The 108,263-nt window shown below is 51.6% G+C and overlaps 6 protein-coding genes across 9 annotated transcripts in view; all 6 read left to right on the top strand.

The window, feature by feature from the left end:
- Positions 1-3,601, top strand: part of LOC116600065 (solute carrier family 22 member 20-like) — a 12,498-nt gene extending 8,897 nt beyond the window's left edge. The window contains exons 8-10 of the mRNA XM_032360051.1: positions 1,331-1,439; positions 2,051-2,254; positions 3,007-3,601. Coding sequence (XP_032215942.1) covers positions 1,331-1,439; positions 2,051-2,254; positions 3,007-3,112 — 419 coding nt within the window. The 3' untranslated portion in view covers positions 3,113-3,601. The remainder of the gene's footprint in view (positions 1-1,330; positions 1,440-2,050; positions 2,255-3,006) is intronic.
- A 26,666-nt stretch (positions 3,602-30,267) lies between these two features.
- Positions 30,268-57,165, top strand: POLA2 (DNA polymerase alpha 2, accessory subunit). Of its 2 annotated transcripts, XM_032358037.1 has the most exons (18): positions 30,268-30,725; positions 33,913-34,037; positions 34,533-34,612; positions 34,782-34,839; positions 39,013-39,119; positions 41,463-41,656; positions 42,263-42,351; positions 43,901-44,056; positions 44,678-44,740; positions 45,453-45,495; positions 49,773-49,897; positions 50,592-50,630; positions 51,293-51,366; positions 54,294-54,402; positions 54,623-54,729; positions 55,532-55,591; positions 55,824-55,950; positions 56,678-57,165. In XM_032358037.1, the coding sequence occupies exons 1-18, from the start codon at positions 30,647-30,649 to the stop codon at positions 56,828-56,830; spliced, it is 1,788 nt and encodes a 595-aa protein (XP_032213928.1). In that variant the 5' UTR covers positions 30,268-30,646; the 3' UTR covers positions 56,831-57,165. The 2 variants fall into 2 exon arrangements, with proteins under 2 accessions (XP_032213928.1, XP_032213929.1); XM_032358038.1 differs by lacking the exon at positions 43,901-44,056.
- Positions 57,166-67,693: 10,528 nt separating this feature from the next.
- On the top strand, positions 67,694-73,032 carry LOC116598745. The gene is made up of 2 exons (XM_032358039.1): positions 67,694-68,175; positions 72,716-73,032. Exons 1-2 carry the CDS (start codon positions 67,709-67,711, stop codon positions 73,014-73,016), a joined length of 768 nt encoding a protein of 255 aa, XP_032213930.1. The 5' UTR covers positions 67,694-67,708; the 3' UTR covers positions 73,017-73,032.
- CDC42EP2 (CDC42 effector protein 2) lies at positions 73,005-74,218 on the top strand. The gene has a single exon (XM_032358040.1). The coding sequence runs from the start codon at positions 73,024-73,026 to the stop codon at positions 73,666-73,668; it is 645 nt and encodes a 214-aa protein (XP_032213931.1). The 5' UTR covers positions 73,005-73,023; the 3' UTR covers positions 73,669-74,218.
- A 9,315-nt stretch (positions 74,219-83,533) lies between these two features.
- Positions 83,534-97,468, top strand: DPF2 (double PHD fingers 2). 2 transcript variants are annotated; one of them, XM_032357282.1, is made up of 12 exons: positions 83,534-83,650; positions 88,044-88,204; positions 88,631-88,738; positions 89,065-89,228; positions 90,442-90,534; positions 90,907-90,985; positions 91,505-91,546; positions 92,605-92,742; positions 92,867-92,995; positions 93,096-93,208; positions 94,029-94,110; positions 96,143-97,468. In XM_032357282.1, the coding sequence occupies exons 1-12, from the start codon at positions 83,619-83,621 to the stop codon at positions 96,217-96,219; spliced, it is 1,218 nt and encodes a 405-aa protein (XP_032213173.1). In that variant the 5' UTR covers positions 83,534-83,618; the 3' UTR covers positions 96,220-97,468. The 2 variants fall into 2 exon arrangements, with proteins under 2 accessions (XP_032213173.1, XP_032213174.1); XM_032357283.1 differs by lacking the exon at positions 91,505-91,546 and having other exon boundaries at positions 83,535-83,650; positions 96,143-96,219.
- A 31-nt stretch (positions 97,469-97,499) lies between these two features.
- Positions 97,500-107,732, top strand: TIGD3 (tigger transposable element derived 3). Of its 2 annotated transcripts, XR_004289070.1 has the most exons (3): positions 99,817-100,528; positions 101,469-103,025; positions 103,592-107,732. XR_004289070.1 is itself a non-coding variant. In XM_032357277.1 (2 exons), exon 2 carries the CDS (start codon positions 101,485-101,487, stop codon positions 102,907-102,909), a length of 1,425 nt encoding a protein of 474 aa, XP_032213168.1. In that variant the 5' UTR covers positions 97,500-97,543; positions 101,469-101,484; the 3' UTR covers positions 102,910-103,265. The 2 variants fall into 2 exon arrangements, 1 of the variants encoding a protein (XP_032213168.1); XM_032357277.1 differs by lacking the exons at positions 99,817-100,528; positions 103,592-107,732 and adding an exon at positions 97,500-97,543 and having other exon boundaries at positions 101,469-103,265.
- The last annotated feature ends 531 nt before the right edge of the window (positions 107,733-108,263 follow it).

Consider the following 108,263-nt stretch of genomic DNA (forward strand, 5'->3'; position numbering starts at 1 on the left):
GACTAGAGAACCAGATGAACCTTTTTTCAACTGGTTTCCTGTGATCATGGACAAGTCGACCCACTTACCCTCCATTGACCCTCACAGTTGTTTAGGAAGAATAATTAAGAAGCCCTTATTTGGGGTTGACTGCCTGCCAAGCACTGTGCTAGTCCTTCACATGTATCAACTCATCTGATTATCATAAGCTGCTTTTATAACTGAAGCATAAATAAATAAAGCACAGAGAGGTGAAGTGACTTGTCCAAGGTCACACAGCTAATAGGTGCTAACATCGGGGAAAACAACATGATGGTGACATGGGCATTTTGTCATAGCAATCTCTTTAGTTTTCCATATTTGCAATAATTTTTAAAAAATCATTAAAGATCCTGTGTAAAAAGTTCATATCCCAGTGCCCGGCTCATGGGAAACATTGAATAAATTTTAGCTATCATCATTAGGTAAGTTTATAAAGATAAAAATTCAGCCCTCTGAGATCTAGTAGCAAGGGATACTAATCTGAAATGGTTGTAGGAATCACAAAAATCTAGAATCCTGCAAATGGGAGATGTGTTGAAGACTGTCACATCTATCATTTCATTGATGAAAACCCTGTATCTGTGGGACAGTCACCTCCCAACTCCCCGGGACAGGGCTAAATCTCAGCATTCCTCACTCCCCAACTTTCCCTGTCTCATCTGAAAATAGCAACTTGGGTTGGTTGTTAGTTATTCATGGCTCTTTCTCCAGCACCTGCCGACCCCGGGGCTCAGACCAGACCCAGGTTCAGGGAACACAGAAGCCTTTAGGAAGACAGACTATAATTAATTGCAGTTGAGATCAGTGCCTCAGAGGAGATGTCCAAGGAGTAAGGGAATATACGGTGGGCTCCGCTCAGTGAAACAGATCAGGGAAGTCCTCCTCGCCAAAGTAGCATTTGAGTTGAGAAGGATGAGAAGAAGATGAGAAATAAGAAGGTGAGGGGCACCTGGGTGGCTCAGTGGGTTAAAGCCTCTGCCTTCGGCTCAGGTCATGATCCCAGGGTCCTGGGATCGAGCCCCGCATCGGGCTCTCTGCTCAGCACGGAGCCTGCTTCCTCCTCTCTCTCTGCCTTCCTCTCTGCCTACTTATAATCTCTGTCTGTCAAATAAATAAATAAAATCTTAAAAAAAAAAAAGAAATAAGAAGGTGAATAGTGGGGAGAAGAGCTCACTGAGGAGGGTGTACGGCCAGTGCAAAGGCCATGGGGCCGGGAGGTGCTTGACACAATGAGATGTCAGAACAGGTGATTAGATTGACATTTCATTAACTTTCTTTTGTCTACACCCCACCCACTGCCTTCTCTCAGACTTGAATACCTTTAAGATGATCCTCTGTTTGTTTGGGAAAGGGAGCCTGGCCGGCTGTTTCAGTTGTCTCTACCTATACACCATGGAGCTCTTCCCAACCGAAGTCAGGTAAGAAGATGGGTCAGAGTCTCTGGGACCGAGACGGCAGCCTCTGTCGCTCAGAGCTGGGCCACTAAGGAAACCAGCCTCCATTTGGAAATGGTTTTGTGGTTTCATGTCTCAAAAGAGCAGGTTCAAGTCCCTATTTTAACGTGATTTTGGGTATCGTAGGACATTGCTCTTGGAATAGTGACCGGAACTTGGCAGGCACTCCATAAACGGTATCATGTCTATAGCTTCGGAAAAATGTCAGTATCCCAGATAGTGGTAGGAAATGAGGAGCTGAGGAGTTGAGTGTTGGAGCAGCGCCCAGCTCAGAGCACGTGCTCAGTAAGTATCAGCTGTCAGGCTTTCCGTCATTATCATGGCTCCCAGTAAGCATCCCCCTGGCCGCATCTGAGATCAAGGTTCCCTTCCCCATGATGTGCCCCCACATGACCCATCCCACATGATCAGGCCCTTTGCCACGCAGCCTTCTTATCTCTCGTGCACCAGCCCTGACACTCAGGGCCTGGTTCATTCATTCATTCACCAAATCCTCTCAGGCTTGGTGCAGGTGCTTGAATTCCGGCAGTGCACCTGCACGGTCCCAACCCCTTCCATGTTCTCTGTCTCCTCAGGCAGACCGGGATGAGTGCTGGGATCTTCAGCACACGCCTGGGCTCCCTCTTGTCCCCCCTGGTCTACATCCTGGGCAACCATAGCCCAGTGCTACAGCCGGTGATGTTTGGCCTGGTCCCTATCCTGGCAGCCACAGCGGGCTCCTTCCTGATAGAGACCAACAACCAGCCGTTGCTGAACACCATCCAGGAGACAGAGAAGAGGTAGGAGACTTCCTGCTCCCATCTCTCCAGTGTCTCAGAAAGTCCTTGTAGCCTGTGGGGACACAGCAGTGGGAAAGGGTCCTCTGGGGTTCTTGCTGCCTTGGCAGGAGTGGGGCACCCCCCTGGGCCCATGTCAGGACCTCTGGGGCCACTCGTACTGCCCCTCCCCCTCCTTCTGTAAATGTCATAATGGCTTCAGGTCTCTTAAAATTGGTGGTGATCGTCCAGGAGCCTGAGGAAGCATTTGGAGGTGAATCCCACAGGAGGCCATATACAGTGCTGCCTAATTCTCCTTCTATTAAATACATCATCACTTTGTATGTGGAGGGGAGCTGTCGCATGGCTAAATCCCTCTTGTCACCCAACCTGTGGCTGCAAAACCACGTGGTAGGGACCAAGTGAGTCAGTCTGTCCCTTCAGATGAAGTTCAGCCATGCTTTCTAGGTTAGAAGGAAGACGGTCATCTAATCTACCCACAAAGCACTTCTTTGCAAGTGGGTTCCTTATCTGTGGCTTGGAGGATCGGGGCTGGGCTTGGGTGTGTCTGCAGGTCAGATGGGCTGGGCTGGGCTGGGCTGGCCTGGCCTAGGGGCACCTCTCAGGGGGCAGCTCTGCATCTCCATTTAACCCTTCTTCTGGGACAGCAAGCACCCTCCTTCTCAGGGCGGTGGCAGAGACCCAAGAGCCCGTCCATTTCTGAAGCTCTCGCTTTTCCGCTCAGAGCGTGTTGTTCTGTGTCTCTCCTTACCCAGAGTGAAGATGGCTCGTGACAAGCAAAGAAACGTCAGTGAAAATACCACAAAGAAAGGATTGGCCTCACTTCTCCCAGAAAAGACAAAAGTCGAATGTACAGTGTGATTTCTCCGGACCCACACCTATATTCTGAATGGCCCTTCCTCTCTCTTCACTTTCTCATGTTTTGGAAATGTGACACGTCTTGCCAAGGAAATGCGGTGGCACCCCACTTGACCACCACGGAAAGCAACGATAGGGCTGTGCTCTGGAAATATTATAAGGCAGATGAGTCATTCGACTTAGAGACCAACGAGAAATGACACATACTGGACAATCTGTGACACTTGAATATGAAGAAAGAGCTTTAAGTAGATATGAAGGAATCCGTCAATCTTGTGAAGTGGCGTCAGGTAACAGAAGCCAACGTCCCTTTTTAAAAAAGGAAAAAGATGTGAAGCTGAAGTATTTAGGAATGAAATGAAACATCGGGAATTTGCTTTAAAATTCTAGAAAACAGGGTTGAAGCAGGGAGTTCCTTGATCTTCCTACATTGGGAAGTGTTTGGAAAATTTTTTAAGATTTTATTTATTTATTTGGCAGACAGATCACAAGTAGGCAGAGAGACACGTGCATGGGGGTCAGGGAGCAGGCTCCCTGCTGAGAGAGAGCCTGATGTGGGGCTTGATCCCAGGACGCTGAGGTCGTGACCTGAGCAGAAGGCAGGGGCTTAACCCACTGAGCCACCCAGGCGCCCTGTTTGGAAATTTTTATGATTGAAATATTTTTCAAGTCCAACAGCTTTTTTCTATGATTTATCTAAAACAGTGACATGATGGCTGAAAACGTCCCCCCAGTCTGCCTCCCCAAGGGCTTTGTCTCCTTGGTGGTGGCTCTTATCAGACCCTGAAGCCCTTAGTAGCCGCACCTCAAGGTCATATCCTACACTGCCTGTGGATGACCCAACCAGCTCTATGGCGAGCAGCCCAGGGAGGCAGCCCAGATCACGGGATGGATGCCTGAGACTCCAAAAGGCCAAAAACCTAGCAGAGCTTCCAAAGAGAGGTGGTGAGGGGCGTGTCCAAGATGTTGATCAGAGCGCTATTGACATAGTGCCGCTCGCTAGTTACTGATATCGCTAAGTTTGGTAATGGTCTTTGATATACAAGGACATATGCTTGAGACCCACGGGGCTTCGGTATGGAGAAGAGCCTCCTGAGTTTCTGAAAATCAGGGTGTCCGCTCGTTATCACTGAGCTGCTCTATCCAGCATGGGCATGTAAATGTATGTATTTTTTTTCCCTACACCTACGTTTTCTCTAACATAGAAGACATATGGGATTATTGCAGTGTTCATGTTTTTGTTACTAGCCTCTGATCTAATGATGTTAAATAGAATACAAAAAATTCTGCTAAGTTTCTCAATTGCTAATTCATATTTTGTTATTTCTGTTTGTTGTTTACTTATTTATCTGCTTTAAGTATGAACAATTAACCAATATTAAATTCTCAATTGAATTATGATTATGAATTATATCATGGTTTGTTTTTAGAAATAAAAATCCCTTTTTTGAAAACAGATAATGATTGAACATAACTGAATTAAAGTAGTACATCAAAGCAGACTATAAAACTTGACTGCTTCAGAAAACCTAAGTTTAGGGGCTCCTGGGTGACTCCGTGGGTTAAGCCTCTGCCTTTGGCTCAGATCATGATCTCAGGCTCCTGGGATTGAGCCCCACATCCAGTTCCCTGCTCAGCAGAGAGCCTGCTTCTCCCCCTCTCTCTGCCTGCCTCTTTGCCTACTTGTGTTCTCTCTTTATCTCTCTAATAAATAAATAAAATCTTAAAAAAAAAACAAAAACAAAAACAAAGAAAACCTAAGTTTACAAAGATTTAGATCGGGGCACCCGGCTGGCTCAGTCAGTGAAGCAAGTGCTCCTTCTTCTTCTTTTTTTTTCTTTTTAAGATTTTATTTATTTGTTTGACAGACAGAGATCACAAGTTGGAGGAGAGGCAGGCAGAGAGAGAGAGGAGGAAGCAGGCTCCCTGCTGAGCAGAGAGCCTGATGCGGGGCTCCTTCCCAGGACCCTGGGATGGCGACCTGAGCCGAAGGCAGAGGCCCTAACCCACTGAGCCACCCAGGCACCCTCTTTTTTTTTTTTTTTAAGATTTATTTACTTGAGAGAGAGCGCGTGACTCCACACACACCGACACACACTCACAGCGGGGAGGGCCAGAGGGGGAGCGAGAGAGAATCTCAAGCAGACTCCCTGTTGAGCATGAGCCCAATACTGGGCTTGATCTCACAACCCTGAGATCATTACCTGAGTCAGACACCCAACCAGCTGAGCCATCAGGGCGCCCCATGAGGGACTCTTGATCCCAGGGCTGTAAGTTTGAGTCCCACATTGGTTGTAGAGATGACTTAAAAATAAAAACCTTAGGGGTACCTGCGTGGCTCAGTGGGTTAAGCCTCTGACTTCGGCTCAGGTCATGATCTAAGGGTCCTGGGATGGAGCCCCGAATGGGCTCTAGGCTCAGCAAGGAGCCTGCTTCCCCCCCACCACCTGCCTCCCTGTCTACCTGTGATCTCTCCCTCTGTCAAATAAATAAATAAAATCTTTAAAAAATAATAATAAATTTAAAAGTAAAATCTTTAAAAATAAATAAATAAATAAAATATTTTGATCATACCTGAGTTCAAGAATGATAAATCATATACGAATATGATTTCACATATCATATGAATTTTTCAGAATTTTAATGACTAACTTTAGTATTTCCTATTTTGCTTGACCAATGCCTTAAAAATCTGTATGATATTTGTTTTATTTTTATTTGTTTATTTATTTTTGGTGGGCAGCAAAACAAAGTTTATTGAGCGATAGTGAAGGGATAGTACAAAGCTCTCGAGGAGGGAGGGGACCCCAAGGGGTTGCCACCGGGAGTTTCTAAGTCTAGGGTTTTTTATGGGCTTGTTGGCCAGCTGTTTTCATCTGATTAACCCTCCCTGCACCTGTCATCCAATCAAGTTTCTGTCACCTATCTATCCTGTGGGAAAGGATGGAGGGCTCCTTCCAGGGCAGCATAAAATCCTTTAAAGGGTGGTTTCCTCTTAAGGTGTGGGGGGGTCCCTTGTTTCTGCCTGCCTGACTTCCAATTATCCTTCATCATTCCCTCCTCTAAAGAGGTAACCCCAACTACTGTCAGGGAGAAAGGGTGACGACCGATCGTAGCTACTTCCTGCTGGTCAGGGGCATGGATGGGGCGGCAGTCAGGGCTCCTCTCATCAAGATCTGTCACGCGGTCCCCTGCAGGTGTCTGGTTTGACCTCCATGTGAGGCTCCTTCTGAACCACCATCATTTGGAGTTTGATGATCTTTATTCTGGAAGATCTAAAGTGGGTCAGAGCACTTAGGAGGCAAGGCCCAATGCATAATGCAAGACCGAGTACGGCCGGGGGTCTGGCGAGAAATAGAGCATGTATTTGTGAGGCGATGGCAGGCAAAAGGAAAAAGACTTATCTGTTTCTTGTGCCTCCAAGACAAGTTGGAGGTCCTCTCTAGGTTCCCAGAAGGATTTCGGGGACCCAGGCTTGAACTTCAGGCACATTGCTGTTGGGAGTTGTCCCTGGGTGCGGGTCTTCCCAGACTGGCTCTAACAAGACTTGGCCCCCAGGGTGAAGTAGGAGAGGTTGGTTATTTGGGGGCTGGGAGTTGGGAAGCTTCTTGCAAGAGGGATGAGATGATTTATTAAATCAAAGACTTCCTTGTCTGTCAGCAGGTCATTGACAAGGAAGGGTCTCCCATATAAGGCGATAGGGAGTAGAGACACCCAATTTTTACTTGTCTCTTGTGCCATTTCATTCTTCCAAGGATTGACATCTTCAGACATGGTGTGATAGAGCCCCGAACCTTGGCTACTCCCTCTGCAGGGTCTGGGGGAGTCCAAGCCAAGGGATCTTCTGTGTATTTTTTGGTTCTAGAGGGAAAGAGCTTAACCCAGTAGGCGAGGGTGTCTACCCAAACCAGAGGATACCTGTCCCTTTGCCCGTCTTCCCCAGGGTAACTTCCTACTCACTGTTTGCCTCTGGGGACTTGTGAATGGGGGAACTGGTCATTCTTCACGTTTTTCCTGTCCCCGAATCAGTTTCATAGATTTGGGAATCAAGGGAGCCGGCAGCTATAGCTGCCCCTAAGGCATGCTGGCCAGCCCCCAGCCCCCAGATGCAGCTCTTTGCTGAAGTGGCCCACTCGCTGTTGAACTGGGACCCGGCACCTGGATTAGGACACCCGAGGTCATTCCCTTTCTGTCACATCCTTCACAGTGGAAAGACTTAGAGCTAGGCACTGAGCAAGGCCCTCTTGAGATTCTTAAAAGCTTTCTCTGACTCTGGATCCCACATTAATAGGTGGGTACTGGCTTGTCTGGGTGTCTTTAATCAACCAACAGAGGGGACCTGCCCTTTCTCCGTGACCATCTATCATGTCCCGATAACCTTTCCAACAAGGGAAAGCGGTGGGGTCCTTAAGGTATATGAGGACAGGCACTGCTTATGTTAAGTCCCAACCCACCTTGGCCTGAGATGCCCAGACCTGGGAATTAATATCAGCCTCCATTACAGGGAGGCCATTGCCAGCCTGCTTAGGGGCCATCACTACGAGAGTTTCTCTTTACCTAAGAGAAGTGTGGAGCTTCCAGGCCTTAAGAAAGAGTGAGAGAGGCAGCTCTTCCTGCCCACAGGTCCTGTCCCTGTGCTTCAAAAAAACCCTTTTTGCACCAAAACTTCTCAAGAATTCTTTCTTGGCTGTTGGCTTCGAACCCGAACATCTTCCCTACATGCCTGTGATGGAACAGCATTCGGGGATTTCACCAGCTGGACCCCAGGGCCTGACGCTCACTGCCCACCTGCTTGTACTCCCTGATCTTTGTCTTACATTTTTCCTTCAGTTCTTCTTTCCAGCTGACCTCAACTGCAGCAAATGAAACCCGAAAACACCCCTCAGGTGATGGGTGATGTGGGAAACAAAGGCAGAAGAAAAATTATTAAATTTCCTTACTACCCCACTGACAGTCCTGGAAACAGGCAGGGGACCTTCTTCCTCTAAGGACTCAATTGCCTCGATGATGCTACTTTCCTAATGGGCTAAGATTGGCTTTTGCCACCCCCCAAGGTCCTGTAAGTCCACTTTAACATATAAAAATTCTTTAGAAGATTCCTTTATCTCTAAACCCCACCAAGATCCATGTTAGTGATCACCTCCCCGCCCCAAGCTTATGGCCCACCGATATACATCTGAAGGGTCTCATGACTAAGGTTTTATTAGACGGTAATAAATCACATTTTGGCAACAATAGCTAGCCTCCTCAAGGTCCTGGAAACCTTGCTTCCAAAATTCTTTAGAGACTTACACTCTCCCTAACCCCCACCCGACTTGAATGTATGTAATGGGCCACTTCTTCTGACCCCACTACAGTTCTTTCTGTCTATGGTCCTGTCCCCGTGCTTTAATAAAATCACTTTTTTGCACCAGAAAAAAAAAAGAGAGAGAGAGAGAAGAAAAGAAATGAGTGAAAGAAAGGAAGGGAAGAAGGAAGGAAGGAAGAAAGAAAATCAGATCCCCAGGTGCATCCCAGAAGATGAGAAAAAAGTCTGGCTAATGGGTCGCCCAGTGATACCCTTAACGACAACATCACAGTTGAATAGTTGGCCCAGGGCAGAGAAAACAGAAAGGGTGTCTCCTGTGTCAAGAAGGAAATGGACTGGTTTTCCTGGTGTTTCCAAAACGGCCTGGGGCTCTGGGTTCCCTAGGGTGAGCTGTTGGGGAGGAGCCCCCATGGAGAGCCCCAGGACCCAGCAGTCCCAGTCAGGGCTCTGGCCACCTGAGCCCTTGAGGATTAAGGTCCCTGAGGGCCTTCAGATTTCCAGTGTCCTCCTTAGTTTTTGTCACTGGGGGCATTCTCACTTCCAGTGTCCCAGGCAGCCATACATAGGGCATTTGGTGCCAGAGCCTTCAGAACCTGGAAGCTGATTGGGTCTTTAAGAATGACCTCAGCATGGGGAGCACCAGGAGAGCCGGCTGTGTATTCAATGAGAACCTCTCTCAATCTAAGAAAATTGTTGGGTTTTCTTCCTGAGTTTGGGTTGACACTTAACTTACCTACAGACCCAGATACCCTTACCAGAGTCTTTGAAAGCCACCTCCTTAAAAATTTCCCTAGAAAACTTCGAGACAAGATTAACCACCAATTTTTTACCAACAGACCCAGATATCCTTTAAAAGCACAAACCCAAGTCCGGTAATCAATGCTTTAGCACTTTATCCTATTTGGAAAAGACCTAGATGTAATCTCATTTAACATCCAAGCAGAACTTCCTTAAAAATTACCCAGGAAGACTCTGAGACAAGATTAGCAGCCATTTTAACGTGAGCTTATTTGACCTTCAGCAAACCTAGATGGAATCACTCCTGGTTCTAAACCTTACCAGCTTGGACAAATGAGTAGATGCCGTGTTTTTTTCCACCAAAGTGGAAATATGCCGTCCATGTCAGGCCAGAGAAGACAGTGAATTTCCCAAAACAAACAGAGTTTCTACAGAGACTTGGGAATAGTCCTTAGAAGTCTCCATCCTGAGGCAGACGAATGACAGTTGGCTCCAATTATAGCCATTAACCCGGGAAATGAATGAGGGAGAGAAACCTCTAGGTTTCAATCCCTCTATGATGCAGGCTTGGAAGGGCCGGTGATACCAATTTCCAAAGGGATCATTAGGATCCTCACTGAGGTCTTGAGAGGGTCAACCCCCAACCCCCAGTTGGGGTCTTGAGGAGGAATAACAAGCGCTCCAGTTGGAAAGCAAGGCCATCCATCGGCTCATCCATCTCTTGATCCCCGTATTCTTAAGCAGTGGCCAGGATGCCCCATTTTTCTGCTTCAGAGAGGGTCTGATTTAACAGAAGCCTTACATCCAAGTTTGGAAAGCTTTGAGGTCCCCCCTCATCTCAGGTCTTGTCGCAGCCCCTCCCTTTGGTCTCCCTTGGAGCACTACCTGTTCTCGAAGAGGGTCAAGCCCTCGAGTACCAGCAGGAGTTCCAAGATAGGGAGGGACAGTTTAGGGGACCTGATCTTACCCCAGGAAGGGTGAAGCCAGGCAGGATTCCCCTGCAGACTCCGTGTGCCAATCAACTTTTGATGTGGATGTGATGTTCCTTGGTTCCTTCCTACCCCACTGGGGGTTGGGGGTCCAAATGAAAGCAGCAGGAGGCTGGATCAATCCTACATGGTGAAGATCAGAACAAAAGAAAATGAGCCACTTTTTTCCCAGTTAGCACCCAGAAGGCAAAGTCACTCAGGTGGCCAGGTCTCATCCTCCAACTTGTATTGTGGCCGTGCCCCAGACAAAAGCAAATGAGTTGCCTTCGTCAGTTAAAACCAGGAAGGCATTCGAGTGAATGATATTGAGTGATTTACGGGTCTGATACCCTTCCTGTAACCCATAATGCCAGGGAGAGATTCTGAAGGAAGAAGGGTGTTGTTTGGGGAATTAATTACTCATCCACAAGGAGAGAGGAAAAGGCATCCCTTACTTCAATTTCTTAAAGTTGATTAGGGAGACTTGGGAAGAGGGACAAGGTATTCCCCACCTCAGTTCTCCTCATCTTTTCCTGATGTGTGGCCCTACTGTCGCCTCTGACAGCCAGAGCCCTGCCAATCCCCCCATCCCCACCCCCCACCCCATCCTCTCTGAAAGGTGCTGGGACAAGTCGCACTTACCCAAGCTTGGCCCTATCTCCAGAGAGCAACCCTGGCTTCCCCACCCTTCAGACTCCTTTAGAACTCAGTGGATACTCCAGACTTCTTTAAGTAGAGTTGTTCTTTCTGGCATAGCCACCGGGAGGGGCAAGATGGGGCACCCAGGGAGGGGAAATCCACCTGGGATAAGCCCTGATGGAACCGAAAAGTTGGGAGATCCCTTAGATCTTAGTTTTTTTGCCCTGCTTGGCCATTCTTTCACGTAAGTGGTGTAACCAGTTCAAAGGGCATCCCAGTAATGCTCAGGAGAGGAGGAGTCAGAAACAGGAGACTGTTCCTTACCAGAACAGGGAACTGCGAGTGAGGTCCCTTGAAGGCCACCCAAGCTACTCACAAGAGAATGTCCAGAGGCCCATCCTGGACTTTCCCCTCATTCTCCTATGGGAGGAATCAGCTAAGAAAAAAGTAGTAGAGGGGTTCTTTCTGGATGCACGGATGGGCAAGTAAGGAACCAGGTCCCCTGAAGAGCTTTCAGGGGTCCAAAAGGTAGCCTTGGTCAGGCCCCTCAGTGGCTGCTTGCTTTTCTCTAGCTCCCTCTCATCCAGTGATCTGTCCCGAAAGGAGTTCTGAGTCCTCGCCAAACTGACACTCCCAACTTCTTTTGTGGGGATCAGTCGGAAAGGAGCCCAGAGAGCCTGTCACCCAAGACAAGAATGGCGTCCAGGCTAATCGCTCTTACAAGGCTGATGGGTGCCTATTTTATGTTATGTCTATTTCACCACAATGTTTAGAATAAATAAAAACAAAACAAACCTAAAGGACAAAGTAGGTCTTTCGTACTCAGTAGCTTCGTGTGGTTGTTTTAATAACAGTTTTATTGAGCTATAATGCACATACCATAACATTTAACCTTCTAAAGTTCATAATTCTGTGGTTCATAGTATATTCACGAATTTGTGCAACTGTCACCACTGGGTAATTTTAGAGCATATTCGACACCCTGTACAGAACCTCCATATCTATCAGCAGTCACTGTTCATACCTCTTTTCCCCCAGTATCTGGCGTGCGCAGATCTACTTCCTGACTCTACAGACTTGCCTATTTTGGATATTTCATATGAATGAGAACGTATAATATGTGGTCGTTTGTGTCTGCTTTCCTTCACGCAGCGCAATGCTATCAAGGGTCAACCACACCATAGCACGTGTCAGTGATTCATTCCTTTTTATGCCCAATAACATTCCATGTCAGGGATCTACCGACCTGTTCATCCATTCGTCAACTCTTGGTCATACGAGTTGTTTCCACTTTGGGGCGACTGTGATTTGTGTTGCTATGAACGTTGGTGTACAAGTAGTTGTTTGAACACCTGTTTTTAGTTCTTTGGGTCGTATATCTACACAAGGAATCATTAGGCCATATGGTAACTTTTGGAGGGATGGCCAGACTGTTTTGCACTGAGATGGCACCGCTTTACGTTCCCCCCTGCAAGGCAATATCTGAGGGCTCCAATTTCTCCACATCCTTGCCAAAACCTGTTATTTTCCTTTTTTTTTTTTTTCATTAGAGTCAGTGGGTGTAGTGTCATCTCATTGTGGTTTTGATGGGCATTTTGCTTATGACTAATCTGTGGAGCATCTGTTACAAGCCTCTTGATTAATTTTGATTCGTTTTCAGAGTTCTGAATAAAGTTGATTTTTATATCTTTTTTAAGTGTTCACATTGTTTTGGGGGGCAGAGATATTTGAAGGTCCTTACTCCACCATTTCAGAAGTGCCACAGTCCCAGGGACGCATGGGTGGCTCGTTGGGTGTCGGCTGGGTGTCGGCCTTCGGCTGGGGTCATGATCTTGGGGCTGGATGGGGTCCTGGGATCGAGCCCCACGTGGGGCTCCCTGCTCAGCAGGAAGCCTGCTTCTCCCTCTCCCACTCTCCCACTCGCACTCCCCCTGCTTGTATTCCCTCTCTTGCTGTCTCGCAGACTGTGTCAAGTAAATAAATACAATCTTTAAAAAAAAAAAAGTGCCATGGTCCTGGGTAACTTCCCAGTGGAAAACTCTCATCACATCACCATCAGCATCCCATCCTAGGGGCATTTCTACAACAGACAGAGTCTAACGACATCATCAGAAAAGGACAAAGTAAGCTTGAGTTCTCATCAGCTTGTAGATTCTCTAATTCTTAGTTATTGTTCCCCATCTTGTCTCCTACAAGAGTCCAGCAGCAGGAAGGGTGGGAGGCTCGGCGGCCCTCCCTATGGTTCCCCGCACTGTGCTTTGCCTGCCCTAGAAGATTAAAAGTTGTTTGAAGATACGGTGTCTCCATCTGGGCTGGGGCTTTAGTCTGTGCTGTCCAGTGAGGTTGCTATCGGCCACAGGTGGTTACCGAGATTGAAACCAAAACTGATTAAAATTAAATGAAATTTAAAATTTATTTCCTCGGTTTCACTAGCCACAATTCAAGCGCTCAGCAACCATATGCGGCTGCTGTAGAGGACGGCACAGATCCAGAACATTTCCACTGTCGCACTGCTCCTGATACTTCCTCTCCAGCTGTCTTTGAGCACGTGACCAGTGCTGGAGTCCAATGGCTGAAGAGGACCTGAGCCTGAAGTCTCCTTCATATGCAAACAGGCACCATCCCTGATGGGTGCTGATTTCTTTTTTTTAAGATTTATTTATTTGTTGGGGAGGAGGGGCAGAAAGAGAATCTTCAAGCAGACTCCCTCCTGAGCACAGAGCCCAACGTGGGGCTCGATCTCATGACCCATAAGATCTAGACCTGAGCTGAAATTAAGAGTCAGGTGCTCAACCAACTGAGCCACCCAGGCACCCTGGCTGCAGATTACTTTGAATAGACAAGGTAATGTATGAAAAATGTGACTTTTCTGGGTCATTTCTTATTATTTGCTTTGCTCCAGCACAGTTCTGTGCCAGAGAGGATGTCTATAAAGAAAATACCCTCAGTGCTACTATTGTGATTGGCTCCCAGGCCCCAGGGCCATTTCTCTCTTTAGCAAGCACTCACTCGAGGGCAACCTAAAATCATTTGTCTTATAATCCTCTCCAGATCTCCTGGTTCCTCAGCCAAGGCTGTGACTAGCATTCCCTCTATTTCTCCTAGACCAGCAGCTGGTCTCAGGAAGATTTAGTAAGGATTATAATATAGACCCATTGCGCAGAAAGAGAGCATATGAGAAGCCCAAGTCGAGAGAAGGGCAGCCAACCACTCAGTCGTGGCCCAGTGCTGGCTGCAAGCAAAGGGACCCTCTGGCATTAGCTGAGAATTACTGAACACCAACTTCAAGCCAACGTCAAGCCAACATCAACACCAACTGTCCCCACACTCAGGAGTGTCCCACATTTGGTTTAATGCTCTGCGGCCACCATCTTGAAATTCTTAATCATTTCTGAGCATTTTCATTTCTGCCTAAGCCCTTTAAATTATGTCGCTGGTCCCATCTGCATAAATCCAGGCCTTTTCCATGGAAGGTGTTCATCTGTGAGCAAGAGACAGAACAGGCGAGAGAAGGGACATGGGGAGAAGCTGAGTGGGGCACTGAGTGAAGGAAGCCATGCATGACAGGCGGGAGCCACAGAGTCTCCTGGGGAAGGCAGGGCGGGGGGTGGGGGGACACTGGAACTCAGGCATTAAAGGGGTAAATGCTTGCTTGTTGCAAGAATGTGGCTCTTCAGGGAAACTCTGGGGACATATGACAAGGGTCTCTGTGTTATAACTTTGTTTTACCATAATATGGACAGTTTATTCTCTTCCCCAACTTTTGCCTAACTTCATGTAAGCAGGTAAAAACGAAGGATTGACAAGTCTCCTTAATGTCCATTTGAAGCAAAATTTTCAATGTTTGAAAGTAAATTCAATCAGCAAACTTGAAATGATCACTTTTCATTCAATATACCTAACAAGATACTGTCACTTATCAGCAAGCCATCCAATATATTTCTGATGTGGCTCACTTAAGCAACTGCCTTTGGCTCAGATCATGATTGCAGGGTCCTGGGATGGCCTGCTTGGCTCCCTGCTCAGCGGGGAGTCTGCTTCTCCCTCTGCCTCTCCCCCTGCTCTTGGCGTGCTCTCCTTCTCTCTCAAATAAATAAAATCTTTAAAATATATACAGAGAGATGGATAGATGCTTAAAAGAGCGACCAAGTGACATTAGAACATAAAGGGACACTTAAGTCTTACACACAGAAGTGGAAATAGCTAAACATCACCATTTATTTAAAAAGGGCTCAAAGCGGGGCGCCTGGGTGGCTCAGTGGGTTAAAGCCTCTGCCTTCGGCTCAGGTCATGATCTCAGGGTCCTGGGATCGAGCCCCGCATCAGGCTCTTTGCTCAGCAGGGAGCCTGCTTCCCTCTCTCTCTCTGCCTGCCTCTCTCTCTGATATCTCTCTCTCTCTCTGTCAAATAAATAAATAAATAAAATCTTTTTTTAAAAGGGGGGGGCTCAAAATTCTAGACTTTTTTGGGTTTGGTTAGGAAAGGAGGTATAACTGTTGAAATACTTTCATGAGAAGAAAACAAGATAAAGAATTGTGGGAGAACAGAGTGCCAGAGTCAGCCTGATAATTATGAACAATAAGAGGTCGTAGTAAGCTCATTTTAACTGCGGGAACAAATTGAATATTTGGTGTTTAGCAAGATAAGGTGATGCACAAAACTTGTTGCTTTAATTCCATGTAAATGGAGCTGAAAATGCACTTGGCTTTCTGGCCACTTGCTAGCTATCTGCATACGTTCAAGGTATTTGCTTTTTTCAGTACTAAAAAAAAATCAGCTAATTTTACAAAACAAAATAAAACCAAAAAATGGGCATCCTTGATAGCCCCTTCTTTAGGGCCCACCTGACACACCACCTCGTCTCCCAGGACAAGCCAGAAGAATATTTAGAATATTTGAATTTATTAAACTGGCCAGTCCGTTCAGCCTGAGAAAGCTAGAGTGTCTGAGCCAACAGCACTCCTCTGACGGGGTTTTAAGGGGGAGCACCTCAGATGGGGAAAGGCACTCACCAGGCTTGAGGGAGATGAGCCCCGGAGAAGTCTTTCTTCTTTGAAGGTGGGGAGGGGAGAACATGGTGAAAACACTCACCTTGGATGTCTGGGTGGTGCAGTCAGTTAAGCATCTGCCTTTGGCTCCGGTCATGATCCTAGAGTCCTGAGATCGAGTCCCATATGGGGCTCCCTGCTCAGCACGGAGCTTGCTTTCTCCCTCTGCCTGTTGCTCCCCCTGCTTGTGCTCTCTCTCTGACAAAAAAAAAAAAAAAAAACCTTGGAGCACCTGGTTGGCTCAGTGGGTTAAAGCCTCTGCCTTCAGCTTGGGTCATGATCTCGGGGTTCTAGGATCGAGCCCCGCGTCAGGCTCTTGGCTGGGTGAGGAGCCTGCTTCCCTCCCCGCCCCTCTGTCTGCCTCTCTGCCTACTTGTGATCTCTCTGTCAAATAAATAAATAAATAAAATCTTGAAAAATAAAATAAAATAAAACCTTAAAAAAACAAAACAAGGGGCGCCTGGGTGGCTCAGTGGGTTAAGCCTCTGCCTTCGGCTCAGGTCATGATCTCAGGGTCCTGGGATCGAGCCCCACATCAGGCTCTGTGCTCAGCAGGGAGCCTGCTTCCCCCCTCTCTCTCTGCCTGCCTCTCTGCCTACTTGTGATCTCTCCCTCTCTGTCAAATAAATAAATAAAATATTTAAAACAAAACAAAACAAAACCAGTGTCTTCGAGCTGCCCTTCAAGGGAGCGTTTGCTACAGAGAAGCGGAGTTCATCTTGCCCGGTCACATGATCCTTGGAGAGCCAGGCCAGCTCCCACAACGTCACCTGCAAGGACAAGAGAGAAAAACTGGGGCCCAGTTCAGTCTAGCCCTGGTTCTAGGACAGTTAACATTGTGCCCTATGGAAGAATGTCCAGCAGATGAGCCACCAGACCTGAAAGTGGGGCTGGGACAGAGACTGGCTAATGTCATTCCCACCTTTTCCTGTTCATACACGATAGTCCCCAAATACACAAGGCCCCTTTTCTTCCAAAATTGCTACAGCAGAGAAAGCTCGATTCAATGAAAATGTGCAAGTGGGCTGACCATAAACCCCAGGCCACCTAGCCCATATACTACCCTTGAGTGAACTTGAGAAAGGCACTCCCCTCCGGGCAGAGGCGGCTTCCTGAGCCCCTAGCTTGGGGAGTGAGGGGTGCCTTTGCACATGCTGGAAAGACTCCCAACCCCCACCACACCCTGGGGAGATACGGCTTCACAGCGCAGCTTGGCCAGCAAAATGTGGGCTCAATTTCACCATCACTTTCCCACCCATTTGGTTGGGCACCCTTGCTCAGTGAACAGCCTGCACAGCTGCACTCAGCGGTTCTGCTTAATCACCAAACATTAAGCTGTTCTACAGCAGGAGGAAAGCAATTCACCTGGCCTGATTCTTATCATGCGTCATTTACTACAATTCTTAAAACATCATGGCAATAACAACTGTTTTTTAAGAGGAGGGCTATTGACTCAAGAGCTTCTCAGGAAATTTTCAGGTTATATAAAAGGAAGTGAAAAAAACTTAGATAAAACTCAGAAAGACATCTGGGCCTTGGCCCAGCAGCAGAGAAACAGATGATGTGGTCTGTACACTCAGCTGGAGGTGAGTTCAGCTTCTGCCTGCATGGCCTTGGGCAGGTCATTTAACCTCAGTCTCCCCATCTGGAAAATGGAGATAAACATGTGTACCTCAGGGTACACCCAGGGTACCGGGGTGGCTTAGTCAGTTAAGCATCCGACTCTTGATTTCGACTCAGGTCATGATCTCAGGGTCAGGAGATCGAGCCCTACATGAGGTTCCACACACAGCATGGTGTGTGTGTGTGGGGGGGGTCTGCTCAAGAGTCTCTGTCCCTCTCCCCCTCCTCTCTAAATAAGTAAATAAATAGATAAATAATTTTTATTAAAAATAGTGACCTCACAGGGCTATTCTGAAGATAACAGAAAGTAACATTCATTCAGCTAATACTTACTGAACATTTCTCACATCCAGGCACTGAAACAAAACCGTGAGTTTATAGCCAGGTTCCCTACCATTTGGTATGGGGTCAAAAATAATATAATATTTCCATTAGGATAAGAGTTATGAGAGGGTATGATGGAGGGTGTGGACTGACCTGGTCAGGTGGGTTGGGGATAGTTCCTACTTAGTCTGTGATGTGAAAAAAGAATGGCGGCTACGAAGCAATGAGACGGGTAAAGACAGACCCAATCAGAGGAGAAGGGCATGCGCAAGAGTCCTGTGGCAGGAAGAAGTTTGGCTCCATCATGGAAGCAAGGCCCCCGGGACTGGAACGCAGTAATATCAGAAGAGGCTGGAGGGAGGTAGCTGGGGCCAAACTGGGCAGAGTCTTGAGGCCACGGTAAGGATATGGCTCATCATCCTATGAGCAACAGGAAGTGAAGGTTGAGTCTTAATGCAAGATGGGGCAAGAGGCGAGAGGAGGCAAGTGTGATAGGATTACATTGCTTTTTGAAAAAAACCACGCTGGTTGTGGAGTAGAAAACAGATGAGAAGGGAGCCAGAGTGGTGTGAAGACCAATTGGTAGGTCACTGCAGATGTGCAGGGGAGATGGGGTGTCGCCTGGACTTGAATGGTGGTGATGGGGTGAGCAAAAGGGGTTTCACTGGGGAAGAAGAGGGAAGCAATGTGGTGGGAGGGGCCGAGAACTTCATCCAGGAGACTCCCAGACTTGAGACACATGGTTCTAGATGGACGTTGGTGTCATTTGCTAGGACAGGCAATGCCAGAAGCAGACCATGTTGAAGGGGAAGGTCTTAATTTAGTTTAGGGAATCCTGAACTTAAGATGTTTTCCCTCCAAAAGAAAGCAGTTGTGCCTGCACCTCTGACCTCAAAGGAAAAATCCACTACGATCCACTACAGATAAAAATCCATGAGCCATGTGGGTAGGGGGGGCCCTGAAGCCACAGCTGTGGAGGGAGCCACCTCAACGCCGCTTGGATCATTTGCAAACTTAATTAAATTGCTTATTCTTGTATTGTGTATTCTCGTTCTGCATTCAAGTCAACAAATAAATATTTTATTTTATTTTATTTCAAGTCATCTCTACACCCAATGTGGGTCTTGAACTCATGACCCCGAGATCAAGAGCCACACACTCTTCTGACTGAGCCAGCCAGGCGCCCCCTCAACAGATAAATATTTTAAAGTTTTTATGCTGTTCTGAAGATTTTATATCTCTGAAAATATGGCAAGAAGTCATCTGGGCACCGAGGGCAAGTGTCCAAGAGAAGCTTCCACCCAGAGAAATCTCTGGAAACCTGAATGTATTAGTTATACATGGCTGTGTAACAAATTAGTCAGAAAGTTAGCAGCTCAGAATAACAAATGTCTTACCCCACAGTCTCTGCAGGTGAGGAATTCGGGAGCCACTGAGTCGGGGGCTTCTGGGTTTGCGTTCCTCGTGAGGTGACAGTCAGGAGGCTGGCTGGGGCTATGTCGCCTGAAGGAGCTGTTGCCAAAAGATGCTCATTGACAGGTGGTGGCGGGAGGCCTCGTTCTCTGCCACGTCGACCCGTCCACAGAGCTGCTGGAGTGTCCCCACAGCATGGCACCTGGCTTCCTCGGAGCGAGGGATCCGAGAGAGAGAGACTGGAGCCACAATGACTTTTCTGTCCCAATTTCAGATGTCACACACGGGCTTTTCCCACCACATTCTAGTCACAAAAAAAATGAGGCCCTGAGTCCAAGCCGTGCATGACAGGAGGGGAATTAGGCTTCACCTCTGGGAGGGAAGTTCAAAGACCTTGTGGAGATTTTCTTTAAACCTCTTGCTGAAATTACCTAGTTAAGGTCTTTGACCCCAAACAGCTCCCTCCCTCTGGGCTTCTCCACGGCCTTTCACATTCAGAGGGAGTGGGCACTGGACCCACGTCAGCTGATTTCCCCGGCTTTTACACCCACCTGTTGTTAAGCCCAGAGCTCTCACTGCATCCTTCTGAGAAGACAAAGGGTGAGGTTCAAGTTGAGAAGTGAGGCCGATGAGGAGCTGGTTGTCTACACTGGGTCTCCATGGCTTCCTTCACCTTCCTCCTCCTCAGAGAGGCCCAGGTGATGTCGTCCCCACTGAACTCATTTTTGAAAATCTAGCTTATAAACACCTAGACTAGTTTTTAAACCAGGAACCCGATGCGCTTGTGGCCCCCCCAAGAATCCCCAGGCCTGAGGAATGCAGGTCCATTCAGAGCTCTACACTCTGGGCAGCTCCAAGGGGTGAGTTGCACACAAATACCCAAAGGAGTAGAGGTGAAGACCTTTGGAGAAGCAGGGATGTCCACTCCTGGCTTCCTCCAGCTACACTGAGGGCCTCAACACACAAGGTCAGTCCTACCTGGTCCTGGACCAATCTGGACCAAGGCAAGTAGAATATTTATACCCTTCAGGGTCTGGAACTCAGCTACTCATGGGAATCCTGGTATCCCAGGTGCTAGCTTGGACAGTCTCTCCACACCAAAGCTGTACGCATTAGAGTGCACAGACAAAAGAATAGTGGTTTTTATACTGGTTCTATGCCCAGCGTGGAGCCCAGTGTGGGGCTTGAACTCACAACCTTGAGATCAAGACCTGAGCTGAGATCAAGAGTCAGACGCTTAACCGCCTGAGTCATCCAGGTGCCCCAACGGTGGTTTTTAAAAAATCAATTTCACTCTCCTGTTATAGGTCAGACATAAGGCATCCAGGCTGGAAGGAATGTGTCTCCACAGCATCAGAGACCTAAGAACATTCTTTCATTAGCTCTGTCATCCTTTGGGCTTTCCTTTTGTCCTCACAATCCAAGATCGCTGCTGTCATGTCCCATTCCAGTCATTGGGAGATGGGGGCCTGTTGCTTCTTTCCCTTAAGGACACAGCCCAGAGGGTACCCACTTCTCTGTGACTCACATCCTATTCGCCAGAACCTGGTAGATGGCCACACGAGGCTGCAAGGGAGGCTAGGAGATGTAGGTTTGATTCTGGGTAGCCACTGGGCCAGCTAAGAAGCTGGTGTGTCTTGGTAGAAGAAATAAAACACGGGTATAGGACGGCCAGCAGTTTCTACCATCGGAATGTAGTCTACTCCTTGCCACGATCACAATTAGGATAATTAAAGTTTATCAAGAACATTCCAGACACCAGGCACTGTGCAAGGGGCTGACCAGCATTATACCCCAGTATAAAAAGACACCACACACCTGTGACTTTTCCTGCCTACACAGGAGGAAACTGAGATTCAGAGATATCAGCTACTCTTTCCAGTTCACCCAACAGGGCAGGTCAAAGCCTGCTTTTAGAGCACCCAGCTAATTCCACATTGAAACCGCGACCTAGAGCAGCGGTTGTCTGCTAGAAACAGAACCCAAGTCACATACGTAATTTTAAATTTCCTAGTGGCCACATTTTTTAGAAGTTTCAAAAAACTAATTTATAGTATACATTATAATAAAAGATATTTTATTTAACCCCAAGGTATTTCGGATATTATCATTTCAACATGTAATCAATATAGAACATTATTAATGAGGAACGCCTGGGTGGCTCAGTCGGTTGAGTGTCTGCCTTTGGCTTGGGTCCTGGGATTGAACCCTGCATCAAGCTCCCTGCTCAGTGGGGAGCCTGCTTCTCTCTCTCTGCCCCTCCCCCCAGCTCATGCTCTCTCTCAAATCAGTAAATAAGACTTTAAATAGCAATAATAATAAAATAATAAATAAATAAATAAAATAATAATAAAAGCATTATTAATGAGATCATTTATGTTCTCCTGTGGGTTTCTGCCCCACATCCTAGTACCTAAACGCTTTGGATGTATCAACTCATTTCACTGTCACAGCTGACCTGGGGTCCAACAGTCCTTCCACATGGTTTTCTTCTTTCTTTTTTTTTTTAAGAGTATTTATTTGAGAGAGAGAGTGCAAGCAAGCTGAGGCAGAAGCGGAGGGAGAGACTCTCAAGCAGACCCCCCCCCCCCATGCTGAGCTCAATGCAACCCGGGGCTCAGGACCCTGAGATCACAACCTGAGCTGAAATCAAGGGTCAGACACTCAACAGACTGAGCCAAGCCATCCAGGCACCCCGGTAGGGTTTTATGCTCATTTGACAAATTAGGAAACTGAAGTGCAGAAATAGGTAACCTCCCCAAGGTCACAAAGGGCTCAAAGCCAACCTGAGAGGACAGAGTGCAAATCTGCAGCCCCTCTAGGTTGGGATCTCTACTGGCTGTGGGACCCTAAGCAAATACCTTGTTTCCTTTGTTCCTTCAGTACGCAACGGGCTGAGAGCCTACCATGTGTCAGGCACCAGGGTCTAAAAATACACATGCCGCCTGCCCAGTGGAGCTTAGGGTAAAATGGGCTGGAGAGATATTGACTAACCCAAGATATTAACTAACACAAGAAATAAACATGAAATTAAAGTTGTAATTAGGGGGCGCCTGGGTGGCTCAGTGGGTTGAAGCCTCTGCTTTCAGCTCAGGTCATGATCCCAGGGTCCTGAGATTGAGCCCCGCATGGGGCTCTCTCCTCAGCAGGGAGCCTGCTTCGCCCTCTCTCTCTCTCTCTCTGCCTGCCTCTCTGCCTACTTGTGATCTCTGTCTGTCAAATAAATAAGTAAAATCTTTTTTAAAAAAGTTAAAAAAATGAAGTTGTAATTAGGATCCCAAAAGAGAGGTCCTGGAGGTCAGAGAAGACAGCCCCAAGATGAAAACAGGAAAGAATTGGAGTTAGCTCTGGGAAGAGGGGACTGGTCCGGGTGGGGGCCCCAGTGGCGATGAAAAGCCTGGTGACAAAGGACCAGTGTGGCCGCAGAAAGGAGGCGGGGAGCAATAATGCCACACAAGGTTGCTTTAAGGAGTGAGGATAAGACAGAAGAAGCCCCAGCATGGTGCCCAACCCCTTTGGTGTGGATCCACCTGCTCTCATTATGCTCTTATTATTAGACGCTCCCAAGGTTTACTGTCCTTGTAACCCAGATCCCTTTCCGCCACAGAGAGAAGCCAGTGCCTCAGACGTGATGGTTACTCAGTATACAGTAGTTAATTGGCTCAAGGTCCATGGCTTTGTTTTAATTCTGTCCCCTACCCCCCCCCCCCCCCATCCAAAGAGCCCTGGTTTCGCTAGCAACCCACCGGGGATCCGGAAAGGCCCGCTGGAGTAACAGTTCTGGACTGCGACACTCTGCCGCCACCTGGTGGCAACATGCCTACAGGGTAGAGCAATGGCTCCCAGCAGCAAGAGTGCCAAAGATAAATGAGGACGTAACGCTAGCAGTACAATGAAAGATGGCTAAGGTGGTAAATTTTATGTTGTGTCTTTACCATGATAAGCAAATAATTAAGGTGTAAAATTAATTTAAAGAGTAAAATTAGGGGCACCTGGGTGGCTCAGTGAGTTAAGCCTCTGCCTTTGGCTCAGGTCATGATCTCAGGGTCCTGGGATGGAGTCCCACACCAGGATCTCTGCTCAGTGGGGAGCCTGCTTCTCCCTCTGTCTCTGCCTGCCTCTCTGCCTACTTGTGATCTCTCTCTGTGTGTCAAATAAATAAATAAAATCTTTTTTTTTAAAGAGTAGAATTAGTCCTTTCTCACTTAGGATATCGCATTGCTTGTCTTGGGATTCTGTTGTAACGCTCTCAAATTTTCTTTCTCACTTCATACAAATGACATTATCACATGACAGTTCAAAGTATTTCCATCCTATCTCTGCACTTCCCTCGAGTCCTTTAAAATTTCTCTTTGATGTCCTTGGGCCGGGGATGGATGTGACAGTTTACTCTTATGGTATATGTTATTAATTACGCTATGGATTATAAATATTATATATTATATTTATATACTGCTGCTGCAGTTTGACTCAATTCTCTCAAAGCCACACTTTAGTCAGTTTGCAGTTTCCAAACACAACTCTCTCAACCCCACGTTCTATCTGATTTGAGTCCACCCCTGCGAGGGAACGAACAGAGACATGTGACCTACCCGCCCGCTGTGTTGCTGGCAGCAGTGTACGACAGGCCCTGACCTTCACCCTTTCCAACATTTCTAATAAATGTGAGATCCTCGAGGTCCCCCGTTTGCAATCCAAGTCCTGGAAAGCAATGATGGGAGCTGGTTTGAAGTCTCCCCTCACTGTTTCCTGAGGGCTCCCACAGTGGTTTCTCTACACCCCCTCAAGGCTACAGCAAAAAAGACCCAGTCCTCAGTCTGCTCCGCTCTTAGCAGCTATGTGACCTCCAGCCACTTACCTAACCTCGCTGCATTTATGGGATCCCTATCAGGAAGCTGGGATTAACAAGGTCTTCCTCACAAGAATATGCTAAAAACCAAAAGACAAAGGATAGAAAAAGCATTGTCGCTTGTACGACACTTTGCAAATGTTGCATGGCCACATCCAGACGATGGTTGTGTGACTGTTTCAGCGGCAATTAAAGCATGGACATGGGGTGGAGACCTGGGCTAGGCTGGGATCCATCATTGCCTTTAAGCTGAGAACCTTCTCTGGACACCTCACCTCCCTTTCAGAGCTTCTGTATTCACATTTGGGAAGTAGAAGTAACTATTTCATGAACTCGGGGATCATACTATCATCACACGACATAGCAAAGGTCAAAGAAACGGCTGTTCCAGAGCAAGGGTGCAGTGAGTGGGACCCAAGAGGTCGCTCAGAACACAGGCTGTTCTGGAACCTCCCTGGGAGCAGCCCTTTCCTGACTGACCCTGGCCACATGCACCAGGATGTGCCCTTCCACACCACAAGCAGCCCGGGTTTTCACCCACAGATTTTAGGATGTTGCTGCTTGGAACTCTGCATTTTATTCCCTGACTATACAGTTCCTTAGAGATGACAAGTCACTCAAAAAATTAGTGACAGGCACTCCCACCCCCACCCCCCCCAAGCCCTTCAGGATAATAAGGTTTATTTCACAGCTTAACAGGAATTATATTAATTATATAGTATCTCAAAGTAAAGAAAATTTTAGACATTTACAGTAGACTATATTGCTTCGAACACACATAACCTTGTTTAAAATAAAAGTTTTATTGGGATAGCTCACCCTATAAAATGGTACAATTCAGCGGTTTTTATTATAGTCACAATGTCATATATTTACACATTGGGCAACCATCACCACTATCGAATTTTAGAACATTCTCATTACTCCAAAAAGAAACCCTATATCCATTAGCAGTCACTCCCCATTTCTTCCCTTCCCCAGCTCCTGGCAACCACTAATCCATTCTCCATCTCTATGGATTTGTCTCTTTCAGACATATTATATAAATGGAATTATATAGTATGTGGCCTTCTATTCCTATGTTCGTTCGTTCTTTCTTTCATTCAATATTTTATTTATTTGTCAGAAAGAGGGAGAGAGCACAAGCAGGGCAAACAGCAGGCTCCCTGCTAAGCAAGGAGCCTGATGCAGGACTCGATCCCAGAACCCTGGGAAACTTAACTGACTGAGCCACCCAGGCAGCCCTCTTTCTTTCCTTTTTTGAGAGAGAAGGAGAGCACATGCAGGAACGTGTGAGTGGTGGGGGCTGGGAGGGAAGGGGCCGAGAGAGAATCCCAAGCAGAGAATCCCAAGAGCTCTATGCAGGGCTTGGGCTCAATCTCGCAACTCTGAGATCATGACCGGAGCCAAAACCAAGAGTCAAGACAGTCAACCGCCTGAGCCACCCAGGCGCCCCACTGATCTCTTTTATTATAGCCTTCTTAGTGGGTGCGAATTGACAAGATTTGCTTTATTACATTTGTGAGTTAAAAGAGAAAATCGTTGTCTTGTGGTTGTGTACAATTCAGCAGCCATTCCTAATAAACTCTGAGTAAAAGAGAATTGGAAGAAAACAACCAAACCCTGATTATGTATTCTTAACAAAACCAGTAGCAATCACCAAACCACACGAGGCCATGCCAAAGCCACTACTCTTAGAAACAGCCAAAGGGCAAGATGCCCGTTCTGATTCAACTGTGAGCTTTTTTTCTAAGATTTATTTTATTATCTGAGAGAGAGTGAAAGCAAGAGAGATCACAGAAGAAGAGGGAGACACAGACTCAACGCTGAGCAGGGAACCTGATGCAGGACTTGGTCCCAGGACCCTGAGATTACAACCTGAGCCGAAGGCAGACGCTTCACCAACTGAGCCACCCAGGCGCCCTCGACTGTGATTTCAAGGTTTGGATCAATGAGCTGATGCAGGGAAATAGAAGGACTAGCATCAATATTGGAAAAGAAGGGGAAACAGATACCTTTATTTATAGCAATATAATCTAGAAAATCTGAGGCTCTTCTAAAACATTAAAATGAAGGGATTTGGCAAAAATGACTGGCTTCAAGAAATATGTAGCAAAAACCAATAGCTGGGGCGCCTGGGTGTTGCAGTCAGTTGAGAGTCTGGCTCTTGGTTTCAACTCACGTCATGATCTCAAGGTCGTGAGATCGAGCCCCACATCGAGCTCTCTGCTCAGCAGGGAGCCTGCTTCCCTTCCTCTCTATCTCTGCCTGCCTCTCTGCCTACTTGTGATCTCTGCCTGTCAAATAAATAAATAAAATCTTAAAAAAAAAAAAAACAACTTATAAACTTGCATATCCTGGCCTCCTTTAAAGATATGGCTTGGTGGGACGCCTGGGTGGCTCAGTTGGTTAAGCAGCTGCCTTTGGCTCAGGTCATGATCCCAGCGTCCTGGGATCGAGTCCCACATCGGGCTCCTTGCTCCGCAGGGAGCCTGCTTCTCCCTCTGACTCTGCCTGCCATTCTGTCTGCCTGTGCTCGCTTTCACTCGCTCTCTCTCTGGCAAATAAATAAATAATCTTTTAAAAAAAGATATGGCTTGGTGACTAAAATCTAAAAGTTGTCAGAAGGGTTTACAGAATGACTCCTTCAGAGAGGAACAGATGAAGGTTTGGAAGGTTTGGAAAAGTCTCCCCCCCACCCCGCTTGGAAAGTGATGTGATGGCTGGCATTCCAGAAGCCATCCTGGACTCTGAGCTGACCTTAAGTATGGATGCTAACACAAGCATAGTTGAACAGAAAGGTGGAAGGAATCCAGCCCGTGATGAACATGAAGCCACCACATCAGTCCCAGGCTGCCCATTTCTGGAATTCTTTTATCTGACAGAGAAATAAACTTCTGTTTTTGCCCAAGTCACTGTTATTTTAGGACTTGACGATATGTTCCTGATCCAAAACCTATTTGACCACTACTGTAATCAAAAAAATTATTATCATGACACAGAAAAGGCAATAAATAAATCAACAGAATGGGGGGAAAACATCCAAAAAGTAGATTTAAGTATTTATGGGGACTTGATACATGAAAAGATCACAGTTCGGTTCACTTGGAGAACAATGTTTCATTTACTAAGTTTACCTGACATACTGGCTGTTTGCCTGGAAGAAAACAAAGATAAATCATTCCTCACAATATAAATAAAACAAGTAGAGAGATAGAGTAGATAGAGGTCAAAAGATGAAATGTAAAACAATTAATCAAAGAGAAGTTAGAAGGAAATTTGCATAAACAAGCTTTGTTTAGGGAGACTTTATTAAGCAGAACAGGAAACCAAAAAGCCACAAAGGAAACAATGGACATAAAAATGGGAGGGGCACCTGGCTGGCTCAGTTGGTGGAGTCATTGACTCCTGATCTCAGGGTTGTGAGTTCAAACCCCACATTGCCTGTAGAGATTACTTAAAAATAAAATCTTTAAACAAAATTCTAAAACTTTGGTAGAAGAAACGACAAAGTTAAAATACAGATTGGAAAAAGTCTGGGTGCAACACACTTGCTAGACAGTGGTTATCGTCTTTGACAGGTCTGCAGACATTTTCTGTAAATGACAGAGGGTAGATATTTGAGGTTTGAGGGTCATATGGTCTCTGTCACAACTATTCAAGTCTGTCTCTGTAGCACAGACTCAGCCATAGACTGTAAACAAATGAACACCACTTCATTCCAATAAAATTTTATGCATATTGAAATTTGGATTTCATATCATTTCCATACATCTCAAAATACTTTTTTTAAATTTTTTCCAACCACTTAAAAATGTAAAAAATACTCTTAACTAGAAGGCCTTACAGAAACAGGCAGCTGGCCAGTTTTGGTCTAAGGGCCATAATTTGCTACCTTTGGTCGATGATATACAAAGAGCTCCTGCTACTTGGTCATAAAAGGCCAATGACAAAGGATGTAGACATACATGCCAGCTGCAGAAAAGGAAATCCAAATGACCACTAAGCATTTGTAACAGGATGTGGAATGAGATTTTTCCTGTTATCTGAGTATAACATACGACAAATAATCGCACATTCTAGAGAAAGAGTATTGACAAGCTCTTGAAAGCTTTCTATAAAACACGAGCATCAGTCTTTTGACAACTGGCCCCCATCACCCACCTCCAGACAGTAACAGGCAACTAATTCAGGAAAGGATTGACAGGGAGGACAGCTGGGGTCAGACCTAGTCTATTTGACACTGAGAGCAGATGATTTAAATCTTCCTCTTCTCTACTACATTATTTTTAGCATTTATTTTTATCATGAAAGGAAACTATACCCAACATGGAAGGCCTTACCTATTTCAGAATAGTTCCAGACATTTGATGACTTCCTCTTTTGCCTTTAATTTTTCTTTTTCACGCTCTACTGAGTCTTTTTATGGAAGAACAGTGCCCTCTTCACACTAAGCAAACACTATGTAAAGGTATTTCGTGGATGTAATTTATAGTACCAAATCATTTGGCCTTAAGAAAGGGCAATGATCTGGGTGGACTTGACCTAATAACAAGAGCCTTTTATTTTATTTTTTTTTAAGATTTTTTATTTATTTATTTGACAGAGAGAGATCACAAGTAGGCAGAGAGGCAGGCAGAGAGAGAGAGAGGAGGAAGCAGGCTCCCTGCTGAGCAGAGAGCCCGATGCGGGACTCGATCCCAGGACCCTGAGATCATGACCCGAGCCGAAGGCAGCGGCTTTACCCACTGAGCCACCCAGGCGCGCACAAGAGCCTTTTAAAAACAGAGTTCCTCTGGCAGGTTGAAGAAACCCCTAGAAAGGAATCCAGCTTGGCAACACCTTGGTTTCAGCCTCACTGAGCAGAGAATGGAAACATGAAGACCTGCTTTGCCCAGACAGCTGACCTACAGAACGTTGCTTGGGGTACTGCGTGGATGTTGTTTTAAGCCACTAAGTTCGCGATAAATCATTACATAACAATAGAAAATGATTACACCCTTTATTGCTTGCACCCAGGAGAACCACTCCTACCCTCTGCCCTCTGTACCTACCAGTAGAGGCCTTAGGGGAGAGTGAAGATTTTCCCTCTCCACCCACCCTTGAATGGGGAAGCAGACTAAGGTCGGCTCTACCTTGTCTGGCTGAAGCTAAGACAGGGTGCTCTGGCTCTGCCTGGCCCGTCCCTCATCTCATTCCTTGAGGTGTCCCCTAGAAGTCTTTGATCTCTGGTGCAGTCTTGGGAATCACTGCTTTGGTAAAACCCCATACTTTCCTTAGTTAGCCCCTATCTTTGTTTGTTGGAACAGTGTGCATTTTTAATGTTGTCAATGAAGCTACCGCAAACATCTGTGTACCCAAAACTTTGCCTGGATTTTGGCGGGTTTTCTTAGGATAAGAAATGCTGAGTCAAGAGCAAATGAACATCTTCCAGGCTCCTCATATATACTCGCAAACTTTTCTAGAAAGATCCTACCAGTATACCAGGGGAACACGATGTCTAAGATTACTTTTCCAAGCTGAGCCAACAGCTCAAAGACTTAAGAGAAACTTCAAGGGGAAGGCCACCTTTTCATTTTACTTCCACTCTCTCCCTCTTAGTGAACCATTTTCACTCCCAAGTTTTCAGTCGCCCACCGGGAACTGGGATTTCCACCGGGAAATCCCAAAGGCATCCAAACCTAACGTAGTACACCGAACAAAGGCATAACCTCACCTTTCCACCAAAGTGCCCCAGGTTTAGAAAACAGATCTAACCCTGTGGCCGGGCCCAAGCTGATAACCATTGAAGATAATCAACCGGATTCCCTAACAAAACCACTTTTTTAAGATAAGTGAGGGCAGGCCGAGTGCAGACCAGGACAGAGACGGAAACTCGCGCTGGGCACAGCGGCTCTGGGAGGTTGCGGGTGTGTGCACAGCAGCGCCTGCGCACCAAACCACAGGACAAAAAGGTGACGAGCCTGGGTCACGGAGCTTGGCCCAGCAGGCGGTGCCAAAATATAGGCAACCACGGCTGGCACCCAGACGCGATTTAAGGGATGCGGGCCAAAGACAACGCGCGCCTGAGCCCAACTTCGGCGCCTTATGAGACACAACTGCGCGGCCGCCATGAGGTAGGCGGACCGTCGGGCGCACGGGCGGGCGTGTCGGCGTTTGTGCGCACGCGCCCTTGGACGCGCGGGGGCGCGCGACGTTTGGGAACAAGAAGGAAGCAGAAGGGAAGGGGCGGGGTTTAACCCGTCTTGCGCATGCGCGCGCCGTGCAAACCATTTGGCGGGTTTTCGCTGGTTGAGCTGTTCTGTCCCAGTCCTGGAGGTGCTCCGCGGTAGCTTTTAGGGAGCAGGACGTTCTCACAGGAGTGCGAGTTAAAGAGCTTTCTGCTTCCTCCCTTCGGGCGCTTGGGGGCTCCTCCCACATTAAAAAGAAGTGTTTCTCCGTGGCTGAGGCCGGGGCCTTCCGACCGCCGGTGGGCTTGGGCCATTTGGTCCTCTTCCGTCTCGCTCTCTGTGAGGGTGCCCAGGATCCGAGGAACCTCGTCCTGCCCATCAGTCTCCACGCCGTGGGTTCCCGGAACTCAGGTCGGAGCTCGGTGGGCCGGGCCCCCGGCTTCCCTGCGGGGTCACCATGAGCGTGTGCGCCCAGCGCCTGGTGGAAGAGCTGCAGATCTTCGACGTAGAATGCGAGGCGGCTCTGACCGAGAAATGTGAGTCCCTCGGCCCCGCGCCGCCCCCAGCCGGGATCAGCGCTCCCGCTGGGTGTTCCCAGTCGCCTAGAACCCCAAAGGGAACGCAGCCAAGTTTCTCCCCTCCCCTAGATCAGACCTCTTGGTGTTTGGGAGACGAAAAATTAAACCAAGTCTTGCGATATGGGGGGTAGGGACTTGGCAGCGTTTGCAGTGTCCTGCTTGGATCCCAACTCAAGAGTAAGAGTATGAAGCACGACTTTAAACCCGCGCAGTTTCGGAAAGGTGGAATTGGGCGGTGCCAGGATCCAACTAGGCCTGGTGGCGCGAGTTGTGAAATTCTTTAAGCCTCCAAAACAGAACAAGAGCCGTGGGGGGGTTGAAATGTAACTTTTTATTCGTGGCTCCTCCCTTTCCAGCCTGGCTGTAAACTTCTGATCCATCACTTCTCATCAGAGCTGTTGGTGGTCTGTGCAAATATGATCCCTTGAGGTGGGTTCCCCAAATTGAATTTTAGCTCTGATAAAAACGCTAGGGAGCTTGTCAGCTGTTTACAGAAGCTGAAACAGACCAGGAGACGGCTTGTCTGAACCCCAGTCTCCTCTCCTCGAGTATGGGTGCTCCCTCTTACTGGTCCGGCTATGGGGCGGGAGATGTCAGAAGCAGTGTCTTGGGAGGTGTAGAGTTCTCAGTTTCAGAATCGTGATGAACGTGCCCCTGCCCTAACCATTCGTCAACATTTAGAACTTCTTTTTAATGTGTAAAACCGAAATGCAAACATGTTAACTTTCCGTGAGATACCAGAATTCTCCAAGGTCTTATGCCCAGTGCATTCTTTTCCAAAATGCTGTTGCTTTTATCTCACAGAACTACTTTGGCAGTGGTGTTAGAATTCTAGTCTTTGAATTCATAATTACTAACCTCAGTGGGACTTTTAAGTTTGCCACCTTCTCCTTTAAGATCCTTCTGTCCCACTCAAAGCTGATGAACTTCTTCTCTCACCAAAAAAGTAGAAACAAAACTTCCACCATTACTTCTTCACACCTACCTCTCCTGCTGCCTTATTCCAATGAATAAATTCTCCCTATTCCTAGTAAAATCCAGACCCCCCCACTAGAGTCCTAAATCCCATTCCTTCTCGAACCTTCTTACGAACATTGCTCCAGTAATTCTAACCTCTTACATGTTTTCTATTTTTCTCCCTATGAGAGTTTTTCTCTTGATAGCACAGTAGTGTGGTTCTTGCTCCACATTTAAAATACTCTGTTGAGGGACACCTGGGTGGCTCAGTGGTTTAAAGCCTCTGCCTTCAGCTCAGGTCATGATCTCAGGGTTCTGGGATCAAGCCCTGCACTGGGCTCTCTGCAGGGGGCTCTCTGTTGAACCCATTCCCTCTTCCAGTTCTTTCCTCCCCAATTACAGCAAACCTCTTCAAAAGGGTTGTCTGTTGTCTGTATTTGCTGTCTTCAGATTTGTCCTCCTTAAGCCCGTTTCAATAATCTTTTTCATCCCCAGGGCTTCTCTGAAATTGCTTCTCTCAATGTCACCAGTGACCTTAACCTAGCTAAACTCGGGGTGACTTTTCAGTTCCCATCCGGAATTAGCATTTGACACCGTTTGTCGTGTTTCTTTGAAACACATCTCTTAGCTTCTCAGACACTACACCTACTTGTTCTCTTATCTTGCTTGTCACCGCTTCTCAGGCTCATCCTGAGTCCCAGATGCACACACTTCCTTAGGGAATCTCATGTGGTCTCTCGGCCTTTCATCCCATGTGTTGCTGATGATTTCCAGGTGCCTATCTTAGCCTGGACCACTTGCTAAACTGCCAGCTCACCTGTCCAGCTGCTAGCTGGGTGTGTAATGGGCACCTCGAACTCCATGTATCTAAAAACTTGTGTGTCTTCCCTTTCCTCGTAGGACTTCCTGCTGCTCTCTTCCCCACCCTTCGAGGTGCTCAGCCTGAAACCCGCATCATCTTTGATTCTGTTTTTTCTTCACCATCAGCAAATCCCATTGGCTTTACTCTCACGATGCTTCCTGTGTGAGGTCCAACCACTTCTCGCCACACCTCACTGCCCCCACCTTGGTCCAAGCCGCCGGCATTGCTCGCTTGCACTTTGCCACGGTTCTCTTCATTGGTTCCCCTGATGCTACCCTTGCCCCCTTCGCTCTCTGCTTAACACGGCATCCAGAGTGACCCTGTTCACCGGAAGCTGGGCCATGTTACCGCCCTGTCCGAACCCTCTGGTGATTTTCTAAGTTGCTCGGGGTACTAACCGGGGTAATTATAGTGGCCAACAATCGGCTCCCCCTTGAACTCCTCGTCTGTCTCCTTCCTCACCGTGTTCTAGCCGCAGTGGTCTTGCTGATCTCGCTTCTGCCTCAGGATCTTCGCATGAAACCTCTTTCCCTAAATACTGCATGGCTCGCTCTCCACCTTCTCAGCGAAGCCTTCCCTAATCCCTGTGTTGAAAATGACCAGTCCCTGCTCCCAAACCTCTGATCCCTTCCCCAGCTTTCTTTTTCTTTGTAATCTTATCTATTTTTTAAAGATTTTATTTATTTGAAGGGGGGAGAGGGAGAGAGAGCAAGAGCAAGGGAGGGAGGGGCGCCTGGGTGGCTCAGTGGGTTAAGTGTCTGCCTTAGGCTCGGGTCATGATCCCAGGGTCCTGGGGTCAAGCCCACATCGGGCTCCCTGCTCAGCGGGGACTCTGCTTCTCCCTCTGACCCTTCCCCCTTTTGTGCTCTCTCTCTCTCTCTCTCAATCTCTCTCCCTCAAATAAATAAATAAAATCTTAGAAAAGAGAGAGCGCACAGGAGGAGGGAGAATTAGACTCCCCTCTGAGCAAGGAGCCCGACCTGGGGTTCTGTCCCAGGACACTGGGATCATGACCTGAGCTAAAGGCAGCTGCTTACCAGACCGAGCCACCTGGGTGCACCCAGCTTTCTTCTACGCAGCACATTGAACCATCTAACATAGCACAGATTTTACTTCCTTGTTTTCTGTCTCCAAGACTAAGCTTTGTGGAGATAAGGATTCTTCTCTGTTGTTCACTGCTCTATTCTCATGCCTGGAACCGGGCCTGGCACCAGTGGGTGCTGAGGAAACACTGACTGAAGAAATCAAAGACTGTTTTCACTTTTCCCGGGCGGAAGCTGCGAGAAACGATCTGTGGTCTCACCTGCACTCTTTCCCTTCCCGCAGTGGTGGAGCTGTGCCTCCTGTACGGACAGAACGAGGAGGGCATGGTAGCCGAGCTGATAGCCTTCTGCACCAGAACGGGGAAAGTTGGCCTCACCCCAGAGATCCTGAACTCTTTTGAGCATGAGGTAAGAACAAAATGTAAGGAAACTAATAATGAAATTCTCCATTCCTCCTCTTCAGGGGGAGGTGGTGTGAGACGAGTGTGGGCTTCAGAAACACAGCTGAACTCTGGCCCAGTGTGCACAGGGGCAGCCAACATAACGTCTGTCCCTGAGCGTCCGTTTCCTCTTCGGTTACTGGTTCTAATAACCCGTATTTTTTTATGGTTATTGTAAGAATTAGACGAGAGTGGGTCAGAATCACCTGAAACAGTATGTTGGGTGGTATGTAGGCCTTCAGCAAATCATTGGTGGTGGTGTTAGCTTTGAGCGGTTGCAAACAGTCCCAGGAGAACTCTTCTTTGCTAGCCTGCCGTGCATTGTCTTGACTTAACTCTTTCTTGGAGGAATTTTATATATTAGATTGTATTTTGAATGCCCGTTATTACCTCACAGCTCTGGAGCACACCTCCTCTGTTACTTGACTATGGAATAATACATTCATTATCTTTTATTCCTCAGTGTCTGAGCAAAAAATCGTCCAGAGCGCCCAGGGATGGTGGGCACGCTGGAGCCAGAGACATTGTTTCCATCCAAGAGCTGTATCCTTTCCTGCTGCTGGTCTTTATAGAAAGCTGGTGCTGTATCTTGTAATTTGCGTAATTTAAAAGCAAGTAATAATAAGAGTACCTACTAATCGGCTTTCTTGTTTAATCGACCCTTGCCTTCAATTTCGGATGGAAGTCTGTTTTTCCTGAGCACTGTTTGTAGAATCGAAGTGGAGAAAGAAGAAGAGAGCCTCTTGGACTCCTACACCACGCCCTCTAAGGTCAGTCTAGGTTGGAGATCGCTTCCCACGAGTAGCCTTTTTTCTTTATTCTAAAAACAGTGTCACGACATTCGAAGTTCTGAGGGAGAAAAGGAGCCACCCATACAGTTCCTGCTGTGCTGCCACTTACATGGCATCCTTTCCCATCACAGGCATAGCCGTGTTTACGTAATGGCAGTCCTTGGAACCATAGAGCTATCCTGCCTTTTTTCAACTAGCATAAGCATCATAAAACGTTCATAAATACAGTTTCTCCATTATTACTCTTCGTAAAAGTTGCAGAGCGTTGTATCCAGTGGAGGTGCTGTAACTGAATGATTCAGTTCCAATGTTGGATCCTAGCATGAGGGGTAGGCTAGGGTAGTGGGATAGTGTTGACGTCAGAGCCTGTGTCAGAAGACCTAGAGGACCTCGGGTGAGTTATTTTATCCCTCTGAGCTGCAGCTTCCTTATCTCTAAGATCCCGATGCTTCCATTCATTTACTGAGCAGCTGCTGTGTGCCAGGCTCAGTACCAGATGCTGGGAGAGCAGTGGCTGAAAGAACACGCACGGCTGGGCTCTGCCCTCAAGAAGCTCAAAATAGGGGCATCTGGGAGGCTCAGTGGGTTAAAGCCTCTGCTTTTGGCTCAGGGCATGATCTCAGGATCCTGGGATAGAGCCCCGAGTCACGCTTTCTGCTCAGCAGGGAGCCTGCTTCCCCCTTCTCTCTCTGCCTGCCTCTCTGCCTACTTGTGATCCCTGGCAAATAAATAAATAAAATCTTAAAAAAAAAAAAAAAAAGAAGAAGAAGAAGAAGAAAAAGAAGAAGCTCAAGATAAATTTGTAGAAATCCATAAACACGGAGGAAGCCTTAATTTTTCGAAGTCCAGTTGCATCGTGAGGAAGAAGGCAAGTAGTTTAGGTGTGCCTGCGGAGAGCAAGAAAGCTGAAGACATGCCCTGTGAAGTTGCTGACACAAAACAACTCATTCACCAGCCCTCTCCCCTTGTGCACCGGGACCTGTTGCCACCAGGTCCTTGGTACTGTCCTGTCCTGGATGAGCGGGACAGTTCCCTGTCCTGGCTGCTTTCTGCTGTGTCCGCCTCTGAGCCGTTCACACAGCAGCCACCGTGTGCCATGCTCCTTTCAAACACAAGGCCAGGATTTGCTGTTCCCCGCCCTCCACCGTCTCCCCTATCTTCCCCGATAGCATTCAGGAAGTGTGTGAGGGTCTGAGTTGGCCCCACTCCCTGTCCACTTCCCTCTCCTCACTCTGGCGGTCTCTCTGCTCTTCAGACACCCCAGACATGAGTCCGCCTCCTCTGTCCCCTGTCTGAGGGAACAGACCCACCGCCGAGAGCAAGCCCCTCCTCTTTCCCGCCTTGGTTTCCTTCTCTTGCTTTCCTTTCTCCGTGGCACTTACTAACATGAGGCAGGTTGTGTATTTACTGCTCTGTGTCTGTCTGCCTCCCTGTGTTAGAACAGAAGCTCCCTGAGGGCAGAAACGCGGCTGTGTTTGCTGCTGTTTTCCCAGAGCCTGGCGTGTTAATCGTTGAAGGACAGACCTTCTGAGTAAGGACAGTTGCTTGGCTCCCTAAGGAGCACCACCAGCTGGGATTGCGGGCCCTGGTGAGGCTGCTTCATGTGACGGCCTCACAGCTCCAGCAGGTGCGATCTGTCTGTATGTCCAGAGCTGAGGGTGTTCTTGGGGACTGACTCCTGGTCACCCTCCGCTCTGTGGACTGACGCGTAGGTCAGATACAAATTTACTTGGTTTCCCAGGGGAGTATATGCCCTTCCAGGGACAGAAATGCCATTCTAAGGATGCCCGTTCCTGCCATGGATGCTCAGTTAGGAGTCACAGCTGGTGACCCCAGAATCAGAGTTAAGTGGGTTGGACTGAAATGAACAAACAAGATGAAAGACCAGTGGAAAGCCCAGAGGAGATGCCACGTGGGTCTGGCCCAGAGGAACGTGAAATACCTAGAATTGTACCTATCCCAGGAAACTGCTCAGTCATCATTAGGCCATACATCAGTGGCCTCCTGACTGCGTAGTCATGGGGCCAGACGTTGGCCTTTCCCCGCACAAACAGTGCACAGCGAGCTTACCAGACCCTTGTTGGGTCTCCGAGGCAGGTGTGCCCATGGTATAGAGCCCAGTGTCCTGGTGGCCTTCTCCGATCATCATTAAATGTTTGACTTATGCAGTTAACAACTATTCTGCCTCTGTACTCACCATAAATCCCCTGGTGATCATTCTGCTTTCCACATGTCCTGCCTGGTTGGAGAGAATGGGTTAGCCTGCGGATCTGAAGTTCCCGTGCCACCAGCATCAGCTTTCTAGTAAATGAATAAATTGGCAACCTGGGCTATAATTTGGGTTTCTGGGTGGTGTGAGAATGTGCTTGCCCCAGGATATGAGAATATGGTCTCCTCGGTCCCAGCTTTTCTCACTGTAAATGCCTAGACGTGCAGCGTTAATAGCAAATCTCTTGAATGTGTTCAGAGTGAGCACGTCCCCGAGAAGTCTGACTGGAGTTGGTCTGTTGACACCATCGGGTTTGGCTGCGAGCGTTGAGGACAAAGGCCATGAAACTGCCCTGTCTCCCATCCTCTCGCCAAGTCCTGGGAGACGGACTGTCCTTCTCTTGAAATACCTGCTCCTAACCTTGGACCTAGAGTTCCACAGCCTCTGTGGATTACAGGAGTCATTTAGGATATTATTTTGAGGGGCGCCTGGGTGGCTCAGTGGGTTAAAGCCTCTGCCTTCAGCTCAGGTCATGATCCCAGGGTCCTGGGATCAAGTCCCGCATCGGGATCTCTGCTCAGCAGGGAGCCTGCTTCTCTGTCTCTCTCTGCCTGCCTCTCTGCCTACTTGTGATCTCCATCTGTCAAATAAATAAAATCTTTAAAAAAAAAAAAATTAGTTTGAAGAAATACACCAAAACCATAAAATCTTACCCATCCTTTGGCCCGGTAATTGTCCCTAGTCAGAATCTCTCCTAAGGAAGTAATCTGAATTATGGAGGAAGCCATCTGTGTGAAGATGAGCATCAGCATTATTTAGGATCAGCCAAAGGTACAAGCACCCATTCACCCAGCAGTAGAGAAGTATTCACGTCAACTCCTGTGTGTATCAGTTTAATCACAGCTACCAAAAAAGGACAAAGTTGGTGGGAAAATGTTCATAGTTAATATAGTGTGGAAAAAATCAGTATAGGTAATACTCAAATAAAGGTTTATATTTAAACTAAGATTGTAAATATTAGAATTCATATATTTTTTAAATTGGAAAAATATGAAAATAGCAGAGGGGAATATTAAAAATTTGGTTATTGTACAAGAGCAGTAGCATCAGGGTCTTTTTAAAACCTAATTTCTGTCCCAGCTACTTGATAATGGCCTTGCGTCTGTTCTCCAGTGTTTGACCCCAGTCGTCACCAGCAGGAGGCTGTGGTGACATGACTTTGGTGCGCAGCCAGGAGGAGCCCAAGGGCAGGGAATCCTCTGCAGAGCCGCAGGCCTCCTGGTTGTGGTCCCGGCAAAGAGTTTACCCCTGCTCTGCCCCAGTCAGCCGTCCCAGACTCTGGAAAGCAGCAGACCTCGGAGCCGCAGGTCTCATCCTCTGTCCTGGGTTTACTTTGGATTCCTGTGGATGAGCAAAAGCCCGAGAACAGGAGTGACCATCAGTGAGGCGTTTGCTGCACACTCAGACTACGAGCTCAACCATGCTCTCTTCCCAGAGTCATTTCCCTTCTCTAATTGTGAAAACGTGCAGGGGATTTTGCCAAAATGAGTAGTAATGTGGTCCCACCCCTTGTCAGGATAATGTGTCTGTGCAGATTAAAATTTCTAGCTGTTCCAGAGCAAAGGGGCGGGGAAAGAAAGTGACCACATGAACAATTTGACAGGACAGATTGCCGGCCTGGCAGTCCTTTCTGGGAAATGTTGATCCTTTTTCATAATTGCCTTCAAAATGGGGACAGGATTCCGATGGATTTGGTGATGGCTGCTGAAGATTTCTATATGGGATTTTGCTTGGAGATGGGGCCTTAAGAAGGGAACCAGCCCAGCCCTACCTTGTGCCCTCCACTCGGGCACCGACCGTGCTTTTCTTCCTGAGTGGCCGTACCCTCAGGTAGCTACTTGGGTCTTCAGTGACTGGGATCTCGTTTTCTGTTTTGTTCCTAGGGTTCTCAGAAGCGAGCTATCACCACCCCAGAAACCCCCCTAACAAAAAGGACTGTGTCTACTCGGAGCCCCCATCAACTCCTTTCGCCGTCGAGTTTCTCTCCAAGGTACGGATCAGAATGAATCCCGCTGCCGGACAGCGGGCCGGCTCTCCCCTTTCTGTGGTTGTTGGGGGACTGACCCTCCGGAGCGAGGGAGTCCGTGCAGGTGAGCGTGTGGCTCTGGTGTCTGGCTCGGGGGCTTACTGCTGTCTGCTCTCACTGCCTAACCTTCCTGTGTGGAAAATTACTGCGTCTTCCAGTCGTTAAGGAAACTCACTTTCCACCCACTTTTCTGGGGCTCATTTCCCAGATCAGGAACAGATACCTTCTCCGGAAAACAACCTGTCTATTCAGAAGCCCGTGAGTCTTGGGAGTCTTGCCAAGGGAGACAGATAGGTTTCCATCTGCCTCTGTTAGTTCTGTTGTTGTTGGGTTTCTTCGCCTTGTTCTTCTTCTTTTCATCTCTAGTATCAACTTTTTCTTTAAGATTTTATTTGTCAGAGAGCACAAGCAGGGGGAGTGGCAGGCAGAGGGAGAGGGAGAAGCAGGCACCCCGCTGAGCAGAGAACCCGATGTGGGGCTCCATCCCAGGAGCCTAGAATCACGACCTGCCTGAGCCGAAGGCAGATGCTTAGCTTACTGAGCCATCCAGGTGCCCCCACAGCGTCTATTTTTTTTAAAAGAAAAGCACATATCTGTGTTCATCTTGTTGGAAAACCTGCTTATGTTCCTCTCTCAGGTTACAACTAGTTTCTGAGAGTTTGCATGTCATTGTGCGTCTACGCGGACTTAGTTGGCATTTTTATCCCTGCTGCCACCTCTGCACGTAAATCCACAAAGATGACATGTGATTTTTTTGAAATCCGTAAATGACATGTCTCCTGTTAGCACATTCCATAGGCGATGGCCCTGCTGGGCGGAAGAGAGGCTTGGTGCTGCTGCGTCAGGCCAAGGACCCGTCATGTTAACCGTTTAGGGAAATTCGAACTGCTTGTGCCGTGGTCCCCTTGTCAACAGAGCAGAACTGAAGATTGTCCAGTTCTGCCGCTTGAGAAAGGAGGTGACAGCGGTCACTCCAGAAGAGCGGCCATGGGACTTGGAAGGACAGTTTCCCTAGCATGATCCCCTGCTGCTTTCGGGAGTTCTCAAACGGGTTTGGGAAGTGAGCTTTCTAGACGTACGAGGGCATCTTTGAAACTTGCTGGGTAGAGACAGTTCTCATCAGCCGAGCCAGCACGGTGACAGCAGCAGTCCCTTGAAGTGTCCTGGCACTAAGGGGCCAGCAGTGATGGCTGTCCCACGGGGCCGCTTGGGGAGGAGCTCAGAGAAGGCGGCCCTGCGCTGCCTTGGCATTTTTTAATGCACGCTAATAAAGCTGACATCAGAAACTGGTTTTGTAATTTATGGAAGTAACCTGTAAATTATTCACGTAGAGGCAGCGCAGGGCCCGAGCTCATTAACTGAGCTCCTCTCCCATAGCTTCTGTGGGAAGCAGGAACCATGGCTCCAGTTTCGGTATCGCCTGTGAAACTGTCGCCTGCAGAGCTCGGGTCCTAGGGGCAGACCGTCTGAAAGCGAGCTCGCTGCCAGCTGCGTTCCCAGCCAGGGGGTGGGAGGCCCGCACGGCCTTCCGGGGAGCTCAGTGACCTCCGTGTTCTTGTTTACCAGGCGGGCCGTGGAAATACGAGCGCTTGTCAGCTGGGCCTCGGAGAGTGGGAACGGTTTTCCACCAGCTGGCTGAACTCAGTACAGCCCCATCTGCACACACGGGGGGCTGATTAAGTCCTTTGACCTTCATTTCAGTGTGGTGTCTACCTTGAGCTGTGTTGTGCTGTATTAGAGATGCACAGCAACTTTGGTCTTATCCACAGCCAGGCTCTAGGGTATTCTAGTACATGTGGGGAAAAAACTCATAAGAGAGGCCTTTGAGTGGCTCAGTTGGTTGAGCGTCTACCTTCAGCTCACGTTATGATCTCAGGAACCTGGGATTGAGCCCTGCATCAGGCTCCCTGCTCAGCGGGGAGTCTGCCTCTGTCTCTGACCCTCCCCTGCCTGTTCCCTCTCTTTCTCTCTAATAAAAAAATCTTTTAAAAAATTGTAAGAGAGAAAAGAAAGTGGTACTTCAGACTCGCTTTTTAATCAATCCAGAGTTCAGTTTGGTTTTCCTTTGTTTAGCTGTAATCCAGGAGAAAGCCTTTTGAAATATGTCTCTGTCTCTAAGCTTACCCTCATTCCTGAAATTCCTTAAAGGTCTGGGTATATCCAACCCCCTTAAGCTGATAAGATTTATAAAATGTGAGGCCAGCTTGATGTTTCTCCAGTCCCCCTTTCCAAAAGGTTACCTCATTTGATTCACCTCACACTTTAAATACAAACTCGGTAATGCGTATCTCTTTTGCTTCCAATCAGTGCTACTCCCTCTCAGAAATACAGCTCGAGAAATAACCGAGGAGAAGTGGTTACCTCCTTTGGTTCAGCACAGGGAGTGTCTTGGTCTGGAAGAGGAGGGGCCAGTAACCTCAGCCTGAAGGTCTTGGGGGGTCCAGAGTCACTCACCAGGAGCTACAAATCAATGTTCCAGAAGCTTCCAGATATTCGAGACGGTAATTGTTTATCTCTTTGCGATTCTGGAGAATATAAAACCACCTGGAAAGGCGCAGAGTAAGTAACACAGCTTTAGCTAGGCCGGTAGAATAAGTTCCAAGGTCTCCTTTGAATACAGAAGTTCGTAGATGTCCTCAGGATGCCCCTAGCAGTGGAGGGACAGGACATGACCCTCTCAGCAATTCTCCCAAGTCACTCCGCTTCCCTAAAGAGAAAGCACATAACCATTTCCCGGTGACAACCATTTGAACTGCGTAGAAGCCAATGAAAATCAAAGACATTTATGGTGTCTTCCTTGTAAAGAAGATTCTCTGGAAGATTCTCCAGGTTGGACTTGACTTGCCCTAAACCTCACTGATGACCAGAAGGAAAGGAAGGCTGGGTTGTGGGCATCTGTGCTGACTCTTGGGGAGTGTGCCACGTGATCTGTGGCCAAATTTCAGCCACTAGATACTGGGAGATTGGCTAGGGCTTTAGCAGGAAGTCCTGGGCACCTCCTACTTCTGTAAATTGACTGACTTCAGTATTTTACAATGCGCTGTATCTTCTCCCTTTATAAGTGGAATGTCCTAAACACAATACCTTTTCCCCCTCTGGGCTTTCAGTTCTGACCTGTAAGATAGAGGAACTTGGCAGTGAACTCAAGGAACATTACAAGATTGAGGCTTTTGCTCCTGTTCTGGTCCCAGCTCAAGTAAGAATCGTTCTAATAGTCCTTCCTAAATAATACTGTAATTTTTAAAAAAGATTTTATTTATTTGATAGAAAGAGATCACAAGCAGGCGGGGGGGTGCGGGGGGGGGAGGTGAGCAGGCTCCCTGTTGAGCAGAGAGCCCAATGCGGGGCTCGATCCCAGGACCCTGAGATCATGACCTGAGCTGAAGACAGAGGCTTAACCCACTGAGCCACCCAGCTCCCTAATATTGTATTTTTAAACTAATGGTAAAAAGGCATCCTTGCTCCCTTTTTTACTTCTTGTCTATGTTCTAGTTAGAACATCTGTCTTGGTCGAATTTGATAACATTTTCTTTGCACTTGGGTTCTTCTACATAAGCAAAGACTGAGGCCTTCTCCTTTCTAGTGTGAGGCAGGTAGCCCCCTGGAGATTTCCCACGGATAGAAGTGTTCAGTGATCAGGTTATGAGAACAGCAAGGATAGGATCCAGGAGCAGTGACCCATAGTCGCTCATCTAGTTTGGTGTCTGTACTTGCGGATCAACCGTTGCCAGCAGTATCTTTAATTGTGGTTTAATCTGGCATATGCTCCAGTGCTTCTCTCTGAAATTTTTTTTTTTAAGATTTTATTTATTTATCAGACAGAGATCACAAGTAGGCAGAGAGGCAGGCGGGGAGAGCAGGCTCCCTGCTGAGCAGAGAGCCTGATGCGGGGCTCGATCCCAGCACCCTGGGATCATGACCTGAGCCGAAGGCAGCGGCTTAACCCACTGAGCCACCCAGGCGCCCCCCTGAAACATTTTTTAACCTAAGGGGAAATGTGTTCTAGAAGATTCCTTAAGGCACTTCTGTCATTGTTTGCATTCAGAGAAGATTGACCACTTGGGGATGATACACAAAACATGTCATATAAGGAAGTTTGGGAGGAAGCAGTGGAGGGGAGGCAGCAATGCACGGTCTTGTGGGGAAAGATTGGACTTCCTCAGTCTGCCCCCAGGAATGGGAACAGGACAAAGGAAGCCAGAGAGAGACATTTCAGCTCAATTTGAAGAAGAATTTCCTGTTAAGAGACAATACGGTGTGTGGTTAAGGATATGGCTCTGGAGCCACACTTCAAACCCAGAATTGACCCACACTTTGACCTTAACTAAATTACGTAACCTGTGGCTGATTTCTCTCTTTTGTAAAGTGGGTCCAGAAATAGTGTCCTCTTCATCATCACTGCGAGGATTAAACAAGTTAATACACGTAAGCCTTTAGAACGTGCCTGGTATTCAGTAAGCTCAACAGACATGAGCTGTTAATGTTTGAAACTATCCAGATATGCACTGGGCTGCCTTGGGGCGCAGGAACCAAGTTTATCTTCACTAGAGATGCCCAAGCTTAGGTGACCGCTTTGAGGGCCTCAAGCAGTGGGTGGGTGGGCGGACCAGATGCCCTGAGAATCACTGGTGATGCTTGTCAGTAGGGTGGCCCGGCCAAAAAAATCCTCCGCTGTCCATTCTGGTGACCCCAGATTTCGAGCTCCTGCCCCCAAGACTGTCACACGTATGTTACATCTTCGGTAGGAGCCCATTACTCTGCTGGGCCAGATCGGCTGTGACACCAATGGGAAGCTGAACAGCAAGTCCGTGATTCTCGAGGGGGACCGGGAGCATTCCTCGGGGGCTCAGATTCCAGTGGATTTATCTGAGCTCAAAGAATATTCTCTGTTTCCTGGACAGGTGAGAGGGGACGCATGCGTGCTGTGTACTCTGCAGCGTGTATGGGGGCGGTGGTAGGATGAACATTGCGTCCCAGGCTGCCTCATACTCTGCTGAGGTGTGGCGGGAGCACTGGCCCGAGGGCAGACTCCAGTGTACAGATTCCAGATTTCCCCGAATGCTCTGACCTCAGCCCTGGGACCTGCTGCCGGGTTCAGCCTCCATCTCCGCCCAGCACGGCCTGTCACTGTAGCCAAGCTCCTTATCATCTCGAAGCAGAGTGTCTTCGTCTCTGAAGTGGAAATAATACTTCTTACCTCATAGAATTGTTACAAAAAATTAGATCATCCATATGGAACATAATTATTATTACTGGCACAACCCTCTTAATTTGTTTCCTAGAAAAATACCCCCAAGTTTCTAATTATAAAATGAGATAGGTGCGCTTAGTACTTAATAGATGTTTTTTTAAGTGAAATACCCCCAACGTGGGGCTCAAACTCATGACCCCAAGACCAAGAGTCACATGTCCTCCCCACTGACCTGGTCAGGTGCCCCAGTACCTTCATACTTTTTAACTTTATCAAAATAGTTTTATTGCCGATCTCTTGTTTATCTCCCATTCCATTTCTTGTTCTTCAGGTTGTAATTATGGAAGGAATCAACACGACTGGTAGAAAATTTATTGCCACCAAACTCTATGAGGTACGAGGGTGACTGCCCCCACCCCCGCCCTCCTCCTCTGCTGTAGACACAGTATGGGCCATTCTGTCCGTCCTGGAAACACGGAGAACCTATTTATTTGCTTCTCAGTCCTCTAGCTATAGATTGGGAAGCTACCTCCAGGCCTCCTGCAGACCATTTCTGCAAAGGGCCATACAGTAAATATGTGAAGCTTTACAGGCCTTACAGTCTCTGTCACGATGACGGCTTTGGTGGCTTAGAAGTGCCATAGAAGCCAGCGAGTGTGGCTAACTTCGTGAAAGCAGGCGGTAGCCGGATGGGCCCCAAAGCCCCTAGCTTGCCATCCCCTGCTCTAGGCAGCAGTCCTCCACGGATTTGCAAATAACTAGAGCAAAAGTGGCAGATTCCCTGCTCTTGGGTTTTGCCTAGAATCCTGGGACTCTGGGCACCTGTGCTCTCGCACCTTCTGCTGGGTGTTAACGAGGTTAGCTGTGACCTCCCATTAGCTGGGTTTCGTTGCCCCGCTGTGCCATACGGGAAAACAGTAGGAACCGTCCGTTCTGTGAGCTTTGAGCTCCGGGGGCAAGACTGAGGCCGCTTCCTTCCTTCCACACCTCAGCCCGCCCTCCCCACCTGCCGGTGCTGCGGTTCCCCACCCACATTCAGGGCCCACCCCCTCCCTTTCTTTGTTGTTCAACCAGGAACTCAGTTCAGCTTTTCTCCTGTTTTTAAGGGTCTGCCACTTCCATTTTATCAGCCCACCGAAGAGGATGGAGGTAAGTGTGAGTTCAAACATTGTTCTGCTCACCGCGAGGGTGGAGGAGGAGGATCTGGGTTCCTCAGGCCCCGAGAAAGCTGCAGACCGTGCCTGGCAGCACCCCGGGGGAGGCTAGGAAGGACAGCGGGTGGGCGGCTTCCCGGGCCCTTTGGAAGGCCAGGGTCTGAGCCCAGTGAGCCTGGGTTCTGGCTACACAAGGCATGCCATCTGTGTCTGGAAGTTACTTTGTAAAAGACCAAGTAGGAATGGTTTTAAAAGGAATTTCATTCAATGTGCTGTGGGATCCTGCTTGGGATCCTGGAAGAGAAAAGGGACATCATGGAAAACCTAGTGACCCCCAAATAGTCAGGAATTAACAATAATAAGCCAGAGCGAATTCCTTCATTTTGTTTTGTTTTTTTTTAGAGATTTATTTATTTGAGAGAGAGAGTGAAAGCGTGCGCGCGGTCTGTGGGGATTGGGCGGGAGGGGGCGGAAGGCACGCCCCACACAGTGTGATCTCACCATCCTGACCTGAGCTGAAATCAAGAGTCAGATGCTTTTTTTTTTCTTTTTTTTTTTTTTAAGATTTTTATTTATATATTTGACAGAGATCACAAGTAGGCAGAGAATCAGGTAGAGAGAGAGAGGGGGAAACAAGCTCCCCGCTAAGCAGAGATACCGATGTGGGGCTCGATCCCAGGACCCTGAGATTATGACCCGAGCCGAAGGCAGAGGCTTAACCCACTGAGCCACCCAGGCGCCCCAAGAGTCAGATGCTTAACTGACCAAGCCACCCAAGTGTTCCTGGGTTCATTTTGACAGATGCACCCGGTCAGGCAGGGTGCTGGCGTTCGGGGACACGGGGGGAAGGGTATATATACAAGAACTTGGTATTATCTTTGCAACTTTTCTATTCTTCTGAAGTTATTCCAAAATTGAAAGTTTATTAAAGGGACGCCTGGGTGGCTCAGTTGGTTAAGCAGCTGCCTTCGGCTCGGGTCATGATCCCGGGGTCCTGGTATCGAGTCCCACGTCGGGCTCCTTGCTCGGCAGGGAGCCAGCTTCTCCCTCTGCCTCTGCCTGCCTCTTTGTCTGCCTGTGCTCACTCGCTCTCTCTCTCTCTCTGTCTCTGACAAATAAATAAAATCTTTAAAAAAAAAAAAGTTTATTAAAAAGTTAGACAAATTTTTGGGGCACCTGGATGGCTCAGTCAGTTAAGTGTCTGCCTTCAGCTTGGGGCATGCTCTTAGCTAGGCTCCCCGCTCAGCAGGAGTCTGCTTCTCCCACTCCTGCTGGCACTGCCACTTTCCCCCTGTGCTCATGCTCTCTTTCTCTCAAATAAAGAAATAAGGGGCGCCTGGGTGGCTCAGTGGGTTAAAGCCTCTGCTTTCGGCTCGGGTCATGATCCCAGGGTCCTGGGATCAAGCCCCACGTCGGGCTCTCTGCTCAGCGGGGAGCCTGCTTCCTCCTCTCTCTCTGTCTGCCTCTCTGCCTACTTGTGATCTCTGTCTGTCAAATAAATAAATAAATCTTTAAAAAAATAAATTAAAAAAAATAAAGAAATAAAATCTTTTTTTAAAAAAAGACAAATTTCTTTTTTTTTTTTTTAAAGGATTTTTTTTACTCATTTGGCAGTCAGAGATCATAGGTAGGCAGAAAGTCAGGCAGAGAGAGAGAGGAGGAAGCAGGCTCCCCGCCAAGCATAGAGCCCAATGCGGGGCTCGATCCCAGGACCCTGGGATCATGACCTGAGCCAAAGGCAGGGGCTTTAACCCACTGAGCCACCCAGGCGCCCCCCCCCCCAAAAAAGACAAATTTCTAAGGAGGCCTGGAGTTATTTGGTAACTAATCTGGATGGGAAAAGACAAAAAGAAATTCTAACAGACTGCTTCAGAATCATTCAGAGCATTTTTGGAAGGAAAGCAGAAGACTGTTGAGGACTCTTAGTGAGACGGCCGACTCAAGGGTATTGTCAGCACCCCGTGCCCAGTAACAGGGTGTGATGAGGGCGTTCTTAGCGAAGACCTAGAATCAGGAATGAAATTTCAGGGTTTATGACGTTGCACGTTGTATCAGAAGACCCATGTTTTTGGCAACGAACCAATGAACGTGGTGGTATTAGATCCACTGTGCATGGCAAGGTGAAACTGATGTGGCGGAGATGCCCGGAGCCTGAGCCGTGTGCCAGGGAAGCCTCTGGAAGCAGTGGAGTTAGTTATGAACAAACAGTTTTAACCAAGGTATTGAGATATGCACTTGGAGACACAGAGTAAGACATGGGCCCTGGTCTGCTGGCACTTGCTCTCCTCCAGGGTTTCCATCTGCTGTAGGCTCCTCAGAACCACATTTAACTTTGTCCCTGCCCTAGCACAGGGTGAAACAGACTCTTCTCCCTGAACCTTCAATCCCGCTTCACGGCATTCCTGCTCTGGTAGACGCGTAATGGCCCACTTCCTCGGACGGGGACTGTGTTACTCTCTACAGCAGAAGGGACTTCACAGGTGTCCTTTACTTAAGAATCCTGAGATTATCCTGGATTGTCTGGGTGGGCCCAATGTCATCACAAGGGTCTTTGTAGGGAGGAGGCAGAACGATCCACATCAAAAGTAGGAAAGGTGGGCTGCTGGCTGGGAATATGGAAGAGGGGTCCTGAGCCAAGAAATACAGGTGGCTTCTAGAAGCTGGAAAAAGCAAGGAAACCTCTTGCCTGGAGCCTCCAGAAGGAATGCAGCCCTGCCAGAACCTTGATTGTGGGACTTCTGACCCCCAGAACCGTAATCATAAATGCGTGTTTGATTTCAGCCACTAAGGTTGTGATAATTTGTCACAGCAGCCATAGGAAACTAACACAACTCCATGTGAAGTCAGAGATCTTTGGGTTTTGTTGGTGTAAGCTACAGAAACCGAGAAACCTAAGAAAGAAAAAGAGAATTTGTTAGGGGAAATCCAGCTAGCTGTAGCGAGGACGGGGAGCTAGAAGTGCAGACTTTGGAGCAGCTCTAGGTGTCCAGCCAGCAGGAATTCCCCAGCTCTCATCCAGTTACCTCTGGCCGGAATAGGTCAGCTCCGCCCTTTCTTCTCTTCTTGAATGATTCGAGATTCCAGAAGCAGAGAGGAGAGTATGGATGGCTCAGACTGATCACACACCTGGCTCTTGGCTAGGGGACAGCATTACACCTAATTTACAGTCCCCCGGACTGCCTGGTGCAGGAGAGAGAGGGCTGGCTCTCCCAAGGGAAGGCCAGTGCTGTGGGGAAAGGGTCGTGCGAGACAAGTAGCCAAATGTCACACCTCTGTACCCCATACGGGAATCCCAGGCCAAACCTCACACCCAGCCCGTCTTTCTCGACTCCTCACCGGACCACGTTCCCCAGCCACCCTGGACCACAGATGTTCCCTCAAACCGCACACTCTCCAGGACGCTGCCCTGCCCTTGCTCCCAGAAAATTCTACTTACAAGCATAAGCAAAGTGAAATAAGCCAGTCACAAAAAGATAAATAGTGTATGGTTCCACTTACATGAGATACTTAGAGTAGCCAGAATCCTAGAGACAGACAAGAGAATGGTGGCCAGGGTCTGGGAGAGTGGGGGTTCATGTTTAATGGAGACAAGAGTTTCGGTTGCACGAGATGAAAGAGTTCTGGGAATGGATGGCAGTGATGATTGCACAGCATTCTGCATTTATTTAATGCCACTGAAATGTATACTTAAAAATGGTGATGATAGGGGCGCCTGGGTGGCTCAGTGGGTTAAGCCGCTGCCTTCGGCTCAGGTCATGAACTCGGAGTCTTGGGATCGAGCCCCGCATTGGGCTCTCTGCTCAGCAGGGAGCCTGCTTCCTCCTCTCTCTCTGCCTGCCTCTCTGCCTGCTTGTGATCTCTCTCAATAAATCTCTCTCAAATAGGTAAATAAAATCTTTAAAAAAAAAAAAAGTTAAAAAAAATGGTGATGATAGCAAATTTTATGTTATTTGTGTTCTATCATAATAAAAAAATAGGGGAAAGGCATGAGCATACTTCACCTTGATCATATCTTTCCTGATTGCTGCTTCCTCCCATTGCCCACGTGTGCTGCTGGCAAACTGCCTGTCACTCCCTAGTTACTTGCTTACTTCCCTTTCTCTAGCAGCTGGCAGAGCATTCTTTGTGGATGGGGATGAGATCTTGGATTCCCAGACTTGTACACATAGGGAGACTCAATTAATTGAGTCCTGTGGCATTTTTCCCTAATTGTCCTTTCTTCCACCATCCCTTTATCTTCTAATCAATACCTTATGATCCTTTCTGTCTTAGATTTTGAGCAAAACATGGTCCTGGTGGCCTGTGGCCCATACACCACATCCGACAGCATCACGTACGACCCCCTGCTCGATCTGATCGCCGTCATCAACCGCGATCTGCCGGATGTCTGCATCCTGGTAGGACAGCCTCCTGGGACAGCTTCGCTAGGGGAGGCACCAAGGAGAAACTGGGGAGGAGACCTTAGAGAAAGGCCCCGGGGCGTCTGAGTGGCTCAGTCAGTCAAGTGTCTGATGCTTGGTTTCAGCTCAGGTCATGATCTCATGGTTGTGAGATCAAGTCCCCATTTGGGCTCTGCACTGAGCATGGAGCCTGTTTCCCATTCTCTCCCCCTCCCTCTCAGCTCCTCCCCTCTCTCTCAAATAAAGTCTTTTTTTTTTTTTTTTTTTTTTTTTTAAGAAAGGCCCCCTAGGGGCGCCTGGGTGGCTCAGTGCATTAAGTCTCTGCCTTCGGCTCAGGTCATGATCTCAGGGTCCTGGGATTCCGCCCCACACAGCAGGGAGCCTGCTTCTCCCTCTCTCTCTGCCTGCCTTTCTGTCTACTTGTGATCTCTCTCAAATAAATAAATATTAAAAAAAAAAAAAAAAGAAGAAAGAAAGGCCCCCCTGTGGGAGGCAGCACACCTGGTTAGGGGGCCCTGGCGGCCTCCCTGCATCCAGGGTCGTGGCTTTGCCTGTGATGTTCACTGGGCACCCCAACGCCGTCTGCTGTCCAGAGGGACAGACGGACCCTGGGCAGAGAACCACTAGGAGAGGGTGTGTGAAGGCGCTCCTGGACACGTGCGGTTCTGATACTTCGCTTCTCTATCTGCAGCTTGGACCTTTCCTGGACGCAAAGCACGAACAGGTTGAGGTAAGTCGAGGCTGGTAGGGGACGTGCCGGATTCTTCCCTCCCGTTGAGCCCTCACTCTTGTTTCCATATTCTGGAGTTTATGCAGCATTTGTCACAAACCTAAATTAATCCCTGCAGCTAATCAGAAAAGCACTGTAGCAAGGCATTTTTATAAAGAGACTGCATTGGAAGGCTTCGTGTCACTAGAATGCAGGCCCCTTTGGAAGCTGGGGAAGGAAATACACGTCTATGAGTCTGGGGTCCCCATGTGATGCTCGGTCCCAAGGCCTGAGCACGCTCGCACAAATGCAGGGGTCTGTGGCTCACTAAGCTGCTACCCTTGGCTCCAGGACCCCCGTCTTGCCGTCCTTCGATGCAGAAAACACAAAAGGCCCTTCCCAGGACATTTCTGCGGCCGAGAGTCGGTGCCTCCTGCCCTTTGTCTCAGGATGTCGCACCTTCCACAGGAAGGATTTCAGAGCACTGTTGCTTCTAGTGTTTCAGCTTATGTTCTAGAGGATGAACCCCTCCCCCCACCTGCTTTCCTGCCCCCAGACAGACTGCTCTTGAGGACAGACACGAGCGTGTGTCTTTCATCGTTGTCTGTCCTTCAGCTCCTCGCCAGGCGGGTCAGTGAAGGCCGGCGTCTGCCCTCTGAATCGTCTCCTTCCTTCTCTTGCAGAGCTGCCTGCTCACAAGTCCGTTTGAAGATATTTTCAAGCAGTGTCTGCGGACAATTATCGAAGGGACGCGCAGGTCAGAATTGAGACTGTTGGACAGAGCCTCACGCTGCCCGGGTTCCCCGCGGCAAGAAGTAACGGTAGCTCCTGTCCCTTCATCCTTTTGAACTCCAGAGATCAGATCCCCCTCTTGACTCCCAAGTGCACGGACGCCGGGCTTAGAGGCGTCTCTAAAACACAAAGATAAACACACTCGCCAGGAAGAGGCTGCGCAGACTTTCGTCCCTCGCTTGCCCCTTGCTTCCTTCCTTTGTCACTCCCTTTTGTGCAAACTCCTACTTCCTGGGAACCTTCCCAGCTGATTCTGAGAAGTGTTTGATGAGTTCCCCAACGAAATCCCCGGGGGCCCCAAGCATCTCGCTGCATGAGTGAGTGTTTTGGGGTGAGTCCAAGTCCTTCCCCAGAGTCTGAGCTGCCCCACGCTTCACGGGGCACTGCTGACGGCCGAGCAGGCCATGGGGGGCGTGGGGGATCTTAGATCCTCGCTGGAGACCAAGGGACAGGAACTGAGGAGAGACATGCGATTCTAATTTGAGAGAAAAAGCACTATTCCAAGAAAAGTCCCAAACTACAAGTAGGAAGTTACTTGGGAAGCAGATGTCCTCACTTCCTGCCCTCTTCCTCCAGGGCCTGGGTTTGAGGGGATCTGGTACAGGTGATGGATCTTCTCCTCTAGGGATCTGCCTGCCTGTGGCTGAGCTCAGAGAAAAGAAACATTCCTGAGGCTAAGCTTTTAAAAACAAGTCTGTAACAAAGGTGGTTTTTAAAACAAGATGTATAATCTTCCTCCCATTCGCTGTGAGAACTGATCCCAGAGTTGATTAGTCGTAATACTACCTTCTTGTATCGGCAGCAAGGCCGGTCTGGCAGGCCTCAGGGACTGAGGAGAAGCCCGCCTAGCTTACCTGGGGCCCAGGGGACTGAGCCTGCCTCTGGGTCTGCCCCTTCCTCACTCCCTCCCTCAAATGAAGTTAATACAAGTGCCTCCCCTCTTGCTGTTTGTCCTGACGCAGGCCAGACCTGGGGAGCACCTGGTGCTCCTCAGAGATGTCCCTCCCCGCCCCAGCTACCAGGAGCAGGGCTGGTGTCCTTGTTCAGTGGGGTCCCCTGGGGATGATCAGGGACCGTGTAGCCATGCCCCAGCAGGCTGGGTGCTCTCAGTGCGACATCGGGTTCTGTTTTTGGTTCCTCGCCCCGTGTGGTGGTGACAGCAGTGGAACAAACAAAGAACAGACTGGGCATTGTGACTGTGGGGCTAGCGCCCAGCGCTGCCAGGCACTTTCATCTGCAGCCAGCGTGCACCCCGGGGTACAGGGAGCTGCCCCACCCTCCCCAAAACAGTATATAAGCACTCCATGCTGGGGGAATTTATTTTTATCCCTGAGAGATCAGACGTACAGAGCTGATTATCAGTAAAAGCCAGAGCTCGCGGAAGTGCCCCATGCACGGAGAGCCGAGCTGCCACGGAGCAGCAACCCTGCAGAGGGAGCGGCTGTGGGGACCCTCCCACCGCCGTGCACGAGGTTGTGCAATGCTCAGCATAGTTGGAATTTTCTTTCTGATCCCTCCCCCTACAGCCACTTCACAACCATGAGCAGGAGGGCTGTTTCCTCCTTAACCATTGCTCTTCCAGAACATCCCTGAAGCAGCAACCTTTAAACAGGGCCAGTGGCATCTCCGCCCTCTGTGTCCCTCCTGGACTGAGTACCCCCCCACCGCGCCCCGGGCCTGGAGCTCAGCTGGTCCTGGGATGGTCAGCCCTGGCTTCGGGTGACTTGATCATGTACATCTCCATGTCACAAGGACGGTAACTGTTGACCAAAGTGATCTCAAGGTCCTGGTTTCTGTTGTACACGTCTCAGTTCACACTCTGAGCAGGTATGACAGTTGACAGATGTGCCAATAGTCACCAATACCTTTCTCCCATAGGACAGGCAGCTACGGAGCTGTACCTGTGTCTGGGAAGGCTGTAGAGTTTAAGCAAGAGAGGGAGCTGGCAATGGGCACTGTTGGAGGGGTTTAAACATGCCCTCAAAGTGACACTGGGCGCCTGTGTGGTTGTAGTAGGCCCCCTGCCAAGCACAGCTGAGGGAACCAAGGAAACGGGATTTTTTTTTTCCTCTTTTGTGTGACTGAGGATAAATCGTTGGGTCCTAGAGTTGAAGGTTTTTCTTCGCTCACATGTTGAACCCTAGAGATCCCCCTTCCGCTTCCATCAAAGGAAATCTCTGTTTGCCGTCGCTATTAAATAGTCCCATCAGTCTGGCTAGCCAGTCTGCTGAGAGAAACTTGGAGCATGGCTTCCCTGTGGGAGAGGGAAGGGCCTTGGGGAAAGGCCTCGTGTGTTCTTCCCCATCCCTCGGGAGGTGTGTCTGTCCGTTGTTGTAATTAGGACCCAGTGTTCTGGTAGGAGGCTGTGGTTTGACCCTCCATGTGTGAAGCAGTGTGGGGGTCCAGCCAGCATGGCTGGTCCCTCCCTGGGCAAGAGTGCCCCCGCCCCACCGGGTCAGGGAGACTCCCGCCCGTACGCCCCGTGTGTGTGCAGTGTGGAGCCAGAGGTTTGGTTTCCTATCTGGCTGCAAGGCCCTGATTCTTTGGTCAAAACCTTGTCTTTCTAGATCTTCTTTATCCCAATGTCGGCTCCCCTTTTCTTTCCCACCAAACGTGCCCTTGCCCCAGCGGCACACCACACAGAGCCAGGAGAAAGCATGTCCCGGGTGACCCGAGCCTCACTGAGGTAGATGCACGGGAGTGGGAACAAGGTGCCTTGTGCTCACGGTGTCCCGTGGGAAACGGCCTCTCTCCTGCTGGAGTTCAGCTGGGAAGTTCCTCCCTGGACGGGGGCCCTTGTCCCGAGCGCGACGTTTGCCGTCTGTCAGCCAGCTGTTCTAACTCGTCTGCACTCGCTTTTCTCCCTCTCCTGACGGTTTTCTGACAAAGCAGCTCTGGCTCCCGCCTCGTCTTTGTCCCGTCTGTGAGGGACGTGCACCGCGAGCCTGTGTACCCGCAGCCGCCCTTCAGCTACTCCGATCTGCTTCGAGACGACAGAAAGGTAGCGGCGCCCCCACTCTGGCCCCCGAGGGGAGGGTGGATGGGCCTGACTCTTGAGCATCTTTCTTTAACAGACAGATGTATTTGTGATTTACTGTCCATTGGTTTGGCCCCCCTTTTGGTGGTCTCCCCACCCCTGGGAGACCCCCCACTGTCCCCCCGACGTGGGCAGGACATTCCTAAGTTGGGCGCACAAACGCTCACCTCGACCCTCGTTTCAGCGAGTGCAGTTCGTGTCTGAGCCCTGCAGCCTCGCCGTCAACGGCGTGATTCTTGGCCTGACGTCCACGGATCTGCTGTTCCACATGGGAGCCGAGGAGATCAGTAGGTGGGGAGCACTTCTGGTCCGGCAGGCAGGACGCTGGCTCTCTGGACCCCGGGCCTTTCTTCCACCAAGAAAACCACGGGGCTGGTTGGCAGAGCCTTGACTGGGAAGTCCTCAGAGCAGCGCTTTGTGCCAAACCCTTAGGCCATTCACGTTTGTCTGTTCCCAGAGGGAGCGACGGGGTCGGTCTCTGCTCCCACTTGTCTGTGGTGCTGGAGACCCTGTAGAGCCCTGGCCATGCGTCTTTGCGCTCCGTTTCTCATCGTAGTTTATCTCCTTTTCTTCACCTCCCACTCTCATGACCTAAGCAGGAGGGGGTGTCCCTGCTCGTGCAAGTGAGCTGCAAAGCTGCTCTGCTGGCCATCGGTCTGCAGAAACTCAGACCTAGCCTGCTTGCTGACAGCACATGTAAAGCCGTGCGTGTGTTAGGCGAGATGGGTGTGTGCTTGCTGGCTGGGGTCCGAGGTGCAGGGGCCCCCTGACTTCACGCTCACCGCACGCTGGTGCGCTTCTCGCACATTCTCGCACACTGCGGTTTTAGCCAGCGGCTTCCATGGTCTTGATCACCTGGGATGCCTGCTCTCTGCCTTTTCAGCCCGGTGGCCTGCTCCCCTTCTCGGGGGGAACAGACCCAGCTCTTTGTTGGAGGGGGTCTTTCGACTTCCCCAGAGGTACCCTCTCATCACTGCCTCTGGGCCCTGGAGCTTCTCCCTGGTTTATCGAGTCCTCAGGTCCTCCCCAAAGAGACACGGACGCTGAGAAGCAAGGCTCTGCATTCCATTTTTTGCTTCTCTTGCTTCCCCAGTACTTCCGGACCTTCGGACAGACTCAGCCGAATCCTCAAGCACATCCTGACCCAGAGGAGGTGAGCTCGCTTGTGGGGCTCTCTGACCAGCACAAGTGTGCTTTGGGGTCCGGTGCTTTGACGGATTTGATTGCGAGCACCTTCCTCGGGCCACTCCCCGGGAACTCTCCCCCCGCCTCTGTGATGACAAGCCGGCCTTCTGTCCCCCAAACACAGGGAGGAGTGGGGAGACGGTGCGGGAAGAGGGGCCCCCAGCCCCGCCACTGCTGACTGCTTCTCTCCGTCTCTGTAGCTACTACCCGCTCTACCCTCCCCAGGAAGACATGGCCATTGACTATGAGAATTTCTACACCTACGCACAGCTGCCCGTCACCCCGGATGTCTTCATTATCCCATCAGAGCTGAAATACTTTGTGAAGGTAGGTTTGAACTCTGCTTTTTCCCCAGAAACACCAGGACCCGTCTGACTTTCCCTTCTAGACTGCTGGTCCCTGCTCCTCACGCTGGGGACGATGCTCCTTTCTTGGGGAGAGGTGATAAAAGGACTAGAGAATGAATCTTTTAGTAAAATGTTTGAGTAACAGCCGTCTCCCTGCTCCCATGTACCCCCTGGGTGTTCAGCGAGCCAGCCTGGGAGCCCCAGGGGCAGGTAGGAAGGTCCTCGCACAGTGGTTGTCACGTGGGGCCATATCCGGGAGACCTGGGGACATTTCACACGTGCACTTGCCTGCCCCACTCCCCAGAACTCGGATGTCACCTCCGGAAAGGGCTCCACCACGAGAACTTTGAAGAAGCCCTTGGGTCATTCTCATCTCTGCCACCTGAGGCCCCGGCTCCGCCCCCGGGGTGGGTCCCTCGGGATCCACCCAAGCCGTAGCTCTCTTGGCCAAATCAGCTAGTGGGACCTCAAGAGGTCAAAATGTGTTCCGCTCTTGGAAACAATAACCAGGTCAAATTTGTCTCCTAAGTTGGGGAGCTGATTGTTACGCTTTTTTATTCTGGTTCAGAGGCTCAAAAGGAACTCGGGGCTTTCCAATAGTGAGTTAACAGGTTGGACTGGAGATGCGTTCCGTTGCCTTCCCGCTCCTCTCCGGGGTCTGTTGGGTGGTTCCAGCTTTCTCACGTCTGCCCCTTTCCTTTCCCCAGGACGTCCTCGGCTGCATCTGTGTGAATCCTGGGCGCCTCACCAAGGGGCAGGTGGGGGGCACCTTCGGCCGCCTCTTCCTCAGGAGGCAGCGGGCGGCGGGCGGGGAGGGGAGGCAGAGTCCGTGCGTGGCCGCCCAGGTGGTCAGGATCTGAGGCCTGGGCGCTTCCTCGTGCCCCGTCGTGTGGTGCTCGCGGACGTCTGCGAGCCCAGGAGCGGCCCCCGCCGGGAGCCAGGCCGTGGAGGACAGCGGACAGTCACCTAGCGCAGGGAGGCTGCAGGGCACAGGCCCAGCACAGCTGGACCCTGACCCTGACCTGGAGTCGAGCTGCTCTGGAAGAAAGCTCTTGCTTCTTCGTGGACACACAGAGCCCAGGGCGAACTGGCTGTGGACGCAGCGTGCTCGGAAAAGGCCAGAAGGCCTGGTCATCTCTCGGCGGGAGTCAGACACAGAAACAACTTTTGGAGAAATAAAAGTAAATTCCGAGGGTGACTCCTGAGTGGAGTTCTTTTTCCTTTTTCTTTTTCCTGGCAGGGAACAAAGAACGTTGCTTCCTTAACCTGTGCCCAATGAAGCCAGCATGTCTGTCATACTGGGTGTCGGTCCGGCAGCAGCCCTGACCCTCCCCAGGCCTTCGTGGCCTCCATGGTGGGGGAGGAGGCCGAGGAGTGGGGGAATTGCAGAGCAAGGAGCTGGCGGCTCGCCTGGCCCTCCCCGCGCAGCCCTGTTCTGCGGGCAGTGGTCCCAGCCTGACCACTCCCATCTGGAGGGGGCGGCCTCCCGGAGCCCTGCCAAAGCTGGATTCCCCGGCGCCGGCCCTGCCAAGGTTGTACAACACGTGGGGCTTGCCCAGAGCCTGGAGCTCTTGGCCGGGTGGGGCCCTCTAGGGTCCCCAAACACCCCGTGTGTCCTGGCATTTGGGGAGAAGCCGTCACTAGCTAAACGTGGACTGAGTTTCTGCCCAAAGCCAGTGGGCTCTCCTGCCTCGTCTGCCAAAGCCAAGCGGGAGGAGCTCGACTGCTGGGCTGAGGGAAGTGTGCAAGGGTGCGGCGGGCGTGATGCCAGCGGCCTGAGTCAGAGACAAACAGGTGACAGAGCAGGGTCCCACCTTTGCCGCCTGCCCTGGACGGTGAGGGGGAGTCCACGGCAGGTCCCACCGGCTTTGGGAGAAACTGGCCTCCCTTTGAAAACTAGCAGCTGTGGTTTCATCTTGTTCATTTTATAGTCTCGTCTGAACACGAGAACAGAGACAAGCCCCAGCATGGGGAGCTGAGTTTCCCTCCTCAAGATCCCCGAGCACCCAGCCACTTCGCCTCTGGATGTGACATTTAGGAGCCCCGGGGCCCTCTTCCACGACCTCAAACAGTTCCAGAACAGCCAATGTCCGCCAAAACCTTGCACCCCGCCCCCGCCCCTTGGGAAACCCTGGCCCAGGAAGATTAAGCAGCAGGCCCTGGGCCACGATAAACCAGGCCCTGGGCGCTTATCGCATGAGTCCCTGCGGGGCTCAGAGGGAGCCCGGCTCTAGCCAATTGTGCTCAAGCCACTGAAGCAGTTTTGTGGGGAATCGTGTTGTCGTCCCCGCTTGGAGGTTACAAAGCCTCCTCTCCCCTTAGGACAGGCTCCGCAAGATCCAGAGTCCCGGTGTGATGGGGCAGTTGGCGGAAGGGGAGGAAGATTCTGCGTGGTGGGGGGGGTGGGGGCGTGTGCCGGGCGGAGGCAGAAAGCTGGAGCTCAGCATGAATGGGAGCTCGAGCCCGTTGCCTGGAAACGAGTCGCGTGACTGTTGAAAGTGATCCTGGAGGTCCGTGGAGGCATTTAACACACAGAAAACCCCAGATTGCACACCACTCGGCGGGCGAGCGCCTCTTTGCCACCAGACAGTTCCCTTTTGCTGGTGTCAGGGAGCCGGTGCCCAGCGACTGCCAAGTGGCCGTTCCCAGACCTCTTTTCAGCTGGGACATTAATGTCCTGCCGGGCGGTCCCTCTTGCTCCTGTGCCGGGCACCGCCCTCTGGAGTAAGGCTGGGGGATGGGTGTCGGGGAGGGAGGGTGGAGGAAGCCGGGGAGCCAGGGCTGGGCCGGGACTCCTGGGACCCTCCTGCTTCAGAATCCCCGTTTTGCTGGGTGGCCTCTCCCCTGGTCCTCCTGCCCGTGCCCTTGAGACACAAACCTAAGGGTGGGACAGATGGTTCTGAGTAGACAAAGTCCCTGTGCTTTTCGCAAGTTCCACATCTTGTGCCACAGCCGCCCCCCCAAGCCCAGGGTGACTCTGCTCCTGGGGGCCTCCATCCTGCTTTGCCTCTGCAGCTACTTCAGTCTTGGCGTTTCCTTTCCCTTGACCTGGGGTCACCCAGCCTGGCTCAGCCCATCTTGCAGCTTCCCCTGGTGCTGGGAGTAGCCTTCTGGGCTGATGTTTCACTTCTGTTTGGTACACGTTTCCTTTCTCCTAACCTTGGGGCTCCTGGCTGAGCACCCCCGCCCCGCCCCCCGGAAAGCCAGTCCTGTTTGGCCACACAGAGGGGTCTTCCTCCACACTTGACCTTCCTAACTAGACTTGAAGGGCCTTGACTGACTGGGGCAGGGGTGGGGGTAGTTTTTATTTTCTGGGTTTTTTTAACATTTTAAAAATTAGTGAGATACACGACCAGCATCAACTTTACCATCTGATCGTGTACCATTTGGTGGTTTTTAGTACATTCACAATGTCATATGAACAGCATAACTATTGAATTCCACATTTTCCTCACCTCTAAAAGAAATCGCATCCCCATTAGCCGTCACTCCCCACTCCCATCCCCTGGAAAACACAGACCTACTTTCCACCTCGACACACTTGTCTGTTCTGGGCACATCACACAAACGGGATCACAGCACACGTGGTCCTCTGCGTCCGGCTTCTTTCTCAAGGGCCGTCCACACTCTAGCAGGAGTCAGACTTTCATTTCCTTTCTCCCCTTGTTTGAGTCGAGATCCCTTGTGCAGATGGACAGTGTTGTCCTTCCCTCATCAGGTGACAGACGGGGCTGTTCCCATATTGTGGCTGTCACAAGTGATGCTCCAGTGTTGGGACATCTGTCTTCAGTGCGCTTGTTACCCACGAGGAAGAGAATGCCTGGAAAGAGGAGGAAGAAGAGGGGCAGAGAGGGACAAAAAGAAGGGACGGGCCAGGAACAGAGCTCTGGAGCCAGACTGAAGTCAGGAATGTCTTGCAAAGGAGTTTGGACCTGATTCACCCCAGGGAACTTTCAGAAGCTTCTGTGTGGAGCAGGAGGGCAGTATGGAACCTGCATCTTTTTTTTTTTATTTTTTATTTTTGAAGATTTTATTTATTTATTTGACAGAGATCACAAGCAGGCAGGGAGGCAGGCAGAGAGAGAGAGGGAAGCAGGATCCCCGCCGAGCAGAGAGCCCAAAGAAGGGCTCCATCCTAGGACCCCAAGACCATGACCCGAGCCAAAGGCAGAGGCTCTAACCCACTGAGCCACCCAGGCGACCCTGAAACCTGCATCTTAGGAAGGCCTGGCAGTGCCACAAAGGGCAGAGTGAAGCCAGGGGAGTCTGGAGGCCAGAGACACTCTAAGAGCTATCGGAAGACAGAGCCTCCTGGTACCTATTTCTGTTCCTATAGAAACAGCACCCTGGTTTCCCTGTGGGAAACCACCCCTCCTCCACACTCCTCCCTTGCCTAAACCAAGAAGCACATTGCTCCTTCCTGCCCTTGGTGAATGATCTGGGAGAGAAGCATGACTGAAGACAGTCCAAACACCATGACTCCAGGACTTCTGCGGGAGTGGTAGAAAAGACTCGGCAGCAATGGCAGAGCGGCTGCAGCCTCTTGCCACAATGAGGGGAAACCCGTCCTGAGCAGGCACTAAACCAGAGGACATATTGCCAGAAGTTAGAGAGGGAGAGGTCAGCACCAGGCCACATCATCTGAGTTCTGATGACAGTAGCCCCACCCCCTCAAAACCTAAGCCACAAATACACTCGCTTCTTTTTTTCTTAAACTAGTTGGAATTGAATTTTTTGTCATCTGCCACCAAAGAGATGGGGGGCTGCTCCAGGACAGCAGGATTGGGATGACTGCCAGGGGACGGATGAAGAAAACAGCTCAGGTAGGAGGGCAAGGGAGCTAACATCTCTGAGGATGCACTGTGTGAACGCTGACGTAGAGATCACACCTAACTCCAGCAAGCCCCGCTGGCAGGTGCTCAGAGGCTGGATGTCACCGGCCTAAGGAAGTGACAGAACTGGGATTTAAACTCCAAACCCTCTGTCTCTCCACCCTGCCACGCTGACCAACTTGGTCCACGACAAGGACAGGCTTAGAAGGACTTGCAGGTAATAGCCCAGGTGCCTGGGATTGGGGAGGGGGGCGCGGTTTGAGGCAGGTGTTCGGGGAGGTCCCTGGGACTGTCGGGGGCAGGTTGGGACCAAGGGGGGACACCCAAATGGTTATTGGGCTGGGCCAGTGGGTGACAGGAGCCCCACTCTGGTGAGGGGTGGGGACTGGACTGGTGGATCTGGGAGGGGCCTACATAAAGCTGGAGAACAGGGAGGTCCTGGGGGTCTGGCGGAGGAGGGGGGAGCTGGAGTGGAGCTGACCCTCCTGGCCTCCCAGTCTGGAGGTCACTGAGGTGGGATTCTGTCACCCCTCCATTCCTGAGCAGCCAGACCTATCTGCTCCCTCCAGGTCTGCTCTAGAAATGCTCAGGCCCCCGGGGCCCAGCCTGCCCTCAGACCCACCTGGGCCCACGGCCAGTTCCCGATTCCCCACGTTCCAGGCTCCCTGCCCTCCCCGGAGGCCACATGACAGCTGAGAGGCCAGGCCGGCAGCTGCCTGGGCCACAGGGGCCCTCAGAGGTCTCTGGGACAGCTGCTGCCCCATGACCCTGCTGACCCCAATCCCTGCATCCTGCTGCCTGAAGGCCCCGCTGGGCCCCATCTTCTCTGCCCGCTCTATCACCCCCAGATCTTCCCAGGGTCTGAAGCATCTGGTCCAGGGTCAAGTCAGCAGCCCCGCCCCCGCCAAGAGTGGGAAGGGAGCACTGCCTGGCTGGCAGAGGCAGCCCCTCTGGGCGGTGGCTCTCCCTGGAAACCAGCAGCAGTGCCCTCTTGGCTTCTTTGCTCCAGGAGCAGGAGGCGAAGTGCGGGCCAGGGTCTAGAAGGCGTGGCCATTCCTGATTCCTACAGGTCCTTCCCAAGGCTCACATTCCCCTTGAAGCCTCTGTCCCCTTCAAATGCCTTGCCCCTTTGAACACATCTAGGAACAATGGTTTGCTTCTGGGGCAGGTGTGGAAGGGCTAGAGGTCAGGGGCAGGAGGACTCAGAGAATTAATTGTCATGTCCATGCTCATAGTGCATTTGAAATCTTTCGCTATGGGCACGTTTGTTTTAAAAGAAACACGCGCACAGCGACCTGGCCCCTCCACTCTGTTCTCCATGTCCCGTGGGTAACCTCCTCCCCGTGAATCCAGCAGGATGCCTGCCTCCCGAGAGCAGGAGCTGGTCCCATCCCTACCGAACATCGCAGGCAGTAGGCCCACGGGAGGAACCTGCAGGAGTGGCTTCCCTTCCACCTTCCCAGACAAGCGCCTGGAAAGGAAGAGGCAGGAGTGCCTCTGCCTCTGGTGTGCGGCCCTGGAGACCGAGCCCATCACTTCCCACATTCTCTCCTGTTGCCAAACACTCACTGTGGGCCCATGCTGTGTTGCTGTGTCGGGGTGGGATCTGGATGCAGGCGGGAGCTGAACAGACGATGCCTGCTTCCCCCAGAGCTCCACTCCAGGGCAGAAACCGAGAACAAGCAAACACCAGGCACAGGGGCAGGCATATGCTGTGGCGAAAACTAAAACTGGGTGGGCATGCAGAGAAGTCCTTGGCTCCAGGCTCTTATTTCCTAAACCCCTGTCCTGGACATGCCCTCTTCCTAAGTCCCCAGCACCGACACGCCCCCTTCCTGCTGTCCCCAGCATCGTGGTGTTCATTCGCTGACCCATTCCTTTGCTTGTTGGTCAGGTGCCTGCTATGCTGCACGCACTCTGGGGAGATGCTGGTGGCTACCGTCCAGAGGGGGATGGATGTGAATCTGTTGACAGTGGCACAGAGGGGACAGGGACCTAGAGTTTCTCCAAGGGTATCACAAGGGGACATGACATCTCCTGGGGGTGCAGAAGCCTTCCCTGGCGGGGGGAGACGCCGCGGCGGAGAGCAGCAGGATGTCCTGGGGAGATGGCTGAGTGAGCCGAGGGCGGCCCCAGCGGCAGAGGGAGGGGGCAGCCGGCAATCCCGGCCCAGGGATGGTGGACCTGGAAGCGTGTAAGGTGGGGTATGGGGGGGTTGAGAATGGGCAGGTGGCACATCAGCTTCGCCCCAAGAATCCTACACTCCCTCGGTGACCCCACCGTCCCCCCCCCCATTCCGCCCTGAGTCATCACCCTGGATTGGGCTCGACCACCCCCCTTCTCCTCCCTCCAAGGGCCCCGTGGCCGGTCTGTCACCAAATTCTAATCTTCCTACTTTATTATCTCCAACTCTGGCTTTTACACCACAGCTCAGAGCCAAGCTCTCTGTCTTTCTTGAACCAACGGTCCCCAGAGCGGCCCCTGCCTGTGGTCAGGCCTCGCTCTAGGTCCCCATCTCTGAAGCGACCTTCCGAAATGAACCTGTGCAGCCAGAGAAGGAAGGAACGAGGAATGGCCCCAAAGCCAAGGACAAGGCAGCCAAACCCACTTCGCGTAAGGGAAACACACACTGAAGCCACACAGAGGCTCCTTCGGCCAGTCTGGTTCTCCCTTGCAGACGAGCAGAGAACAAAGAGCTGGAGAAGCAGGCACTCGGGGAGGCTGAGGAGAGAGGGGCCCGCGGTCTGTGCAGGGGCCCGGTGCCAGGCACACCCCTTTGAAGGACCAGCAGACAGAGCTGACCGAATGACAGCTGCGCAGGTCCCCACCCCCCACCCCGCGCGCAGCAATGACTCCGCAGCTGTGCTCACGTGTGTGTGAATGGGCAGCTGTACGAAGTGACTCACAGCAGCGCTGTGTCCGAGGTAAGGGCTGGGAACGACCGAAAGGGCCACCGGCTGAGCGACTTAGGTACACCAGGACAGCCTGGAACGCAGCAGCAAAAGGGGGACACCAAGGACAATTTAATGTTAACCGGAAAAAGCAAGGGGCGGAGGAAGGGCAGAGGCTCAGTGAGATGCCCTGTGGGGTCCCTTCCCCTGCCTCTGACAGTAGAGCCTGTTCTGCCCCCACCACGGCCACCAGGACCTGTGGGATCTGGGAGGGGGGGCCCACTCGCCTAGATTCTGCCCTTCGTGTAGAAAGGATGGGAGGGGCTTTGCTTGCTCAGGCCAAGAGTATCTCCAGAAGTGTTTACAAGAAGCTGATAATGTTGGTTGTCTGCAGGGAGAATGGATGCCTGGGGGGCAGGGGTAAGGGGGAGGCTTTGGCCTTGGGGGTGGGGTTAGTCACGCAGGAGACTCTGGAAAACTGAGCGGTGGTCCCCAGAGTAAGAGGGATGGATGCTGGGCAAGGAAGACTGTGTTCACCCACTACCCTCTTATCCTTTCCCCCTGTCCTGGTGCCACGATCTTCTGGATAGCTCTTGTTCCCCCGATCACATCTACTTGTACTCCTCCTGACCCTTGCCTTGGCCTTTGCCTGCTCCCCCTGTGACGCCGTTCCCTTTCCCTGCCTGGCGAACTCCTATTCACCCGTTAATACCCTGCTCGAGGGACGCCTGGGTGGCTCAGTTGGTTAAGCAGCTGCCTTCGGCTCAGGTCATGATCCCAGCGTCCTGGGATCGAGTCCCACATCGGGCTCCTTGCTCCGCAGGGAGTCTGCTTCTCCCTCTGACTCTGCCTTCCACTCTGTCTGCCTGTGCTCGCTCTCGCTCTCTCTTTGACAAATAAATAAATAAAATCTTAAAAAAAAAAAAAATACCCTGCTCGAGTATCACCTCCTCCTTGAAGTTTCCTTAAAGCTCCCATCTGCTTCCTCACCTCTAGCAAAACAAACCCTTCTCTTTTCTGATCTTTCTAGTTCTTCTTTCAATCCGCAGTCACTAACTGAGCCTCATCCAGGCTGGCCTGGCATAGATGGAGTGGAATCAGAGCCAGCCTCTACCCTGGAGGACCTCCTTTATGGCACAGAATGTGCTGTTTTAGGATTGGTTATTTGTTTCATTTGGGGATATCTGTTCCCTGCAAGCCAGGGACCAGTCTTGGCCATCTGTGTCTTCCCTGGTCGAGCACAGCCATAGACAAGAAGCAGAATCAAATATGACTTTTCAAAATGAATGGCGACAGGGTGTCTTGAGGAGGTAGGAAGAGTTGAAGACTGCCCCTGCTGACTCTGTGTTCCCCAGGCCAAAGGGCAGCCATGGGCTTGGATGCTCATAGAGGCATCTGGGGGAAATGCCTGGGCTGGTCCCTCCTAGGACAGAGCTGTCACCACTCTGGAAACCCCCATGGCTCTGGGCCTGGAGCCAAAATCCAGAGTCAGAGGAAAGACCTCCCCACAAGGCCATGATACCCAGCTCCCCAGGAGGGGTTCAAGACAGAGGCAGAAGCAGGGGGCAGCTCCAAAGGGACTCCCATCTCAAGTCTCAGGCTCTGGCCAAACAGACTTCTCTAAAGGAGGGCGAAGAGCGAGGAGGGCAGGGCCGGAGCTGGCAGGAGCCCAGGGGAGGAAGGAAACAAGAAACAATCAAGGAAAAATCCAACCCAGGCCTGGGGTTGGCTGAGGCCATGGGGCCCTACAGCTCGGGCTGCGGTGGAGGAGGCTTCCAGGGGCGGATGGAGCTTCTGCTCAGCTCCCTGCTGCTCCACGGCCCTGGGCGGTAGCGGTGCTGATGCCACTTCCAGATACTTTGTCTCTTTTCACTGGCTCTCTAGATTGCCTCCAAGATCATTGCTATGCTTCCCTTGTGACTCTCTGCTCTCAGGCCTGCCCCCCGACTCCTGGGCCCCATCCTCCCACCCACCTCCCAGGGCCCTAGCTTTCCAGGTAGGTGGGGCTGTGGTGAGCCGGCTCCAGCCTGGGGGGGGTCCTTCCCTGCCAGCCCCCCCATCCTCCCCACTTAACCTTGGAGAAGGGGCTTCCGACTCTGTCCACAGGGGTTGGGGCTGCTGACGTATGTGATTTCCAGGAAGAAGGGGCTGGGAGGGGAAGGAAAGGCTGAGTCAGTCACTGTGCGCTGATTACAGGGCCCTATCGGGGAGGGGAGAGCAGCCATGGGGTGGGAGAAACCAGCTGGACCCATCTCAGGGCCAGAGAGAGCTCCCAGCGGAGGAGAAGGAAGTTCAATAGCCCATTCCAGGCATTTCTCCATCCATAGCTTTCCTCGTGCCTGACCCTACCCAAACGCCCTTCAGGTCCTGCCCCCTTAGCCTCCAGGGTGCCCAGGAGCCCTTCCAGGGAGAACAGTCCAGGCCTTGGCTGAGGTATTAGACCCTGGACACGGGGTGCAGGCAGGGAAGGGGGGCAGGACACTTGACCTGAATGTCTGTTGAGTCAGAAAAGCAGGACACCCTGGCGCTATCCCCTGGCCCGGGATCCCAGCCTCCCCGCCCACACTCAGGCCCTTACACACAGCTTGAGAAGTTGCATTTAAAAAGCGCCAATTTTAGCAAAAGGAGTCCTGGTTCATAAGCGCGCGCTAATTGCTGGGCTTCCACAGCAGCCCGTGCGTGTGTGCAAAGATCCTGCCCATTCAGCAAAAGCTCGAGGAGAGGAGCAGTCAGCGGGCATCTCGGGGGATTCCTCCGGCCCCAGCGGAGTGACCCAGCCTCATCTGTGCACAGAGGATGGAGCGCTCTCCCGAGTGCTTGCAAAGCCCAGAACCCCCCACCAGGCCGCAATCATGCCTCCGGTGTAGGCTTTGTGCAGGCGGCTGCCCTGAGCTCGAGCTCTAACTGATGACGGGTACACTGAGCCACACGGGGAGCCGCCACTGAACTGGAAGCTTGTCACATCCAGGGGACTTAAGACAGTCCCCAGAGCACAGATGGTGGTTCCAATGCTCTGGGCCCCAGTTAGGAGTCCTGGCCTGACAGCCAGGCTGCAGAGAAAGCTCACCAGTCGCTAAGTGGGGGGGAGCAGGGGCTAGGGCCTGGCTGATGTGGCCAAATGCGCTGCTCTGTACCCATCCCCTAATGGTCCCCAACAGCCTCCCCACCCCCAAACCTCTGCAAAGAGCTCTGGAACTGGTTCCCAGGATCATGTGGCTTCGGAAGAGTGTCTTTGCCTGTCCGAACTTCCATCTCTGCAACTTTCTATTTTGTCACCAGCTTTGAAGGGAGCTCTCGAACCTTCCCAACCTCCTTCCCCCAAAGGAGGACTCTCAGCAGATGAGCGGAGCGTAGGAGGCTGTGCCTCAGCCACATTCCTGCAGGCTCAGGAGGTCTCATCAGTGGAGTCATTCTAGGTCAGAGGACGAGGCCAGCTTGCTGTCCCCCAAAGCAACTGTTCCAATGTTTGTATAAAAGTGACCGTTGTGGGGCCTGTGTTCCCATCCAGAAAGCACACACAAGTTTCTTACCTTGTTGGGGACTCATGTAACTCTCCTTTTACAGGCAAAGAGGCTCAGAAAGGGACCGTCCTTTGCCTGTGGCCACAGAGCAAGTGGGCAGCAGAGTCAGCACACCACCCAGGTCCACGGCTCAGAGACAGCGCTCAAGGCTTGACACAGAGCTGCTGTTCCCTCCCAGGGTGTGCTGTGGGAGGGAGGGCAGGGCAGGAGGGACAGTGGCTGGATGACAAGCTACGGAATGAATGAATGAGTGAATGAATGAATGAATGAATGAAACGAAGCTAAAATGAGTCTACGAATGGGTTCCACACCCGCCCCGGAAGGAAGCCACCTAGACTGAGGGCAAACGGGCGTGCCCAGGCCACCTTGCCCACACACCCTCAGCGCTCTCTTTTCTAGGGGACCGTAAACTTAAAGCTCTCTCAAGTTTAATATTTTAACTCGGCTGCCTCCAAGGCCTCAGTCATTCCCTTAGTGGCCACCAAATACACTTGATGGGCGGCTCCCCAGACCCAGCCCTCCACGGAGCAACGGGTCCAAGGACGCTCGGTGAATTACGAAGAACTATAATTCGGTCTTCCGGCGGCCGCCCCCTCGGCCCTTCGAATACCGAGAGTTCTGGTTCCGACGGGGGCAGCCGGAGTCCGCAGAGTCCAGCCCGGGCACCCGACACCGCCCGGCCCGCAGCTACCCGAGCCTGCCCTGGACCCCGCGCCCGCGCGGCTGCGGGACCTGGGCGCGGCGCCACCGAAGGGGGAGCACAGGCTGGGCCTCTAGTGGGGCGGGGACGTGGGCGGGGCCTGGCTGGGGGCGGCCCGGGCATTGGCTCCGCGGGCCAGGGGTGGGGCTTCAGGGGCCACGGACCTTGCTGTGAGTTCACCGCCGGGATCGCCTCCCAGAACCGCGCCGTCCAGCTCCCGAGCTTTTGCCGACCGCGGGTCCGCCGCCTGCGCGCGTCCAGGTGAGTTCGGGCCGGGACTCTGCAGCCCGTCCGCGACTCCCAGGGGCCCCCCTGAGAGGCCCACCCCGTGGCGCCCCGTCCTGGCTCGCGCCCCGGCCCCTGTGTCACCCCCGCGCATGTCCTTTCCCGGGAGCCTCGGGCTCCACGGTGTTTCCCGCCCGCGTGTCCGTCCCAGCAGCCACGCCCGCGCCCCCTCCGCCTGCAAGGGGCAACGCATCCCGAACCCTAACTCGTGGTCCCGCCCTTCACCCTGAGCCCTCGCCTCCGCCCCACACCCGGGACGTAGGAGCGCCCTCCCGCCGCCCAGCGATCCCGCCCGGGCTGGGGGTCGTATTTTTAGTTGATGGTGATGTGTCCTCCTATCTTTAGCCGCGGCCGCGAGTGTCCTGAAACGGATCCGGGCTGGGTGCTCCGGCAGAGGGCGGGGAGGGGTCGGCGCCGGAACCCGAGCTGGGGCTGAGGAACCCGACCCGCGGGAGCCAGGGGTGGGGGCCTGCTCGCCCGAGCTCTGGCCCTGCGCCGAGCGGACACTCGGACATCGCCCAGGCCGGAAAGCACGCGGGAGTCTCCTCCCAGAGCTTGGAGACCCTGGCAAGATCCCCGATCGTCCCTTTCCCCACCTACCGTCTGGTCGTGAGACCAGAACACCCCAAGAGAAGAACATCCCCCAGACGATCCGCATCTGATAAGCGAACGTGCCACTCCTTGGGGGGCCCCTGCCTGGAGCCCGAAGCGAGCTCGAGACCCTGGCTCGCGCAGGGACGCCTCTGAGATGCTGGGCGACAGAGCGAGCGAGCGAGCGCCACCTAGCGGCCGTGAAGCCGAGCGCCGCCCCGCACAGGGACCCGGAGGATCTGGGGAGACTCCCGCCCGCGAGCGAGCAGGACTCGCAGGCTGCCTCCAGGGCAGGCGGGAGAAGACGATCGCTTGGAGGGTGGAAGTATTCGGTTTTGATCTTGTTCGGAGCACTGTCCCCGGATAACCAAATTGCTTGAGGAAGTCAGGCCCTACAGCTGTTTGTCGAATGAATGACAGGGACTCCCAACCCCATCTGTCCTACATCTCTCATTTGTAACTGTGGCAGTATGGTCTTCCAGTAGCCTTCTGGTGATGGCTTTGTCAGTCCATTTTATTGATGGGGAAGGTGAGGGCCAGAAAGGAGACGTGTCTTGCCCAAGGTCACAGAGAGTCCCAGATGGAGATGGATTCAATTTCTGGCTCCTGATTTCGAGGTCGGGGTTGGCTCTTTGAACACCGGTGATGGGGAGTGGACTAGTACTCCTAGCCAAGGTAAGGGGCTGTGCCTCCCGCAAGTCATTCTCTCTGAAGGAGGCTCAAGGCTCCTTTCCAGGGCAAGCTCCCATCTGCTCCTCCCTCTTCTGGGGAAAGCCACCCCTTCCCAGCCCCCCATAGCCTTGTCCTGATGGAGAGCTCATTCTCATATCTCTGGATCCTTGCGAATTAGCGGAGAGGGGTAGCCAAATGGACATAAGTGGAGGCATTCTGGGGACCGAGTGGCCCCAGCCTATTGGGTACCTGTTTTTTTTCCTGCTCCCCAGCTTTCAGAGGTTGGGTGGCCCACTGCATCAGAGCTACAGGGACCTGGCTGGGTACTGGGGCCCACTTTTCCTCTTCCCAGCTGAGCAACCTCAGCAACGTTAAGGTCTCTGAGGTTCAGCTTCTGCCTCTGTAGAAGTCAGTGGTGACACCCACCATGCTGTGCCTGGGAACTTTCAAATGGGAACCGTGTGAGGGCAGCTGGAGACTGGGGTCTCACGCTTGCCAAATCCGAATCCTTAGGGCTTGATGATTGCAATTCCCAGCTCTCCCCTGGGTGGCTGACGCTGGCCCAACCCTTCCCCCCCAGCCCCAGTTCTCTCCACATCTGGAAATGGGCGGGTACATCTGGCTCAGAGCGAGACAGCTGTCAGGGACGCCCAATTTGTTGTGGAAACACACAGGCTCTCTTGGCGCACTCTGTGATGGGGTGGGGGGGTGACAAATCCCACCAGTCTGCCCCACTCTTCGTGAGTGCAAGGGAGGGAAAAGCTGCCCCAGGACTGCTTGCCTGCCAAGGACACAGGTCGGGTGGCTGTTGGCGTGCCCCCAGGTCTAGCATGGTGATCACAGGTAAATGTCCGCTCCATGAGTGAGGGGTGCGATCCCAGGACCTCGAGGCACCCACCGCCCCCCCCCCCCCCCCCGCCCTCCACCCTCCGCTCAGCTCCTTCCGAGCTTAGCTGGAACTCTGCCACTGGAGAGTCACTCCTTTGTTTCCTGTTAAACCGCAGGTGCTCAGGGAGGGGCAAGATGTCCGGTCCCTGTGGCTCAGTGTGACTGACCTGGAGTGTCCGGTCCTGGGGTGGGGTTTCCTGAGTGAGGGCCTGGGCTGGGAGCTGGGACGCTGCCTCTCCTGCATCCTGCTTCCGCCTTCCTGCTCCCTCTCGCCAGCCCCTCATTCTTTCTTCACCCGGCCCCGGACGGAGAATGGGGCCTAGGAGCAGGCCAGGCCTCCCAGCTGCTTCTCCACCCCTCCCTGGCCCTTTTCCTACCTTCTCAGCCCCTTGGCAGCCTTCGGAGGGGGCAGTGGGGGAGGGGGGCTCATCTGGTTACCCTCTGGACGACCTTGGACACATTTCTTTGCCTTTTGTGTTCCAATTCCACATCTGGGCTCTCATATCCACGTTCAAGGCCAATCCCCAACCGTGGGAACGCCAAGGAGGGCCTGCCATGCTTCCTTCTTCTGTTAAGCCAGCATGACACCCTACCACAGTGCACTTATTTTTTCCACATTAAAAATAGCTTTATTTTTTTCTGACTACACAAATTATATGTGCACCTAAGTAACACATGCTTATTATTCAGATCTGGAGCTTATAAAAGTATGAAGAAGAAAGGCAAAATCATCTGAAATCTGCCACCTGGAGAGAACCGTCATCAGCATTTTGCCAACCATCCTTTTTTCAGTTACATATATCACTTTCTAGTAACAATACCAAATATTACAGGTAATTTTTATCTAGGACGCTCCTCTCCTGCCATATCACTGACTCCAAACCCCTTCCCTGCCTTCCCCCTCCCCCCTACCGCGGTCTACATATAACAACCCCCTGCTGGCCTTCCAGGTTCTCTCTCTCTCTTTTTTTTTTTTTTAAAGATTTGATTTATTTATTTGACAGACAGAGATCACACGTAGGCAGACAGGCAGGCAGAGAGAGAAGGAGGAAGCAGGCTCCCTGCAGAGCAGAGAGCCCGATGTGGGACTCAATCCCAGGACCCTGAGATCACGACCTGAGCCGAAGACAGAGGCTTAACCCACTGAACCACCCAGGCACCCAAGTTCTCTCTTTTTATGTAGGGTATAATCCTACTCGGATTATATCTGTAGGTACACATACCTGCGTGCTTACATGGGGAAGGGGCAGAGCAGAGGGGAGTTGGTCACTGCTGTCAGAAATAGAATCTTTTTTTTTTTTAAGACTTTATTTATTTGAGAGAGAGCGAGAGAGAGCACACGCTTGAGTGAGGCAGAGGGAGAGAGAGAGAGAGAGAGTCTCAAGCAGACTCACTGCTGAGGGCGGAACTCGACACAGGGCTCCATCTCATGACCCTGAGATCGTGACCTGAGCCAAACCAAGAGTCGGGCGCTTAACCGACTGAGCCCCCCAGGTGCCCCAGAAATGGAATATTCCATACTACCCTTTTGCATTCTGCTTCTCTCCCTCGTCAATGCCTTGTGCAAATCCCTGCAACATGTGTTCTGGGTTGGGTGTTCAAACGGGCATGAGAGGAGGTTGATAGGAATGACTAAATGAGATGCGTTTGCAAGGAACTCAGCAAAATGCCAGGCACAGCGCAGAGCCCCCCAAAATATTTGTACCCTCCACTGCATCTTCCCGTCAGGCGCTGGGCAGGGCGGAGGGACAGTAACTATGGCAGACTCCTTCCTGGAGCTGGGAACTGCCAACCCGGAGGAAAGAAGGGGCACTCCGGCATGACCTCACTTCTGGGTGGGATGAGATTGGGCCCCACGAAGGCGTCTGTCATTCGGCCCTGTTGGCCAAACACCTGCCACGTGTCCAGGCCTGGCACGCATGGGCAGGTGGCCGAGACAGAGTTCACAAAATCTCTCTCATTGGTCCAGTAGGGGACCAAGACTGGTCTGAGAGACCTCCCCACACAAACTTGACAGTTGCTATGTCCTGGGACACAGCTGATGCAGAACCCAGGCAACAGCGATGGGCAGAGCCAGAAACCCAGGGCGAGAGACCAAAGCCAGGACTTTGGATATGACTCTGGGCCTGTCACCCAGGTTCCCAGGCCTCAACTTCCCTCCTGGACAGGAGAGGGGCTCAGTGCTGGTGATCCAGGCTCCCAGGGGCAGTGAGTCTGCAAGCGAACACGTGCTTCCTCCAACATGGCTTCCCGCAGAGGAGTGGCCGCACCTGGGCTCCTGGGGCTGACGCGGGGGCCTCAGAAATGACACCAATGCCTCTGCCTTGTGTCCTTCTGTCCCTGACTTGCACCTTTGGTGTTTCAGCTCTTCAGCCCCCCAGGGAGACCCTCGTGAGAACAAGACGGGAGAGCGCCGCTGTCTCCAAGAGTTCCACTTCGCTGCTGCTAATTTTCCAGAGCACTTTCAACTCTTTTGGGGAGAAACCGATTTTTGTTGTCTCAGCCTTCTGACTTCTTTCTTTTTCTCATCCCTTGGGACATCTTCGGTCACATCCCACACATCAGTTTTCGCCCTTCACCAAGGTTTTGGTGTCTGTGGCCAAGGCCGTGAGAGGACGCCGCGGTCCCCACTGTCCCCAGCGCCAAGAGCCGGGCCTGGGCGCTGAGGTCACGATGTCCACCAAGGTGCCCATCTACCTGAAGCGTGGCAGCCGCAAGGGCAAGAAGGAGAAGCTGCGGGACCTGCTGTCGTCGGACATGATCAGCCCGCCGCTGGGGGACTTCCGCCACACCATCCATATTGGCAGTGGCGGGGGCAGCGACATGTTCGGCGACATCTCCTTCCTACAGGGCAAGTTCCACCTCCTGCCAGGGACCACAGTCGAGGGACCTGAGGAGGATGGCGCCTTCGACCTCCCCTTCCAGTTCACCCGCACCGCCACGCTGTGCGGGCGGGAGCTCCCTGAAGGGCCATCCCCTCTGCTCAAGAATGCCATCTCTCTCCCTGTCATCGGTGGGCCCCAGGCCCTCACCTTGCCCACAAGCCAGGCCCCACCCAAACCCCCTCGCCTGCATCTGGAGACCCCGCAGCCTTCCCCACAGCCTTCCCCGCAGGAGGCAGGCAATGTGGACATCTGGAGAATTCCAGAGGCTGACTCTGCCCACAATGGGCTGACCCCCGAGTCAGGGGCCGAGGAGCCCTTCCTGTCCCATGCCAGCTCCCTGCTCTCCCTGCACGTGGACCTGGGGCCTTCCATCCTGGACGACGTCCTCCAGATCATGGACCAGGACCTGGGCCACATGCAGATCCCCACGTAGGACCAAGGCTGGCCAGGCCGGGTGCTCAGGTTGGAGTGAATGCTGGGAGGCAGGGGGCAATGCAGCCCGGGCCTAGAAGTCAGCATTCCCAAGGTCCCACTGCGTGGTCGCTGGCCAGTGATTTCTTTCTCTGAGCCTTTTTTTCCCTCCCTCCCAGGCTCTTCCTAGGGGCAGAGTGTGCCTCATTGCTTTCCCCTAAAACACACTAAGGACACCTGCAGAAGTCAGCCCAAAGGGCCCTGAGCATCTTGGGCCAGCTGGACCCCCACCGCCAACTGCTCCTCCTTCCCACACCTCCCTTGGATGAGGGCTCTGCCAAGACCGACTCCCCTTTCCACCTGCCTTCTGTCTCAGCCCCGGGGGATGCCCTGATTGGGGGCGGGGCACGGTTGGGGGAGGCACAGCATAGCCAGCCAGACCTTCGGTTCCATGTCCTGGACTAGGAACATGGCATCGATGACCAAATGTCCCTCGGCCCCATCCCCCTCCCATGACCAGGAGATTCTGGTCGCAATAAAACTTGCTGCTGCTGGTAGCTGTGCTCTCTGCACCCTTGACCTAGCTTTCCTCCAGAAGGCAGACTGGTCTCTGCGACATGGGCTGACCTGGGGAAGCAGGGGGAGGACCCCACTCCCAGAAAGCTTGGTCCCCTTTGAAAACTTCTACCTGGGAGCAGGAACCAACCAAATGCCACCTGGGGATATTGCAATGTTGCTTCTGGTGTTTACAAGAGGTGGCTGAGCACTGGGGTAAGACAGGCGCCATGCCCAGGCTGCTGCGATCTATGGGGGAGACCCAAGAATGAAAGAATAAGCCCTGGTGCAAGGGACCAGCAGGTGCACGAGCATCAGAGGACTGAGGGCGCATGCGGGAGGGAGGGCCAGACCTGGGGCCAGGAGGGATCAAAAGGAGCTCATCAGCACTATTTAGTGAGCAGTTAGGGGGCACTCAAGCGTGTTCCCGGTGCCGGGGATGTCAGACGGACGCAATCCCTGCTCTCCTCTAGCTCATATTCTAGTGGAAAAAGAATATTGAATTTGTAAGCAGGTAAGAGGATTTCCCACCGTGTTGAACAACGGTAAAGAAAACAAGATCGGGCATGCCTGGGGCAGAGGGCCCATTAGGATGGTCAGACATGATTCTGGCCCAAACCTGAAGGCTAAGATACAGTCGTGCATAAGCAAAGGCACTGAGGCACCAGAGTGAATGACAGAGGAGCCGCCAAGTGGTGAAAAGAGCGTGGATCTCTGGGTCTGACCTAGTCTGTGTGAGATTCCGTTTCTCCATCTCTAGAATGGGTCAGTGGTCCTGACCTCGCAGGGTTGTGGGAAAAGTTAGGGACAAGGTTTATGAACTGCCACATGGAAGGTACTCCAAAGTGGCTATGGACATAAAGGAACGTGGGGCTCTGGAAAGGCAGGACTGGGGAAACAGCTTGGAGTCCGCTGGGAACGGCTTTGCTTGCAATGGGGAGCTGTAGAAGGATTTTAAGCAGGAGAGACACGTGGTCAGATTCAGGTTTTAGCAGGTCACTGCCCGAGCCAATGGAAGATGGACCGAAGGTCAGAGAGGAAGAAGCCACTGCAGGGTGAGGAGACTTGGACGGGGAAGGGACGGGGGGATAGAGGAGGGGAGAGGGCTAAGGCGGGGCTTGTGTCTGATCGGTACAGGCCACACGGGTGGCTGGAGGCAAGTTCAAGCCTTGGCTGTCCCCTGCTTCCATTAACCACTGGTTCTCCATCCTTCTGACCCTGCGGATCCCAGATTCCAACCTTGCCCCCAGCTTTTCCTGCCTCCATTCCCTGTGTCAGATTTCATAGTGGGGGCTGAATGGGACCCAGAGGCATTTTGCTTGGTCACAGGGCTGTGTACGTGTGTGTGTTAAAATATACACAATAGGGGCGCCTGGGTGGCTCAGTGGTTTGGGCCGCTGCCTTCGGCTCAGGTCATGATCTCAGGGTCCTGGGATCGGGTCCCGCATCGGGCTCTCTGCTCGGCAGAGAGCCTGCTTCCCTCTCTCTCTCTCTGCCTGCCTCTCCATCTACTTGTGATTTCTCTCTGTCAAATAAATAAATAAAATATTTAAAATATATATATATACACAATATGAAACTGACCATTTTAACTATGTCTAAGTGTACGATTTAGTGGCATTAACACATTCATGTTCTTCTGCAACAATCACCACCATCTATTCCAGAACTTTCTTCTTTTCCCAAAGTGAAACTCCATACCCACAAAACACGAACTCCCCGCTCTCCCTTCCCCCAGCCCCTGGCAACCCCCATCTACTTCCTGTCTCTCTGAACGTGACTGCTCTGGGGACCGGATGTAAGTGGAGTCACAGGGTATTTGTCCTTTGGCTTATTTTATTTAGCCTGACATCTTCGAGGTTCATCCACGCTGCCACGTGTGTTGAAATGTCCTTCTTCTAAAGGCTGAACAATATTCCATGGTCTGTCTATCCCACATGTCGTGTATCCATTCACCCCTCAGTGGATGCCTGGTTGCTTCTACCTCTGGGCCATCGAGAACAAGGCTCCTATGAACATTGGGGCACAAACATCAGTCTGAGTCCTTGCTTTCCATTCTTCTGGGTATATACGTACAAGTGGAATCTCTGGGTCATACTATGTCATTCTATATTTAATTTCTTGAGGAATCACCCCCCCTATTTTCCATAGAACCCATGTCATGTTTCATCCCCGCTACACTTTGTCTTTTTATTTTTTTTTTTAAGATTTTATTTATTTGACAGAGAGAGACACAGTGAGAGAGGGAACACAAGTATGGCGAGTGGCAGAGGGAGAAGCAGGCTTCCCGCCACGCAGGAAATCTGATGTGGGGCCATGGAATCCTGACCTGAGCTGAAGGCAGGCACCTAAAGACTGAGCCCTCCAAGCACCCCTTGTCTGTTTAATTTGAAAATTTTACCATCATTAGAGATTAGTGGTTTCACTATCGGTACTGGGATTTTAACCCAGGTCTGTGAGACCCTAAAGTCTATACCTGACTGCAACCCACTCCCCCAACACGGGTGCCACCCCAGACCCTGGTAAAGTGCGAAGGCAAAAGGACTTCGTAGGTAAGAGGTAAGCAGCTCCTTGCCTGCAGGCTCCCTCTCCTGGTGCTTGAAACGCTTGTCCCTTCTGCCTTGGAAAGGGAAGACAAGAAAAAAAGCAAACCTTCTTAGAGCTTTGCCCAGCTGGAAGACCACACCTTGCCCTGGACCTGAGCCGAGGTCAGAGCGCCCATGCCTGTCTTGGGTGCCCTGGAGCTGCTCCCCAGCCACCCTGCGTCAGATACCCCCACCCAAGGGCGCTGGGAGGGCACGTGGGGTTGCTGTGTCAGGCTGGAAAAGGGGAACTAGACAGGACACCTGAAACATCAGATGAACTCAACGAGGAATCCTTGCTTGCACCAAGGCAGCCATGTAAAATAATATAAGCCTCCCTAGTACAAAGCATCTACTCCTCTTTCTGCCGAAAATATATTCACTCTTCTTCCGAAGGGAGACGACTCAAAATCTGCCAATGATCACACCCACTTGCGAGGCCAGGATTCACGGATGTTCGTTCCTCCTGCAATTTTTCGTTTACTAGCCCATCTCAATGTCTCGCAAACTATGAACTCTGCTGTAAAGTTAATTACCACCAGTACACCCTAGACTCTAGAGTGGAAAGAAGGAGAGAAGAATGGGAGAATGAAAATACGTAAAAATATACTTGCCACAGCAAGAAGAGAAATATATGTAGGAGCGACAGACCTTTTCTACAAAACCATAGCTGGTATGAATAACTTCCCTCCTTTACTAACCAGTTCGTATTCCCTTTGCCTTCAAAGACTTTCTTTTACTTTTTTTTTGAGGATTTTATCTTTTTTAATGCAACCTCTACCCCCAGCTTGGGGATTGAACCCACGACCCTAAGATCAAGAGTCAGACGTTCTACTAACTGGGCCAGCCAGTTTGCCTTCAGCCTTTTCTTTCAGCCTTGATCTTGGTGGTTCAGGGTTCTTTACCAGGTCGTCCCAGACTTCCCTTTTTTAAAAAGATTTTATTTATTTATTTATTTATTTGTTTGTTTATTTATTTGTCAGAGGCACAAGCAGCCAGAGTGGCAAGCAGAGGCAGAGAGAAGCAGGCTCCCCTCTGAGCGAGGAGCCCGATGTGGGGCTCCATCCCAGGACCCTGGGATCATGACCTGAGCAGAAGGCAGAGGCTTAACCAGCCAAGCCACCCAGGCATCCCCAGACTTCCATTTTTAAAGAATGGCGGATCTACCTGTATAGAATTGATTATTTCCCCCTAAGCTTTTATTTTCAAACATTTCAAACCTACAGAAATACTGAAAGATGAGTACAACGTACATCCATATACCTTCATCTAGATTTGCCCATTTTTACCATTTTGCTTCATTTGCTTTATCTCTTCGCCTATAAAAACTATCATCCTGACCTTTTGAAAATAAGATGTGGACATTATAACACTTCATCCTAAATACCCTAGCATTTATCTCCGAGACGTCTTTATTTAGCTCACTTCAGTCTTATTTGGCTTCTTTAATCCATGGATTCATATCTTTCAGGGGCACCTGGCTGGCTCAGTTGGTTACCAGTCTGCCTTCAGCTCTGGCTTTGGTCCCTGAGACCTGGGACCAAGCCCCTCCTGCACTCCCTGCTCATTGGGGAGTCTGCTTCGCCCTCTCTCTGCTCTTCGCCCCTGCTCATTCTCTCTCTCGATCTCTCTTGCTCATATAAATAAAACCTTTTTTCTAAGAGATTTTATTTAGGGGTGCCTGGGTGGTTCAGTGGGTTAAAGCCTCTGCCTTCGGCTCAGGTCATGATCCCAGGGTGCTGGGATCGAGCCCCGCATCGGGCTCTCTGCTCAGCATTGAACCTGCTTCCTCCCCTTTCTCTGCCTGCCTCTCTGCCTACTTGTGATTTCTGTCTGACAAATAAATAAATAAAATCTTTAATAAAAATGTAAAAAAATTTATTTGACAGAGAGATAGATCACAAGTAGGCAGAGCACCAGGCAGAGAGAGAGGGGGAAGCAGGTTCCCTGCTGAGCAGAGAGCCCGATGCGGGGCTCGATCCCAGCACCCTGAGATCATGACCTGAGCCGAAGGCAGAGGCTTAACCCACTGAGCCACCCAGGCGCCCCAAATAAAATTTTAAAACAAACAAACACCTCTTTCAGCATTGTCATTTTCCCCTTTAAACATTGCCTATGCTCCTTTCTCTCTCCTTACCCTCTGACACTCCAATTAAATATATATGAGGGGAAACCTGGGTGGCTCATTCAGTTTAAGCATCTGACTTGTGGTCTCAGCTCAGGGTCTTGATCTCAAGGGTCACTAGTTCAAGGCCTGCGTTGGGCTGCACACTGGGCATGGAGCCAACTTCATAAAAACATTTGTTTTAAATGTATGTTAGATCTCTCTATGTATCAATGTGTCTGCTCTACTTCTGTATTTTCTGTTCTTTTGTCTTTTATGCAGTATTAAGGACAAGTTCTGCCTACCTAGCTTCTGGTTTTCTATGTTGTCTCTTCAGTTATGAGTAATCTGGATTCATTGTGTTCTTAATTTTGGTTATCTCACTGTTCAGTTGGAGAAGTTCCATATTGTTCTTTTAAAATTCTGTCGTGGCACTTCTTTTTTTTTTTTTTTTTTAATTTATTTGACAGACAGATCACAAGTAGGCAGAGAGTCAGGCAGAGGGAGAGGGAGAAGCAGGCTCCCTTCTGAGCAGAGAGCCCGATGCGGGGCTCTATCCCAGGACCCTGGAATCATGACCTGAGCCGAAGGCAGAGGCTTTAACCCACTGAGCCACCCAGATGCCCCATCTTGTGGTACTTCTTAATCCCACTTGCCCACTGCAGGTGTGTGTGTGTGTGTGTGTGTGTGTGTGTGTGTGTTTAAGATTTTATTTATTTATTCGACAGAGAGAGAGAGAGAGAGAGAACAAGCAGGGGGAATGACAAGCAGAGGGAGAGGGGGAAGCAGGCTCCCCACCGAGCAGGGAGCTGGTTGTGGGGCTCGATCCCAGGACCCTGGGTTCATTACCTGAGCCAAAGGCAGAAGCTTAACACTGAGACACCCAGGTGCTCCCCCCACAGATGTTTTTATACTGGTTTTTTTACTCCTTTAAACACAATAAGCAGTGTTATTTTGTGGTCAGTATCAGAAATTCCGGATGTTAAATCTTTGTGTGGGTCAATTTATGTTTTATAGTTTTTGTATAGGTCCTTGTCCAAGGCTTCTTTTTTTTTTTAAGATTTTATTTTATTTATTTATTTGGCAGACAGAGATCACAAGCAGACAGAGAGGTAGGCAGAGAGAGAGGAAGGGCAGCAGACTCCCCGCCCAGCAGAGAGCCCAATGCAGGGCTCGATCCCAGGACTCTGGGATCATAACCTGAGCTGAAGGCAGAGGGTTTAACCCACTGAGCCACCCAGGCATCCCGCAAGGTTTCTTTTTACTCTGTGTGCCTGATTATCTTTGACGATGGGTTGGATGTCATATCTGAAAAACATGTTTGTAGAAATAATTTGGGGACTAGGATGACAATACATTCATTTATAAAACTTATTACTCAATACCAGATATTCTTGCTTCTGTCAGGTGACCGGGGGCTGTATAAAGATGGGTCTACTTTAATCCAAACTCAAGGCTTAAGCGTCCCTGAACCACCCAGATATAATTTTGGGCTACAAGTTCACACAAGTTAGGATCCCATCTTAACGTGTGTATGTGTCCATGGTGGGGTATCTATTCTCCTACCTTGGGATGGCTTTGGGTTTTGATTTTTAACCCTCCCCACCAAAACCACCAAACAACAGCTCAGTTTCACAGTTATATCTCCCAGATCAGTAAATGTCCCCAGGACAAAAATTGCTTCAAATTCTGGGCTTACATCTTTGGGTTTTAGCTTCCTAAATATCAGTCCAGTTATCCTCTCTCTCTCCCAAATAAAGTCAATCTTAAGAAAGAAAAAATAAAAAAGAATCAATCACACAAGCCAATAGCATGCCCTCTTTTTCCTTTCTTGACCAGTGGCAAGCAGAACAAAAAATAACCCATTGGCAGTCTTAGCTCCTAATTTAGGGAAATCATTATTGTGCCCCCTCGTGGAAGCATTCCTCCCTTAGGTCAGGCAGAACTCAGAGGCCCAGAAATAGGAAACACTTTGCAAAAAAGTCCTTCATTGAGATTGCAAAAGGCCGCACCCCACTTCCACTCCTTGGTTCCTTCCTGTAAGAGAAACATTGTATATACTGGTTACTGGGTCAGAGCATCTTTTGCTCAGTGATGTAGCATTTCTTTTCTTTCTTTCTTTCTTTCTTTTTTTTTTTTTTTTTTTTTTTTAGATTTTATTTATTTATTTGACAGACAGAGATCACAAGTAGGCAGAGAGGCAGGCAGAGAGAGAGGGAGAAGCAGGCTCCCCGCCAAGCAGAGAGCCTGATGCAGGGCTCAATCCCAGCACCCTGGGATCATAACCTGAGCTGAAGGCAGAGGCTTTAACCCACTGAGCCACTCAGGTGCCCCTGATGTAGCATTTCTTGAAAGAATCCTAAAAGAAGTGAAAGGCATTGATTCTGGGCCCACAAACTACCTTTCCATCTACACAGAACTAACCTGTATATTATTTCTTTTTTTTTTTTTTTTCAAAGATTTTATTTATTTATTTGACAGACAGAGATCACAAGGAGTAGGCAGAGAGGCAGACAGAGAGGAGGAAGCAGGCTTTCCGTGGAGCAGAGAGCCCGATGTGGGGCTCCATCCCAGGACCTTGGGATCATGACCTGAGCCGAAGGGAGAGGCTTTAATCCACTGAGCCACCCAGGCGCCCCTCTATATTATTTCTAATATTTTAAAATTTTCTTATTGACATATACATGCAGCAAAGTGCCCCAGTTTTGGGTAGTTCAATAAATTTTTATAAAGTGAACCAACCTATGTACCCACTACCCAGAAGAAGAAAAAAGAACATTCCTAGCACCTCAGTAGCCACCTTATGGCCCCTCTTGTCACTCTCCTCCAAAGAGAACTACTCTCCAGAGTGTTTAGCTCTTCTTGCTGTGACATCACAGGGCCTTTCCTCAGGGAAAGAGAAAGCTGTCTTCTTCTTATGAGGGCACTAATGCCATCACGAGGGCCCCACCCTCGTGACCTCATCTGAACCTAATCACTTCCCAAAGACTTCACCTCCAAATGCCATCATATTGGGGTTAATGCTTCAACAGAGGATTGGGGGAGGATCACAAACATTCAGGCCACAACACACAATGAACTTTCGACTCCTGCTTTGGAGTCACTTCTGATACTCTTTGTCCCCACAGTCGTTCGGTTCCTAGAGGTAAAAGACTGCACCAGTATTGTTTCTGGGTTTTTCTTCCCAGTGGCCGCCACCTGCTATGCGAGTTGAGTGCAGGGTAGGCACTGTCCAATATCACACAACCACTATCTACCAAAAGTGATTTTAAGGCACGGTGATGGTAAGAAGTCACTCAATTCTGAAATATTAAAGTAGGGGAGGGGCACGGGGAACATGTGCATCTTGGAGCTGATGGCAGAAGGTATTTGGCAAACACCAAAGGCCACACCCTGAGGACTGTGACATATAAAAGTGGGACAAAGGACAGAATCAGCAAAAGAGGCTGAAGGAACTGCTGTCAATGTGTTCAGAGACCAGCCAGGAGAATGTTCATCTCAGAGACCCTGAAAAGGGCTTGAAAAAGGAGGAAATGGAGGGCGCCTGGGTGGTTGGGTGGGTTGAACGGTGGATTCTTAATTTTGACTCACATCATGATCTCAGGGGCGGTGGGATGGACCCCCCCCCAACCCCCCATCAGGCTCCACAGTCAGCTTATTCCTCTCCCTCTGCTTCTCCTCCCCACCCCTGCACGTGCTCCCTCTCACTCAAATTTAAAAAAAAATTAATTAATTCTTGAAAAAAGAAAAAGGGAGGGACTGGTCAGAATGTCATGGTGTCTTTGTTACGACCTGTTTCAATGAACCAGTGGGAACAAAACTGTCATTAAACTGGGCGAAAGGGTCTTGGAAATAAGTCAACAGAGATAGGGAGTATAAACAGAAACCTCGCTGTGAAAGGGTAGGAAGAAATGGGGTGATAAGCCAAGGCAACCACGGGCTGAAGGAAGGGCTCTGAATCTTTAAAAGGATATTAAGCCACATTTGTATATGAATTTGCACGATTCAACAGTGAAGGAATAATGAGTGGTACAAAAGATTCACGCATAGTTGCAGGAGGGAAATTCTTCAGAGCCTAAGCGGAGGGACAGAAGTAGGAAGCAAGGGAGGAGGGTATCACTGATGCTGGTGGCTGGGTTTGGTGGCGGGAAGGGGAGATAACTTTTGCCAAGACTCCAATGTTCAGGCCAAAGAACTGCCCAGTTAGGGCGTCAATTTTCCTCTCCTTGAAGAGGCACACGATTGGGGACCCAAGTGGATTGTGCATTACTCTTGTTTTCTGCGACCCACCAACTCCCTCCCCGCGCCCATGAGTGAAGGCAAGGGGTTAACCACAAGGATAAATGTTGGTGAGGCAGCAGAACGCATAATGCTCCATCTAATCCAGCTCTGGGTCTCAGGTTTTCACCATCTTCATGTCATCAACCCTCTCTTTTCTGCATCAGGCCAGACCTTCCCTCTCCCGTCCCACCCTCCACACGGAAGACCCGGGGCTCCCGCGCCTCGGGGCGCGCGCCCGTTTCCGTCGCGCCTGCGCATTGGACTCCCTCGACTCAACTCCCCAACCCGGGTGGACTGTCACGAAGCCCGTTCTCCCTGCCTCGTTCTCGGGCGCGCGCTTTCGGGCGGCGCCTGCGCAGAGGAACGAGGAAACCGGTTCCCCGGTGCCGTCCCGGCGCCTGCGCGCTGAGGGCTCCGGGCCTCCCGGCCTGAGGGAGAGGAGCAGGGAAGATGGCGGCGGTGGTAGAAAATGTAGTGAAGCTGTGAGTAGTCGTTTCTTTCTCTCCTAGGCCGGGAGATCTTGTAAGGGGCCTGGGAGTAGGCGGCGGTGCGGGAGGGGACGAGGCGGAGAGAAGGACGTGCCCGAGAAGGCCTGGTTGCGACTCCTAGTAGGGAGGGCAACAGGAGACTCCCAAGAAGACGTTGCGCTTCTTTGGAAACTTGTGGAGGCCCTGAGGGGGGCACACGGGAGCCCCTTACGGGCACCCTCCCTGCGGCGCCGTGCCGTCTGAGCGCTCCTTCGGGCTCACGGTGGCCCGAGTATGGCGCCGTCGTTGCGTAGGAGAGACACAGTCCGGGTGCGCTTCCGAGACCAGACGCCTCGGTCCGGAGGGGCCGGGCCGAGGGCGGGCCCGGGACCGACCCGTGTCCCCACGAAGCCGGGCGCCGACCCCTCTGGATCCGCTGCCCGCGGCCGGTCCTGGAGCAACAGGCTCAGCAGCCCTTGTGCGGCTAAGCACCGCGGGGCTGTTTTGTTTTAACAGCCCCTTGACGATCGGGGTGGGGGGTGGGGGCCTGAGTATCTGATTGCCAAGACCAGAAGCATCATCGGGAAGAAGGTGTTGAGGAGCAAGGCGGTGCAGAAGGGAAGGAACTTCAGGGGAGAGGGCCTTTGCACCAGCCAGTCCAGCCACCAAAAAAACGGGAACTGGACGGAAGCGGTCCAGGACGCCTCTGCAGCCTGGAGGGGCATCTAGGTCGGCAGGCTGCGCGCTGTGCAGTCGCCTTGTGCTGGTCAGGTGTCGAGCAAAGTTAAAGTTAATGGTTGTTGGGGAAAATGGAGCGGGGTCTGTTGGCTGTGAGTTAAAGATGCTTTGGGACGTGATTGAACCTAGCCTCCTCCCTGAAGAGATGGGTTCGGGCCCGGTGGGCCAATAGAGCAAGCTCTTTTCAGTGGGTAAATTGGGCTTGATGCAGAGGTAGGAATACTGAGAGGCGACTCATTGCCCAGGCAGGGTTTTTGGATTTGGGCTGGATGACAGGGTAAAGGTTTGGAAACTGTTCTGAGGGACTCACAGCTTCTCATCTGCCTTTGTGGTGGCTGAGCCCCCACTCTTCCCAAGAGCCTTTTTAAAGAGTACATTGCTTTGCCCACCTCCCCTCCTCCCGGCCTGGAGCCTTTTCTTTGAGAATGCCTTCCCACTTCCATTAAGCTAAGTGCCTTCTTCTCCTCCTGTGGTTTTTTTTTTTTTTTTTTTTTTTTTTTTAAACTTGCTTTCAGCTCCATCCAGCCTCCCCGTTCAGCTCCCCCTCCTCCCAACACTATTATCTTTCTCTCTGATCTGCCCACTCCAGTTTCCCCCAGCTCTTTCTTCAGGCTGACATTTCCCTCAATTTAGAAATGTCGCTCTTGATCTACCATTTATATAGTTATTCTTCCTGACTCAGATGTTCTTTCTTTGTTTCCCTGCCTTTCTCTTTGTTGACTACCCCCCCCACACACACACACACCCCAAGCCCACTGTAAAGGGAGGTTTTACACAGGTTTCATGCTTCCTGGAAAGAAATCAGAGCTCCTGCCTTGGAAATCTTACTGTGCTGGGGGAATGTCAAACTTCCCTAGGTTTTAAGAGTTAATAGGTAACGAGATTTTATGTTGGAAGACTTTCTTCAGGGAAATAGAGTTGCCAACCCTTTCATGTAGTCCTAGAAGGGAGGAGTTGCGCATTTCAACAGAGCACGACTCATTTCTCTTAAAGGAGCTACAGAGATTGTGAGGGTCACCAGCCCCTGGTTCGTGAGTGCTGGTCATGAGAAGCCAGTGTTCTCAGTTCTAGCTGCAGAGGGCTGGTCACTGCAATTAATACATTTCCCTACAGACCTTGCCCTGCAAGAGGGGTCTTCCGTTCTTCCAGTACCGTCCTCACCCAGGAGATACTTTTCTGGAACTTCTCTTGATCGTGGGATGCCTGCTTTTTGAACAGCTGAGGTTATACATGGAGGTCAGGACTACTAGCTCATCTTTTTTGACTTGCATCTGGTTCTGGGAAAAGAATTTTCCCATTTATAAATTCCCTCTCGTTCTCTCTTAGTCTGTCTTCATCAGATCCCCTCTCCCCCTGACTTAGGTGTTTCATTCCCAGTGCTCTCACAAGGCAGTTTGCCACCTTCTGAAATCCCCTTAACTCCCAAGTGCTGTGACAGACTCTCTTATTTTCCCCCCTAAAACCAGTTGTAGCTTCAGTGCTCTGACTCTGCAGCCTTCGGCACATCTCACCCTTCCTTTCATTTGACTTCTAGCGTCAGTATCCATTGCCATCAGCAGAAACAAAGGAGCTGCTGCGCTCGGCCTTGTTTATCCAATTTTCCTCTGTGTGGTGAGGACATGGCTGCCTCCTAAAGGCTGGCTAACGTGAGCCTGTTCCCTTTTTCTTCCACTCCCCAACACAAGATTCCTGCTTACTACCGCAAATTACAGTTATTACCACTCATTGAATCAAGTCTGGCAATCTTGTGTTGCTGTCGCCTCGTGTGTGGTGTGTCTTCAGTGGCTTGGGAACATACTAAGCTGTGCCTGCATGGTCTATTGTGAATGCTCTGTGAAAGCCCCCTTGGATTCCAGAGCCTGGTTTGTCAGTGGAGTTTGAGTTATGGACATAAACAACAGAGACACACTCTGTCCAGCTCCTCATGCGAGGGTTCTCCCTCGAGTAGAATATGTTAGAGCTTATCTAGTCCGGCTCCCCCAGGCCAGCAGAGGAAGCTGAGCTCCACACGGGCTGACTGAATGTCCACATTTGTGGGGTGACTTGCAGCCGTGCAAGGTCTTTTTACTCCCAGGTCAAGATGTCCCAGACACCTTCGTGGATACTAGGGATACTGTGAGAAAGAAACCACCTCTGCCCTCGGTTTATTTACAGTGGATCGAATATGTAAAGACGGGTCACTGTCATTCCAGTACTAATGCGTTTGTTACGCCCTGAGGATGAGAACAAGGTTGGTTCTGTGTACATGCTTCTTAGAACCAGGTAATTCCTGGCACTGTGTAGTTGTCCAGCTTTTTAAAGCACTTAAAGTTTTACCCTTACTGAGATTTCAAACTGAGTCTTCTGAGTGAAAGAAGGTTCTTTCCTGTATAATTTGATGGTGTGAGAATGGAAAAGGGCCTCAGATGGGCCTGTGAGCAAACAGGTTTTATATCACTCTAATGGCAGTCGGGAAAAAAGTAGGATTCAAAGAAGTTCAGGTGTTTTTCACATGTTTTCCAGTGACTTTAAAATTAGCACATGCGGGGTGCCTGGGTGGCTCAGTGGGTTAAAGCCTCTGCCTTCGGCTCAGGTCATGATCCCAGGGTCCTGGGATCAAGACCCACATCGGGCTCTCTGCTCGGCAGGGAGCCTGCTTCCTCCTCTCTCTCTCTCTGCCTGTCTCTCTGCCTACTTGTGATCTCTGTCAAATAAACAAATAAAATCTTTAAAAAAAAAAGAAATAAAATAAAATTAGCACATGGCATTAATTAGTTCGCTTAGTACAGGTTCCCCCCACCCCCACTATTCAAAGTAGAGTGTTCTTAAGAAACTGTACATAAGCCGACATGGCGAAAAGCAAAAAAGCAGTTGCCTCTTCTTAAAAATGAAAGTCCTCTCTAGATGTCTTCCAGTTAGTGAAAACAGGTACTGTTGTAGGTCTCTTATAAAAGTCAAGTGGCAGAAAGTACACCATCAGACAGTGGGGGAAACCTGCACCTAGTACGAATTCAAAAGATCTAAAATGGCATATAGGAGGAATCCCCCCACCCCGCCCCAGCAGGTCACTCAGTTTTTCTCTCTGGAGGCCTACAGTTTCTTCTCTACTTCTTGTTGCATAAATGGTAGCATCCTGGAACACTTCTCAGCACTGTACCTCGCTTTTTTTCTAGTCGTCTTGGAGATGGTTTGATATCAGCACATGAAGAGTTTCCTTCTTTTTTATGGCTTAATAAAAATTTGTTGTGTAGAGGTGCTGTAGTTTGTTAACTATATTTTAGTGAGGGCTCTAGATCTTGTTGAACTCTTCCTCGATTGTGAAAAGAAGCTAACCTGTGCTTCTCAGAGTCAGGAGGGTTAAGGGAGGACTAGCACGGGGCTGGACTCCAAGAGAGGCACAGAATGAATGTTAGTTTCTCCCCATCTTTGTGGGTTAGGCTTAGGCCTGAGTAGACACATGAGAGATCATGTGTTCCTGATGGTAATTTATGAAGTGCCTTTCCTCATAGTGGCTTAGTGAAGGGGTGTGGTGTCCCATGAGGCGGAAACCGAGGCAAATAGGACCAGAGCCGCAGTCTCCCGGTCCCTTGAGCCTTCTAAAGCAGCAGATGGCAGGGGAGCAGGGCCACTCGGCACCCTGTGCTCTGCCCTGCCCCAGCACATGCGCACCTGATCTTTGTGTCCGCCGCAGCCTTGGGGAGCAGTACTACAAGGACGCCATGGAGCAGTGCCACAACTACAATGCCCGCCTCTGCGCTGAGCGCAGTGTGCGCCTGCCTTTCTTGGACTCGCAGACTGGAGTGGCCCAGAGCAACTGTTACATCTGGATGGAGAAACGACACCGGGGTCCAGGTGAGGTGAGGGTTCAGACTCGGGAGCACAGGGAAGGCAGAAGCTTCATCTTACGTGATGAGCCAGCTGAGAGGGTTTTCCTCACTGCTTCCACGCGTGCGTGAATACGGTCTTGCCTGGGTTAGAGGCCCAGGGGAGATGAAGCAGGCGGGTTCGTACCAGTATCTTTGTTTTCTGCAGGGCTGCCCTACTGAGGCTGGCGCTGGGCTTCTGGGGAGCTCTGTGTTAGCCAAGGCCCTCGAGCTTCCATCTGTTTCTCTTTTCCACGAACTGTGACTTCTCCTGCCCCCAGGCCCTCACTGTCCATATTGCTCCCTCACTGTAGAACTTGGTGGGTAGGGGGTGCTACTCCTCTAGAAGGTGTTTGATGTTATTGCCCAGGACTGCATTAGGCCTTGACTTTTCTATCTTTCTTCTTTCCCACAGGATTGGCCTCCGGTCAGCTATACTCCTATCCTGCCCGGCGCTGGCGGAAAAAGCGGCGAGCCCACCCTCCTGAGGACCCAAGACTTTCTTTCCCATCTATTAAACCAGGTAAAGCACACCCCTTCTTGAGCTAGGGTGTGGTCTGCTGCTTGTAAGGCTGGTAATCAGTCACCTCTTACGTACCTGGCCCAGTGCTAGATCCTGAAGATGCTAGAGTGGGTGAGATGCCATTCCCTCCTTTACAGAGCTCAGTCTGATAGAGGAGACAAGTAAAGAGATAAGTTACGGTGCCAAGTAAACGGGGTGTCTTGGTTCCTAGGCAGCCAGAGACCAAAAGACAGTGACTGGCGCATGGCTGGCCTAGCACTGTGTAGACCCAGAGCGGCCTGCTTTCAGCCCTTCTGAGCCTCGCTTCATCCTGACCTTGCCTGCAGACACAGACCAGACCCTGAAGAAAGAGGGGCTGATCTCTCAAGACGGCAGTAGTTTGGAGGCTCTGTTGCGCACAGACCCCTTGGAGAAGCGAGGTGCCCCTGACCCCCGAGTGGATGATGACAGCCTGGGCGAGTTTCCTGTGACCAACAGTCGAGCACGGAAGGTATAAGATGAACCCCATGGCTAAGGGAGCTCTGATGGAAACCAGCCTCCTCTTTATCGGAGGCCACCCCGTATTCAGAATGGAAGCAAAAACTTTGGGCCAGGAGGAAGGCCCCTGGGGTTCTGGTCCTGCTCATTCCCTAGTTAGCACTGGGTACTGACTGGCTTTGCTATTAGTATCCAGTTTCTCCTGTTCCTTTTCTTCTAAGTACAGACTTTCCCTCATTCAGCGTCTTTGTCACAGATGTTTTCTGGTGCCTGAGGTTACATGGGTGAAGCAGGCCTGGTCCCTACCAGCGACGAAGATAAAACTATGCCCAGAAATAATAAGAGTTAAAACTATGGCAGGCACTGTGCTAAGTGCTTGTTCATCATTTTCTCTAATCTCTACAGCCATAGGAAGTAGGTACCGTAGCCCCTGTTCCACATAACAGGGAAGCTGAAGCAGAGGAGTTAGGGAAAAAAAACTTCCTATAAGCCCACACAAGTTAGCAGCAAAGGTCTTTTTTTTTTTTTAAGATTTTATTTATTTATTTGACAGAGCGCCCACAACTAGGGGGAACAGGAGATGGAGAAGCAGACTCCCTGCTGAGCAGGGATTCCCAACTCCAGACTCGATCCCAGCACTCTGGGATCATGACCCGAGCAGAAGGCAGACACTTAACCAACTGAGCCTCCCTGGTACCCCCAGAGCTCTTGATTGAAATCTAAGAAGTGGCTCCGTCTGTAGAGCATGCTACTCTTGACCTCGATGTCATGAGTTCAAGTCCCAGCCTGGGTGTGGAGATTACTAAAAAAATTAAATAGACTTAAAAAAAATTAATATAAGAAGTGAGCTGTCAGAAGGGAACCACTGATAGTATGTTCCTAGGGCAGCAGATCAGAGGCAGGAGAGAGCACGGCTACTTGGGGTAGCAGGGAAGACTTCATGAAAACATGGCATTTGAGTCAGCCCCTTGGAGAGAGTGGAGAAGGCACTCTAGGGAAGCAACAGGAAAAGAGTCGAAAAGGAAGGAAAGCCCAAAGCATGGAAAGGAAAAGGAATGGGATTCTGGGGTGTTACAGGGCAGCCATGAGGAATGAGGCCAGACTGGAGGGGCCAGCAGAGGGCCTCCGCCCACAGAGGATGTTCTGGGTGGCCTGGCCGGGCCCATTGCGGGGGACCTTCTGGAGGTACATTGTATCTGCCCATCGTAATCCTTCTGTCCACTCAGCGGATCCTAGAACCAGAGGACTTCCTAGATGACCTGGATGACGAGGACTATGAAGAAGACACTCCCAAGCGTCGGGGCAAGGGGAAGTCCAAGGTGAGGAGGCAGAGCCCTGCCTGCGGGGGCGCCTGCAGCGCCCCCTGTGCTGTTGCTTGTGCCATGTTTCCTCTTTGTGAAATTAGCAGTCACTTCCCCCGGGAGTTTACTCCTCAGGTAGACATCTTTGTTTCGTTGTGTTTTGTTTTTTCAAAGATCTTATTAATTTATTTGACACAGAGAGGGAACACAAGCAGGGGGGTGAGAGAGGGAGAAACTGGCTTCCCATAGAGCAGGGGGCCCAGTGCGGGGCTCTGTCCCAGGACCCGGGATCACGACCTTAGCTGAAGGCAGACCACCCAGGCACCCTAGGCCTGGGCATCTTAATAAGGGGATCTTTCTGTTGGTTTTGTTTCGTTTCGTTTCTGGCAGGGTAAAGGTGTGGGCAGTGCCCGTAAGAAGCTGGATGCTTCCATCTTGGAGGATCGGGACAAGCCCTATGCCTGTGACAGTGAGTGCCTCGCGAGTGGGCGGGTGGTCCCTGCCTTGGACCCAGCCCCTGCTCAGGATCTGAGGGGAGGGAGGGTTGTGTTCTTGCTCAGGGTGGAAACGGTAACAAAAGGCCTGAATGCTTTCTCCTGCCTGCTGACTGGTTCCCTCTGAGACCCTTGGGAGGTCCCAGCCTCTGCTGCCCAATGGGTGGGCCCTGCATGCTCCGGGAGAGGTTTCTGCTGTCCCCTGGGGTGGGGTGCTGGGGCCGGGGGCGCACACAGCAGGCAGAATTGGCCCCTCTGTCGACCACATCCGCGTCTGCTGGCCCCAGTCGAGCCAGGGCCCCCCAGAGTCCAGCACGGAATTTTTCAGTGTCTGCTCTCCCCCTTCTCTCTGACTCGCCCCACCTCTGTCCCTCCGCCCTGGGAGCACCGGCGCCGCTGGTTTCTCTCTCGTTTGCTCCGCTTTCCTGCTGCTGCCGCTCCTGTCTCAAGTGTATCAAGGCCTTCTTCTCATGACTTTTCTTTCTGTCTTTCAGATAGTTTCAAACAAAAGCATACCTCGAAAGCGCCCCAGAGAGGTAGCTCTCTCAACTTTTCAGACTTTCGGTTTTCCTATCCCTCTTCCCTCCTCCCTTGTTTCTCCCGCCTTGCTCATCTCCTGCGACGCTAGTGTCAACGTCTCTGGAATGGCATGGGGATAGGAGCAGCGGGCTTTCGGTTGTACGCCACTCCTCACGGTCCTGGAAGCTGCCTTGACCACCGCTTGTCTCCCACAGACTCGCTCCTAGGGCTGCTCGGCCCCGCTGCATGGGGTGGCTTCAGAAGTGTTCTCAGGAACCCACTACAGACAGACCCCTCTGCTTCCCCTTCCCTTCCCCGGGACAGACACTTGGTGGTCAGCTAATGTTTCTCACCATCCTGCCGCCTCCTCCATCCTTTCCCCGTTCCCTCCTGCCGGCCCCCTTGCTCTTTTTGGTATCACTGCTTAAGAGTACAAGATGCCTCGTGGGGATCTGCTTTCCTTGCTGATCGGTGTGGGGGTGGGCAGGGCACTGACGTGGGAGTGTCTTCCAGCTGCCTTGGGGGCCAGATACCCCAACAGACTTACTGATAGGTGATTCCCCAAGGGATCCACTCCCTACTCCTGTGTCCTCATTGGGCAGGGGTGAGCTCTGTGGTATACGGGGACAGCTTGAGCTTCCCATGGTTATTGAGAGGTCAGAAAGTCTGGAGTCTCTTCCTTCCCTTTTTTCCTTCCTGCCAGATTACAAAATTTTAGAGATTCCCTTCCCTTCCTGACCTGGAGCTCCCTCCCCCAGACTAGTCCCAGGGCAAGTGGTAACGGGGCCAGGGTTCAGCCTCCCAGACAGCCAGTGCGGAAGAGCAGAGGTGGCTGTGGGCTGGGGTGTAACAGAGGCCAGAGCCATGGAAACTGGAGAACCCCAGGGCCTGATGCTCCTCGCCAGAGGCAGGTGGCCGTCACTGAAGGCCTGTCGCAGACAGAGCCCACGGGGGCAGGGGTGGTTGCCTCCGCCTCAGCTGGAGCCCCGCAGCTGGGGGGAGAGGGGGGCAAGGGGGCGGGGATGTGGCTCTCTCGGATCCCAACACCTTTCTCTGTCCTCTTGTCCCCACCCAGTTTGTGGAAAACGTTACAAGAACCGACCAGGCCTCAGTTACCACTACGCCCACTCCCACCTGGCGGAGGAGGAGGGCGAGGACAAGGAAGACTCGCAGCCCCCCACCCCGGTTTCCCAGAGGTCGGAGGAGCAGAAGTGTAAGCTGGCACGCCGGAGGCGGGGCAGGGGGAGTCAGCCTGCCCCCGGGAAGGCCTCCCTGCAGGGCTGCTGGGTGCCTCGAGCCCCCCGGGAGCCCATGTGGAGCTCTTTCCCTCTCTGTAGCCAAGAAGGGTCCCGACGGCCTGGCCCTGCCCAACAACTACTGCGACTTCTGCCTCGGGGATTCCAAGATCAACAAGAAGACGGGGCAGCCTGAGGAGCTGGTGTCCTGCTCGGACTGCGGCCGCTCAGGTACCCCCCCCCCCCCCCCCCGCCCTGGGCCAAGGGTCCCCCTCAACCCCCGCCTTCTGCCGCCGCCGCCCAGGTGACGCACCCCTCCTCCCACCCGCAGGACACCCGTCTTGCCTGCAGTTCACCCCAGTGATGATGGCGGCCGTGAAGACCTACCGTTGGCAGTGCATCGAGTGCAAGTGCTGCAACATCTGCGGCACCTCCGAGAACGATGTGCGTGTCCGCGCGCCGCCCCGCAGCCCCCCATCCCCCAGCCTGCAGCTGTCTCTTGGGGAGCAGCAGACCTTCCCTGGGGCACTAGCCTGGTATTAGACGCCGTTCTGGGCACTCGGCGCTAAACAAGATGGCAGGGTCCCCCCTGACCCCCCACCGTGGACTTGCCCTCCTTGTGGGGAGCAGGCAGTGAGCGAGGAAAGGCACTGCGGTTGTCCAGCGTGCCGGGAAGAGAGCGGCAGCCGTGGTGGGCCAGGCCGCTGGGTACCCGGTGTTGGTGGTCAGAGCAACCTTCAAGGAGGCGGTGCTGGGGTAGAGATTCGGTTGGTTCAGAGGGGTCAGTCCGAGAAGGTTTGCGGGCACAACGTGCCCAGGACAGGAGCAATGAGGCCGGGGACCTTCGGGCAGACGGGCCCAGTGGACCGAGGCAGTTGGGCTGGTGGGGGCCTCCCTGCAGCAGGAGCGCGGTCGGAGAAGGGATCGGACGGCAGGCGTCGCCAGGTCTGAGGGTTTAATTGGGAGTGATGTGCTCTGTCTTAACATTTTTAAAAAAGAAGTTTCCTCTGTGAAGACTAGCACGTAGGGGACAAGAGTGGAGGCCGTGGGCTGAAATCAGAAGCTGGTAGGGTTCAGGCGGTGTGACAGTGACTCACTCGGTCTGCGTGGAGAATTTCCTCTCCAGAAATTCACAGGTCTGCACCTCCCCGCCAGCTGCCCTGCTGCCCTTGGAAGAAGCAGCAGTGTCTGCAGAAGCTCCTGTCCCTGTCCACCCCCACTGGTCACTCACCTGCCCCTTCCACCTCCTTCTTGCCTCCTCTAGGACCAGCTGCTCTTCTGCGACGACTGTGACCGCGGCTACCATATGTACTGTCTCACCCCGTCTATGTCTGAGCCTCCTGAAGGTAGGTTGTCCTGACCTCTCACACAGAACAAGTATTTTACTAGTGACCTGGAAAATAATTTTACAATAAGTGAGTTCTCCTGTGTGTTCTTCCAGATTAGGGAATAGACACTTGTCCTTCACTTAGAATGCTTTCCTAGCATTTCCGCTTTGAGGGTTTAACGTTCGCACATTATCACCAGATACATTTAGAAATGCAGAAAATCAGCAACCAAGAGAGACCTGGGGCTGAGCGGAGTCACCGGAAGGAGTGCTTTTGCTTTCCTCCAGGCAGCCCAGGGAGCTGGGCTGAGTTCGTGGTTTGTCTGATGTGAGGCTTTGGTATCAGCTCTTCGAATGTGATAGGTTTGAGTGTGCATTTCCTCTCTCTTCCCTTGCCCAGGCTGGAAAGGTATTGAACCTGGAGCCTGAATGGGTTAGTCTATCCGTCCCATAGTTCGCTTAATAATGCTCCCGAGTTTGCACAAGCTTTTCAGCCAAACCGGTGTTGGCACCAGAAAGCAGCTGTCTCTCTGCAGGTGCCCCTCCGCCGGCCAGCTCTCTGTGCCTAAACCCCTCCTTCACAGAAATCCGGGAGCTTACTCAGGAAGCTGTGTGTGCCCAGTGGCTTTTACTGTGCACAAATGCTGTGGGCCAGCGGCAGACAGGAGAAAGCGCCTCACTGTGGTTAGACTAACCTGTAATGTAGGTCACACTGCTGGCACCCCCCCCAGGGAAGGGGACACGAACAAAGTCTGCAAGTCCTTTGGCAGCTGCAGGGGAGCACACCGCTGTTGTCGTCTGTCATGCGCAGCTTCTAAGTCCACTTCGGGGAGAAGTAGCGTGTTTCATCTTTTATTTTTTTTAACCATGAAATAACCAGTTTACAGACAAAATTCCACATGAACTGTAGAGGGGCCTTCATACTGGAGTACTGTCAGAGGCTGAGGTAGTGAGGAGCTGCCGGGAGCTGAGGGAGAATTCTCCAGAAGCCGCAAGGTGGGCTAGGCTCTTAGGTCAAGGGGTCCGCAAACTGCAGCTCATCAGTAGCCAGGCCCAGCCTCAGCTGGCATGTGTATAACTTCTAAGCTAAGAATGTTTTTCACATTTTTAATGGTGATTTAAAAAAAGAACATGGGACCAAGACTATATGTGGCTCGCAAAGCCTAAACTATTTAACATTCTGGCTGGCTGTTTACAGAGAAGCCGTCCAGCCCCTGTGCTATTGACCTTTGGGTTAGAAAGGCCCTTCTTACATTCCGAGCGCCCCATGTCTCTGCAGAGCTTATAAAAGGTCTGGATTCTTTCCCCTATACACATCCACATCCACAGATAAACATTGACACTAATTTTGAGGCATTAAGGACTAATTTTGTTGCTAAAAAAACACACAGAAGAACACACACACACACACACAGAAGAACACAACCATAATAAATACTAATAAGCAAAGTTTGAAACACTTACTTTTCAAGGGACGTTTCTCCCCATCTATTCTAAGAGATAGTTCGTAACACATTGGGTCATCACAGTTCACCCCCTCTTCCTGTCACTGCTCCTTGGCCTCTTAAACACCTGGTGGTGAGCCCATCTCATCTTTCCATGGTTTCCCCAGAAAGCTATCTTATGTGGAGTCAAAACTGGTTTCTCTAGAACCACTATTATGATCTTCATCCTGACCTTTGGGGCCTTGAGAACAAAGTCTGGTTCTTCTCTAATCACAAGTGTAAAGCTGGGATGCTTTAAAAATTTAGTCTTCCCAGGTGCTCCTAGAGATTTCAGATTTAAGAGAGCCAAGAGGGCCTAGGAGTCTGTATTTGGGAATAGTCCTCCACATGATTATTTCTTTCATCACCGTTGGGAATTATTTTTCCTGATATTTGAAGCCCAGGAGGTTTCTTTTAGCTCAGGATAACCATGGAACTTTGCTACCGCAGAACATCTCCCAGCCTTCTCTAGCTGGTCCTACTCCTGGAAGTGAGGTGTGGGGAGTGGCAGGACAGCACCTTAGGGCGGTACGGGACCCATCCTGACCCTTTTCTGCTTCTCTGCAGGAAGTTGGAGCTGCCACTTGTGTCTGGACCTGTTGAAGGAGAAAGCTTCCATCTACCAGAACCAGAACTCCTCTTGATGTGCCCCACCCCCGCTCCCCCCTCCCCCCGCCGTACATCTAGGGCTGTTTCTCTCTTCCTCTCTTGTTTTTCATACCCACCTTTCCCTCCTCCTCTTTCACAAGTCCAGAGAACCTCGGGTGGTCGTGCCAATCTGCCTTTGGCAGCAGCAAGCTGAGGCGGCAGCTCTGACTGCCTCTGGCCCTAGGCCCTCAGGGAGAACGGAGCGGCGCCCTGCGCCAGGGCACGCCTGCGGCCCAGCTCCTCACTGCTCTCCGTGAAGTGCTTTCACTCGGCCTCCCTTGGGCCCCGGCCCTGGCGATCACAGGGTTCAAACCGTGTCCTCCGAGTACGAGTAGGAGAGCAGCTCACTTTTCTCTCAGCTCTGCCTCCACTCTGGTCCCCAGGGTTTTCCCTTCCCCTGGAGGCGAGCCAGACCAGGGCCTCTGCCAGGAGCAGCTGGGAGTGAGCGACAGAGCAAGCCGAGGCGGCGCTTGCAAGGAGCTTTCCAGGCCCTTGGTGCTGCTTAGCCTCGCTCCCTCCTTCCCCCAGAGCGGCTCTCTGCAGCTCTCTCTCTTCCTGCTACCCAGGATCCTTCGCCCAAGCCAGGATGCTCTTGGTCACTCTCCTTGCTCTGCCCGGACCCACCCCACCCCACCCCAGGGGGAGTCGCAGCTTCACCTGATTCTTCCTTGTGCGCACCTGGCTCGCTCACAGGTGGTCTCGATGACCGAAGCATTCCCCACCCTTGGAATTTGCTGTCTTCTGCCTCCCCTCCTATTCCCTTTGGTTTTGTGGGGAGAAGGGAAGAATCGGGGGGCCAGGCCAGCAGCTTGGGGGCCACAGGGAGACGTTGGATAATGTGCCTGTTTTTTAACTCGATGAAAAAAGCCTACCTCCAGAATCCCCTTTTTGTTCTTCCTGGACCTGGACATCCAGCTCCTGCCCTTGACTGAATTGGGAACCTCTGCCTCCTGCTCTCTGTGTCCTGGCCCCTGGGTCACGGGGAAGCCACATAGACATCCTTCTCTTCCCTTGCACACTCGCTAGCGGCTGGTAAGGTCTTCACATCCTGATTCCTCAGTTTTTTGCCTGGTGACACTGACATGAAGTAGTGGAGGGAGATAGTCCATGCCAGAACCCCCTGGAGTGGCCTTCCCCTTGGCTGTGGGCAGGCCCTGATTCACTGTCCCTTTGGAGTTGAGGTGTCTTTCTTTCTTTAGTTCCTGTATTCTAAACATTAGTACAAATAAACGTTTTTACACAGAACTCCCTGCTGGATGGTTTATCTCGACTCCCTTCCCTGGTTGAGAGTCATTTCAGCCTAAAACTTCTCTTCCACAGGTCAGTGGTTTATAAGTGTTTTGAAATAACAGCTTTTAATCCCAAATTAAAATTTTGCTAAAGCCTAGTATGTAAAGCAGATATAAAATTGAGTACTTTGTTTGATATCTTTTCCTGTTTTTAAGATTTTTTTTTTTAAAAATTTTATTTATTTGACAGAGATCACAAGTAGGCAGAGAGGCAGGCAGAGAGAGAGTGGAAGCAGGCTCCCCGCCGAGCAGAGAGCCCGACTCGGGGCTTGATCCCAGGACCCTGAGATCAGCACATACGCTAAGCCGAAGGCAAAGGCCCAACCCACTGAGCTACCCAGGTGGCCCTGTTTTTAAGATTTTATCTGTTGAGTGAGCATGAGTGGGGGTTGGAGGATAGGGAAGGGGAGAGAATCTCAGACAGACTCTGTACCCAGCACAGAGCCCGACACGGCTTGATCTATGACCCTGAGATCATGACCTGAGCCGAAATCAAGCGTCTGAGGCTCAAGAGACTGAGCCACCCAGGTGCCCCCGTTAGTTCTAATTTCTTCATGTAAATTCATGTTCTAATGATTCCTTGCTAGACAAGACAGGTTGTTTTGATCAATACAAAACTTGGGTTAAAATCAACATTAGCATCCTGGGTCTATATTTTGGTTTGTTTGAAGGTAATTCTGCTATACTTGTATATGCAAGTGGTGACAGTCTTCTAAAGGTTAATCTTGGGATTTTAGATACTTAAAGTGGGTTCAGAAGCTGAATCCTAAATACAAAAGAATGACAGAAGAAAAGAACATCATAGTGGGACACGTGAAAGCTTTGTTCACGAGCATAGAGATACCTCGACTTCGCGTGCCGGCATTCCTTCCTTTACCCGCCATGAGCATGAACACTGCCCGCATGGCCACCTTCCTTGGGGATTGTTTTTGTGCACGAAAAACGATGCCTTTCCTTGCAGCCAACATTTTGTTGTTGACGGCTTCCATAATGGATCTGTACCTCACTTGAAAGTGTTTTGTAGCTCTTAAACTTTTAAGATTTTCCTCAATCAGTTATGAACCCCCTGAGGTATCCTTAGGGCTTTTTGAAACAGTCTGAAAACCACTGAACCGTGCTCACTTCAGCAGCACATACACTGAAAAGCACTGACCCACTGGAAAGCCAGTGGCCTAGGCCATTGCATTCAATAAGTAAGGTGGGTGTGCTCTGAGCCGGGAATTGTGTTAGTAATAGAGCACATCCCCTGTCCTCAGGCTTTTACACGGAAGTAGGACAGAAGCAGAGGGAGTAAAGCAATGATCCTTGGTGACTGAGTAGGAGCTAGAAAAAAAATAGAAGGAAAAGAAATGGGAAGGAAAAAAAAGCTGTAGCAGCCCAAGAGAAGATATTTGGAAAAGGTTTGCAGAAGGTAGGGTTTAGCATGGGACATAGAAAGATGGAAAAAGGATCAGGCGTACATTGGGTTGGGGAAGGTTGCCTGTGAGGCAGAGACGGGGACTCATCGTGGCCCCGGGCTTCCCATCAGAGCTGGGAGTGGGGGAGGGAAAGCAGGCAGAAGTTGAGGATGAGAACACCCGACCACAGGCCATACCTTCAGTTGCTAAGAACAGGCAGGACTGAAGATTACTAAGGAAAAGACTGGTATTAGACCTTAAGTTTAAAAACTTGAATCTTCTGGCGCCTGAGTGGCTCAGTCGGTTAAGCGTCGGACTCTTAATTTTGGCGATTACCCTTTTTTAAGATTTTATTTATTTGACAGAGTGAGATCACAAGTAGGCAGAGAGGCAGGCAGAAAGAGAGAAGGGAGGAAGCAGGCTCCCTGCAGAGCAGATAGCCTGACTCGGCTCGATCCCAGGACCCTGGGATCATGACCTGAGCCGAAGGCAGGGGCTTTAACCCACTGAGCCACCCAGGTGCCCCGGCTCTGCACCCTTAAAAAAAAAGAAAGAAACTTGAATCTTGCCAACCACTATCAAAACTAATAAAAATTAGTCCTTATTTGCCCTAAATCAGAACTGGCCATGGGGCACCTGGCTGGCTCAGTCATGAGAGCATACAACTCTTGATCTCGAGGTTGTGAGTTGGAGCCCACGTTGGGCATGGAGCCTACTTTAAAAACCAAAACAGGGGCACCTGGGTGGCTCAGTGGGTTAAAGCCTCTGCCTTTGGCTTAGGTCATGATCTCAGGGTTCTCGGATCTAGCCCCGCGTGGGGCTCTCTGCTCAGCAGGGAGCCTGCTTCCCTTCCTCTCTCTCTGCCTGCCTTTCTGCCTCCCTGTGATCTCTCTCTGTCAAATAAATAAGTAAAATTCAAACAAACAAACAAACAAAACAAATTGGCGCCAGGCAAGATCTAGCCCCAGATGGACCGATCAACCTGAGGCCAGCGCTGTCCATGGTAACAGGTTTTGTGTGGCTTAAAGCTTTCATCCATTTTCCTCACAACCAGTCGGTGAGCGGTATTAGCCCTGTTTGGTAGACGAGAAAGCTGCGACTGCCTAGGTCACGGCCAAGAAGGCCTTGAGACGCCAGATCTGCTCGCCGGCCCCCGCGCTGCCCCGAGGCTCCTCAGGCCCCAACGGCTGGCGCTGCCTCCGGGACTCCCGCGGGCTTTTGGCTCCTCCTCACCGCCGCTCGCGCTGGAAGCCCCGCCCCCGAGAGGGCCACGCGACTTCTGCGACGCCCAATGAGACTTAGCTGGGGGCGGGACGGGACGTCATTGAGAGCCAATCTGATGGGGCCTGGGCGGGACTGCGGCGGGTGGGAGCTGAGCTGCCGCACCGCGGTCTTCCCAGCCCGGAGAGAGCCCGGCGCGGGTGGCGCGCACGGGGCCTTCCTGTGCGCGCGCCCGCTGCCCGCCGCCCGCCGCGCGCCACCCGCGCAGCCCCTCGGCCCGCTCGGCCCTCCGGGTCGTGGCGCCCGTCCCTCCCCTGCTCTCCCGTCGCCGCCGGGACAGGGGCTCCGAGCTGAGCAGAGCCGGGGCAGGGGCGGGAGCCGCGGGACGAGCGCCTGAGGTGGGTGCGGAGCGGGAGGCCGGGCGGCCGGGAGGGCAGGCGGGCGCCTGGGTACGCCCCGCCGACCGACCCCGCGTCGAGGTGGGGAGAGGCCGGCCAGGTGGCGGAGCCGGGCTCCGGGCCTGCCTCGGTCCCAGGCGCTCGTGCCCGCGCTCCTAGTACCTCTCCCAGGCCACCTCCCTCCCCTCTGGGGACACTCCGTCCCTCTAGCTGCCCTCGGCCTCCTCACCCCTCTTGCTGTTTGTCGCCTGTGCACCTGCCATCTCGGCCCCGTGCTCCCACTCCCTCTCGCTCTCCAGGCGGGACCCCCGCCCAGTCTTACCTCCTCTGGACCCAGCACCAAATTAGCCTCTCCTCCTGCCCCCATCTGTCGCTCTTTGTCGTCTGTACACTTGTCACCTCAACTCTGCTCATCCACTCACCACCCCGCCCCCAACATCTTCATTGAAATCCAGCCTAGGCCAACATCCCTCTCCCCCTCCCAGGGACTACCCAGCCCCGGCCCTGATTATCCCCTACACCTGCCCCACTCAGCCCCGGCCCCAGATGGACCGATCCTCCCCTACCCACTCTCCTTTGTTGTCTCTGCAGCTGTCCCCTTGGCTTTATTCATCTTTCTCCCCTCGATCCCAGGCCAGACCCCTTCTCCCTCTGACCAGTAAGCCACCCCCCTCCCCAGCTCTGCTCTGGCATTCCTCTGGGTCCGTGCCCAGCCCACGGCTCCCTCAGCCTCGCCATTCCCTTCCGTCCCACCCAGCCCCCCGAAAGCCTGCCCAGGGCACCCTCTCACGCTCTCCCAGCTGGCCCAGTCTTCCCTAGTCTCTGCCACACAGCAGCCTCTTTCCTTGTCCTCGTATATTCTCTCTGCCTCCCTGGGCTCCTTTCCTGTCCTCCTGGCCTCGGCCCTCCGGACCCCACTCACTGTTTCTTACCCCCACAGGGGCCGCGGAGAAGCCATGGAGCTGAGCAGCAAGAAGAAGCTTCACGCCCTGTCCCTGGCTGAGAAGATCCAGGTGCTGGAACTCCTGGATGAGTCCAAGATGTCCCAGTCAGAGGTGGCCCGGCGCTTCCAGGTCTCCCAGCCCCAGATCTCGCGCATCTGCAAGAACAAGGAGAAGCTGCTGGCCGACTGGTGCAGCGGCACGGCCAACCGGGAGCGCAAGCGCAAGCGGGAGTCCAAGTACAGCGGGATGGACGAGGCTCTGCTCTGCTGGTACCACATCGCCCGGGCCAAGGCCTGGGACGTCACGGGGCCCATGCTGCTCCACAAAGCCAAGGAACTGGCTGACATCATGGGCCAGGATTTTGTGCCCAGCATCGGCTGGCTGGTCCGCTGGAAGCGCCGGAACAACGTAGGCTTCGGGGGCCGCCACGGACTTGCGCCCTCCTTCCCCCCGGAGCCCCCACCCCCAAGCCCCACGTCCCGGGCCCAGCATCCTCTTTCCCTTAAAGACTTCTCCCCAGAGGACGTTTTCGGCTGTGCCGAAGTGCCTCTGCTGTACCGGGCCGTGCCCGGCAGCGGGGGGCCCTGTGAGCGCGTGCGGGTGCTGCTGTGCACCAACAGCAGGGGCACGGAGAAGCGGCGGCTGCTGGTCAGTGGGCTCCAGGCCTCGCCCAGGTGCTTCTTTGGCGTCAACAGTGAGGCCCTGCCTGCCTCCTGCCACCCTGACCTGGGCATCCCCTGGTCCGAGTGGCTGGCCCAGTTCGACAGGGACATGGGCCGGCAGGGGCGACAGGTCACCCTGCTGCTGGCGGCCCGGGTGCTGGAGGAGCTGGCCAGCCTGCCCGGACTCCGCCACGTGAGGCTCCTGCCCCTGGCCGCCACCACGGCCGCTCCCAGCACGCCAGCCCTGCCCAGCTCTGTGGTCCGAGCCTTCAAGACACATTACCGGCACCGGCTGCTGGGCAAGCTAGCCGCTGTGCAGAGCAGGAGGGCCGGCGTCTCGCTGGCAGAGGCCGGGGCGGGCCTCACAGTGCTGGATGCGCTGCACCTGGCAGCGGCGGCCTGGGCCAAGGTGCCCCCGCAGCTCATCGTCAGAGGCTTCATCCAGGAAGGGCTGGCTCCCTGCCAGCTGCCGCCAGCCCCCAACGAAGCCTCCGAGCTGCCTCTGGTCCCCAGCGGGCTGAGTCTCCAGGAGTTTGCCCGCTTTGTGGACCTGGAGGGCGAGGAGCCCTCATCTGGAGCGTGCAAAGAGGAGACGGGCGCCGAGGCCGAGGAGGGGTTTGGGGAGGACGGCTTCCAGCCCCTGCCCACCAAAGCTGACGCTCTCCGGGCTCTGGGCACGCTCCGGAGGTGGCTGGAGTGCAACAGCCCCTCCCCTGCGCTCTTTGAAAAATTCTACGCCTGCGAGGAGGAGGTAGAGCGGCTCTGCTGCCTGTGAAGGGCCCCTCATGGCTCGCCGGAGCCTCTCCTCTCCTGTTTCCCATGGAAACGCCCTCTCTAGAAGGCAGACGGGAGGCTGGTCTCTTTCCCGTGGAAATGGAGCTCTTGTGAAAGGTGTGCAAGGGAGACACGCTGGGAGACCCAGTCTAAGTTCTGAGAGAAAGTTGTCCGAGCCTTGAGAAGAGGGGTCGAAAGATGGGGCGCACAGTGGGGTGAAACTAGCGCCTAGTTTCCAAACCTCTAGGGAGGCTGGGCCTCGGGAAGATGGAATTGGGGCTTTACAAACAGGCCAATCCCTCGAACTCTGTGTTTGAAACAGTTCTGCTTCTGGAAATAAAATTTGTAATCAGAAAAGAGGTCAGGGTGTTAATTTCCTGGGAGAATCGACTAAGATTCTTTCGATTGGCTACTGAGGCTTGCCGCACCTCGGCTGTCTGGGCTGCGCCAGCAGGTGACCAACGGGACGCGCTTTCTTCCAGCAATCCAGCAGGAAGGGCTCTCAGGGAATGGGGAATTCGTACCCACTGATAGATCCCGAGTTCTGCGGCTCTCGGACTCTGCTCTCAGATCGAGGCTGGCAGGTGGTGTTAGGAAGGAGGGGGCCAGGCTGGGGACAGTCTAGGGAAACCAGAAGAAGCCAGAACTGGGAAGAGTCACGTGTTCATCTGTCCATTTCACAGCATCTCTCCAGCAAGCCTGCGTGGTGAGACTGCATAAATGGTGTCCCCGCTGGGCAGGACCTTGGGACAGCAGAGGTGCATCGTGATTAAAGGCTGTCACCCAGGCAGGTGCACAGTCATGTGGCCCCGCAGAGCCCGGGGAGACTCCTGGAGGGGTTGTGCCCTCTGAGCTGCAGCTTGGCCGGTAAGGCCAGTCCAACACAAGGAGTGGCGGGCACGGAGGCCGACTGGGAGGGAGCACCGTGTGGTGGGCGGAGGCAGGTGGCCCCTCCCGAGCACATGGGGAGGCCTGGGGAGCAGGAGGGCTGTTTAGCTCACTAGACCTGGTGAGGGGGTACCCCAAAGTTCCTCAGTCGGGATGGGGACAGTCATTCGTGGGAGTTCTAGAATAATTGAGATGTGGAGGGTGGGTCGAAGATGTGAGAGCCACTGGCAGACAGAGTCCGAGTGGTCCAGGTGGGATATGGGCAGCCCGAGCCAGATCAGGAAGGAGGACTTGAAGAGGCTGGATTCACCTGGAAAGGCCATGGGCCATGGGCACAGACAGACTGGGCTGGTGAGGAGTCCAGCTCTGGCCAAAATCTTCTTGTGGCCTAAAAGGCAGTAGGCCATCACAAGTCAGTGCGGGGCAACTTTTGGTTTTGGGGATACTGCGGTCCAGGACTCAGTGTCCACGGCAGCCACGCAAGGGGGGGGAGGGGCAGAGGGAGAGGAAAAGTCTTAAGCAGACTCCGTGTTGAGTGTGGACCCTTACCCAGCCACCCTGGGATCATGACCTGAGACCAAATCAAGAGTCAGACACTTAACCAACTGAGCCCCCCAGGCGGCCCGGACAGCTCACTTTTAAACCGTGCTGAGCCTGCCTGATGGTCTTCCAAACCCCAAATCCTGTAGGCTTTCCTCACAGATTCCAGTTTTCCTACCCATCTTCCATTGTCCCTTTTCTGAAATCATCCCAGTTCTGACCTATCTCCTTAAACGTTAAAACCAGAATTATATGACCTCTAAAGACCCGACCAAAGTAACAGGAGGGGACACACCAGCCCTCTGTCCTGGGTGCTGTATTCCAGTTAGAGCAGCTCAGCTTGACGGCCATATTTCTGCCTTTCTCCCAGAGCCTTTCTTTTAAAGCCACAAAGAACCATTTCCTTTCCTGTGCTGCTGTCCTGTAACATTCTTGTCCTGTTTGCAAGCGACTTCGTTAGCTCATTCAAACACTATTTACTGACTTCTTTGCTTGTGAGTCAGGCGCTGTTCCAGGACCCTCCAGCTCATAGAGAACAAGACAGAAAGGATCCCTCCTCTCCAAGCCCTTCTTTCTGGCAGAGGGAGATAAAGAAGAGACGAGCAAACCAATAAACGTGGTCATTTTAGAGGGAAATCTGTGCCAAGATGAGAATAAAATAGTGATGTTTTTGAGAGGGGCTGGGAGATGGGAGTTAGGGAGAAGTCTTTTGGGCTGAGTCACAAAGAGTAAGGAAGTGTTCTCTGCCCAGGGAGCAGCAGGTGCAAACGTCACAGGCCGGAGCAACTGTCCTGTGGTAGAGAGTGGGGGCGGGGGGGGGTGTCAAGCAGAGGAGGAGGGTGGAGAGGAGAGGAAGCAGGGGCCTCGGGGTCACATTGTTCACGGTCACCTCAAGTGAGACAAGCAGTTCGGAGGGGTGGTCTTGGTGGGGGCCTGATTTGGATAACGGAGGAACACACATTATGTTTTAGAAAATCAGATTCTAGTCACTGTGTGAAGCTCATATGGGAAGTGGGGGGGCGACACACGCGGAAGCAGGAAAACCAAGGAAGTCAGGAAGCTACTGCATTCGGGGAGACCTGATGGGCAGGAAGGAGAGGAAGGAAGACACCTTCCCAACAGAGCGGAGCTCTTACCAAGGTCCCGGCAGGCATCACCACCCGCACAGTGAGGGCAGGACTAAGTGCGGGCGTTGTTTCCGTTTATCTACAAGCCTGTGATGAGTACCCTCTGCTCAGAGGGCGGCAGAGGTGAATAAGACACAGTCCCTGTACCTAAGGAACCAGCGAGAGAACTAGGAAGTGACCTATATATAGCCTGGGGGTGGGGGAACGCTAGATCTGTTGCTTTTGTTTCTACTGATGCTTCAACTCATGGTAGCTTTTTTCTTTGTGTGTCTTTTAATTTCTGGATGTGGGAATCATTTTTAAAAATATCTTATTAGGTTTTTTGTTTTTTTTTTTAATCTCTGGAAAACTTGAAGGTCTGATTTAGGGAGCCCTTTCAGAAGAATGTGTAATTACTCCTACCAGGCACGAGAGGGCGCTACGGACACGCTAAATTAATTTCTCCGGGGAAAGCTGTTTCAGACCTGAAGTTCCGTGAGTAGGCCTGTGGTTCCTGGTTCACAGAGGGGACTCTTACTCTTAATTTCTGCCCACCACAAGGGAGAGTAGGTTTCTTTGTAGATTCCCTTTAGTGGTGGATGGAGGTTTTCTAGTTCACCCTTTCGCTAAAGAGGTATCCTTTTCCAGAATCTTGGTTTAATTTATGAGTCTTGGGTTCAGCGCCCCTGTGTGTGTCACTCAATGTCTAGTCTTCAGCTCCAGGAAGTTCTTTACCTCCAAGGTCTCAGCATTAGTGTGAGCCCCAAGGGCAGCTCTAGTTCCAATACCCCGATTTGCCCTTGGGAAGTTCTCTTACTTCTTGAAAAGTTAGCAACGGTTTTAAGATCGTGTTTGTAATAACAGATCTGGAATCCAGCTGCCTTGTAGAAGGAGGGCTCTAGGTAAAGTCTAGAGCACCAGTCTGCCAGAAGGGATATTGGGAAGACCGGGTGTTTTGTTTTTGTGTTTTTTTTCATTTACTCATTCATTCATTTGTTCAAAGCTCTTCATTGAACAACTCTTGTGTGTCCGCTGGCATTCTGATGATGAACAAAAAGAGGCAAGTTCTCAGCTTCACAGAGCCCATAGCTTAGAGGAAGGACAATAATCATAAAAGAATCATACGCACAAAAGCCTGTGATTCCAGATAAAGTGGGGATTACATGAGAGCACAAGCTAGTGGTTCTCAGACTGTGGCCCATGCTGGCAGCATCAGTAGGAACTTAGGAAAGCACAAATTCTTGGAGTCTCCTCAAACCTCCCGATTCAGAAACCCCAGCATGGGACCCAGTAATCTGTATTTGAACACGTCCCCCCAGGTGATTCTAAACACTGGCATAAGCCAGAGGAACTTGACCTAGACAGTGGGACTGAGGAAAGTTTTCCTAAAGAAGTGGTGATGGCAGCAGAAGGGTGAGTGGGAGGTGCACAGCTAGTGAGAACTATACATGCAAATGTCCTGTGGTGAGAGGGAACGTGGTTGTTTAAGGAACCAAGAGAAGGCGAATGTCTGAGAACCTTGAAGGTTGTAGAAGGGGTTTGTCCTGATTCCACAGAGCAATGGCTTCCCATTGCTCTGGAAGAAGCAATGCCATAGGAAGAAGGTGAGTAGTTTGTCCAGCTTCAGGACAGGACGGGGGCTGTGGTTTTAGGACTGAGAAAGAGAGAGTGAGTCCTAGAAAACTTTAGGGGCAGGGTTGGCAGGAGCTGGGGACTCCTTTAATGTGGGCGGAGGGGCGCTTCTCTGAGACCTCTGGCCTGAGGACATTTCTGGGCCACAGAGCACTGCAGGAGGAGCAGGCTGGAGGCGGAACGTGGCACTTTGGGATGCTCAAGAATGCGTGAGCAGAGACAGCCAGCAGTGTGGACCTAGGGCTCGGGACAGTAGTCAGGCTGGAAACACCATAGAAGCACATTCGAAAACCGCATCCCCATGGCTCAGCTGTCGAGTAAGTGTGGGAGAAGTGAATTAAGCCAGAAGCGTCCCACAGTGTGTCATTTCTCCCTGTGCGAACGGACTCCACGCCAGTCAGCCTCTTCTAATGTCTCCACTGTGATCACTGCTGTAAAAGCAAGTGTCACGTTTGACATCGTGGAAACCAACGAGATGCTATTTACATTTGTCCAAGTCACGGGCTGCTTATACGCAAGGCTCGGACACCAGCCCCATTGTCAACCTCAAAGCAGGTGCATTTGCTGTTTGGTTTTTAGGGATTCCTTCGATCTCAGTGAGCTCTCAAAAAGAATGATGACCTCTAACAACATGGTAATTCCTTGAGGAATTTTTTTTTTTAAGATTTTATTTATTTACTTGACAGATCACAAGTAGGCAGAGAGGCAGGCAGAGAGAGAGAGGAGGAAGCAGGCTCCCTGCTGAGCAGAGAGCCCGATGCGGGGCTCGATCCCAGGACCTGGAATCATGACCCGAGCCAAAGGCAGAGGCTTTAACCCGCTAAGCCACCCAGGCGCCACTCCTTGAGGAATTTAAACATGAATGTTACGAGACTCTGCTCATGTAAAAACACGTGGTTTTTAAAAATACCCTTGGCCATAGGGCACCTGGGTGGTTCGATTGGTTAAGCGTTTGACTCTCAATCTCAGCTCAGCTCTTTCTTTTTTTTTTTTAACTTTATTTTATTTGCGAAAGAGAGAGAGTGAGCGAGAGACAGAGAGCGAGCACAAGCAAGGGGAGCAGCAGAGGGGGAAGCAGACTCCCCGCTAAGCTGGAGGTCAATGTGGGGCTCGATCCCAGGACCCTGGGATCATGACCTAGAGCCAAAGGCAGAGACAGTTAACCAAATGAGCCACCCAGTGCCCCCCT

The sequence above is a fragment of the Mustela erminea genome, chromosome 9 (genome assembly GCF_009829155.1).
Source record: "Mustela erminea isolate mMusErm1 chromosome 9, mMusErm1.Pri, whole genome shotgun sequence".
In the NCBI taxonomy this organism is placed as follows: Eukaryota; Metazoa; Chordata; class Mammalia; order Carnivora; family Mustelidae; genus Mustela; species Mustela erminea.

Excerpts from the sequence above, each read along its gene's own strand:
- CDC42EP2 (XM_032358040.1), top strand. The coding sequence starts at position 73,024 with ATGTCCACCAAGGTGCCCATCTACCTGAAGCGTGGCAGCCGCAAGGGC.
- LOC116598745 (XM_032358039.1), top strand. The coding sequence starts at position 67,709 with ATGGGCGGCTCCCCAGACCCAGCCCTCCACGGAGCAACGGGTCCAAGG. Across the intron at positions 68,176-72,715 it reads CGCCGCCTGCGCGCGTCCAG|CTCTTCAGCCCCCCAGGGAG; the intron begins GTGAGTTCGGGC and ends TTGGTGTTTCAG.
- POLA2 (XM_032358037.1), top strand. The coding sequence starts at position 30,647 with ATGAGCGTGTGCGCCCAGCGCCTGGTGGAAGAGCTGCAGATCTTCGAC. Across the intron at positions 34,840-39,012 it reads CCTACACCACGCCCTCTAAG|GGTTCTCAGAAGCGAGCTAT; the intron begins GTCAGTCTAGGT and ends TTTTGTTCCTAG. Across the intron at positions 49,898-50,591 it reads TGCCGGATGTCTGCATCCTG|CTTGGACCTTTCCTGGACGC; the intron begins GTAGGACAGCCT and ends CTCTATCTGCAG.
- TIGD3 (XM_032357277.1), top strand. The coding sequence starts at position 101,485 with ATGGAGCTGAGCAGCAAGAAGAAGCTTCACGCCCTGTCCCTGGCTGAG.
- DPF2 (XM_032357282.1), top strand. The coding sequence starts at position 83,619 with ATGGCGGCGGTGGTAGAAAATGTAGTGAAGCT. Across the intron at positions 88,739-89,064 it reads TTTCCCATCTATTAAACCAG|ACACAGACCAGACCCTGAAG; the intron begins GTAAAGCACACC and ends CCTTGCCTGCAG. Across the intron at positions 90,535-90,906 it reads GGGGCAAGGGGAAGTCCAAG|GGTAAAGGTGTGGGCAGTGC; the intron begins GTGAGGAGGCAG and ends CGTTTCTGGCAG.